Source organism: Diadema setosum, chromosome 12, assembly GCF_964275005.1.
Source record: "Diadema setosum chromosome 12, eeDiaSeto1, whole genome shotgun sequence".
Classification (NCBI taxonomy): Eukaryota; Metazoa; Echinodermata; class Echinoidea; order Diadematoida; family Diadematidae; genus Diadema; species Diadema setosum.
The window spans coordinates 88,512-232,690 of record NC_092696.1 but is presented as its reverse complement, the minus strand read 5'-3'; the positions used below and the strand labels follow the sequence as shown (position 1 = coordinate 232,690).

The 144,179-nt window shown below is 38.6% G+C and overlaps 2 protein-coding genes and 2 pseudogenes across 2 annotated transcripts in view; 2 read left to right on the top strand and 2 right to left on the bottom strand.

The window, feature by feature from the left end:
• LOC140235603 (uncharacterized) overlaps positions 1-10,903 on the bottom strand; it is a 17,420-nt gene extending 6,517 nt beyond the window's left edge. The window contains exons 1-2 of the mRNA XM_072315608.1: positions 10,738-10,903; positions 9,781-9,897 (exon numbers count right to left, since the gene is read on the bottom strand). Coding sequence (XP_072171709.1) covers positions 9,781-9,897; positions 10,738-10,903 — 283 coding nt within the window. The remainder of the gene's footprint in view (positions 1-9,780; positions 9,898-10,737) is intronic.
• Positions 10,904-65,185: 54,282 nt separating this feature from the next.
• Positions 65,186-65,945, bottom strand: LOC140235631 (uncharacterized; annotated as a pseudogene).
• A 6,835-nt stretch (positions 65,946-72,780) lies between these two features.
• On the top strand, positions 72,781-76,256 carry LOC140236262 (uncharacterized; annotated as a pseudogene).
• A 19,432-nt stretch (positions 76,257-95,688) lies between these two features.
• LOC140236261 (uncharacterized) lies at positions 95,689-141,284 on the top strand. The gene is made up of 5 exons (XM_072316221.1): positions 95,689-95,761; positions 100,497-100,706; positions 102,317-102,400; positions 138,551-138,814; positions 141,133-141,284. The coding sequence occupies exons 1-5, from the start codon at positions 95,689-95,691 to the stop codon at positions 141,282-141,284; spliced, it is 783 nt and encodes a 260-aa protein (XP_072172322.1).
• Positions 141,285-144,179: the final 2,895 nt, after the last annotated feature.

Genomic DNA, 144,179 nt, shown 5'->3' with positions numbered 1-144,179 from the left:
ATATTATTCTTCAGACAAACTCAAATAACTACACAATACACGCGCGCGTGTACCGCACACTAACTCATCCACGTGCACACACTCAACCACATACACACACCTTCAACCACGCACAGACACATCCATATCATGGTTCAACCCAAAATAATGTACAGTATTTAAATAGAGCACACACACAATGATATGTTTTTTACAAAATAGATAAAATTACTATAACTGTATCATTGTTTCGAAAGAAAGAAAGAAGAAGAAAAAAATATATATGTGACCCTGCACCTCAAAACAAACAAAAAGTCGCCAGACATGAATTTTTAGTTAAGACCATATTCTGAAAGAGCAGACTTTAAGCTTTAAAATGATGTATAACTCAAATCAAATGGACTCTCCTAACCTATCGAAATATTGAAAAGAAAGCACAAACTCAGGAAAAGTGTGAACTGAGAAAAGAGGCTCTGAAGTACAGTGTCTATTCAAGTGCTTAATCTTTACCAAACTGTGCTGGCTGTGCGATGAATGGGACAAAAAACAGGAAGTAAACCACCAGGGTAACAACAATGAAGGGATTATCAGATTAAAGTGAAATTAAGCATGCCTCATTAACACACTCTGTCCATAATTAATGCTAACTTTCAAAGCAGTAGCACTATCCTTTCAAAAGTTACTAGAGTTGAAAGTGAAGAGTGTGGACAAGGTTTTTCAGAAATGAAAAAGGGATTCTACAGACACACCTAATCACACCATTCTACCAAAAATGTTGGAGATAAACTGCTAAAAAACACACTTTCCTGCCCGTTTTATGACACCAAACTTTAGCATAATGTAAAAGAAGACCCGCTCTTTCAGAAAATATGAAAAAGTCAAGTTCGGCTAGGTTGACCCATTTCACTTATTTTCAGTCCTCACGCAAAATCAGTGTGTGCGACTTTATGTTCGTTTTGAGGTGCACGGTCACATATATACAGTGTTTATATCAAGGAGCTCTAAGGCGTTGATACAGAAAAATATTTGCATATACAAAAGAAAATATTTGCAGTGTTTATATCAAGGAGCTCTAAGGCGTTGATACAGAAAAATATTTGCAGCAAACAACGGAGAAATATGATACAGGTATAATCCTGGAATCAAAGACGTATGAGTATACCTGCGGGCTTCAAGCCCCAAAAAATAAAAAAGTACAATTTAGTGCCAGAAAGTGGGAGTCATAATAATCTTCAAAATAAATTCAAACTACAGATTTAAAGTATTAATTAGGTGCAGGCGACTCATACGAAAGGGGATTAACAAACATTTTAAGTTGTTCTCACCACAAAAATGATGAACGGTTTATCATTTATAAAATTACACTATAGGTATATGAACGAAAGGATCCCCTGTTCTTGCTAGGGAAACGCACGCAAGGAACGTAAGACAATATACATGTATATATTTTATATAATAGAGACCCATTGAGGGAGATGCCGGGATCTGCAGCAGCGAGTGACTCTCCAAACCCGCTTGCTGCAGATTCCGGCACCTATAGGCGAGGTGGACGGATGGAGGCCTCGACGTGACGGCTGACCAAGGTGGGCTTGTTGTCGGAGGGGACCGGAGAGCGATGTCCGCTGCGAATGTCGTGAAGGTCTATTACGCTGAGGATAGGGGAGGTTGAAAGTCCTTCCCCTGTGTACTGGGAAGGGGAAAACGAGACTAAATAAAACATAAGTGAGATTTATCACAATCAAGCATGAAAAAAACACAAAACAAAACAAAACAAAACAAACAAACACAAAACCCACATATCATTGATAAGCAGATATATGCCAACATGACGTGTGTATAGGCAACTCGCAATTATTTATGAAGATGTATGATACATGTACATACCTCTTTAAATGCATTCCACAGCAACGTGGGAGACATTATTAATAAACAAGTAATTGATAATACCAATAATGCATAATAACATATAATACGACGACTCACAAAATGTCTTATCTACGTTTGCAAAATGATAAAGTACATGTACATTCTGCAAGACTTTGCAAAGTCCATGCTACAGCAAAGTTATGCAATCTTAAATACTGTGATATTTGTTGGTTTCCTTGACATAGGCAATAACTGCGTCCAGAGCTTTGTGATTTGCGAGTAAATCAGAGATGTTTAGTGATTGCTTATGGATAGCACGCATGAGATTTGTACGTTGATTTGTGTGTTGTTTGCAGTGTAATAGATAATGTTCCACGGTTTCCAGTGCATTGCATATTGAGCAAAGACCAGTGGGATGCTTACGGATAATATGATAAAAAGTTGCTAATCTGGCTCTGCCCATGCGGAGTCGGTGAGTTATTATTTCATCACGTTTATTCAGACTTTCAAAGGTGAAGGTGTTTGAGGCACAGGGTTGGATGTTGAAAAGATGGCGTCCTTTCTTAGACGAGCGCCATAACGCGTTCCAAGCGTCAAGACACCTATGTTTAATTACATGTCGTATATCATCAACACTTAGAGGAACACTGATTGTAATATTCTTACGTAAACTTTGTTTGGCAAGATAATCGGCTTTTTCGTTGCCCGCTAGACCACAGTGAGCTGGTACCCATGCTAAAGTGATGTCACACCCATTCATTACAAGATTTGAGCATTTAAGAAGGACTTCATTGGGAAGGTCAAGGATATTTGAGGTGTGGTTATTCAAAAGTGTCAAGGCACTGAGAGAATCTGAGAAAATAACAGCTCTGAGAGGGGGAGAGGATTCCAGCCATGATAGGGCAAGAAGAATTGCTACCAGTTCTGTACGACAAATTGAGATGGGTGAAACCCTTTCACTTATTTCATGACGATAGTGAGGTACGTAAATTCCAATGCCAGAACAGTTAGTGGAGGGATCATGGGAACCGTCAGTGTACATTGTCAGGTGGTTTGAATATGTGGTCTTTATGGTTTGAAGAGCAGTTTGATGTTGCGCTGAAGGGAGGGTGGTCTTCGGACATGAGCTGTGAAGAGAGAAGTCAATATTGGGATGTTCAATGGACCAAGGGGGACTGGGATAAACATGCATTGGTTGCAGCTTTAGAAAAGTGTCCGTAAGCGGCTTTACTCGGAGAGCGAAAGGAAGTTTGTTTTGTGGCCATTTATTCGAAGAGTATTGCCAGCAGTTGACAATGGCTTTTCGGACGGGGTGAAGTGGGGACAGTGTGTATATGTAGGCGCAGTAATTGAAGGCGGCCCTTTCACGGCGTATATGGAGTGGTGGTTCGTTACATTCTACATGCAGGGCGGTGGATGGTAGCGCGCCGGTGCATATTCGAAGGGCATGGCCCTGTACTGTATCTAGTTTGCTTGAAAGGAGCGGGGATAAAGAACCATAGATTTCACAGGCGTAGTCGAGATGAGGGCGGACTAGAGACCGGTAGAGTAAGAGAAGGATTTGTGTATCGGCGCCCCAGTTTGAACCGGTTAGCGAACGGAGGAGGTTTAACCGTTTGTTGCATTTCATTAAGATGTCTTGAACATGAGGGGACCATGACAAGGAGTAATCAAGGGTAACCCCTAGGTATTTATGAGAAGGGACGACTTCAAGCGGAGCGTTCTGGAGACGAATGCAGAAACCTGTGGGAGAAACTGGGCGAGAGTGAAATATAACCACTTTAGACTTATTAGTAGACAGAGAGAGTCCATTCTGTGTCATCCAATCAGAGATGCTATTCACATCGGACTGGAGTTTTGTATTGATGTGACGAAGACTGGTAGAAGAATGCCATAAAGCGATGTCGTCAGCATACATAGACACGTTTGATGCACAATAATGTATAATTTCATCAATAAACAAATTGAATAATAGAGGACTAATGACGCTACCTTGCGGGAGGCCAGCTTGGCATGTACGAATGTCTGAAAGTGTGGAGTTTATTTGCACCTGAAAAGTTCGTGAGTCCAGAAAACTTTGTACCCAGCTTAGAAATCGGCCTCGAAGCCCCACTGAGTATAGTCTGGAAAGCAGTACCTGATGATTAATAGAGTCGAAGGCTTGACAAATGTCAAGAAAGATAGCGACCGTATATCCTTTACTGAATAGGGATTTCCTTACTTCTGATTCTAAGCAAAGGAGATTATTGAGAATTCTACGATGTCGGAGGAAAGCTGACTGATGGGAAGAAATTAAATCATATTTATCAATAATGTACGAGAGTCTACGGACAATCATACGTTCCATGAGTTTACATACAATAGGTGTGAGAGAAATTGGGCGGTAGGAGCTGATGGAGTGTTTGTCCTTGCCAGGCTTTAGTATGGGCTTGATAATGGAGTGTTTCCATTGGGGCGGGATCACAGACGTTTCCCAACTCATGTTAATAATCTCTAACAGAAATCAAAACATATTGTCATTTAAATGGCTTAACAACTGTTTGTTGATTCCATCGCCCCCAGGGGCTGAGTTTTTGGAAGCTTTGATCGCCATTTCAAGCTCTTTGGGAGTGAAAGGAGCGTTGAGAGGAGAATCATTGTCATGTATATAGGATGGGGGTTGGGAAGTAGGGAGAGGGAGAGTGGGAGTTAAAGAAGGCTTTTGAGAGAAAGCAGCTGCCATAGCATTGGCGATACAGTGGGCGTCATGAGTATAAGTATTGTTTATAAGTATGGGTGGGAAGGTACTCCTGGTGTTATTGTTAGACAATAGTTTTACTTTGCACCATACATCTGAGAGTGGGGAAAAACGGTTCAAAGAGTTGCAAAAAGTAGTGAAATGAGAACGTTTGGCTGATATAATGGTGCGCCTGGCTGCAGCATTGAATTGTAGATAAGTGATTCAAGTCATCGTAAAGATATGACTTATCAAGCTTGCGTTTGGCACGATGACGGTCGCGGACAGCTCTCGAACAGGCCGCCGACCACCAGGGAAGAGGTGGGCGACAGGTCGGGGTCTGGAGGGGAATAGAAGCATTAGCAGCTTGGGTAATACATTGTAGAAAAAGATCATACAAATCGTAAATATTTGCTGGACGGGAGCTGTGTGAATGATGTAACAATTCTAGTTCACGCTGAAATAATTCCCAATTGGCTCTTCGAAAAGCCCAACGAGGCGGAAGATTGTCATGATTTTGAGAGGAAGCGCTAGGTATGGAAAGTCGCTTTAATGGCAAAGTAAAATGAACACTGCAATATATAAGGTAATGATCACTCCCGAGGGAAAACGGGGATACCGACCAGTTACAGTGGGGGGCTAATGACGGAGGAACAAGAGTGAGGTCAATTGATGTGGAAGATCCTCTAGCAATGTCAAAGCGTGTTGCTGAGGAATCGTTAAGCATAACAATATCGTGATCATTGCAAAATTCAAATATGACTTTTCCGTTGAGGTCCATAGTGGTTCCTCCCCATGCAGGATGGTGGGCGTTAAAATCTCCTCCAATGACATAGTATGGCAGGCAGTCGACTGTAAGTGAAAGTAAATCTAGTGTGGACAATCTTTTTATGGGATTGTAAAAATTTATCACAGTGACAGAAACATTTCTATACAGAATATTGACTTTTAAGCCCTCTAGGTGAGGGAAATAATGAACATTGCTGAAATTTACGTCTTGATGAATAAAAATTGCACAGCCACCTCCACGTGATGAGACGCGATTGCGCCACAGAGCAGTATACTTAGGAATGGAGAAATTTGTGTCATCGTGACACCAGGTCTCTTGCACGAGGATAACATGTGGGGAGGAAGGGGAAGAGTAGATGTGTTGAGTCAGCTCCGCGCCATTAGAGGGGAGCCCTCTGGCGTTCCACTGCCAAATAATGAGGTTCAGATCCATTATTGGTTCTGGTGTAGGAGTTCGAATATCTTTTCCTGGGAAACGACCACATCGAAGCAAGTGTTTGCAGATTGAACAACTAACATGATTCTCTTGTGGTCAGAATCAGCCGCATGAAGATTGTTGATAACTGTGCTCACAAAGGAGACTAGTTTTTCTACTAGGAGAATGGATGTTGTAGGAGGGAGTTGCCGTTTGTTAGTTTGAGTGGAGGCCGTATTTGTATCTGTGGGGACTGGGAGGCTTCTGTGAACCTGGGCCCTGTCAGTAGCCTGTTGGGGTTGAGTAAATGCATGGGTCACATTCACAGTGGTAGGATGGGAGCGAGAAGTAGTGATGGAGGAGGTGGTAGGGTTGGACTTGGAGTTATGAATGGGAGCAGGTATGGTGGATTGAGGAGGAGAATCGGGCACATGAGGACCTGGGAGATGTTGCGGGTCAGATTGATCTGGGTTAGAATTCATAGCCTGGGTGTTGGATTGGGTAACCTGTAGTTTTTTGGCAGCTTCAGCGTAGGAAACATGATTCAAAGTGGAGTAATTTTGCACTTTACGTGCAAGTTTGAACTTTGGGCAACCTGCATATGCCGCGCTATGGGGGCCCCCGCATCGCAGACATTTTGGATTGGATTTGGACGGGCAAGAAGAGAGATCATGGTTTTCTCCACACCTTACACAACGCTGTTTAGATCTACATGTATCTCTTGTGTGACCAAACCTCTGGCAGTGAAAACAGCGAGAAACAGGGGGAACATATACACTTACTGGGAAAGTTTCGTAGCCAATGCACACTGATTCTGGAAGTGAGGGGCAGTCGAAAGAGAGAACAAGTACATTGGTTGGGGTGGGACCATCGTTTGATCGCTTTGAGATGCGCTTAACTTCGGTCACATCCTGGCCCGCCAGCGCCTCCTTGATGTCTTGTTCCGTTAACTCGGGCGAGACGCGTTTGATGACACCTTTTAGAACAGGAGAGAATGACTTGTCGTTAGTGACACGAATTGGGGTTTTGCAGAATTCATTCAGTTCCATAAGAGTACGAACCTGTTTAGGATTGAAACATTTGATAGTGAAGGATTTTTGTTTGCGTTGGACTTGAGACACTTTTCCTACTAGCTTGTTTATTTCACGTGCGATCTGGATGGGGTTGATGAGAGTAATGTTTTTGACTGTGCCAATGATAGTTACATGCGGGTTGAAGGGAGGACGGGTGGGTGTGTGAAACAGATCAGATTCGTCATCGGAGTAGGGTTGGGAATTCGGTCGTTGTCTTTTTCGTGATACTTCAGTAAAGCCAGTGTCGCGGCTAGGAATCGGAGTGGGGTCAGGTTCTATCTCTGAGAGGTTGTTGGGGTTTTCTTCGGAGTCACTAGCGGGAACAATGAGGGGAGGGACGTCCTGAATTCCAGACATGGCCGCCATTGTGACGGCCATGTAGGGAGAGGATCGAGTGGGGATAAACAATAAAGTGGGGCAGGGAGAGGCGAAATGAATAAAAGGGAAAAGGAGGACTAAAGGCGCACCGGACCGAATACGAAGAAAAGGAAAAAACCAGGCAATGACAAGAGAGACCAAGCGATAAGGAACTCTAAAGAAAGTCTGAGGCCTCTCAGTTATAAAGTAAATAGGTCGGATAGTATAGAACAAAGGGAATTACAAAAGAGAACGCGTGTATAGAGGAGGTGAGAAACAAAATGACAGCTACATGTAGCTACACACTATAGCTTTGGCAACGTGCAGCGACCGAACACTGCAGTTTACACAAGTATACACAGAATCAGATGTATTTTGACACCTGGGTGTAAATACACACTGGATATATAATAACACAGTAACAGACAGATAATACTTTCCTTTCACAAATAAACTACAGGTGAAGTCAATCAAAGATATAGATATATGGATAATACTAATAGTGGATACTATAACTCAAAACAGAGGAAAATAGGCCTACACATCTAAGACAAAAAGAAAAATAATAATTAGACAATATACTGTTCGCTACAATGAATGATAAATGATCTTACGAAGTATATAACATCAACACAACAAGTAGTAAAGTAAGTGATAACATGTATAAATCACGGTAACTCAAACTGTATAGGGCGGAAGCTAAAGAGCAGCGGACGTGCACGCACTGCGACAGACTGTGCAAAGCAGTGCTTGACTGCCGTGAGTCGAACAACTTACGATGATATGCGTTGTCCTTTGGGTTCAGATCCGCAGTCAAATTTCAAAACAAGTTCAGCAGAAATGTGTCACATAAGGATCAAATAAATGAAAAACAGGCTCACTCATATGATCAAGAAGAACAAACACTATTAATCAAAGCTGAAAGGCAGAAAATAGATGCAAAATTCGGTTAATAGTACAAGTAGAACAGCGAGAGCACCACGGCACGTCCGCACCCTTCGACCTGCAAGAATAGAATCAAGAGTTGATGTCATTCTTTTTATTTGCTATTATATGGCAACAATAGCGTCATTTACTCCGGATTACTAATGGATATTCCAACAGGATTGATTCAGCAATATCTGGTTGGTTTCCCAACAAGGTTAAGGCTGTACTAACACTCACCAGTGAGAAGTTGGTCGGAGCTGACATTCTGCTGGGATGAATCTGACGGTGCTCCTTCATTGTTCAATACTAGCATTGGTATCTCAGGAAGGCAGTTGATGTATTTTTTGATGCCAACTGTAAATGAGGAAAACAAAATATACATAGCCCATGTTTATTTTATTGTTTCTGTCAGATTTTTTTTTTTTAAAGATTGATTTTTTAAATTTTTTTTTATCTAGATTAACCTTTTAATACCACAAATTTCAGAAAGCCCTATTTAAATGTCCATAAACAAGAGGGGTTTTTTTGCCCATCAGCAGAGATCGGACAGACTGGTGATCTGCAGTAATGCAAAAACAGTCAAACGGTACATGTATCCTCATTTGAAAATTGCTCACAGATTATCACTCTGCTTGGAAGGTCCAGGTACAATTGGCAGACAAGCTACATTCTCCAGTTGTGTGTTATCCATTTGCTACAATATGACAAGAAGGATAACATGTCATCCAGATTGCAACTAGTGGTTGATTCATGTGGGGCACATCAGGTGTAAGATACCCTTTATCTTTTTTTTTGAACAAAAGAAATGAACAGAAAAACTGGAGGACATGCGTGTGGTCCCCCCCCCCCCAACTTTACAGAATACCTGGACCCACCCCTGACAATTGCAAAAAAACACTGGTACATCGTAGCCAGGATAATACATTCTTTGCTTGTGTGTAGTTTATGTCATCCTTTTTTAATTGCTATTAAAGTGTATAAGACAGCAATAGCATCATTTAATCTTAATTACTAATGGATTTTCCAACAAGATTAATGCAGCAATATCTGGTTGGGTTTCCAAACAAGACTAAGGCTTTACAAACACTCACTAGTGAGAAGTTGGTCAGACACATTTTGCTGGGATGGATCTGATGGTGCTTGTGTTCAATTCTGGTATTGGTATCTCGTGAATGCAGTCCATGTCCTTGGTGACGGCAACTGGAAATGAAGAAAACAAAAAGAAAAAGAAAATACACATGGTGCATAAATATTACATTTTTTTAAAATCACATTTATTGAAAGATTGACTTTATCATTTCTTTGTCATCCAGATTACAACCCATGGTGGATCCGTGCAGGGACACATGGGGTTTAAGATGCCCTTTCTTAAAACAAAAACTAAACAGAGAAAAACTGGAGGATGTGCATGTGGTCCCCCCCCCCCAAATTTAGAGAATTCCTTGACCCACCCCTGACAACTGCAAAAAATACTGGTACACGGTAGCCAGGATGCTACATTCTATGCTTGTGTATAGTTGATATCATTCTTTTTATTTGCTATTATATGACAGCAATAGCATAATTTAATCCGGATTACTAATTGATATTCCAACAAGATTGATTCAACCATATCTGGTTGGGTTTCTTAACAAGATTAAGGCTTTACAAACACTCACCATTGAGAAGTTGGTCAGAGCTGACATTCTGCTGGGATGGATCTAACGGTGCTCCTTCACTGTTCAATACTAGCATTGGTATCTCTGGAATGCAGCTGATGTCCTTTTTGATGCCAACTGTAAATGAGGAAAACAAAATATACATAGTGCATATATTTTTCACTGTTACTATCATATTTTTTTTAGAAGTTGAATTTATTTTTTTTTTATTAAGATTAACCTTTTAATACCACATTTTTCAGACAGCCCTATGTAAACGTCCACAAACAAGAGTTTTTATTTTTGCCCATCAGCAGAGATCGAACAGACTGGTGATCTGCATTAAATGCAAAAGCAGTCAAGCGGTTCATGCATCCTCTTTCCACAGTCAATTGCATGTGCTTATGAAGAATACAAAAACATCATTGGAAGTGAGGCACAAAAATAGCATTTGCTGATAGGCTTACAAACTCTTTTGTTACGTATAGGGCATCCGAATGGGGTCAGCAAGTCAATTTTTTTTTTTTAAACTCAGCCTTGCTTGCTACACACATAGATCTCCAGTTTTGAGCAAAATAAGGGCATTATGAAATTGGAAAAAGTAACTAACTCAAAATACAAGCAGATGTGACACAGAAAAAGAAAAGATACTGATGGAAGGTCTGATCTCTTCATCAATTTTTTTTTTTTTTTTTTTAGGCATAACACAAATAAACATGAATTAAGGCTACACAAGTACACGCTCATGTCTTTATTTTGAAAACATGGTATACCAGGTTGTGCTGTATATGAGTTGACACCATGAAAACCTAATATAGCAGGCACTACTTAAATGCATTCATGCAGTATGGAGTAAGCTACTTCTAACATTGCAGCACAGTTATGAAGTTATTAGAGGCAGTGAATAAACACACACACTGTATACTGTCCATACTTTTTACTACAAGTATGTATTCATTTGTGTGCGCACAATCTTACCTAATTTCGCCAGGTAAATGTTGTCATCATCGTCATAATCAGAAGTATCATCTTCGTCACTGCTGTCTGCGGTGCTTGTGTTTCCATCATCGCTACTGCTTTCAGAATTCTCTCCCCCATACACAGCAGTAACTGTGCCTTTCCACAGTTTCCTGTGCCATCGCATTGACACACGAACTCCAAGTCGTGGGAAGCATACCCTTCATGAATTTCAGCTGATCAACAGCTACGGTACTCCTTGTACCATCTTTGTCCCAAAGGACTTCAACATCTGTTGGTTTCCCTGAGGACAAAGACCTGTAACAAACAAAAACAAAAACATTCACTACAAGTGTATCAAAAAAATATTCTTAATTTTAGCAGAAATGTTTTACCTCAAGCCTATCTAGTGGTCTATTTTTACATTGATCATAAAAATGCAAAAGCACAATTCAACTCATATTATAAACGGATAGAGGGCGAAGATTCCCTGTGCTTATGGTACTGCAAAACTACTCTCTAGAATGTGTGGGCACCTATAGCCTAGCTAGGCTAGATCTGACAATTGGAACATTGCATTTAGACCTCAATTTATATATATTTAATTGTAGTGGAACATCAGCGTATTACTATTAGATAGCACAGGAGGGGCTATCTCAAGTACTGCCCTCTGGCCTGTTAACACACTAAAGCCTTCATTGCAGTGATTTCAATATTATGGAGACTTGGCACTCACAGCGACATAAAAATGCATGCAATAACAATTCATACTCAGTACCGGTACCGTACAAAGCATTTGCAGTTGGCTAGATCTCTGAACAACACACATGTATTTATGGGCCAGCATAATTTAATCCTACTCCTAGAGTCCTAGGAATCCTAGTATCAGATAAATTTACAGACGTTGGTTAAATCATTCATTTTTACTATAGCCAGTATAGGCCCTACCACTACTACTAGAACCTTGGCTTACATTGGCAAATTCACATGCGATACATAAGTCATTACACTCAGATTTGGGTGTTTTTCTTTGCGTGTGTTTGCAAGCTTGGGGCTCAATCGGCCATAGATATATACGTAAGTAGAACCTATCATCAGAACTCTAGGGCCCTACACTCAATGATGAACCAGCGATTAGCGGCTCTAAATTGTTGGCTGTGACTACGTAACTTGTAATGTTAGACTCGTCTTAGTAATCTCGTACTTTTTGTGGTAATTCCCATGATCCCAAACAACTCACCCTGAAGTGTTAACAGTTTGGCATTGCCCACACCCACTACGTATGAGGTCCATATATGGACTATAAGCACATCTCAACGAGATCATTGTGAACGTTGTTTTCTAGACTATCAAAAGGGTCTATGATTTAAACCCTGGGCCTAGGCCTAACAAGTTACTACCAGTACTACTAGATTATCCCTTTGTACCCACATATTTATCTATACACAGGACTACACCTAACAACACGACGAAATATTTTGGAAAACCCACGACAATCTGCGTATCTATCTTGACAAGTGACAATTTTACGGATAGAACTTGCTTGGGTCTGTTCATTTTATTTGAAATTGCATGATTTCATAGCTACTCATTATAAAACTCACCGGTCCTGGGGAGGGTCCGGTTGACGCTCCATCGTCTGCTTCTGCCAGTTCTGGCTGACCCCGGCGATACGACACCTTCTCTGAACGCGACTCGAAGTTTCGCGGCCACCCGAACCGACGTATAGCGATACGTCGGTTCGGATGAACGCCTTCAGCCAATTCGCGTTCAAGCAAAATGACGTATATCAAATTTCTCTGTTAAAAACACAAAATCCGGTTTCAAAATTTTGTGAGTAGAAAGAGTGTGTGCTGGGCTTTCTTAAAACGGCAAAATCTGAAATTCGAAAAATTTACCGAATTTTGACATATACGACGGTTCGGATGGTCGTCGACGATTTGTTAGAGAAAAAGTAGTCCGACATTTTCACATACATCCAAGGTCCGTTTTCTCAAATTACGTACGGACCCCCCCCCCCCCCCTTAACACGTTCAAAAAATCCTACGGGCCTCTTACATACCTCTTATTAGTAGCTGGAGTTTAATAAAATGATTGATTTTAATTTGGTAACAAAACATGATGTTGGAAGATAGAATATACTTCTCCATCACACCATCGGGATTCATCATCTGTATTAAACTTTTTGTTCAATGCGTAGTGAAAACGGGCTCCGTTTAGACGTGAAATGAAGTCTAAAGTAGATGCTTTCATAATATTGCTTGAAATAAAAAGAAAAATTGGTGAGAACACTTACGTATTGAAGAAAAATATTTAGCAACCTCCTGTAAATTTCGAACTCAAGAGGATCTTTATCTGTTAAGTTAAATTGACCGTTCACATTTGAATAATTTTACAAATTACAAATCTAAACTACTAGTCCAGTTTTACAGATCTGTGTGATGCACTTATGTAGTTCATTAAGTGGTGTGTTGCAATTTGCCACAGATAACAAAGTAAAATGAGCTAGTGAATTTTTCCTTTCTGACAGCTTTAACATGCATATCTTTTGTTCGAAGTATGAGTATCATATTACAACCACAGGAGAATTAATGCAGCAGCTATGCCTAGGGTGCACAGAATACGTTACGGTGAGCATTGGTGTACTATTTGAATTTTAACGGCTAACAGCCTTCAAATATCACATAAATGTTAGAGCTTTACAATAGTCTTGTCATTTTGGTGGAATGTGTCATGTTCTTTACTATTTGGGAAGGAATGCAAAAGGGATGGCCCATCTTTAAGGCATGCATGATATTATACCAATGAAAGGGACGTTACTAGCACTTTATTGTATACAGAGCGTATCAACAACAAAAAAAAAAAAAGGTAATCCAACTTTGGAGGGCTACTATTTCACAATTCTAGGCTATTGAGAGCTGAACATTAATTGTATGGAAAGGGAAACTCTTCTTCTTCCCATTGATACCTAATTATGTCGACAAATGTCACGAATGACTGAGCACATGAACTTTAAAGACAACAATAGCAAATTGCTTTTTTTCCAAGTTTGCATGTTATTGTGAAGGAAAAGCGCATGTCTCACTGCATGAATGAGATTTGTCAATGAAAGTGGCCAAGTATGCAAGCATGTACGAATGCAGGTTTGTGTTTAGGGTTTTTCTAACATTTTGTGGTCCATAGCCTGTAACATGGCCATCTATCCAATAACTTGATCACTCCCACAGAGGCTAACCCACACAGTCCATTTATCTCTGTTCATATTCATATTTAATCTTTATGAGAAAGACCAAGTTATCGATAATGTGGCCATGTTGAAAGTTATGAACCATAAAAGGTTAAAAGAAACCCTAAACACGAATCTGCAGTCGTGCAGGCTGGCCTGATGATTTGTGTACTTTCATCGACAGATCTCATCCATGCAGTGAGACATGCATTGTTCCTTCACAATAACACGCAAACTTGGAAAAAATGCAACTTGTCATTGTTGTCGTTAAAGTTCATGTGCTCAGTCATGCATGACATTTCCGCAGCATTATTTAGTATTAATAGAAAGAGGAAGCGTTTCCCTTTCCACACAGCTAAATTGAGCTCTCCATAGCTGACGATTGTAAAGTAGTAGTCCGCCAAAGTTGGTTTACCTTTTTTTGATACGCACTGTTTAATCTGAAAAACAGATTTATTGGGTTTTTATCAATTATACATTACAATAGCCACTCAAATAATGATGTATTGTTTGAGTTAGTCTTCGTACACCGCTTAATTACCAATTTCTAATAATAGTCTTACTCTTCGTTGTAATATTAGACTAGAAATGTCGCTATGACAACTGGTATGCCTCCGCCATGCATGATTCTCCTAATAGGTCTATAGTAGTACATGTGGACAATGTGTGATTACATTTTCACAAAATTGGCAAAATATTATAATGGTATGTTTGTCACCGTATCAGGACAACTCCCCCGGAGGTCTAGTCCCCCGGGGACTACTCCCACCTGACAGCTCCCCCGGAGGACCACTCCCCCGGAGGACGTCTCCCCCGGAGGACTACTCCCCCGGAGGACGTCTCCCCCGGGGGACAACTCCCCCGGGGGACTACTCCCCCGGGGGACAACTCCCCCTGAGGACAACTCCCACGGGGGACAACTCCTCCGGAGGACAACTCCCCCGGGGGACAACTCCCCCGAGGGACCACTCCCCCGGAGGACCACTCCCCCGGAGGACCACTCCCCCGGGGGCAACTCCCCCGGGGGACAACTCCCCCGGGGGACAACTCCCCGGAGGACAACTCCCCCGGAGGACAACTTCCACCTGACAACTGCCCCGGGGACGTCTCCTGGGGGAAAATTCCATAACTGAACAGAGATGTTTCTTATTCGTGTCCTAGAAATTAAAATGGAATTCATCTGTGTAAAAACAGTATTCTTTTTATACAGAATTTAAATTAAAGTTAACGTTACCTAAGACACGTCCATCTTTATAACAAAGTTTTTGAAATCTCAGCACAAAGTTTTTACTTTTGTACACGCTACATGTAATGTCGAAAAAAGTAGAAACGCAGGTCCATTTTATCACTGAACGTTGGTCAAGAGATAAACACATTGACGAAAACACGCTTTTGAGGGGAGAGTTCATTCCTTAGCATGTACCTGTTATTCTTCATTATTTTATAATATTTTAAGAAGTCCATTCTTTGATGATTTTCCTTTTCTTTTTGCAATTCATGATTATGATAAGGAATATGTTAAATGAAAAAAGATATTATTCAGAGGGGTGAAGGCTCAAATTTTTGAGTTTCTTCAGTTTGTCTCCCTCTACAAAGTGATATGTTTTTAGAAATATCCTTTTAATGGGGTTATGATTTTTATCTTAGATTCTTATGATAGTTACTATCCTATATATGTCACTATCAGTAATACTTTATTGTGCAATTTTCGTTTGTTATGTTGACTGTGAATTTATCTGAACATCATTACAATTCTTAATGTCGGAGAAATAATTGACAGAAAAAAAATATGAATATTCTGTTCCTAAAAAGACTTGAACGTGTAAAAAGGTAATATCTTCCAACAGCCCTGGGAAAGCACACCCGCACGACCAACACAAATCTCTCAACCACAAAGATGGGATGATTCGAGTTTCAATTAATTGAAAATTGAGTTTTGTTTCACACAGTCTTATTTGATAACGTTTGAACATGGAAAACAAACAAAAAAAAAATGTCTAGCGTAAGAGTAATTGAAGTTAGTATGCAAACAACACTTTTGCACGTAATGGTATACCGGAGATTGTGGTATCAGATAATGGTACACAGTTTACAAGTGACCAGTTCAAAGAGTTTGCTTGTCAGTACCAATTCAAGCATGTCACGTCTTCATCACTTTCTACATAGCAATGGGAAAGTTGAAAAGACAGTACAAATCGCAATGTCTAATGAAAAAGGCAATGAGAGATGGAACAGATCCAGGTTTGGCATTTCTTGACTATCGGAACACACCGATCGATGGGCTAGATGCTAGTCCTGCACAATTGTTGATGCAGAGGAGGACAAGGACCACCCTGCTAACAGCTAGTCAGCTGCTGAAACCAAAAGTAATAAAGAATGTGCAAACAAAGCTGACCAAGAAACAGAAGTGCAGTAAAATTACTTTGATCGAAGCGAAAAGCGTCGTTGTTTCAAAGACAAAGTTTCCAAGAAGTTGCATAGTGGAATGTGAAGGAAAAATGCTCCTGTCAAAACAGAATTGACATCAGAAGAGGTACAGCGGAAAACAATCCTTAATGCAACAAAGCTAGATGACTCAACATAATATCGTATCACAAGATCAGGTCAAAAATATGGACCAGTGTAAAAACTTATCTTTTTTATAGGATAGATACCGGAATTTGACGGGAAATGAAATGACAATGATCACGGGATTGTGATAATGTTTAGATGTTGAACTATTCATCTGGAGAGTAGAGTTGGTTACATTTTGAGTGCAATAAAAGTGTTTCATCTAACTTATCAAAAGTAACAGCTTTGTCGATTATTATAAGAGAAACAATGATTAACGTTTCTTCAAAGACAAAAATAACACATTTCTAAAAGTGAACAAAAGTACAGTTTACAAAACAATCACAAGTATTCCTCCAAGTGTGAAGAGCGAGATTGAACTTACGTCGTTATAAGAGTGCGTTGTAATGCGTCATACAAAGCCGTAATATCTCAATATTGAAGTGAAGTGTTACTCACTTTACAAGTATTAGTAATGTTTGTGTTTATAAGATATGTTGCTATGATTACACATAAATGTAGTAAAGTTGAATGTAAGATATAAGATATGGCAAGTCAAACACGCCCATACAAGACGTATTTCCATAATTACTCAAATAAGACAAGTATATTGTGTGAACAACGTATCAAATAATTGCCATGATAATCCTAAAAAGACAATGGCTTATTAATTAAAGGGAAGATAAACCCCAAGGGCAATGTGGATTGAGTGAAAGCAGCAACATTAGTAGAACACATCAGTGAAAGTTTGAAGAAAATCGGACAATCGATGCAAAACTTATGAATTTTTAAAGTTTTGATGTTGGAACCGCTGGGTGAGGAGACTACTAGAGGTTATGACGTATGAGTGGACAACAATACCAAGAAAATATATAGAAAATTCTGCAAAAATCCATTTTTCATGAAAATTACAAATTCCATCAACTTGATATTGACATATGTTAAGGGTAGCAATTATTCCCCCTGCTTTCTGAAAGCGGTTGGTCCATTGCTCTTTCATGATTGTAGAAAAGTGAATATTTGTTGAATTTCCTTTATATTTTCTTTGTATTGTTGTCCACTCATACATCATATCCTCTAGTAGTCTCCTCACCCAGCGGTTCTAACACCAAAACTTTAAAAATTCATAACTTTTGCATCAATTGTCCGATTTTCCTCAAACTTTCACTGATGTGTTCTACTAATGTTGCTGCTTTCACTCAATCCACATTGTTCTTTGGGTTTACCTTCCCTTTAAGTTTCAGTGGTAGTTGACAAATGAAAAAATCTGTGTGAAAAAGAGAAACTTTACTTTTCTAAAAAAAAGGGACATGCCAAATGTTTGAAATTAGTACAGTTTGAACGCAGAGACTAGTGCCTAGCTATGCAGCACCAACCAATCCCCAAAGAGATGATGCTGTTGCTATGCTCTATAGTTACCCCTCTCGAGAAACCCCGGAGGTAGATGTACTACCTCAGCAAACTTCCTTACTTGCACCCAAGACCTAGAAGAATAAAAAACATATCAACCTATCACCTGCGTGTTAACAAAATGTGCACATATACTTTTTGACCAGTGTCCGTTTCTTCCCTTGGGCATCCGATGCAATCGATATCGCTAAAGCATTTGCATTGTTCAAACTCGTCATGATTGTAATACAACAAATTACTGCCAAGATCGTGTGCTTATTCTGACTGATTAAAGAAACAACTAAGGAACTCTCTAAATAACAGGCTAAATATTACAGTCGTCATCCCTTGATATCTCTTAGAGATGGGCTAAAGAGGATGACATTTTCAGAACATGCTCATCACACCTTAGTTTGATGACTTTGTGCCTACTGACACCATTTTTGAAAAAAAAAAAAAAGAACGAAAAATGCGAAATCCAGGGTGCCCCGGCCAAAAAGCTGGTCGCCGTTTCGGCTTTAAAAAGACATTTCTGGTTATAACTCGGCTATTTTTTGGTCAATTGTGATGGTTTTGGTGTCTAACCACATGTTTTGGGGGTCAAGGAAATGGATTATAATGATAATTTTAGTGTAAAACCTAATCTTCCACATGATACTAATCTTTTGCCCATATTTAGGCATAAAATTTCTTTGCCTTTTACCCCTACCCCAACTGCCATTTTTTGCATTTTGTTCTGTATTTTTTCAAGTAGTATTGACTACCATACTCTTAATAACAAGTTCTAGTTATCAATCTGGTGTTTTCTACCAACAATAGTACAGCAAGGGTTATGTTATACGTGTGTCATGCAGATACCGGTATGTAGCTGGTGCATTCAGGATGCCTGGTAACTGTGCAACCAGTGCTAATACTGTTTCTACATTATAGTGCCTAATGCCGGTTGGAAGATATTACCTTTTTACACGTTGAAGGCTTTTCAGGAACAGAATATTCATATTTTTTTCTGTCAATTATTTCTCCGACATTAAGAATTGTAATGATGTTCAGATAAATTCACAGTCAACAAAGCAAACGAAAATTGCACAATGAAATCACTGACAGTGACATACAGGATAGTAACTATCATAAGAATCTAAGATAAAAATCATAACCCCATTAAAAGGGTATTTCTAACAACATATTCCTTTGTAGAGGGAGACAAACTGAAGAAACTCAAAAACTTGAGCCTTCACCCCTCTGAATGATATCTTTCTTTCATTTAACATATTCCTTATCATAATCATGAATTGCAAAAAGAAAAAGAAAATCATCAAAGAATGGACTTCTTAAAATATTATAAAATAATGAAGAATAACAGGTACATGCTAAGGAATGAACTCTCCCCTCAAAAGCGTGTATCCGTCAATGTGTTTATCTCTTGACCAATTTTCAGTGATAAAATGGACCTGCGTTTCTACTTTTTTCGACATTACATGTAGCGTGTACAATGGTAAAAACTTTGTGCTGAGATTTCAAAAACTTTGTTATAAAGATGGACGTGTCTTAGGTAACGCCAACTTTAATTTAAATTTTATTTTAAAAGAATACTGTTTTTACACAGATGAATTTAATTCTAATTTCTAGGACACACACACACACACAAAATCTCTGTTCAGTATGGGATTGTCCCCAGGAGAAGTCCCCGGGGCAGTTGTCCTCCGGGGGAGTTGTCCTCCGGGAGAGTTGTCCTCGGGGGGAGTTGTCCCCCGGGGGGAGTTGTCGCCCGGGGGAGTTGTCCCCCGGGGCAGTTGTCCCCGGGGCAGTTGTCCCCCGGGGGAGTCGTCCTCCGGGGGAGTAGTCCTCCGGGGGAGACATCCTCCGGGGGAGACATCCTCCGGGGGAGTAGTCCTCCGGGGGAGACGTCCTCCGGGGGAGTTGTCAGGTGGGAGTAGTCCCCGGGGGAGTTGTCCTCCGGGGGACAAGTCCTAGACCCGTTTGTCACAAATGTGTTGAATGTTCACCTTCCTTGACCTAGGTTTAATTGGATGAATAGGAGAGCATGTATTTGGGGATTTTAGGACTTTAACTTGACTTTGACCCTTTCATAAGTTTATGCATTGAGTAATTTTCAAGGTATGGAGAAAAAGTGCAATTTCTGTATTGTGTAGAAAATTGTTACCATTTTAATTTTGCCTTTGACCCTATACAAAATTCATAAGAGAATCACTGTCAGACAGAACATGCATAAATATGTACTAAGTTCTAACATACCATGAGCCACTTCCGGGACATGGAAGAAGATGTAAGTTCAGCACTTTCACTTGATCTTTGACCTTTTTGGCCAAAAAAAAAAAAATTGCCAGAGAATCTCTATTTTGGGTTATAAATGCATACACCAAGTTTGAAAAAAAAAAAGTCGTGCTGGCATTGCATAAATATGAGGGAAATAGTAAAATTTTGAAGTGTTGCCCTTGACCTTTGACCCCATGAACCCCAAATTCCCTAGATAATCACTGCCAGTCAGTACATGCATATACACTATGTTCCATGAAGATACCTTGAACAATATCCAAGACACAGAGGAAAAGTAAAATTTGAACATTTTCACTTGACCTTTTGACATTTGACCTTAACCTCATGACCCCAAACTTTAACCAGTGAATTTTAATTGGGTAATACATGTATACACTAAGTTTCAAGAAAATATCTTCAGGCACATGCAGAGATATGGTGGAAATAGTGAATTTTTAAGCATTTGATCTCGACCTTTTGACTTTTGACCTTGAGCACGTGCACCCCAAAGTTTTTTTTTTTTTTTTTTCCACAAAGAAAATTTATTCATATAAACATTCAGGTACAAAATAAAATAATGTCACATGCAGTACATAAAGACAAATGATCGAAAGTTGACAGGTAACTGCGAAACAGTTAAATAATATAGATACAATTCCAATTAATATTAGATACAAAACCTTTGGTTTTCCCAGACAATATATTCGTCAACTTTCTTTGCTTGTTTTAAGAATTGACGAAATTGGCTAAAATGTAACGATTTCTCTTTATTTCTTACAGAAAATATAAAGTATTTTTACAGAAAATATAAAGTATTTTGCGTGCACCCAAAAGTTGATAGGCACAACTTCACCCCCAATACACATACATGCCAAGTTTCATTAGGAGACCTCAAAAGGATTTTTAGTTACGCTGTCCACAAAATTCGTTACGGACGGACAGAAGGACGGACGAAAGGACGGACAACCCGAAAACATATATAGTGCCTCCGGCACCACTTCGTGGCGGAGGGATAAAAAAGAATCTAGATTACATAGGTGAAGTAATCTTTGAAAATATGTAAATATTGATATGTACGGTATTGAAACTGTCGTGTTGATTATCCTTCATGGTCGGTTACCACTCTCGTGGAATTCACTAAGCTGGTTCCACTTTCTCGATTCGCCCGAAATCGTGGTCTTACTCGGGGACTAATCGTGCTGATCATCAGATAATCAAATCTTGATGTCAGTCACAGACATTGTGTTGATCGTAGTAATTTTTCGAACAGTCCAATAATTCTCCTACGATCAACACGATTACCACCATAGACCTCAAGATGTGATAAGCCATGATAAGATCACCACGATTACTCGTAGACTAAGAATCGATTTGTGATAGATAGTATAAATACATGTATTAGCATATCGAGACGCGCGACAACGGGAAACTAGTGAAAGTGTTTAACGTGCAATATCAATAATCTTTTGGTTATCGATCATGCACATTTATATTTACTCTACCTAAAAAGGATCAGCGGACGAGTAGAGCATGAATATCTGAAAACATTAGATGGTGTATTTAATTCATGCATGAGTTGTCATTCCAGCAGAACTTACATGCGCTCTATAAGGTGGATTGCACGTCAGATGCGCTTATAGCAGATACACTTCAAATCATTTTTAGCAAATTTATCTGAATTATAATAGATGTCTAATTTCTGTGGAAAACATAAAAATAATTATACTCGTTGTGGTTGAACTTTTACACTCTGAATACATCTAATGTTTAACACATTAGTCACACACATACATCCTTGAACACAAACACGCACAACACAAACGCATACAAACCTGCATAAATATAAACGTAATACACACATATATATATATATATATATTATATGTACATAGTTATACGTACATACATGCACACATACATACACGCATGCATGGTTAATGTTCCCTCTGACATTTCCCTCATGTTTTATAGATCCATGCATTAAAGGAGACCTCTGGATGATTTTCAGATTTTTACATTTGAACAACTATAAATTAGTTTTAGTGAGGACAGAGTTTCAGAATTTGTGATAATTGGGATGAAGAATAAGAATATTTTCAAAATTTAGAACAAATTGCAATGAACAAGGATGATGACATGGCAGAGTCACCATAAGAATGCATGATTTGGGGCTCAAGGAAGCAGAACAAAAAATGAAGAAGGCATGCATAGATTATACACAGGTGAACTCGCAAGCAAGCGGTATTGTAATGAAATTACACTGCTACATTTTCTGAAATATGTGAACCTCCTGTGTCATCATCCTTGTTCAGTGTAAATTGTTTAAGATTTTTCAAAGTATTGTTTCTCTGCTCAAGAACCAGAATAAATTCCACAAACCTATACATATAGTTGTCGATTTATGTACTACATGATGTGAAATTATGAAAATCGTCTGGAATGTCCCTTTTAAGGTCTACTTAACCAGAACATTTTTTTCTCTCTTTCTCTCTCTCATTTTTGTATAATATTGATTATTAGTCACTCCTATTCCGCAAACGGATTTAACAACCAAGTTTACATTGAATTGCATTTAAATCAACCCATGTAATAAAGTTAAGTGCATGAAATAATTTTTTTATTAAAAAATACCCAGAATTTGAAAGCGACTGGATTTGACTTGCAACTATTCGTTTTTCTCAATGCCATTCCTTGGTATTTGTAATCCATCTATTAGCTTCTTGGCAATAATAAACGTATGAGCAATATGTTTAAAAACCACCAGGTGAACCACCAAAGAATGAGAACACGTATGTGCGATCTTATCATATAAAAATAAATTGATTTCATGCTAGAGCATGGTGAGAATTATTTCGCTTGTGCGGTATACATGTATCTCTTATTTCGACATCTAAATAGAGCATTCGAGTTTGATGTTCCATGAATGCATTAGTTGCGTATTCAATAAATTCACGAAATTCACGACTGAGCTTATTCATTTCACCTGCATGAATGCCTGTGTGTGATACTGGAGGTGGGAGTATGTGTGTGAAAATGATCAGAAGAGTAAGAGTTGATGAAGAGAAGTTTGATTAATATCAATATGTTGAAAACCCATATCCAGATAAGCCTGTTTCGGCCTTCATGAAATTACACCTCTCGTAAGGCCTTCACTCTATTTGATGAAAAAAGACGTAAACTAAAAGTGAAGCTGAGTGGATCAAAGGTGATAATGAATAGAGAATTTAATTTTCTTTCATATTCCACAAGATTTAATGATATTTAATCAATAATTTGGATGTAAGAAGTGATAGGGTCTCATACTTGCAATAATTATTATAGTATTACACGCGTTACGCAAGTGCGGCCGTCGACATTACCCTTAAATTTCTGTATAACCGTATTGGACCTTTTCCCTTTAATATTGTGTAACTTTTAAAGGAATTGGTGTATTGAATAGCCGCTTTCACATGATAATACTTATCTATGGGGCCTAAGTTAAGGAAAATTCCAATGTTATTTGTAAACAGAAATTAAATGTAGGGAAAAAACATTACTGAAATCCGTATTTCTTGGGAAAAATGTAAAAAAAAAAAGAATTCCTTCCTTAATATTTCATGACAACAACTGTTTATTACATAAAACGGGGTATTAACTTGTAGGAATTTTAATTCTCTTTAATGTGATACCATTTTTATGGTAATTTTATATTCTTAACTAAAGTTATTCAAAAATAATCCGTCTCCAAGCAACGGGCGGCGGCCATCTTAGAAATATGCGAATTAGACGCACGCGCAACCGTTTTTTCCGCTGGCGACAACCAGATTCGTAAAATACAGGTTCTGACGATCTTCGAACATATCGTAGATTTTTTTTTTTTTTTTTTTTTTTTTTTTGAGGGGGGGGGGGGGGGGTTGCACGGGGACCATTTCTGAAGAATTTATGATGTAACCCAGCATCGGCCGACATGAACTACACAGATACTTCCCTTCATTTTTTTTAATGAAAAATTAAGATAGCCATGTTTCATTTTAAACTCTGAAAGACCATTTAACAAGTTCTTTATGTATTAGCACCTTTAGCATAAGATTTTTTTTTTCACTTGAATCTTCCAATAAGAGAAAACTGTCATATTTGATTTTTTTTTCTTTAACTTTTTAATGCCATGTAAGTTGTGATTGATTCCACGTTCTTGGAGGGAAACTAAAAAGACAAGAAACTGTTGATATGGGAAGCTGAATGGATTGAGTTTGATAACACAGAATAGAAAAAAAAATTCAAATACGAAACAGAAAATGTAATTTTTCTTTCTTTCTTCGCCGATTTCGATGAGATTTGATCAATAGATAGCAGTGATCTCCAACAAACCCCACATACAAAACCTATACGCAGTTGCGCGCGGAGACATTATAACCATTGAATATTGCTGTAAAACTTATTGAACCACATCCCCTTTGATGTCGTGTAACTTTTAAAGGAATTGGTGTATTTGAAAGCCGTTTTCACATGATAATAGCTATGTTTGGGGGATAACTTTAGGAAAATTCAAATGTTATTTGTAAATGCATATTAAATGTATGGAAAAGAACATTATTACCGAATTCCATATTTTGGGGGAAACATGTTAAAATACATAATTCCTTCCTTAATATTTCATCACAACAACTATTCATCCCATCAAATGGGGTATCAACTTGTAGGAAATTTAATTCTCTTCAAAATGATACCATTTTTATGGTAATTTGATATTCCTAACTAAAGTTATTCAAAAATAATCTGTCTTCTAGCAACGGGCGGCGGCCATCTTAGAAATATGCAAATTAGACGCGCGCGCAACCTTTTTTTCCGCTGGCGACAACTGGATTCGGAAAATACAGGTTCTGACGATCTTCGAACATATCGTAGAATTTTGTTTTAGGGGGGGGGGTGCACGGGGACCCTTTCTGGCTGCTAGACTATTTGTTTAACTTTTTCCAATCTGATTGAAGATCCAATACAAAATATAATGAAAGTGAGCGAAGGTGGATAAACTTTGTTTAAGGCGGAGACCCAATCAACAACGTCATTGGAGACTCGACTATAATTCGTAGTGAGATGGCCGGTGCAATAGCTCTTCCAGAAATTTCAATTTTTATTCTTTCAGGGTTACCTCGTTATAACGACCAGTGATGTAACAAACTCGTTTTAAAACACGACCTTTCTTTTTTTTTTCGGTACCACTTTTACGAATCCCATTGTATTTTAGTCTTCGTACAGATCCGTACAAGATTTCAGTATAACAAAACTCTCTGGTCTGAAGGATCTTGTAAAAACGAGGGATCCTTATATTAACATTATCTGATTATTTTGAAGGTACAAAATGTTTTGCAGTCCCATTTGTTTTTGCCAAGTTAAAATTTTTTGTTTTTGTTTTTAGTTGGGGAGTGGGTTGGAGGTATATTAAATAAATGCTGATCATTCTCTCTTGTTTTTGTTTTTAGCTTGAGGAGTCGGGTGGAGGTATAAATGCTGATCATTCTCGCTTTTGTGTTTTTAGTTTGGGGAGTCGGGTGGAGGTATATTAACTACAGTAAATGTTGATCATTCTCTCTTGTTTTCGTTTTCAGTTTGGGGAGTCGGGTGGAGGTATTTTTAATGCTGATCATTCTCGCTTTTTTGTTTTTAGTTTGGGGAGTCGGGTGGAGGTATACTAAATACACAAATGCTGATCATTCTCCCTTGTTTTCGTTTTTAGTTTGGGGAGTCGGTTGGAGGTATACTAAATACACAAAATGCTGATCATTCTCGCTTTTTGGTTTTTAGTTTGGGGAGTCGGGTAGAGGTATACTAAATACACAAATGCTGATTATTATCTCTTGCTTCCAACGTCACATCACAATCATGCACTGACAATATAATCTTTATTACTGTATTCAGTACCGGTATTTATGTTTTATTTAACTGATAAATTCACAGTAGTATCAACTAAGCTGTCATTTGATTATTATATCTTCCTATTACAACAGGCCAACGGAAAACAGTTTTGTTGTTTTTTGATGGTTTTTGGTTGTTGGGGAGGTTGAGGTGCCGATACGCTTATTATTTTCTGTTGTCTTCCAACATCACTAACACACACAATGATAACTACAGACACTATCATCGTCTTCATTACTGTACTCATCAGTATTTCTGTTTTATTTTACTGTCAGATCCACAGTAACATTAACCAAAATTGTCTTAATACGATAATAACAATATCCTATATTCATTACGAGAGACACTCGGTGATGAAAACATTATCAGCCGATAGATGGAGCACTACTAATAATACTACTCGCATGCATTCACAACACGAATACAGTGCGCAACCGAATGCGCGTTATGCATGCGTGTAGCTAGGCGGCCGAGTTTATCAATAGCGCCATCTTATAAACAAGCGTCAGCGATCGAACAGCAATTGCCGATCGAACGCCATTTTAATACGAACTACGGTCGAGTAAAGACGTACCGACTGTGCGGTCCCACTCATACAAGAAGTAAAGTGATTTCGATAGTCTAAAAAGCAATAACGACGCAAGAAAAAGTAGTAGAAAGTTAACTTACCTCGTAAGAAAACTGCGAGCAGCAGAGTGCAGATCGGAGCCACTGACTGTACGATAGGAGTTATTGATGACAGGCAGTAGGTAGACGGCCAAAAGTGCGTATAAAGTGCGTATTTAGTTGTTCTACATATTCGAGCTAATTAACAGCCTATGAATAATGCATACGCAGCGTAGCTCGCTCGCAACGCAAGGGGTCATACGAGTGGCCGAGTTCACCCGGTAGGCCGAGTTCACCCGTACGTACGGTACATACATTATATAGATGCATATTATAAAATTGTGTATCAAAAAGGTCCATAACCTCTAACATGGCCATGCCGTCGATAATTTGGTCACTCCCACAAAGGCTAACCCATTATTCATTTTTCTCTCTTCATATTCAAGACATGGAAACAAAGAAAATGGACTGTGTGGGTTTGGCCTTTTTCTCCCTTTATTGCCAATATGATTAGCATCTATTTTTTTTTTCTTTTAATTTTGAGAATCCTTCCGTACACACTGGTTTTCAAAGGGTGGGGATCGAAAAAGTCTAAGTAGGTCCTGCCCTGTTAGTATTAATGTGCCATGATATACTTGAATGATTTTAGTATTTGATCAAAATCTGAGCACAACTTAGACAAGCAGGATGAATGACCAAAGTTTATTTGGATCACCTGGTCAGCTGACCTTTATTTTTTTTTTGACACTTCTTTGTCTTCATTTGAAAATAGAGGACATCTTACTGTTTTCTTAATGTTGAATTTTCTTTTACATTTTCTTTATACAGTTAAACTCGCCTAAGTCGACATCGCATATGTCGAATAATCGCGCAAGTCGATAATTTTAAAAAGTCCCGATTTTTCCCCATTGACTTACGTGTATTAATTCACTCATAAGTCGAATTTTTTAAGTCGAATACTCGCTTAAGTCGATGAAATTCCAAGAACACTTTCACGGAAAAACCATTGAATTCACTATGCCTAAGTCGAATAAGATTTAATTGTGTAATAAATCACTGTCAAAATCACGAGACGCCAGTTTTTGTTTACATACAGTATATACCAAAAGAAACTGCGTAAATAAACATTAACGTTTCATTAACGCAAGCGGTTTCACCTGAATCGTTAGTAACGCAAACTAACGATCGGGAAAATTAACGTTTGTAGCAACGATGAGTAACGATCCCTAGCGCAAATTAACGATGTTTCGTTAACATGAACGATAGGTAACGCAAGAACTCAGGCGAGATTTTGGTTTTGTAACGAGACCTGGTGAAAGGACGACGTAGCCCCTGCCGAGTGTAGCGATCTATGCCTTATATTTAGCGGAGTCTTTTCGCGAATCGAATCACGATTTCGCGAATGGTTAATTTGCGACCGGAGTCACCAAAAACGCACGCCGGGCCACCAAAAAAGCCGAATGTTTGCCTTCAGTTTTGGAAATGAAGCGGTAACAATCGGTTCCATAAGATGCTGAATAAAATAATGTCAGATGTTTGCTCTTTTAATTTTGGAAATGAATAACGGTAATATTCGATTCCGTATAATACTAAAATAAATGTCGGATGTTTGCTTATACTTTTGGAATGTCAGAGATTTGATTTTGCGTTCGGAAATGAATAAGGATAAAAAAAGTATCCGGAAGATGCTGAAATAAATGTCGAATGTTTGCTTTGACGTTCGGATATGAAAAATAATGATATTCAACTCCATATGATGATAAAATAAATGCCGGATGTTTACTTTTACGTTCGAAAGTAAATAACAATTACATTCAGCTCCGGAAGATGCTAAAGTAAATGTCGAATTATACCTTTGACGTTCGGAAATGAATAACAATAATAATCAACTTCGTACGATGATGAAATAAATGTCGGATGTTTACTTTTACGTTCGAAAGTGAATAACATTAACACTCAGCTCCGGAAGATGCTAAAGTAAATGTCGAATTATCCCTTTGACGTTCGGAAATGAATAACAATAATAATCAACTTCGTACGACGATGAGATAAATGTCGGGTGTTTGCTTTTACTTTCGAAAGTAATTAGCAATAACATTCGGCTCCAGAAGATGCTAAAATAAATGTCAGATGATTGTTTTTACGTTCGGAAGTGAATAGCAGTAATATTCTTCTCCATACGATGCTATAACTGTCGGATTTTATTTCGAAATGAATAACAGTAACATTTAGCTGCGTTTGATGGTAAAGTTAATGTTTGATATTTGCTTTAACGTTCGGAAATGAATAACAATAGTATTCAACTCCGTCCGATGATAAAATGAATGTCTTATGTTTGCTTTTATGTTCGAAAGTAAATAGCAATATCATTCAGCTCCGGAAGATGCTAAAATAAATGTTGAATGTTTGCTTTGGCGTTCGGAAATGAATAACTATGGTATTCAACTCAGTACGATGATGAAATAATTGCCGAAAGTTCGCTTTTACGTTCGAAAGTAAATAGCATGTAACATTCGACTCCTGAAGATGCCAAAATAAATGTCAGATGATTCTTTACACTTTTGGAAGTGGACAGCAGTAACATTCGGCTCCTTACGATCATAAAATAAATGTCGGGTGTTTGCTTTTGAATTTGGAGATCGAATAACGGTAATATTCTGCTCCGTACGATGCTAAAATAAGTAACAGATTGTTTCTTTTACATTTGGAAATGATTAACGGTATCAATCGGCTCATTTAGATGATGAAATAAAAAGCGGATGTTTGCTTTCACGTTCGGAAATGAATAAGGATGATATTCAGCACCGTAAGATCCGAGAATGAATGTCGGTTGCTTGTTTTTACATTTGAAAATGATTAACGGCAACATTCGGCTCCGGAAGGTGTTAAAATACTTGTACATGGTGGATGATTGCTTTTACAATCAGAAATAAATAACGGTAACTTTCGGACCGAACGTAGGACCGATTTAGTTTTGCTTGTTTTTTTTTTTTTTTTTTTGTTTTTTTTTTTGTTCGGGCCACCAAAAAATAAAAGTCAATCATTTTGGGGCCACCAAAATAAAAGTTAGTGTGGAGCCCTGGCCTGCATCAATGTGGATAAAGTGTCTTGCTGAAGGGCAAATATCGGGCACACCGCTCCAGCTCTCGGCTCCAGAGTAGACAACATACATGTACATTATACATATGTACGTGTGGTGTAACTTTAAGTCGATTTTTTTCGACTTACGTACAAGTCGAAACTCGCCTAAGTCGATGTGTTTTGCTCAGTCCCGAGAAGATCGACTTATGCGAGTTTAACTGTACTGTTGTACGCATATGACTCACAAGCTGTAGTAGTCTCCTCATCCAGCGGTTCCAACACAAAAAAATTCAAAAATTCATAACTTTTGCATCGATTGTCCAATTTTCCTCAAACTTTCACTGATGTATTCTACTAATATTGTTGCATTCTCTCAATCCTTATGTTTATGAAGGTGAATCCTTGATTTCACTGCTTATCATATCGAATTCCCTGTCCTTGAAAATTGCTGCAGCGCCAGGATCATTCCATAACCGGCTAACGGTTCATCACAGTGGCTAGTCTGTCTTTGTTCTCCGTAATGTGTGCTTGTAAATATCTTTAAATAAACAGTATCATGATTCAAATAACACAGTCTGCAAGAATCTTCATCTTATTGAAAGAGGCAGACTTAACCAAGAGAAGAAGAAGAAGGAGAAGACCTAATTAAAGTTTGTCTGTAAACTGTTTTCAATGGTTTGATCTTGTGTCTTATATTTGAATCTATACACACATGTACATTGATGACGATGAAAACAAATATATATTTTATGGGACAACATTCATAGCAACCAGCAGGCTGAATTGCAGACATTTTACGTGAGTGAGTGTGAGAACATTGAAGTATAATATATACATAATTATATATATATATATATATATATATATATATATATATATATATAAGATGCATAAAAAGAAGAACAAAAAAAATCAGGGTATTATATCAAAGTATTATACTTACAAAAGATTAAACAAATCAAATCAAACCTACACCAATACTGAAATCAGATGCTTAACGCATTTTGCTCGTTGTACATAATGCACGTAAAATGACCGTGACAGCTGCAGGACCTAGTGTGAAGCTGGGGATAAGAGAGAGTGTGTGGAGAGAGAGAGAGAGAGGGAGAGAGAGGGGAGAAAGGGAGTGAGAGAAAGGAAAAGAGAGAGACGGGGAGAGAGAAGGGTAGGGAGAAATGTTTCAAAACTCAATTGACACCTGAAACAAATTTCCGAATTACATATCGTTAATTATTATGCTGAAAATAATACTTTACAATAGAACACTATTTTTTTTTACACTTTAATTCAAATAACAATAACATTAATAAGAGGAATATATATGTAACCATTCATCATAAAAAGGTCGTTAGAAATATGCATAAAGTTTGTGATTACTGAAGAATAAGCATCCATCCCGCGTTTATAAATCAGATAACATTTTATTAAGAATACGTCACAGTACCATATCGTCGCTGGGGCTTGTTTGTTTGTTTTGTTTGTTCATTTTCCATCTGAGAAGATGGCTGGATAGCCCATACTCAGCTACGTTAAGGGGCTCACACGGGTAAATAATTCCCCATAGAGACGTGTGTTAAAATTCAAATTTCAAAACAATTCTGTAAAATAGCTGGGAGAAATGAGGTGTTTGATCTTCACTAACCTGAATAAGTGAGATATTACCTTTCATCCATCAGATTTCCAGGGTGGGTTGTTCTGCTCTAATCCTGTCCAAGGGTCCGCAAAGCCAGACTACGAGTTCTTGTCACTCAAAAAATCACCTATTTTCCGTACACGTACCCAATGAAATATAGTCCCCTCAAATTCCATCAGAAAAGCTTTCATCTTCCATCCAAAATGCAGTTTGTAGAGGAATTCATACACAATATCTACAGCTATTCAGTTTTTTGCCAAACTACATCATTGATTTTTAATTAATTTTTTTCTTCATTTATTTTGGTATCTTTGGTACGAATTTGTGAAGGGGTCTGGGACAGTCCATTTCATTTACAGGTGTGAGCCCTAAGCTGATCTTCCATGGGGTCCAGTTGGATTTGAGGTGGGACCACTCACTTCACCGGGTTAAACACCCTGCTCTTTACGAGGAATGAATGAAGCGGGATCTTTTACGTGCATGAGTTGTTACTCTCTCATACACGGGATCTCCATTTTATGTCCTATCCGAGGGACAGATCGAGTGTTTTGCCTCTTGCTAGAGGGGACGGTATGCTTACACACAACATTGCTCAGTCCATACTCGGGTTCGAACCCGGGCCGCGTGATCGTGAGGCAGACGCGCTACCGACTGAGCCAACTCACCGCCCACAAGCGACAAGACTTTGTATCTCAAATTTTGGTATAAATGACTTTCTCAGACTATTGATCAGACAATTAGTCAAGAGACGTCCCGTTCAAGTTTCAGCTGCCCCAACCCCAAAATAAGGTCACCATGGCATGCCAAAGGAAAAAAAAAAACAAACAAACAAACAAACAAACACCCCACTGTATGTGGGTGCCTCGGCCACCATGACCCCTTTCCCAAACATTTGACATTGCATATACAAAAATTAATAGTACGTTATCTGATTCTGCCATCCCAATCACGACATACTTTGATTAAAAACATAACACATGTGGAGAAATGATTGCATTGCTGATTGTAATTTTTAGAATGCTTGATAATAATTCTAGAGGCTTACAAAAAAAATAGAGCCTCTTCATCTCACGCGAAATCAAATTCATATTTCATTTTAATCATTTTATACAATGTACGTAATTCCCGCTTGGGTTGTAGAACATAGCATGTAACTGGAGAAAAGAGAGAGAGAGAGAGGGAGAGATAAAAAGAAGGTGAGTGGATGAGTGAGGGGGGGGGGGAGGGTGGGAGAGAGAAAAGTTTAGGCAGTTGCAAAAAGGAGATGTAATCAGGATATACAAAAACATATTAAGAACTAAAACAAAGAAGCTTCAGCTGAATTTTAATTCAAGGCATAAAATCATCAGAAATTATCACACTGACTGGTATTATAGTAACCGAAAGATAATGTTACATAATATAATGATATTCAGTATTCACACTGTGTTATATTGAAAATTTATCACATTACGGTAATTGTAAAATAAAAATCATATGAAATTCTTTTAGTATTCAACTTATCAGCCTCCAACTTATCAATCTGAAAACATTTGTAAATGTTTCTGAATTGTATACCTTTTATGTGAGTTATAATGTGAACACAGAACAATAATAAAATTACCTGTACAATACAAGTACCACTTGAAAACTTTAAACAACCAATCTCAAGATGAATCTAATTGTTAAGTAAGGCATTTACACTGCTCCTGTAACGGTCAGTCCTGGACTTGATCTCCCTGAGTTTGTTGCTATGTCTTAGGGCTCTGTAGCTGCTCTGTGTCGGCGGGAACCAGTCTGGAAATCTCGCAGAGAGTGAGGCAGCGAACCTCAGACACAACTGATTTCTTCTATCACAGAGTGAGGTGATGTTGCACATCACACAGGCCTCCTTATATGATTCATACCTATTACCCAAGATTTGGAGCGCTCTTTTTTTTAACCATTTCGATGGCGTTACTTTGCTTATTAGTATTGTTATGGATGAATACCACACCGGTACACAATACTCTACGACTGGTCTGATGTAGCTAGTGAAGATGGTTAGTAGGTCTTCAGACATGTCAGATGGCGCCCTGTATCGTTTCATAACGCGGAGTACGTAGAGCTTCCTTGCAGCTCGCTTGACAATGTCGTCTTTTTTTTTTTTTAACCATTTCGATGGCGTTACTTTGTTTATTAGTATTGTTATGGATGAATACCACACCGGTACACAATACTCTACGACTGGTCTGATGTAGCTAGTGAAGATGGTTAGTAGGTCTTCAGACATGTCAGATGGCGCCCTGTATCGTTTCATAACGCGGAGTACGTAGAGCTTCCTTGCAGCTCGCTTGACAATGTCGTCGACATGCAAATCCTATTTTAACGAAGATTGCTTTGAATAGGAACACCAAGGAGCTTGACCTTGTTTATCATTTTCTTCCAATACATTGTGGGAGTGGTGTTTTGGTGAACGCGACAGGCATCACTTTACATTTAGAAAGGTTGAGTTTCATCTCCGCTTCGGTACACCACTCTTGCTGAGTTCCTTGAGTGTGTCCGGGACAACACTTGCAGAGTTGAATTTCTTATTCTCAGCAATGGTCACGTCATCTACGCATTTCCAATGCTCTTCTAAAGGTGTCTGCTGGAGTGGATCGTTGATCATTGCGAGGAATACATGTATAAAACATGATTAAGGCTTCTACATTTTTTTTTTTTTTTTTTATGTTGGCTTCTTCATATATGACGAGCTTGCTTTCTAAAGGCACTAAATCCATTATAATGATATATTTAACGCTTTGGAAACAAGCTCTTCATATGTTAATTTTACATTCTCGCCATTATCATATGATTATAATTATTTGTCACTTTTTTATCAATACTTTGACTCACCTCCTCTGCAGATTCAAGATCTGGAGTTGAATTTTGAGAGCATTCAGGACGATTCCCAATATCAGTCCTCAATGGGAGATGACTTGGCCAGATGGGTATTTGATATGCCACGTCTTTCGAAGTTCAGTCTGGAGTGTCCCTACATGTCCGATACTTTCCTCTCAACAGCCGTCACCTCTGCATCATCATGCCAGGTATGTAATCTTTTACAGGGCATTATGTAATGCGTCATTTGCTGTTGGAAGTGTAGCAGGCTTTAAACATGTAGACTACAACGGTAACTGAGGGAGCAACTTGTTAACTTAAACTTAACTCAACTTAATTTGTGGACAGCCTAACTTGATAATCATTTGAGGCATGCTAATGAAACTGTGCATGATATGTGTATGAGTGGACGAAGCTTTGCCTGTCAAATTTTGCTTAAGGTTAATGCGAAGGTCAAAGGTCAAGGTCAAAGTCTTAGAATTCAACTTTCCCCCAGTATCTAGATAATGCCTGAATGTATTTTCTTAGTATTGAACTTAGTGTTTACATGTATTACCAGGGATCATGAGGTTAAAGGTGGAAATTCGTTTGGGGAAACTGTGGCTGAACTAAAATTAATCCAATTCTTACCCTCCAAAAACGTGCTGTACGTTTGATTACCAATTCCCGTTACTTATCCCCATCCAATCCCCTATTTCGTCAACTAAAAACATTGAAAATTGAGGATCTTCACACCTTTCAAACTGCTGTTTTTATGTATAAATATACATTCAATTGTCTTCCAAAAATTTTTGATGGCTTCTTCACTCCAAATTCCACCGTTCATTCATATCCAACACGTCAGTCGTCCGATTACCATCTCGAAAACCCCAGAATCATTTTAGCTCAAAAATTATTAAAACATAATGGACCAGATTTTTGGAATTCTTTACCCCCTAATTTAAAACAATGTACGTTGTTGAACATTTTGAAACGAGAACTAAAAAACACCCTTATAGTCCAGTATACTTCTGACACATAAATATTCATACCACCTGGTCAACAAACACCCTAAACAATGAGTTCACGGCCATAACTGAAGTAACATTCACCTCATCACACTGATACACAAAACAACATTCAACGTACAAACCAAGATTCATCCCAACACAATGCACACCGCACTGCACCGCACGTCCTTCGCACAATTACTTCCCACTCAGTGAGTGGCAAGATTTTCTTTATGTATCTCTGTATTGTGCCCTTTGCACAATTACTCCCACTCAGTGAGTGGCAAGATTTTCTTTATGTATCTCTTTACCTGGGGCCATCTTCCTCGTCAAGCTTAGCTTATGATGATGGTCCCCTGCATTTCATTTTAATCATTTCCTATTGCTTCCTTTCATATATGATATTCGTTCTTGAAAAAAAGAAGATGCATGTAAGATCCAAACGTTACGAATATTAGCTGTGTAAATGACTATGTAAGTATTTTGTTGATTTGTTGATTTGTATTGATTTTGAAATGCAGAAATAAAGACTGAACTGAACTGAACTGAACTGAAAAATTATTATTTTTTCTCCATACTTCAGAAATGGTTCAAGGCATCCTCATGAAACCTAGTACGATTATTATACATATGTGACGGTGCACCTCAAAACGAACATAAAGTCGCACACACTGATTTTGCGTGAGGACTGAAAATAAGTGAAATGGGTCAACCTAGCCGAACTTGACTTTTTCATATTTTCTGAAAGAGTGGGTCTTCTTTTACATTATGCTAAAATTTGGTATCATAAAACAGGCAGGAAAGTGTGTTTTTTAGCAGTTTATCTCGAAGACTTTTGGTAGAATAATGTGATTAGGTGTGTCTTTAGAATCCCTTTTTCATTTCTGAAAAACCTTGTCCACACTCTTCACTTTCAACTCTAATAACTTTTGAAAGGATAATGCTACTTCTTTGAAAGTTGGCATTAATTATGGACAGAATGTGTTAATGAGGCATGCTAAATTTCAGTTTAATCTGATAATCCCTTCATTGTTGTTACTCTGGTGGTTTACTTCCTGTTTTTTGTCCCATTCATCGCACAGCCAGCACGGTTTGGTAAAGATTAAGTGCTTGAATAGACACTGTACTTCAGAGCCTCTTTTCTCAGTTCACACTTTTCCCGAGTTTGTGCTTTCTTTCCAATATTTAGATAGGTTAGGAGAGTCCATTTGATTTGAGTTATACATCATTTTAAAGCTTGAAGTCTGCTCTTTCAGAATATGGTCTTAACTAAAAATTCATGTCTGGCGACTTTTGGTTTGTTTTGAGGTGCAGGGTCACATATAGACCGATTCGGGTTCGTTGAGAGCAGCAGACAAGTTGCGGTTACACGGCGCAGCCATTAGGTCTCACTGCGGTGTCCCCGCCTACCCCCAGCCCTCCCCCTTCCGCCCACCCCCAGGGCAGCAGACACAGCTGAACAGACAACACTGCACACGCGCGCGGCCGTGCGCGTGCATGGGGGGGGGGGGGAGAGGGGGGAGGGGGGAGGGGGGAGGGGGGTGCAGACGTGAACACCGCAATAATGGCGCTGCCCGTGCTGATAGAGGGCCATAATACACAAAACGCCTCTTAGAATCGGTCTATATAATACTGCCTGTCAATGATTTTCTGGGGAATTTTGATGTCATGCAGTCAACATTTAATGTCAGGTATCGAGGATTAAAATGCTGAAACGTATTCCCAAGGGGGGTGCAGACGTGAACACCGCAATAATGGCGCTGCCCGTGCTGATAGAGGGCCATAATACACAAAACGCCTCTTAGAATCGGTCTATATAATACTGCCTGTCAATGATTTTCTGGGGAATTTTGATGTCATGCAGTCAACATTTAATGTCAGGTATCGAGGATTAAAATGCTGAAACGTATTCCCAACAAGTTGATCTCTGAACCTATGTATCCATCCAATGAAATTGAAATATCAGTTCAATGTACCGAGTGGCCCTCATTTATACATTTTTTTTTTTTTTTTTTACGTAAGTCCCTCTTTTCCATTAACGCAATTATTTTGAATAATTATTAGTTTCATATAAAGTATGCATTTTGTGTAATACATTGACCATTTTTAATTTGTGTAAGAACAAACATATGGGGCTTTTGTTTATAACATGTCATTTCATTTCATTGAAAAAAAAAAAACAGAAATAAGACCTAGGTCAAGGACAGTAAACCCTCAAAACATTCATGACAGTCTTGTCATGTCCTTTCATTTATTTTTTTTTTCTTTTTGCCAGTCAATTACCGTCTCAAATTGCCAAGATGTTATCTATAGACCTATTTGGAGAACCATGCGATATGGCTGAGGCATACCAGTCGCCACTGCGTCGTTTGTAGTTTGTAATTTTTGTTTTTATTTCTTTTACAGATCAGCGAGCTTTCCATTCAACCTTCCGAAATGGACACCAGTTTAGTCTCAGAGTCAGGAGCAGCAAACTTGGCTGAATTTCTGTGTCGTCTGCCCAATCTTACACGTGCTAGGATCCACTGGGTTAAACTGCCAGAGACATTCTTCAAGACAATTTCCTCACAGGCTTCTCACTGTAAAGTAAGAATCAGTTATTTTAATTTGCTCACTATTTGTTCAGGGGAGGGGAGGGGAGGGGAGGGGAGGGGAGTATATCACAACACGTGCCCGTCTCAAAAGGGTTGAACTGTCAAGGACATTCTTCAAGACAATGTATTTCCTCACAGGCTTCTCGCTGTAAAGTAAGAATTAGTTATTGTAATTTGCTCACCATTTGTTCAATGTGAGGGAGGGGAGGGGAGTACATCACAACTGTCTTGGAGGTGATATTACAATTTATTGTAGAAAGTGAAGCCGTTGAGGGGGCAATGATGTTTTCAGATATTTTGTCTGGCACAGTGATGTCATTAATCAGACAAGAAAATTCAAAATAAGAACGTCATAATTATTTGAAGCATCATCATTATAAATCACATTAATTTCTATCATTGCCCATCCGACAATAATTACGTTCAGATGACAAGCAACTTCGACGTGAGTCCACACTACGAGGTTAAATTCCTACCCCTTTGAGTGCTTTGATTTTTTTGTCCAGACAGCCGGCATGCCCGGGACTCGTGGTTAGAGCGCTATCCATAAGATTTCTTAACATCGAGCTAACCTCGAGGTTAGCTAACTACGAGTACGTCTTCACGTTCCCTTACTACAAGCTGAACATCGAAATTTCCTATCCTCGAGGTTAAGGTTTGTAGTCTGAACGTAACTAATGTAGCCGTACTTTGTACCAGGACTTTTGACAGGAAAACTGTTGAAATGACAAATGATATTTTCTGCAGTGGAGGTGGTTGCGCCATTCCTCATTAACAAGGAAACCCAACCAATATGATACAAGCTATGTTGCTATGAATACATTTCTTTCAGAGAAATAAGAATCGGTTAATAGTGATAACGATGTGTCCTTTTGATTATCTTCATCAAGTTACAGGTAGAGTGCATCACCATCAATTACAGGCCATTAAGATCTTTCCTGGGTGATAAATGCAAGCTATGTGGATCTTACCTGGGTGATTATTGACAAGCTATTAAGATCTTTCCTGAGTGATGATCAAGGAGGCATACAGGTATATATATATATTGTTTTTTAATTACCTTTTTTCCCTTTTTCTCATTCTTTTGTTCTCTCAATTATGATATTATTAATATTCATATATGTGATATTCATGAAGTGTAGTTATTGATAGCCTAGCATTACCTTAGTGGGACATTTTGGTGGAAGCAGAGAAAAAGTCACAAGAAGAACAGCGAAGCGATTTACTATGGGGAATTCTTTCAAGAGTATGACGTCTTATCTTAATCCAGTTCAATCTTATTCAGCAGTACGTAATGGTGACCAGTGAGGAAAAACAAGAGGGAGGTAGAATTAATCTGCTGCGAAGAATGTAGAATCAAGTTAAAGGACATCAGCAATGTGCTTTACACTTTGATCTTATACGATAGGGTCTTTTAGTAGTATCACATATTGATACATAGATACTTAATTCCGAGGTTATGTCGGTAATTTTAGCGACAAAAACAACATCAACAAACAAACCAAACCAAAGCAAAAGAAACATAAACCAGCTAAGCTTAAAGAAATGCTTCCAATTCCAACATAATAAGTAATTTGATATGAAGTGAAAGAAAAAAAATTGCATATTAGGGGTTTGGGTGTGAAAAATGTCTCAAAAGTAGGCCTAATGCGTGATGATTTGTTTTTAACCACTCATCTCTGTTTTCGGGTAAAACGTAGGCATGGTAGGCTATCGGGAAGCATTGATACCAACGCGCCTTACATGTCGTCGCGCAAACAATTCACCCTTCGCGAGCTTGCGGCGTACGTTGCTGCCTGCACATGGTGAAGAGGAAGTTAGTTATCTTATGTCTGAGAGGTGCTGTCAGATTCCCGCAAACGAGGATACTAACTTTAATTTTAGAATTTGTAGGCAGCATACGTCGTCAAGGATGAATTGTTTCGAGCGACAATTATGCAACATCGCATATTCGAGTAAAATGCAGTACCTAAGTGCTCTGGCGATAAACTTGTTCGGATGTTGCCGCAATACTTTCTTTTGAATGAACACCAATGACAAGGATGAAGGCCCGTTTACACCGAGCACGGCGCGGGCAACGGGCCGGGTTTTTGCAATGGTGTGCCAAAAAGGAACAATGTCTGGTTCTGTTACATTATCACTTCCCCGCTAATAATTTTGTTACAGCATTGATATACTACTGTTTGTTTTCATTGCAACTGATTGACAAATTGCCCTACATCGACGTAAATAAGCACTGAATTGATCAGTGTTTTTTTAGTAGTAGCCATGATAAAAAATCATGGGCGTACATACTCGAGCAGGATTCGAACCTACGACCTCCTGATCACCGGACAGGCGTCATCTCCACTAGACCACCGAGCTTTCGCCCGACAGCAAGTGCTGGTTCTAATCATTATAGCATGCAGCGGGTACTGCTTTGTTATTCAAATTCATGAATTTCTTCCGTCGAGATGTTTTCATTGCAACTGATTGACAAATTGCCCTACATCGACGTAAATAAGCACTGAATTGATCAGTGTTTTTTTAGTAGTAGCCATGATAAAAAATCATGGGCGTACATACTCGACCAGGATTCGAACCTACGACCTCCTGATCACCGGACAGGCGTCATCTCCACTAGACCACCGAGCTTTCGCCCGACAGCAAGTGTTGGTTCTAATCCTTATAGCATGCAGCGGGTACTGCTTTGTTATTCAAATTCATGAATTTCTTCCGTCGAGATGTTTTCATTGCAACTGATTGACAAATTGCCCTACATCGACGTAAATAAGCACTGAATTGATCAGTGTTTTTTTAGTAGTAGCCATGATAAAAAATCATGGGCGTACATACTCGAGCAGGATTCGAACCTACGACCTCCTGATCACCGGACAGGCGTCATCTCCACTAGACCACCGAGCTTTCGCCCGACAGCAAGTGTTGGTTCTAATCCTTATAGCATGCAGCGGGTACTGCTTTGTTATTCAAATTCATGAATTTCTTCCGTCGAGATGTTTTCATTGCAACTGATTGACAAATTGCCCTACATCGACGTAAATAAGCACTGAATTGATCAGTGTTTTTTTTAGTAGTAGCCATGATAAAAAATCATGGGCGTACATACTCGAGCAGGATTCGAACCTACGACCTCCTGATCACCGGACAGGCGTCATCTCCACTAGACCACCGAGCTTTCGCCCGACAGCAAGTGTTGGTTCTAATCCTTATAGCATGCAGCGGGTACTGCTTTGTTATTCAAATTCATGAATTTCTTCCGTCGAGATGTTTTCATTGCAACTGATTGACAAATTGCCCTACATCGACGTAAATAAGCACTGAATTGATCAGTGTTTTTTTAGTAGTAGCCATGATAAAAAATCATGGGCGTACATACTCGAGCAGGATTCGAACCTACGACCTCCTGATCACCGGACAGGCGTCATCTCCACTAGACCACCGAGCTTTCGCCCGACAGCAAGTGTTGGTTCTAATCCTTATAGCATGCAGCGGGTACTGCTTTGTTATTCAAATTCATGAATTTCTTCCGTCGAGATGTTTTCATTGCAACTGATTGACAAATTGCCCTACATCGACGTAAATAAGCACTGAATTGATCAGTGTTTTTTTAGTAGTAGCCATGATAAAAAATCATGGGCGTACATACTCGAGCAGGATTCGAACCTACGACCTCCTGATCACCGGACAGGCGTCATCTCCACTAGACCATCGAGCTTTCGCCCGACAGCAAGTGTTGGTTCTAATCCTTATAGCATGCAGCGGGTACTGCTTTGTTATTCAAATTCATGAATTTCTTCCGTCGAGATGTTTTCATTGCAACTGATTGACAAATTGCCCTACATCGACGTAAATAAGCACTGAATTGATCAGTGTTTTTTTAGTAGTAGCCATGATAAAAAATCATGGGCGTACATACTCGAGCAGGATTCGAACCTACGACCTCCTGATCACCGGACAGGCGTCATCTCCACTAGACCACCGAGCTTTCGCCCGACAGCAAGTGTTGGTTCTAATCCTTATAGCATGCAGCGGGTACTGCTTTGTTATTCAAATTCATGAATTTCTTCCGTCGAGATGTTTTCATTGCAACTGATTGACAAATTGCCCTACATCGACGTAAATAAGCACTGAATTGATCAGTGTTTTTTTTAGTAGTAGCCATGATAAAAAAATCATGGGCGTACATACTCGAGCAGGATTCGAACCTACGACCTCCTGATCACCGGACAGGCGTCATCTCCACTAGACCACCGAGCTTTCGCCCGACAGCAAGTGTTGGTTCTAATCCTTATAGCATGCAGCGGGTACTGCTTTGTTATTCAAATTCATGAATTTCTTCCGTCGAGATGTTTTCATTGCAACTGATTGACAAATTGCCCTACATCGACGTAAATAAGCACTGAATTGATCAGTGTTTTTTTAGTAGTAGCCATGATAAAAAATCATGGGCGTACATACTCGAGCAGGATTCGAACCTACGACCTCCTGATCACCGGACAGGCGTCATCTCCACTAGACCACCGAGCTTTCGCCCGACAGCAAGTGTTGGTTCTAATCCTTATAGCATGCAGCGGGTACTGCTTTGTTATTCAAATTCATGAATTTCTTCCGTCGAGATGTTTTCATTGCAACTGATTGACAAATTGCCCTACATCGACGTAAATAAGCACTGAATTGATCAGTGTTTTTTTAGTAGTAGCCATGATAAAAAATCATGGGCGTACATACTCGAGCAGGATTCGAACCTACGACCTCCTGATCACCGGACAGGCGTCATCTCCACTAGACCACCGAGCTTTCGCCCGACAGCAAGTGTTGGTTCTAAGCCTTATAGCATGCAGCGGGTACTGCTTTGTTATTCAAATTCATGAATTTCTTCCGTCGAGATGTTTTCATTGCAACTGATTGACAAATTGCCCTACATCGACGTAAATAAGCACTGAATTGATCAGTGTTTTTTTAGTAGTAGCCATGATAAAAAATCATGGGCGTACATACTCGAGCAGGATTCGAACCTACGACCTCCTGATCACCGGACAGGCGTCATCTCCACTAGACCACCGAGCTTTCGCCCGACAGCAAGTGTTGGTTCTAATCCTTATAGCATGCAGCGGGTACTGCTTTGTTATTCAAATTCATGAATTTCTTCCGTCGAGATGTTTTCATTGCAACTGATTGACAAATTGCCCTACATCGACGTAAATAAGCACTGAATTGATCAGTGTTTTTTTAGTAGTAGCCATGATAAACATCTCGACGGAAGAAATTCATGAATTTGAATAACAAAGCAGTACCCGCTGCATGCTATAAGGATTAGAACCAACACTTGCTGTCGGGCGAAAGCTCGGTGGTCTAGTGGAGATGACGCCTGTCCGGTGATCAGGAGGTCGTAGGTTCGAATCCTGCTCGAGTATGTACGCCCATGATTTTTTATCATGGCTACTACTAAAAAAACACTGATCAATTCAGTGCTTATTTACGTCGATGTAGGGCAATTTGTCAATCAGTTGCAATGAAAACATCTCGACGGAAGAAATTCATGAATTTGAATAACAAAGCAGTACCCGCTGCATGCTATAAGGATTAGAACCAACACTTGCTGTCGGGCGAAAGCTCGGTGGTCTAGTGGAGATGACGCCTGTCCGGTGATCAGGAGGTCGTAGGTTCGAATCCTGCTCGAGTATGTACGCCCATGATTTTTTATCATGGCTACTACTAAAAAAAACACTGATCAATTCAGTGCTTATTTACGTCGATGTAGGGCAATTTGTCAATCAGTTGCAATGAAAACATCTCGACGGAAGAAATTCATGAATTTGAATAACAAAGCAGTACCCGCTGCATGCTATAAGGATTAGAACCAACACTTGCTGTCGGGCGAAAGCTCGGTGGTCTAGTGGAGATGACGCCTGTCCGGTGATCAGGAGGTCGTAGGTTCGAATCCTGCTCGAGTATGTACGCCCATGATTTTTTATCATGGCTACTACTAAAAAAACACTGATCAATTCAGTGCTTATTTACGTCGATGTAGGGCAATTTGTCAATCAGTTGCAATGAAAACATCTCGACGGAAGAAATTCATGAATTTGAATAACAAAGCAGTACCCGCTGCATGCTATAAGGATTAGAACCAACACTTGCTGTCGGGCGAAAGCTCGGTGGTCTAGTGGAGATGACGCCTGTCCGGTGATCAGGAGGTCGTAGGTTCGAATCCTGCTCGAGTATGTACGCCCATGATTTTTTATCATGGCTACTACTAAAAAAACACTGATCAATTCAGTGCTTATTTACGTCGATGTAGGGCAATTTGTCAATCAGTTGCAATGAAAACATCTCGACGGAAGAAATTCATGAATTTGAATAACAAAGCAGTACCCGCTGCATGCTATAAGGATTAGAACCAACACTTGCTGTCGGGCGAAAGCTCGGTGGTCTAGTGGAGATGACGCCTGTCCGGTGATCAGGAGGTCGTAGGTTCGAATCCTGCTCGAGTATGTACGCCCATGATTTTTTATCATGGCTACTACTAAAAAAACCACTGATCAATTCAGTGCTTATTTACGTCGATGTAGGGCAATTTGTCAATCAGTTGCAATGAAGACATCTCGACGGAAGAAATTCATGAATTTGAATAACAAAGCAGTACCCGCTGCATGCTATAAGGATTAGAACCAACACTTGCTGTCGGGCGAAAGCTCGGTGGTCTAGTGGAGATGACGCCTGTCCGGTGATCAGGAGGTCGTAGGTTCGAATCCTGCTCGAGTATGTACGCCCATGATTTTTTTATCATGGCTACTACTAAAAAAACACTGATCAATTCAGTGCTTATTTACGTCGATGTAGGGCAATTTGTCAATCAGTTGCAATGAAAACATCTCGACGGAAGAAATTCATGAATTTGAATAACAAAGCAGTACCCGCTGCATGCTATAAGGATTAGAACCAATACTTGCTGTCGGGCGAAAGCTCGGTGGTCTAGTGGAGATGACGCCTGTCCGGTGATCAGGAGGTCGTAGGTTCGAATCCTGCTCGAGTATGTACGCCCATGATTTTTTATCATGGCTACTACTAAAAAAAACACTGATCAATTCAGTGCTTATTTACGTCGATGTAGGGCAATTTGTCAATCAGTTGCAATGAAAACATCTCGACGGAAGAAATTCATGAATTTGAATAACAAAGCAGTACCCGCTGCATGCTATAAGGATTAGAACCAACACTTGCTGTCGGGCGAAAGCTCGGTGGTCTAGTGGAGATGACGCCTGTCCGGTGATCAGGAGGTCGTAGGTTCGAATCCTGCTCGAGTATGTACGCCCATGATTTTTTATCATGGCTACTACTAAAAAAACACTGATCAATTCAGTGCTTATTTACGTCGATGTAGGGCAATTTGTCAATCAGTTGCAATGAAAACATCTCGACGGAAGAAATTCATGAATTTGAATAACAAAGCAGTACCCGCTGCATGCTATAAGGATTAGAACCAACACTTGCTGTCGGGCGAAAGCTCGGTGGTCTAGTGGAGATGACGCCTGTCCGGTGATCAGGAGGTCGTAGGTTCGAATCCTGCTCGAGTATGTACGCCCATGATTTTTTATCATGGCTACTACTAAAAAAACACTGATCAATTCAGTGCTTATTTACGTCGATGTAGGGCAATTTGTCAATCAGTTGCAATGAAAACATCTCGACGGAAGAAATTCATGAATTTGAATAACAAAGCAGTACCCGCTGCATGCTATAAGGATTAGAACCAACACTTGCTGTCGGGCGAAAGCTCGGTGGTCTAGTGGAGATGACGCCTGTCCGGTGATCAGGAGGTCGTAGGTTCGAATCCTGCTCGAGTATGTACGCCCATGATTTTTTTATCATGGCTACTACTAAAAAAACACTGATCAATTCAGTGCTTATTTACGTCGATGTAGGGCAATTTGTCAATCAGTTGCAATGAAAACATCTCGACGGAAGAAATTCATGAATTTGAATAACAAAGCAGTACCCGCTGCATGCTATAAGGATTAGAACCAATACTTGCTGTCGGGCGAAAGCTCGGTGGTCTAGTGGAGATGACGCCTGTCCGGTGATCAGGAGGTCGTAGGTTCGAATCCTGCTCGAGTATGTACGCCCATGATTTTTTATCATGGCTACTACTAAAAAAAACACTGATCAATTCAGTGCTTATTTACGTCGATGTAGGGCAATTTGTCAATCAGTTGCAATGAAAACATCTCGACGGAAGAAATTCATGAATTTGAATAACAAAGCAGTACCCGCTGCATGCTATAAGGATTAGAACCAACACTTGCTGTCGGGCGAAAGCTCGGTGGTCTAGTGGAGATGACGCCTGTCCGGTGATCAGGAGGTCGTAGGTTCGAATCCTGCTCGAGTATGTACGCCCATGATTTTTTATCATGGCTACTACTAAAAAAACACTGATCAATTCAGTGCTTATTTACGTCGATGTAGGGCAATTTGTCAATCAGTTGCAATGAAAACATCTCGACGGAAGAAATTCATGAATTTGAATAACAAAGCAGTACCCGCTGCATGCTATAAGGATTAGAACCAACACTTGCTGTCGGGCGAAAGCTCGGTGGTCTAGTGGAGATGACGCCTGTCCGGTGATCAGGAGGTCGTAGGTTCGAATCCTGCTCGAGTATGTACGCCCATGATTTTTTATCATGGCTACTACTAAAAAAACACTGATCAATTCAGTGCTTATTTACGTCGATGTAGGGCAATTTGTCAATCAGTTGCAATGAAAACATCTCGACGGAAGAAATTCATGAATTTGAATAACAAAGCAGTACCCGCTGCATGCTATAAGGATTAGAACCAACACTTGCTGTCGGGCGAAAGCTCGGTGGTCTAGTGGAGATGACGCCTGTCCGGTGATCAGGAGGTCGTAGGTTCGAATCCTGCTCGAGTATGTACGCCCATGATTTTTTATCATGGCTACTACTAAAAAAACACTGATCAATTCAGTGCTTATTTACGTCGATGTAGGGCAATTTGTCAATCAGTTGCAATGAAAACATCTCGACGGAAGAAATTCATGAATTTGAATAACAAAGCAGTACCCGCTGCATGCTATAAGGATTAGAACCAACACTTGCTGTCGGGCGAAAGCTCGGTGGTCTAGTGGAGATGACGCCTGTCCGGTGATCAGGAGGTCGTAGGTTCGAATCCTGCTCGAGTATGTACGCCCATGATTTTTTTATCATGGCTACTACTAAAAAAACACTGATCAATTCAGTGCTTATTTACGTCGATGTAGGGCAATTTGTCAATCAGTTGCAATGAAAACATCTCGACGGAAGAAATTCATGAATTTGAATAACAAAGCAGTACCCGCTGCATGCTATAAGGATTAGAACCAATACTTGCTGTCGGGCGAAAGCTCGGTGGTCTAGTGGAGATGACGCCTGTCCGGTGATCAGGAGGTCGTAGGTTCGAATCCTGCTCGAGTATGTACGCCCATGATTTTTTATCATGGCTACTACTAAAAAAAACACTGATCAATTCAGTGCTTATTTACGTCGATGTAGGGCAATTTGTCAATCAGTTGCAATGAAAACATCTCGACGGAAGAAATTCATGAATTTGAATAACAAAGCAGTACCCGCTGCATGCTATAAGGATTAGAACCAACACTTGCTGTCGGGCGAAAGCTCGGTGGTCTAGTGGAGATGACGCCTGTCCGGTGATCAGGAGGTCGTAGGTTCGAATCCTGCTCGAGTATGTACGCCCATGATTTTTTATCATGGCTACTACTAAAAAAACACTGATCAATTCAGTGCTTATTTACGTCGATGTAGGGCAATTTGTCAATCAGTTGCAATGAAAACATCTCGACGGAAGAAATTCATGAATTTGAATAACAAAGCAGTACCCGCTGCATGCTATAAGGATTAGAACCAACACTTGCTGTCGGGCGAAAGCTCGGTGGTCTAGTGGAGATGACGCCTGTCCGGTGATCAGGAGGTCGTAGGTTCGAATCCTGCTCGAGTATGTACGCCCATGATTTTTTATCATGGCTACTACTAAAAAAACACTGATCAATTCAGTGCTTATTTACGTCGATGTAGGGCAATTTGTCAATCAGTTGCAATGAAAACATCTCGACGGAAGAAATTCATGAATTTGAATAACAAAGCAGTACCCGCTGCATGCTATAAGGATTAGAACCAACACTTGCTGTCGGGCGAAAGCTCGGTGGTCTAGTGGAGATGACGCCTGTCCGGTGATCAGGAGGTCGTAGGTTCGAATCCTGCTCGTATATGTACGCCCATGATTTTTTATCATGGCTACTACTAAAAAAACACTGATCAATTCAGTGCTTATTTACGTCGATGTAGGGCAATTTGTCAATCAGTTGCAATGAAAACATCTCGACGGAAGAAATTCATGAATTTGAATAACAAAGCAGTACCCGCTGCATGTTATAAGGATTAGAACCAACACTTGCTGTCGGGCGAAAGCTCGGTGGTCTAGTGGAGATGACGCCTGTCCGGTGATCAGGAGGTCGTAGGTTCGAATCCTGCTCGAGTATGTACGCCCATGATTTTTTATCATGGCTACTACTAAAAAAACACTGATCAATTCAGTGCTTATTTATGTCGATGTAGGGCAATTTGTCAATCAGTTGCAATGAAAACATCTCGACGGAAGAAATTCATGAATTTGAATAACAAAGCAGTACCCGCTGCATGCTATAAGGATTAGAACCAACACTTGCTGTCGGGCGAAAGCTCGGTGGTCTAGTGGAGATGACGCCTGTCCGGTGATCAGGAGGTCGTAGGTTCGAATCCTGCTCGAGTATGTACGCCCATGATTTTTTATCATGGCTACTACTAAAAAAACACTGATCAATTCAGTGCTTATTTACGTCGATGTAGGGCAATTTGTCAATCAGTTGCAATGAAAACATCTCGACGGAAGAAATTCATGAATTTGAATAACAAAGCAGTACCCGCTGCATGCTATAAGGATTAGAACCAACACTTGCTGTCGGGCGAAAGCTCGGTGGTCTAGTGGAGATGACGCCTGTCCGGTGATCAGGAGGTCGTAGGTTCGAATCCTGCTCGAGTATGTACGCCCATGATTTTTTATCATGGCTACTACTAAAAAAAACACTGATCAATTCAGTGCTTATTTACGTCGATGTAGGGCAATTTGTCAATCAGTTGCAATGAAAACATCTCGACGGAAGAAATTCATGAATTTGAATAACAAAGCAGTACCCGCTGCATGCTATAAGGATTAGAACCAACACTTGCTGTCGGGCGAAAGCTCGGTGGTCTAGTGGAGATGACGCCTGTCCGGTGATCAGGAGGTCGTAGGTTCGAATCCTGCTCGAGTATGTACGCCCATGATTTTTTTATCATGGCTACTACTAAAAAAACACTGATCAATTCAGTGCTTATTTACGTCGATGTAGGGCAATTTGTCAATCAGTTGCAATGAAAACATCTCGACGGAAGAAATTCATGAATTTGAATAACAAAGCAGTACCCGCTGCATGCTATAAGGATTAGAACCAATACTTGCTGTCGGGCGAAAGCTCGGTGGTCTAGTGGAGATGACGCCTGTCCGGTGATCAGGAGGTCGTAGGTTCGAATCCTGCTCGAGTATGTACGCCCATGATTTTTTATCATGGCTACTACTAAAAAAAACACTGATCAATTCAGTGCTTATTTACGTCGATGTAGGGCAATTTGTCAATCAGTTGCAATGAAAACATCTCGACGGAAGAAATTCATGAATTTGAATAACAAAGCAGTACCCGCTGCATGCTATAAGGATTAGAACCAACACTTGCTGTCGGGCGAAAGCTCGGTGGTCTAGTGGAGATGACGCCTGTCCGGTGATCAGGAGGTCGTAGGTTCGAATCCTGCTCGAGTATGTACGCCCATGATTTTTTATCATGGCTACTACTAAAAAAACACTGATCAATTCAGTGCTTATTTACGTCGATGTAGGGCAATTTGTCAATCAGTTGCAATGAAAACATCTCGACGGAAGAAATTCATGAATTTGAATAACAAAGCAGTACCCGCTGCATGCTATAAGGATTAGAACCAACACTTGCTGTCGGGCGAAAGCTCGGTGGTCTAGTGGAGATGACGCCTGTCCGGTGATCAGGAGGTCGTAGGTTCGAATCCTGCTCGAGTATGTACGCCCATGATTTTTTATCATGGCTACTACTAAAAAAACACTGATCAATTCAGTGCTTATTTACGTCGATGTAGGGCAATTTGTCAATCAGTTGCAATGAAAACATCTCGACGGAAGAAATTCATGAATTTGAATAACAAAGCAGTACCCGCTGCATGCTATAAGGATTAGAACCAACACTTGCTGTCGGGCGAAAGCTCGGTGGTCTAGTGGAGATGACGCCTGTCCGGTGATCAGGAGGTCGTAGGTTCGAATCCTGCTCGTATATGTACGCCCATGATTTTTTATCATGGCTACTACTAAAAAAACACTGATCAATTCAGTGCTTATTTACGTCGATGTAGGGCAATTTGTCAATCAGTTGCAATGAAAACATCTCGACGGAAGAAATTCATGAATTTGAATAACAAAGCAGTACCCGCTGCATGTTATAAGGATTAGAACCAACACTTGCTGTCGGGCGAAAGCTCGGTGGTCTAGTGGAGATGACGCCTGTCCGGTGATCAGGAGGTCGTAGGTTCGAATCCTGCTCGAGTATGTACGCCCATGATTTTTTATCATGGCTACTACTAAAAAAACACTGATCAATTCAGTGCTTATTTATGTCGATGTAGGGCAATTTGTCAATCAGTTGCAATGAAAACATCTCGACGGAAGAAATTCATGAATTTGAATAACAAAGCAGTACCCGCTGCATGCTATAAGGATTAGAACCAACACTTGCTGTCGGGCGAAAGCTCGGTGGTCTAGTGGAGATGACGCCTGTCCGGTGATCAGGAGGTCGTAGGTTCGAATCCTGCTCGAGTATGTACGCCCATGATTTTTTATCATGGCTACTACTAAAAAAAAACACTGATCAATTCAGTGCTTATTTACGTCGATGTAGGGCAATTTGTCAATCAGTTGCAATGAAAACATCTCGACGGAAGAAATTCATGAATTTGAATAACAAAGCAGTACCCGCTGCATGCTATAAGGATTAGAACCAACACTTGCTGTCGGGCGAAAGCTCGGTGGTCTAGTGGAGATGACGCCTGTCCGGTGATCAGGAGGTCGTAGGTTCGAATCCTGCTCGAGTATGTACGCCCATGATTTTTTATCATGGCTACTACTAAAAAAACACTGATCAATTCAGTGCTTATTTACGTCGATGTAGGGCAATTTGTCAATCAGTTGCAATGAAAACATCTCGACGGAAGAAATTCATGAATTTGAATACTGTTTGTTTTGTTGTTCATGATTTGGTCATAGGCATGTTGCGAAATTCTTTCATTTTTGTTTTGTTTTGTTTTGTTTTGTTTATTTTTCGGGGGACCATATTAGGAAAAAAACAAAACAAGAAACCACAACAAAAACAACAAAAACAAACAAACAAACAAAAACCAAAAAACAAAAAACAAACCGGCCCGTTGCTCGTACCGCCGGTGCTCGGTGTGGACGCACCCTAAAGGTTCGCTAACCACGCGTTGTATACATTTATGTAATGGCCCAGACTAAAACCGTATGTAACTGATTACAATTTTCTTCAATGGACCAAAAATATGTCCTTTGGATTGATCGTCTTTTTTTTTCCCTTTACATTGAAGACTGAGTGTTTATCTACCAAATATAAAAATTCTGCGGTGTATGACGAAACTGAAATAGAAATAATGATTAAAAAAAAAAAAGTTTTACTGGTCAATTAGCTATAAAGCTTCCCTGACACTGTTATTGGAAAAAAAAAAAAAAACATGCTGAAATCTGTTGTTAGCCACTTTTGGAAGATTTCGAAGTGGGCGGTCTTTTATTTGGATCAGTCAAACATCACCCAATCCTCTACTACCTTGGAAAATTGTCTTTCTATTGAATTCTCCTCTCACTCTCCAACAGACACCCAGTGATGACAGTGACTCAGAAGACGAGAGCAGCCAAGAAACAGATCAAGGTTTTGGGCAAGAAAACTTCCCAGCTCCGGACGAATCTGAGACAAACAACTAAGGAAGCATGATACTATTAGTTACTATTAATAACTATTATGTTACTCTTCGAGGAGTTGGTTTCTTGAGAGGACCAGGACAAGAAAGGACACGTGCAAGCGGAAGAAGAGAAAAGCAAGATAAATAAATCAATGCAGGAGAGGGGAACAAACCAAGGCTAAACATCATAAAAAGAGGAGGCACAAATTTCTTTGGAATCATCTTCTTACTTATGGTCTTTCTAATATGCACTATTTAAAATTCGGGAACAAAGCGAGGAAGGACATTAATGTCTATATGCTACGGAATTGCATGAAAACAAAATCTAATAAGAAACCTACGCACTTAACAACCCCACATCAGGATTCAGAGAGCCTCGGTGAGCTGAAACATTAACAGCAGAAATGTGAGAGCTCTATACTAATCAAACGGAGACGTACGCCTATGTACATGTACTGCTGAAAGTTGAAAAAACACGCAAAGACTACCAGCTGTAGACACTGCTGACACGCGATAGTACCTTGTTGAGATGTCATCATGGTTGGATGACAAACCTTGTTGGCCAGTCTTGAAGAAACATCTATTCAATGCGTTTTCTCCAGTTGTCTTAATTGTTTTCTTCGTCATTGCAAACATTTTGTATTTGAATCGAAAATAATGATAAACAGGCTTCTCACTGCAAGATACAGTTAGGAAGAGTACAGGTATAATATACTGAAACAAATAACAATACGCACTCTCTGAGTGAGTAGCATGTATAGCGAGCGGTTTATTTGTTTTATTCTTTCAGCTCATATAGGAAAAATGGTACCATGCTGTCTTATCATGTCATTGATTATACTTGTATCTTGTATTAAATTTTTAGTGTAGTTCACAGTGAAATAATAATTCTATGAATATGGGTGAATGGGTATCACTTTAATTGTGAATGAGAACATCTGTAATGATTATACTTCTACTGTACGTGGTCTCTTATGAACTATCTATGTAATTGCTCCTACATTGGTTGATGTACATAATATCTATACGTTGAATAGTAATAATGAGATGATAATATCCCATGTGGGCCCATGCACAACCAGATTTGTCATGCTAACAAAGGTGAATAATCCATCCGAAATAAAGTTCTATACTAATCGACACAGGCACAACAGATATACAGACATACAGACAGACGCACACACACACACACACACACACACACGACAACGTTCTTAACTATTACATTGTGAAGAATAGTAACTTGTTTGGATGACGACCACTGTGGATTTACTAAGATTCCCATTGCTATGCCCGAATACAGTACGTACGCGGGTACATCAACATGTATTATATTGTTTATACTCACTCTGTCGTAAAACCTATAGATTTACTCTAAGAAATTTCTTTTACAAAATATGTGATTTCAATGCCTATATTCCTCGAAAGTTGTAGGAAAGTTATTACAGAATTATTTCGTATTCACTATTGACGATTTTTGTTTTTGATTTTGTACAGTATTGAGACTTCAACTGAAAAGAGAAATTAGAATTACTGTTGAAGAGAGTAACTTTGTGGTAACAAAGAAAATATTAATAATAATGATAATAATAATAATAATAATAATAATAATAATAATAATAATAATCATGATAATGATGATAATAAATCTTGTAATTCTCGCCGGAGACGTTGAAGAGCGAGGGCATAACACCACGATAATGTATCATATTATTGCATACAGGAGCTTCGGAACAATATCAGTCTGGCACATAGAACCGGGAATATATCTTATTGTTTACACTCTAGTCATACCTGACAAATGTCATCCAATGATACACGGACAAATATTCGTGTAATAAAAACTAATTCGAATAGGTTTGGGTTGTCACCATTGTCATTGTTATAGACGCGGGCGTAAAAAAAAAAAAAAATGTATAAAGTTTGATATGATGAATTTTGTTGCAGGAGATATTGACGGTTTCAGGCAGTTTGAAATAGAGCTGCATAAGCAGGAAAAGATATGATAACACTATTGCTGTTTTAGACTGTCTTTCGATATGTAGGGCTATTGTGTGTTCAAAAGGCGTACATTGCTCTGGTGAGACAATTTCGCATTACAATATGACAAGTTTCCTTCAGAGGTTGTGGATACCACATTAATACGGTGAAATTGCCGCCCTTTGTGGATATCATTTCATGTCGTCATAATTTTTGAACATCTGATATAGTCCGCGTTAACTTACACTAATGATGCAGTTGAGTGGACATCAGTAGTATATACATGTACCCGTTCGCACCCCGTGGAGCAGTGGAGCTGTGAAGCGATGGAGCTCCACAGCTAATGAATATTAATGAGCTCATGAATAGTAATGATCATGAATATTTATGAATATGTATTTATGTAAATTGACAGGCATTATGTATGAGTGTGAGATATAATAGTCTGTGAATGGGTGTGGCAAAAGCAATAGTGAATTGTGGAGCAGTGGAGCTCTCTGACGTAGCATATCATATTAGTGAGCTTAAGCCATGGATATGTATGATTATGCATTTATGTTAACATTGTATAAACTATGCATACGCTGTGGAGCTATGGAGCTTTGGAGCTGTGGAGCGGGAGTGACTCTTGCAACATCATGGCTAGTGTGGAGTGTATGTTGTGGAGTCTTATTTTTGCACGTAAGTTGATGCGAATATAATTATGCAAATGCGTATGACAGTAAGGTGCGAAGAAATGAACATTATCAATGATGAATTGTGGAGCTGCCACTGTGGAGCTTCAAATTGACCTAACATATGAATATTAATGAGCTTAACCATGAATATGTATGATTATGTATTTATGTAAATATGATTTGTTTATGCGTGTGGAGGTGTGGAGGGTGACTCTTTGCAACCGATGGTATGGCTTGTGTGGAGTGTTTGTTGTGGAGTCGTATGATTTTACACGATGAATATTACGAAAGGGTAAATTATATCAGCATAATGCAAAGATTGGTCTGACACAGATATGTTTACCTTGTGAATGGGCGTGATAGTAATGCATGTGGGCTTAAGTATATTTGATACTTGATTGTGGAGCTGTTGAGACTTACATTTTTTTTTTTTTTTTTGCAACAGATTGTATGGCTTACAGTGTGGAGTGCATATTGTGGAGTCGTGTTTTTGTTGTTGTTGTTGTTGTTGTTGTTTTTTTTTTGCTACGTTTTTTATGTTTGTTTGTTAAATTTTTCGCACGATGATATGAAAGGTTGATACGAATATATATGCAAATGCGTATACCGGTAACGTATGAAGGATTAAGCATCATCTATAGTGAATTGTGGAGTAGTGGAGCTCCAAGATTACTAATATATGAATATTGATAAGCTTTATACATGAATATGTATGAATATGCATTTATGTAAATATATGAATTATGTTTGGGCTAAGGAGCTGTGGAGCTGTGGAGCTATGGAGCTGTGAAGGGGTCTCTCTTTTTCAATTGATTGTATGGCTGGTGTTGAGTGTATGTTGTGGAGTCGTATGATTTTGCGCGATGATACGAAAGGTTGATACGAATAGAACTATGCAAATTCGTATAACAGTATGACGTATGTAGGATAAGTCATCACCAAAAGCGAATTGTGGATCAGCGGAGCTCCAACAAGATGACCTAGCATAGTATGAATATTAATGTATGCAAATGGTATCAATAATGTATGATTGTAAGATTAAGCACGATCAGGTGAGACTTGTGGAGCTGTGGAGAGCGAGACTCTTAAAATGATTTCTGTGGGTATTGCGAAGTTAGGTTGTAGAGTCGCATGCTTGCACGATAATACATACAGAAATTTTCATATCATTACAGGTATTCGTGTAAATGTGTAAGCACGACGTAGGATCATAAGATAGGCCTATGATCACGTACCCGCTAAGCAGCGGAGTCGTGAAGCAGTGAAGTTCCAAGATGATGCAAAATGTATGAATATTCATGAGTTGAGGGTTAAATGTGGAGTTTATGGTGTGATGGGGTTGTGCGCGTTTATATGATGGAAAATTTTATATGGATTTGCATGACGTAATCTCATGGTGTGAATAAATGATGTCAAAGGTGAGAATGGATTAGGATAGTAATATTCTTTTTTTTTCATCGTTTCATCATTTCATCGTTTCATCATTTCGTCGTTTCATCATTTCATCGTTTCATCATTCCATCGTGTAATCATTTCATTTCGTCATCATGTCCATCTTTTCATGTCATTTGCATATCTACAAGTGCGAAGTAACAGATTGTAGCGTTTTGTACGATAATTGCGGAGTCTTATGCTTTGCACAATAATATACGGAAAGGTGATATAGCATTCCAGGCATAATTATGTGTAAATGTGTAAACAAATTGATCGTAAGGTAATGACCGAGTACCCAATGAGTAATAGAGAGTTCAAAGGTGTTGTATGATGCATGAATGAGTGCTCATTACAGATACGACTAAGATGTGTGAGTTCTCTGTCGTGGTCACGGCGTTTTACATAACATGAATGAATCCTATATGCATGGTATGGAAATTTAACCCTATGCGGCACTTTCGGATGGTACGGACATCTATAAGAACTAATAGCATTTAAAACAGAATACCAAAAAAAAAATCAACATCAAGAAAGTGAACAATTGGTGTAATCTACGTTTCCATATGTTCCGTGTTCATGATACATCTTTTACTCTACTACAAGTCCCACCTATAGCTTCAATAGTTTACAAAAATGTATCTTGTAATATCGTGTAATGTATAGTTGAACCTATTGATGAACAAAAAGATATGTGACCCGCTTCAACAAAATGGTCCTAAAGTCGCGCACGGTCGAAGCCGTGAAAATAGAGTTTGAAGTTAGAACATCAAAATTGTTCAAAACTTAAGATTTTCTGATTTTGACATATTATTAGAGTCTGACATGTCTTCTATCATCTGTCGAAATTTTGAAGCAAAATGATGAAAGGAAAGACCAAAAAATAGCGTTTTTCTGGGCCATGTTTTTTTGGCGTTTCAACGAAGCAGAAACTGGTTCGAACATTTGGATTGAGCGCCACACATAGGCTCCGCCCCTAACGACGACCAAAGTGATCTCATTGGTCAGTTTGCTGCTTGCCGCTAACCGAAGCGTGAAGCTCGCACACTGCCCAGTCGACTGGTGCGTGCGTGCGGGTTGCGCTATGCCTAGTCTAGCTTCTGGACTCTTTTTACTCGTAGGGGTGATTCAGTGTACGCGACAAGCCGTATGAGGGCGTGACACCCGAGGATTGCGATACGCCGAGAACTGCGATACCCGAGAAAAAAAGAGTCCAGTAAAATACTTTCGCCGGATCGAGCAGGGTCAAGAGTTCACGCTTGAGTGGTCATGAATATTCATGACTCGCAGTCAATCAGACAGTTTTACTAGTTGATGCGAATACCAGCTGATCGCACTCCCGCTGGTAGTGTGTGGTAGTGCTGCCCACCTCCACTACACTACAGTATTGTCCACCAAAATAGGGGGTTTTGTTCTGAAGTTGAGCCCACTAACTTGTACTTCGACCGCCAGCTCATCATACTGCATTAATGTAGGCATACGTGCTTTCTTTATGCATGATGAGAGACAAGCTGCCCATTCCATGATTTCATGAAGTCATCATATAAAAGTCTTTACATAAAATCAAGGAAATTCCAAAGATTCTCATAATTATGTAGCTATATTATGTATACAAGAGAAGTAAAGTCTGTGTGTCTTATGAGAGAGAAGTCTTTTCATGAAACGTAGCCTCCATCCAAATAGGGGAGATACCACGATTTTATAGTACGATAAAAAATGTTTCATTGGACATTATAGGCTTATTGTAGATTACAGACTTTATTTTAGATTGATTCCTCCGAGCATAACAGAATGACATCCGTAAAAGGGTCAATCCCACTATATCCGCTAAAATATGTGATCTTCATATACATGACTTTTGATCAATATTCCAATAGATTTAAGGGATCCCGTGTCACAGAAGTCATATTTTCGGTAAAGCAACTCTAGTAAAGATATTAAAAACCAGACCCCCCCCCCCCCAAAAAAAAAAAAAAAAAAAAAATACTATTATTATCATTACAAAATATCGAATGTAGGAACCAGATTCAAATAGTCGATCGTGCCAAAATAGATTTCTGTCTTTGAAAGCCTGATTGTAGATAGGAATAAAAAAATTGTCATGGTCAACAAAGGCAAGTGAAATTCATTGGATTGCGCCTGCGGGTAGGATAAGGAAGAGGTTCGTGTTTTTGTTATTGTTTTTTTTTTTATATATAGATCGACTCAAATACAGACGGATTTCACTGACGAATTCCATAAGGTATTTTAAGATTCAACAAAACATACGTGATACCCTGCTATGAGATTTCTCCTCAAGGATTATGACAGCCTTATATAGCTCACCTGCAAGGAACTACTCCCATATCTCACTATAGAACACATTAAAGTAACTTTATTATCTCATTTCCACGGAAAAGCGCAGGTGGGAAACGTATACGTTACACGAAAACTCACTCCCTGGCCAACAATGCATAACTCGCAGGATTCATCCAATTATAAACTTATACAAACGCTCTGAGGGAATTTATTCATAGTAACAACTTTCATAGTCAAACTACTTCAATCTTAACGTAAAAGCAACATTATTCCTTGCGTCCTTTTACCAAAACACTTGTGGCTTGCCTTTAAAACAGATTATGCTGATAGTGCTATGTTCGTGAGGAATATGGTGCTGGTTAAAAGCTATGTCTGTTATTCCGAAGGCTCGTTTATTCGAAAATAAACTATTGCTCACAATTTTTGTTTCTGATAATGAAATAATGTTCATTAGCCGAAACTTAAAAGAAGGGTTTGTAGTTATGTACTTGTAAATAGCACACCGTAACCATCACAACAATACCCGCTGTTATGTTCACACGGCATGTGCTGATACGTGGCGATAACAATATGTCAATTCTTTTAATTTTATTAACTGAATGGATTTTGAAGTAACAGGAGGGTTATAACACACATCTATTTTCCCTGAAAAGGTGTTAGTGCTAACCTATAGCAGTAAAGCAAAACAAAGCAAAAGGAAACAAACTTGTGATGGTATACATTAAGCCGTGTTGATCGAAGGATGATAATACAACATGACATTGTAATGATGAGTAGGAGAATGCTTCGCAGACGCAGGTACACAGTGACTCAAATTGTCTTATGACTTTGAAAGCGAACACTTCTTTTTAATGGGTGCTCACCAATGTGAATGCAGGACGGAATACAGGTCATTCTCATTGATACACACACACACAAAAAAAGGAGGGGGCAAAATTGAGTAAGATACAACTAGCAAATTACCTCCCGCAAAACCATACTGTTGAAAAGACATGCATTTTACTTCTCTTTTTTAATGGGAGTGGACTTTCTCTTGTCTGTATGGTTAAAGATCACCTATTGGAAAGCAATACCCGGAAGTAAATAGTTTAGCAAATATTTACACATCACAGATGATATAACTTTCGAACCCAGCTATTAGTAAAATTGCATTTATATGCATTGAACATCTGTATAAAAATTGACGATGCGCAGTGTGGGGCACGACATATTGCAATTTGTCTTAACGGTAACGTACTATTATGTTTCATTGGAAATACCAGATATTTCTCCTTTAATCATGCTGTTAATGAACATCTTTAATTATCGTCCAACAATGAAGGATTAAAAATCTAGGGCAGTTAGATAAACTTTATAGGAGTCCATACCATGTTGTTATCATGTAATATGTATTGTTCTGAGGAGTGAACCCCGGAGACTGTGGTATCATAAAGTTTAAATGAATAATTAATGAATTTATTTTGCACTACGATATATTCATAAGCAAGTGTCTGATTTATATGCCCTTCAGCATGGTGTTGTGGAGTTTGCCTGTTATATCAAGGAGGTTCTCTCGCCTTCTCGATGATTATAGTTTACCTCCTGATTGTTACATGGCATCATCATTATAATGCAAGGTGAATATCAGAATTGTATGATATCCGCTGCCCTCTGGGATTGGTAAATGCTGAATAATTCTGGAGTCAGAAATTTCTTATTTCTGGTTACAGTTTGTTTTTCTGAAGGTTCATTTTCAGGGTCTATTATTACGATGGTTCGGTAATCCAAAACGAAATAAGGTTCGTTTAAAATACTAAATGATTGGTCTTCCGAATGTTCGTTTGTATAGCCCCTAAAAGAAAAATAAAGAAAAAAAAAGTTTGCAATACCGAAGGTTCGTTAATTTAAAACGATATTGGTTAGTAATTCCGAATGTTAGTTTAAAAGTATGCAATTTTTCCATTTGTGGATTTACGAACCTTGTTTCATTTGTTTGTTTGTTTGTTTGTTTGATGTTTGCTTTTTTTTTTGGGGGGGGGAGCTATCAAACCTTCAAAATAATAAAGTTTCTCTTATTTTCAGATCAACGAACCTTCGGGAAAACAATGCCTATTCAATTTTTGGATACATAGCGTGTATAAGGTTTGCCACGTAAATTCTCCATCAAACATGTGATATCTTTATCTTCCTTTGGTAAATTAGGTCTGAAGAAAATACCAGATTATTTTTTTTTTTAAATCAAAACTGATAAAACACTATTCCTTGTGAAGCTCAACGCGGTAAACCTTTGTATGCTCGCGTAATCAAAGCGTGTTTTTGTATTCTAACCTGTTATATTTCATAACACATAAAGCTTTGATGGCTATTCATCGATGAAATCACTTATTACTAATAATTTCATCGTCAGAGCCACACTCAGAAAGATTTGTGGATGTTTTTATTTGAAATTGCGTGGTATTTAGGCGCTATGCTGAAAGTATTGTGGTTGTGTTGTGAATTATTGTTCTCCAGACATAATATAGAAATCCAATGTAAACCTACTTTACGTTTATAAAAAAAAAGAAAGGGATTCCAGAAGTTCAAGGCTTCATCTTATAGGATTGGCCCTCAAGTACAACATACAGTCGACTGCAGTCGTAGTATACCCAGTCAATTTGCATATAATATCAATTTGATATTTAGAATCAGTGCCTCGATTTTCAAAGTGTTTATGGATTCACTAGGACACAGTGCAGCCGACTGAAATACCTCTCTCTTACAAAATCCTGTTGCACAAACAAGATCGCAAAATCAAGAACATTTCTAATTATGATACGAGCAGTCATGGCTACTGTTGGGCCCTATTTTTTGTGCAAAGTTGAAAAAAAAAACATTAGAGAGAAATCACTAGAGATAAACGATAGTAGATCGCCATTCGTTTTTAGCTCCATGGCCAAACTAAACACTTATACTGGGTAAGGTACATAATTATGCAATGCATGCATGCAGTACTCCATCCGCCCATGGTGAGATCTGCAGGGTGTTGGGAGAAAGGTACTGAACTGTGTAATACCTAGAACAGTCGATGACTAGTCTAATCCAATTTCAGCAGTAAATTGAGCATTATGTGTTCGTATTAGGCCTACTATGAAGAAAAAGGTATTGTATCTTTTCTTCAGAAAAATTGAATACTCTGAAACCAATTTGTGACCTATATGGATCTACATGTCATTAATATAGATCACATACGAAATCAGATAGATGCGAATTCCATTTACTGAGACTGGCTGAACAGACTACTACCATACTCGGTGGGCGGGACCTGTCAGAGCGAATGATTTATCGCGTTCGGTCAAAATCCGATCGGAACTGAAACTTTCTTCCCGGACCCTTTTTCGTTGGGCGCGCAGTCTCTCGATTATCGCAATCAGAAAATTTGCGCCCTCTCTTGGTCGCACCAAAGAAAAGGGGACGGAGCCCAGACTACGCTATGCCTAGCTGCTTCTCCTGACATCCTGGTCACTGATTGGTCGGTGAGGAGACCGCCGACGCTGTGTTTGAATGAGCATTTCGGGGGTTGCTAGGGCTTAACTTCTATTGTCCGGAGGTGAATACTGACTTGCGTGTCTCTTGATTGTGATTGCGTCGCAAGGAGAACTTTTAGGGCGCTTTTCTCGAAACAATGATTTCCCAGACGTTTTGACATGCTCTCTTTTAAACATCGATATCTCCGCAGCCGATTATTTTTATAAGACGTGTTATATATCAATTTAAAGCAGAAAGATTAGGGAATTGTGTCATGCAATTTTCAAATAATCGACCTCGCCCGACTTTAGGATCATTTTGTTGTAGCGAGTCACATATTTCACTACAGCATTTTACATCGCAGTGTTTTCTCTCATGCACAACAAGCTGGTACTTGTATCTTGTACATTTTTTCTCTCTCCCTCTCTTGTTGTCTTTCTCTCAAAAAAAAAATCGGCAAACCACACGATCATTAATATGCAATTATGTTTCGAGACGTAAGCATATCAGACGTTACACAATGATATTGAAGTTGTAAAGTATCGCGACTATCATATCGCCGTTTATTTGTTACTTTTGTTTGAGAATGTGTTGTACAACATTTTAACATGTTTTTTTTTTTCCGTTTCGACAAAGTTAAGTGTTTTGAATAAACAACAACAATGACAGATAGATTCAAAAGAAGAAGAAGAAGAAAAAAAGTATGTCCCGAAGACGAAATCGTACTGAATTCTGGGACAAAATATTAATGGGAGAAAGGAAGTGAGATAGGGAGAGGCGGAAAGAGTAGGATTATAAAGTCCCATTGCGCGTGTATATTGATTGACTGACAGTGTGGGTCACGGGAAAAGGAGAAGAGAGACAAGAATCATTGGAGCATGAAGTATATCAATGCGAAACGGTGAAACGGCGAGTTGACGAATATGAGTACAATTATTCTTGCCTATATAGGGAATCACGATTGAATTTTACTCTTTAAATCGTCCATACACGCATACTGTAAACAACTACGCATGAGGAGAGAAAAAATACACATTTTAGTCTTTCCGTATTATACACCTTAAACGCTTTAATAAAAAAAAAAAGTTCATACAAACTATTTACACATTGAATCGTAGAAATGTTGAAATGAAGAATTTGATAAATTAGTAACATATAACGATGTTTGATAGTGTCAATCGCTTTTTGTCAAGTAATACTACTTACAGAATCGTTAATCAAGAAAATGAACATTTGTTGAATATTACATATGATTATGATGCATATATTCAGCTACAATGTATATATACAACCATCAAAGCTGTATACTGTACCTAAAGAACCTCCAAGGGAAAAAAAAATACGCAGCACTAGTCATGAAACGGTAACACGAAAATATTAATCTGGTTTTGCGCAGCATCAACGAATATTTAAATCGAGACCATGACCATGAACCGACAAACAGATTTCACCTGTTGAGACTCGTCTGCATGAGTCATAACTGTTAGGTAAGAACGACCGATTGTGGATTTCCCAAGTCGAATGACATCATTGTTAATTTAGATGTCCCTGGCGGGTGGTGAGCAATTAGATATTTTGTGTCATTCGTGGATGACATTCTTTGACAAAAAATGTAGTGTAATAACTATGTTCAGTAGACTTGGTGGTATGACGATTTTGATTTTGCACGTAATTCTGTGTGATAGAATACAACGATAATTCACCACATCGAATGGAAAACAAAAGACACTATAGCGATTGATATTCAACAGCAACACTCCACCACCAAAGGTCTACCTTTGAATTTAGATATAAACTTGATATTTGCCCACTCCCCATCAAGGGTTACCATTTTACACAATAGACAATGAAGTAAGCTCCTGAGTATAGGTTGTAAGACCATTTAGGCCCCACCAAGAACATCACTTGCGAAATCTACTCGAATTCGAGTGAAGAAAAAAAAAAACCCAAGAACTTAAAAAAGAAAAAGAAAAGGCCAATTTCTGACACACGTGCTCCGTATTAAACATTTGAGAAAATCGAACATAAATTATATGCATATTATGCAACTGCTGTGTACATAAGTTTATGCAACTAATGTGGATATATTCTACTGATAACACAGAATTATAAATATCTATATTGTAAAGCTTAGTATCATTGTCAAACAGCCTCATATTAAATAAAATGAAACCCATGTGTTGTTGTTTTTTTTTTGCGACAAAAATTCAAGAACTTAAAAAAAAAGAAAAGGGTCAACTTCTTACACACGTGCTCCGTATTAAACATTTGAGAAAATCGAACGTAAATTATATGCATATTATGCAACTGCTGTGTACATAAGTTTATGCAACTAATGTGGATATACACTATTGATAACATAGAATTATAAATATCTCTATTGCAAAGCTTAGTATCATTGTCAAACAGCCCTATATTAAATAAAATGAAACCCATAAGTTTTTCTTTTTTTGCGACAAAATTCAAACCACTACCTAATGTGTTGTCAATCCATATTCATGATTTTGTACGTTCATACAATAACGTGCATTGTACCAAACATCTAAATCTAAATCAAAGGAGACCTCCGAAAGACTTTCTGAGTTTTACATTTGAACAACTATAAATCAGTTATACTGAGTACAGAGTTTCAAAATTTATAGTGACTGGGTTGAGGAATAATAATGTCTTCAAAATTTACAACAAATGGCAATGTACAAAGACGATGACATGACAGCCTCACCATAAGAATGCATGAGTTGGGGCTCAAGGAAGCAGAAGAAAAGAAGAAGGCATGTATAGATTCTACACTGGTGAACTTGTTAAACAAGCGGTACTGGAATTACACTGCTACATTTCTGAAATATGTAAGGCTCCTATGATATCAACACTGTTCATTGTAATTTCTTTAAGATTTTAAGATTATTGGTTTCTCTGCTCAAAGGCCACAATAAATTACACAAGTCTATACATGGAGCTGTTGATTTATGTACTACATGATGTGAAATTATGAAAATCGTCTGGAATGCCCCCAATTCTTACATATAAAAAAAAAGTGTTGATGACTATACGGTCATTCCGCGGTGTATGTAATGCAATACTGTTAAAGATTTACATGTACAATCAATAGCAACTAGACCAACAATAAACATATACAGGTAAACAGACATTCTCTAATAACTCGCTTCAACCGTAGATACAAACAAGGCAAAATTATAATCCTTTGAGATGCAAACAATATTTTGCATGAAAATTACAACACTCTTTGCAATATTACATTCATAATGATATCATAACTGAGTGTACGATGAAGGCATCTGTATCATTTTTTTTTTTTCGTTAGACTACCGGGAGGAAAACATAAGAATGGAAAATAATTGTATGCAATGACTGATGATACTGCGTGTTTTTTACTCAGATATCTAAATACGTTGTGGAGATGTTGTCATCCAAGATTTTACGCTTTGGATAGAAATAAGTGAAGGCATTTCTTGTTTGCGAGTATGTAGAGACACCATTGTTTACAACACGAAATCCTAAATTGGTTCCACCGCCCGACACTCTTGAATGGAGAACCTCTAGGTAAGTGTTTTTGTTGATGTCATTTTGTCTCTTACTGACGCCTTTGCAACTGAATTTGTCTGTTGGGCCGAAACAATAGTACGTCCTGCTACAAAGAGCAACTATTCCGTCACCCTCCCATTCCACTTTGAATAAACCCGGAGTTCGTTTATCATACATAGCATTTTCCACACAGTCATTTCGAGGAAACCAGCTGCCTTTGTCTTCTTCATATTGCTCTCTCATGCTCGGTTTTATCACATCCTCAAAATCTTTGGAAGAGATGGCGATATACGCAGAATCCGAATCCATTTCACACATCTGAAAATCTGAAGGATCGACATACTTCACGAGGAAATCATAATAAAATTGCAACATTCGCAGTTTTGCCATTTGGTACACGGCGTGTCAAATCTGAACCGGAAGATTCATTTTGATTTTTTGTTTGGCCATGTCCACTTCATAGCAGTCTTTTCCGATAGGATTGAGATCCCGAAACAGAGTGCTATTGACTTGTTTTTGTGCCTTATTTTTCATCGCACACATTCACATTGCGATGTTTTTCCTTGTTTGTAATTGTCTTTCCGTACGAAGAGTTTCCGATCAGCTTCATTGTATCAGCAATGATGCTCTTGCACGGATCGCTATCCCCCGCACGACGTGCGTCTGACACAGCTTCCCCAAATGTTTCAAAGCAAGCATTTGGTTTGTATTCTACAAATTGTGAGATGTTGGTAACAACGAGACCGTGTTCAAAGTACCAACGAAGAAGAGGGGTATACAACAAAATGTTCTTCCCGAACATACTTCCAATGAGGCTACGTCGAGGTGTCTGCATAATGCCATGTTTTTCTGCGTAGTTCCGCATTACATCTCCGATATCCTCCCGCGATATGTTTGTATTCTTAAAGATAGGGCACATCTCGGAGAAATAGTCTTTAAACTTGTCTGGTACGTGTATGTCGCATACAACAAACCCAAAGAGGTGTCCTTTCTGTATAGCGGAGAGAAGTTGTACTTGTGACGCTCCATGTCGAAGCTTGGGTTGGGGAAAATGTTCTGAGAGAAACGCACTGAGAGTAGAGTCGTGCTTGCGCATGTCTCGATATTCACATTCCCAAATGGAAATGTGCTCATATCCCATTTGTTGAATGTATTTCTTTTTCTCCTCAGTCTTTTGACGTAATTCTTCCATAGGTTTCCCCAGTCTTTTGTTTAGTGTCTCCCCTTTGGTCAGATGACAAGAATGCCCGTGGAAATAGCACTCATTGAATTCAAAGACCTGATTAGTCTCCGCGCAGAAGCCATCCACGGGGAATTGGAGAGGGCCGATTCTTTTTTCGGAGTGATTGCCATTGTGTCGGATTTTAATGTGTCTTCTAAAACTTTCATACTGGAGCCATTCTTGCGTTATAGGATGTCTGCTCTCCGGTTTGAAATTGTTTTCCGCTCTTCGTCTCACATAGTGTCCAGTAGGCATGTCCTGCACGATTGCCCATAGGTATAGAGCGTTCGCGTCAAAGCCAACCACTTGCTGACACGTTTTACCTCCTCGAATCTTCGTCACGTTCTTTTCATGATGGCGATGAAAAATAATCGATGGACCCCCGACTAAATTTTCGCGAAAAGTGTAGAATAGGTCTTTACCCTTCTCCGAGAACAAACCGAAATGTGCGTCGGGACTACATTTCATCAGATATTTCATGGTAAGTCCCGGAACAGAAATTCCGTCCTTAAATAAATCAATTCCTGTATGCTCGTAGAAACCACGCATCTTTTCTACAGCCTCAATAAATGGGGTAACATCGCGATTGTTATACCAGACGAGGTAGTCACGGAAAGTGGACATCTGGTTGTCTTTCCACTCACGCTGACATTCCTTCTATTGTTCAGGGGTCAATGCAGTGCGATGAAGGGTGTCATTAAATGCATCAATGGGTGGAAGTTGTGGTTCATTCAACTTAGCGAGAGAGTCTACCCATTCGTACGGAAAATACCCCTTTGTTTCCTTACATCCATAGGCCTTCATGAATGAAGCTAAAGAGAATCCTGGGGCAAGAAAGTTCAAAATGTCGACGAATTGTAGGTGCTCAGTTTTGATAGCCATGTGGTTGTGGTTTCTCTTTACTAGGTAGTTGATAGGATCCATTTTGAGAAGGGTTGGGTATAGAAACTCCTTAATGACATTAATGTCGTATTTACCCGAGTTAAATCCGACAACTGGCAACTCTTGTAAATAATTTAAGTCTTTTTGTCGCAGTCTCGTTAAGTATTTGGGTACAGGAGATATTTCCCCATCTGTCAAGAATCTACTTCGTATCTCCTCAGTTTTGTCGTCAATCTTGTCCAGGACGTCTTGATAAAGTGGTTCCAGAAGTTGAAGAGATCGTTGGCTGACTTCTAGTAAGTACGCCACCATAGTGTCGATTAATGTCTGGGAATTTCCATCCGACACCAGTAGTATGAACATGTACCTGTTCGACCCCCAAAATCCTCCCAATCCTCCCGATCGATGGGAGGATTGGTATTACGTAATAGTGTGTCATTGAGAACAATAGATGAGGGTACAATGCAAATATGTGACAGATTGCGCAATGGGTGTTCTATAGTGAATGGTATATGTGGGGAAATATGATTTTTATGAGTGTTATCTTTGTTTCGCTTCGATTGTTCTGGTAATTGCTTCTATTTCTCTGGTTTGCAGAGATTCCAACGACAATGTGTATACAACATGATTAATATAAACAAAACTTCTTTTTTTTTGTCTTTTGTACACGTGATTGCTCTTTCAACAGACTGATAGACCCAAATCATCTACAGAAGGCAGATTCATTCACTGTTAGTCTGTTGTACGAGGACAAGGTTGCGTTCTTTGAATGATTATAGGTCTCATAGACTGTACGTGTAGGTGTTGATATGATATGGGTGGGGTATTGTAAGGTAAAAAGAAATGTTTCGTTCGTTACTATAGTTACAGGGCACACCTTTCATACAGTTAAACCATTTTTTTTTTCCACCATGACTCCCATTTGTACTTTTTTTTTTTAATTTACGCTGAATCTACAGTCATCATCATCATCACAATTGTCATTTTGCACTTATTATATATATTATATATATATATATATATATATATATATATATATATATATATAACGTGCCAGGGTCTCAGAGATTGATTTAACCAGTGTAGACGAATACGCAAAGATAAGAAATCTACTTGATATGTTGTTTCTTTTGGTATAACATTCTAGACTGAATGTTCGAACAATTGTTTCGCTTCAGTGGTATAGCCCGTTATACGCCTTAATTCTTGTCAGAAATCATGAATTAACTTACGAATGGAGTGTCGTCGAAAAATATCATAAAGCTTGAATTTGGAAGAATATCGTGTGAGGTACTGTATGTTTTAGGGCTATATAAATAAAGAAATATATAGCAGCAGCAGCATCAGGAGTAGCTATGGCTAAAACAGTCGAACGGAAGAAAATGTATTAAGACAGATAGCACACTTCATTACCTGTAAAGAACACTAAAAAATTAACCTTGCCCAAGTGGGGTTTTTTCCCGAATGCTTGTTCGTTACCGAGCTAGTCTATAGACTCATTAAAATGAAATTACTACAAGCCGCTTTCAAATCAATAGCATCTTATAACCAACTTTATTTTGCTTTTAGTAGTATAACTCGTTTTGAGTCAACTTGCGTATCATACATGAATACGTATATTATTATCGTGGCGGTTTAAGGCTGGCAGTAACTGTTCGGCATGCTGTTCAGAAGATTTCGTATCACCACGGCAACATCAAACAGTTGATGGATGCATGACAATCGTCGAGTGACACAAGTATGGTCATGTTATCCATGTATTTAAGAATGAACGTGTCGGTTTTCCCTTCATCAGTGTTTGGTCAGTCGTTTATTTGTTTACATTATCACCATGGCAACAACAAATACACGCAAAAACAAAAAAAAAAATGGTCACTTGCTATCGATACGTGATATTATCGTGGTGGTTCTATATGGTCGTGCTGTTCGTGACAATCGTTGATCGACACAAGCATGGTTTATTTTCATATTATAACCATTTTAAAGAACGAAAGTGTCGGTTTTGTAATGGTCATTCGTTTATTTGTTTACATTATCGCCATGGGAACAACAAATGCACGCAAAAATGATCACTCATTGTACACGTGTTATTATCGTGATGGTTTCAGACTACTATGATGGTGTTGTTTGTGACGAGCTGGACACAAAACTTCATTTAGTTAAACGTTGTCACCGTGATAATTATCCTGAGGAACATGGTTTCCCTTGTGGCCTATGGTCAGTTGTTGTTGTTGTTTGTTGACATTATCGCCATGGGAACAACAAATACACGCAAAAATGGTCACTCCTTGTACACGTGTTATTATCGTGATGGTTTAAGACTATCATGATTGTGTTATTTCTGACGAGCTGGACACAAACTTCATTTAGTTATACGTTGTCATATATAATTATCCTGAGGAACATGCTTTCACTTGCGGCCTATGGTCAGTTGTTGTTGTTGTTTGTTGACATTATCGCCATGGGAACAACAAATACACGCAAAAATGGTCACTCCTTGTACACGTGTTATTATCGTGATGGTTTAAGACTATCATGATTGTGTTATTTCTGACGAGCTTGACACAAACTTCATTTAGTTATACGTTGTCATATATAATTATCCTGAGGAACATGGTTTCACTTGCGGCCTATGGTCAGTTGTTGTTGTTGTTTGTTTACATTATCGCCATGACAACAACAAATACACGCAAATGAACACGCAAAAGTGGTCACTTGCGCATTGCATACGTGACATTAGTTTAAGATTTTGGTCGTGTTGTTCATGAAAATCGTTGATCTTCATATGAGTGGTTTATTCATATTGCCGTTTTATAGAACTAAAATTTCCGGGTTTTCTTTCTTTTCTTCTTTTTTTCTTCTTGTGATAGGGTCTACTGTCAGTCGTTTATTTGTTTACGTTATTGCTATGGCAACAGTAAATACACACCATTGTCAAATGCAAAACGGTTCTACGGGGTTGTGGGCAAAAACACTACATTAAGCATTCATGCTCCCAAGAGGACGCGTAGTCATTTTTTTAGTTATCGAAGTATGATTTATTTATTTCATCATCGTATTTAAACACGTAGTTCCTACGTCAAAGCACGGTCTTTGACAATGTACTCTTTAATCCTGACTCATTATGCAACGTTCGTTCATATGATGATATTGCTATCATAACTCATTGAGATCAATGCAATATGAGATGGTTCTGTTACACAGGTAGTCCAATGGGTCATGACCGGAGAAGTTATTCCGAAGCCCTTAGAAAGTGCCGACATACTGTAAGCAAACTTGTAAGCAAACTATTGATCTGTCCTAAAGTCTATTGTTCGATTTTACTCGCTCTCTTTTGTACCTTGTATGACGTCTTTAAAGCAGTGATGATGTGTCCAGACATGTTTTGAGAACGTCGATATCATCGTCTTCCAACAACAGCCTGATATCCCAACAAGATTCATACACGGTGATGAGACATCGTGACGCACACACAATAACCATGTCATATTGAGGCACGCAAATCAAACTCACAGTGTACGCATTTCATATATATACATATATTTTTTCGTACGAGCGACATTGTACCTCTTGAACGTAAAATGAAATGAGATATTTGTCGGGGACCTATTAAAAAACGCAATGAAATACGTATATGAAAGTTATCTTTATCATTTCTTCACTGTATTACAGTCAAGCTTACAGTGCGAAGGCTGCGGTTATTATTTCCTGCGCATATACGTATTTGTAACGATGTTTGATATTTTCGATGCAAGACATCCTCAGACTTCATGACTTATGTTCAAAATAACTGAGCTGCCAGTTGTATTCTTTTATAAGTCTTTGTAGAATAGTTGTTTGATATTGCTCTTCGGAGTCAAATACAATTATTTTCATCATTTCTTTGCGGTATACAGACTTATGAACGCAGTGTCTGTCCAATCTTTGAACATTGTATTTAAGTTTATATACCTGAAAAAAAGAAATACTTTGTATTTAACTCACTTTGCCATGTTCGCATGCATATTAGTGTGACTGTGGTATTATATCCAGCTTAGAATGTCGCGTATTCAAGCAAATGCAATGGTTGTTGATGTTGAAGTCCTTTTTCTTCGCCTCATTGGTCCAATGTTCACGTGATTTGAGTGTCTTTTGTATTGTATGTTACGAGTCTTTTCTTTCCCTGACAGTGTCTTCTGAATTTGTCTGATTGTAAAGAAATGATAAACACGCGACACTAGTATAGGTGTTTTGTTTATCATAGCACTTTTCGTGTATATGGTGATCAATGTATTTGACGAGTCGACGACCAAACTAACAGTTCAAGCAGGCCAAGATGATTGCGTCGCTTTCCAACTTTTCTGTAAGGTTGTAGATGTGAGTTGCTTTGCTTTGTCTTTCCATTGATTTTTCTGTATAATGTTTTGCAAGTTGTACTAGATCGAGGCGGATAATCATACACCCGCTACTCAAACACATAAGCAAGCGCACATTATTGAACACACTCAGTAAATAGCACGAATATGCTTTCAGGCGCTGTATAGCGTTTTTGCTGGAAACTCTTGTCTATTGGTTTCTTTACGTTGTAGACACTATAGTGACACTAATGATGATTTATGATCTATTTATCAAGGTATCTTCATTTGAATAGCAATGCCAAGACTTACAAGACAACGGACCTAGCTATCATCACTCTTTGGTCATACAGCGGAGCATGACAAAAGCTTGTCTGGAAGTGTTTAGCCTACATAATATATGTACTTTACAGAAAGTGCAAGTAGACAGGGATACCTTATTGTGCCAGTGCTATACCCATCCCAGTCTTGGAATGTGTGTATTGATCCGCCTATTGTAAGGTTTCGGTGTGGTGGTATTCAGGTGAAGACAAGTTTGGACATGACAGGCTCCACCTGGCAGACAGGCATTTTGTGTCGTGATCTCGAATCGGTGCTAGATTTAAGAAGCTGTACCAGCAACTTGATCCTCATTTTACTTTTAGCTTCCGTCGGAGTAACACGGACCTCCGCCTCCGTCCCGAGCAAAGTGTCAAATCATCGTCGATTGAACTGTCGATATTGGCTTCGAAAGTTGGAGTACATCTGCAGATTGCCGATACTGTGCGATCAAAAGGTGCAAGCCAGGTATTATACCGAAGACTCATTCTTTGCTCACATTGCTATCAGAGGCTGAATACAAATCATGGATACGGATACCACCAATTTTCCATGCGATATTTGTGAAGCTACGTTTACTTCCAAGTGCAACATGATGCGTCACAAGCGTTTGATTCACGGTCAGCAAATCTTGTACGTGTGTGACTCGTGTGGTGCAGGCTTTAGCCGACTCGATAATCTGCGACGTCATGAGAAAAGGTTTCATGGTCCTACTCATCATCGTACAGAAGAACCTACCACACCTAGTGATGAAGCTGATGACGAACGTTTTGAGTGTACTGAATGCAAGGCTCAATTTCTATCTGAAGGAGACCTGGAGAAACACAAGTCAGTACATCAGAGATGCATCCAAACGTTTGTGTGTCATACATGTGGACGAGTTTTCGACCAACGCAAAAAGTTTTCAAAACACTTGGAGACCCATCGGACCCCGTCGAAATCCACAAGGAAACGACATTCACCACACGTCCAAGACAACAATACACCAACGAGTGAGTAAACCGTATTTTTGCAGTTGTAATTCACATAATTTAGATCATTTTACCTTTTAGTATTGAATATTGAAAGCAATGAACGGAATTAAGGTACTATTTTTGTTGTTATTATCATCATTATCAATATTAATAATATTTTAACTTTTAACTTCTGAATTTATGCGTGTAAAATGACTCTGATGTCGTAATGTAACATGAGCCTTTTTGTCTTGTGTCTGACGGAGATCCACAAAAATTGATCGATGATATGGTCACGTATCTCTTGGAAGTCAGCCAGTGTTCTTTTGAATTACTTGAAACAACATACGCTGATGTCATAGAAAAGCTGGATGAAAAAATTGCATCGCTAACAGATCGACTGAGAGAAACTGACGATAAAAAATCCAAGAAGCCTATCCACCTCATCAAACTGAAAGAAAAATTTGAAAACCATTTGTCTGAACTACCCGTGGTTGGCTTTAATTCCGGTAGATATGATATCAATGCCATCAAGAAGTTTCTGTACCCCGCACTCTTGCAAAAAGACCCGGTCAATTATGTCATCAAACGGAATCATAACCACATGGCTCTTAAGACTGGCAATCTCCAATTTCTTGATATTACTAATTTCCTCGCTCCGGGCTTCTCGTACGCCGCATTTCTCAAAGCCTATGACTGTGAAGAGAGTAAGGGTTACTTTCCTCACGGTTGGGTTGATTCCCTCGACAAACTAGAAGAACGTCAGCTACCACCAATAGAGGCCTTCCAAGATAATCTTAACGGTAAACAATTTTCCTATGAACAGTACTTGCACTGCCAGAGTGTTTGGAAAGAGCAGGGCATGTCGTGCCTCAAGGACTACCTTATATGGTACAATAATTTAGATGTTACACCTTTTATCGAAGCGATCGAGAAAATGCGTGCCTTCTATCGAGGTCTGACAATCGACCTATTTAAAGATGGTATTTCGGTTCCTGGTCTTACCATGAAATATCTTATGAAGTGTAGCCCGGAAGCCCAGTTCAGTCTCATTTCTGACAAAGACAAAGACCTCTACTATACTTTTAGAGATAATCTAGTAGGAGGACCATCCATCATCTTCCATCGTTACCACGAACGTGGCGTAACACAGATTCGTGGTGGTAAGGTGTGCCAAAAAGTGATGGGTTTCGATGCTAATGCCCTGTATCTTTGGGCGATAATGCAACAAATGCCGACGGGACAATATTCTAGACGAAGACTGGATAACAATTTTAAGCCGGAAGTCAAACACCCCATTGCCCAAGAGTGGTTGCAGTACGAAGCGCATCACCGAGGCATTCACATACGCCATGCCGGGAACAACACAGAGAAAAAGCTAGGTCCCCTTCAGTTGCCAGTAGATGGATTCTGCCCCGAAACTAAACAAGTCTTCGAATTCAATGGATGTTATTTTCACGGTCATCCCTGTCATCTGACAAAGGGTCAAACACATAACAAGAAATTGGGGAAATCAATGAAAGATTTGTTAAAGAAAACCGAAGAAAAGCGGGGATACATCGAAAGTCTAGGTTATGAATACATCTCCATCTGGGAATGTGAATACAAATATTTACATAAACACGATGGCTCTCTGAGCGCATTCCTGACAGAAAGATTCCCACCCCCTAAGTTCCGACATGGACTTAGTCAGGAGACTCTTCTAACCGCCATACGCAGCGGTGAGTTGTTTGGTTTCGTGCAATGCGACATTCACGTACCTGATCACCTCAAAGCCTACTTCTCGGAAATGTGCCCCATTTTCAAGAATGTTAATATACGACGAGAAGACATCGGTGAAACGATGCAGGCTTACGCGGAAGAGCACGACATCATGAATACCCCTCGTCGGAGTCTGATAGGTAGTATGTTTGGTGATAACATACTGTTGTACACACCATTACTCAAGTGGTATCTTAATCACGGACTTGTGGTGACTAAGATAACCCAATTCATTGAATATCAACCGAAAGGTTGTTTTAGAGAGTTTGGCAATAGCGTGTCCGATGCCCGAAGGGCTGGTGATATTGATCCGGCTAAAAGTATCATCGCCGACACCATGAAGCTTATTGGTAATTCTTCCTATGGGAAGACAATCACAAAGTAAGGCATCGGAACGTGAAAATCTGTAATGAAAGCAAAGCACAAAAACACATCAATAACATTCTCTACCGAGACTTGAACCCCATATCCTAGGATTGCTTTGAGGTTGACATGGCGAAAGCAAAAATCAAGATGGACCTCCCCGTTCAAATTGGACACGCTGTATACCAGTTGGCAAAACTACGCATGCTCGAGTTTTACTTCGATTTTCTTTTGAAGTATGTTGATCCATCAGATTTCCAACTATGCGAGATGGATACAGACTCGGCTTATATCGCTCTATCTGCCGAAACTTTCGATGAGGTCATCAAACCAGAGATGAGAAGAGAGTACGCAAAGGATAAATGTAACTGGTTTCCACGAAATGATAACCCCGAAAACGCCCGACATGACAAGCGAACCCCGGGTTTGTTCAAGGTTGAATGGGAAGGAGCTGGGATCGTAGCATTGTGCAGTAAGACCTACTACTGCTTCGGTGCCACCGACAAATTCAGCAGCAAAGGCATCAACAAAAAGCAGAATGTCATCACGAAAGATATATATCTGGAGGTGCTGCGATCTCAAATGGCATCTGGTGGTATGAATTCCGGCTTTCGAGTCGTTGACAATGGTGTCTCTACCTACTCACAGGTTAGAAATGCCTTTACGTACTTTTACCCGAAACGAAAAGTACTCAGTGATAACATATCCACAACCTTCTTGGATATCTGAGATCTCTACAGAAGTGTTAAGACCCATACCCCCGCAAAATTTGTAATCACATTCAGTATTTCTTTTGTTATACTTTCATGTTGGTTTCTGCGATCAGTGACTTTATGATTATCAAGTTTCGGGATGAACTCTATCGAATTAAATTATTCCGCTTCTGCGTCGTTAAGCAGGGATAAAAACTTATATGTACATACGTATCGAAGCATCCTATTCATACTTCAAAGAGGGAGATTTTACCCTTTAGATTTGTTTCATGTCTTTCAGACATGTGGCCTTGATGTTGGAGGAAAGGTGTGACAAAACAAACAAACCTTGATATCATAACTATCTATACTTCTTTCTCTATGTTTACAATATATATATATATATATATATATATATATATATCAAATCGTTACGTTATAATTATGCTGAACCATATCCATTTTGATTTAACTTTGAGTTTCTTTGTTGTTGTTATTTTTTTTTCTTCTCTTAATTATTCTGCATGAAACATTCCGCAGTGCCTTTCTGTGAATATACCATTTTTTCAAACCTGTGGCATACTTCGTTTCAAAAGAAAAAAAAAAAAAAGAACAAACCCACCGAGATAAATGTTCATCCGCATAAAACAATTAATTCTGTATTCAACACATATGGCTGTTGAGTATCTTTGAAAATATTCAGTATATAAATATCTTCTCACTGAGAAGTTTATTTATAACGATGTTGTATATTATAATCTATGTCGTGATATCGTTGGAACGAATAAAAAAAAAATCACGCAATGACATTACATGATAGTGGTCATGACTGTTCTTTGTCGTCTTGCGTCTATACTCAGTTGACCATGAACAGCGTCGTTGCTATTTAGGTATACTGAGTGGTTGTGATTGAAGTCACAGTGCATTGTGTTCGAGTCGTGACTGTGTGTGTGTGTGTGTGTGTGCGTCCGTGTGTGTGATTTGTTCAGACGCAAGGAGGATTAAGTTGCTGGTACAGCTTCTTAAATCTAGCACCGATTCGAGATCACGACACAAAATGCCTGTCTGCCAGGTGGAGCCAGGTGGAGCCTGTCATGTCCAAACTTGTCTTCACCTGAATACCACCACACCGAAACCTTACAATAGGCGGATCAATACACACATTCCAAGACTGGGATGGGTATAGCACTGGCACAATAAGGTATCCCTGTCTACTTGCACTTTCTGTAAAGTACATATATTATGTAGGCTAAACACTTCCAGACAAGCTTTTGTCATGCTCGGCTGTATGACCAAAGAGTGATGATAGCTAGGTCCGTTGTCTTGTAAGTCTTGGCATTGCTATTCAAATGAAGATACCTTGATAAATAGATCATAAATCATCATTAGTGTCACTATAGTGTCTACAACGTAAAGAAACCAATAGACAAGAGTTTCCAGCAAAAACGCTATGTACAGCGCCTGAAAGCATATTCGTGCTTTTTACTGAGTGTGTTCAATAATGTGCGCTTGCTTATGTGTTTGAGTAGCGGGTGTATGATTATCCGCCTCGATCTAGTACAACTTGCAAAACATTATACAGAAAAATCAATGGAAAGACAAAGCAAAGCAACTCACATCTACAACCTTACAGAAAAGTTGGAAAGCGACGCAATCATCTTGGCCTGTTTGAACTGTTAGTTTGGTCGTCGACTCGTCAAATACATTGATCACCATATACACGAAAAGTGCTATGATAAACAAAATACCTATACTAGTGTCGCGTGTTTATCATTTCTTTACAATCAGACAAATTCAGAAGACACTGTCAGGGAAAGAAAAGACTCGTAACATACAATACAAAAGACACTCAAATCACGTGAACATTGGACCAACGAGGCGAAGAAAAAGGACTTCAACATCAACAACCATTGCATTTGCTTGAATACGCGACATTCTAAGCTGGATATAATACCACAGTCACACTAATATGCATGCGAACATGGCAAAGTGAGTTAAATACAAAGTATTTCTTTTTTCAGGTATATAAACTTAAATACAATGTTCAAAGATTGGACAGACACTGCGTTCATAAGTCTGTATACCGCAAAGAAATGATGAAAATAATTGTATTTGACTCCGAAGAGCAATATCAAACAACTATTCTACAAAGACTTATAAAAGAATACAACTGGCAGCTCAGTTATTTTGAACATAAGTCATGAAGTCTGAGGATGTCTTGCATCGAAAATATCAAACATCGTTACAAATACGTATATGCGCAGGAAATAATAACCGCAGCCTTCGCACTGTAAGCTTGACTGTAATACAGTGAAGAAATGATAAAGATAACTTTCATATACGTATTTCATTGCGTTTTTTAATAGGTCCCCGACAAATATCTCATTTCATTTTACGTTCAAGAGGTACAATGTCGCTCGTACGAAAAAATATATGTATATATATGAAATGCGTACACTGTGAGTTTGATTTGCGTGCCTCAATATGACATGGTTATTGTGTGTGCGTCACGATGTCTCATCACCGTGTATGAATCTTGTTGGGATATCAGGCTGTTGTTGGAAGACGATGATATCGACGTTCTCAAAACATGTCTGGACACATCATCACTGCTTTAAAGACGTCATACAAGGTACAAAAGAGAGCGAGTAAAATCGAACAATAGACTTTAGGACAGATCAATAGTTTGCTTACAAGTTTGCTTACAGTATGTCGGCACTTTCTAAGGGCTTCGGAATAACTTCTCCGGTCATGACCCATTGGACTACCTGTGTAACAGAACCATCTCATATTGCATTGATCTCAATGAGTTATGATAGCAATATCATCATATGAACGAACGTTGCATAATGAGTCAGGATTAAAGAGTACATTGTCAAAGACCGTGCTTTGACGTAGGAACTACGTGTTTAAATACGATGATGAAATAAATAAATCATACTTCGATAACTAAAAAAATGACTACGCGTCCTCTTGGGAGCATGAATGCTTAATGTAGTGTTTTTGCCCACAACCCCGTAGAACCGTTTTGCATTTGACAATGGTGTGTATTTACTGTTGCCATAGCAATAACGTAAACAAATAAACGACTGACAGTAGACCCTATCACAAGAAGAAAAAAAAAGAAGAAAAGAAAGAAAACCCGGAAATTTTAGTTCTATAAAACGGCAATATGAATAAACCACTCATATGAAGATCAACGATTTTCATGAACAACACGACCAAAATCTTAAACTAATGTCACGTATGCAATGCGCAAGTGACCATTTTTGCGTGTTCATTTGCGTGTATTTGTTGTTGTCATGGCGATAATGTAAACAAACAACAAAAACAACTGACCATAGGCCGCAAGTGAAAGCATGTTCCTCAGGATAATTATATATGACAACGTATAACTAAATGAAGTTTGTGTCAAGCTCGTCAGAAATAACACAATCATGATAGTCTTAAACCATCACGATAATAACACGTGTACAAGGAGTGACCATTTTTGCGTGTATTTGTTGTTCCCATGGCGATAATGTCAACAAACAACAACAACAACTGACCATAGGCCACAAGGGAAACCATGTTCCTCAGGATAATTATCACGGTGACAACGTTTAACTAAATGAAGTTTTGTGTCCAGCTCGTCACAAACAACACAATCATAGTAGTCTGAAACCATCACGATAATAACACGTGTACAATGAGTGATCATTTTTGCGTGCATTTGTTGTTCCCATGGCGATAATGTAAACAAATAAACGAATGACCATTACAAAACCGACACTTTCGTTCTTTAAAATGGTTATAATATGAAAATAAACCATGCTTGTGTCGATCAACGATTGTCACGAACAGCACGACCATATAGAACCACCACGATAATATCACGTATCGATAGCAAGTGACCATTTTTTTTTGTTTTTGCGTGTATTTGTTGTTGCCATGGTGATAATGTAAACAAATAAACGACTGACCAAACACTGATGAAGGGAAAACCGACACGTTCATTCTTAAATACGGGGATAACATGACCATACTTGTGTCACTCGACGATTGTCATGCATCCATCAACTGTTTGATGTTGCCGTGGTGATACGAAATCTTCTGAACAGCATGCCGAACAGTTACTGCCAGCCTTAAACCGCCACGATAATAATATACGTATTCATGTATGATACGCAAGTTGACTCAAAACGAGTTATACTACTAAAAGCAAAATAAAGTTGGTTATAAGATGCTATTGATTTGAAAGCGGCTTGTAGTAATTTCATTTTAATGAGTCTATAGAGTAGCTCGGTAACGAACAAGCATTCGGGAAAAAACCCCACTTGGGCAAGGTTAATTTTTTTAGTGTTCTTTACAGGTAATGAAGTGTGCTATCTGTTTATACATTTTCTTCCGTTCGACTGTTTTAGCCATAGCTACTCCTGATGCTGCTGCTGCTATATATTTCTTTATTTATATAGCCCTAAAACATACAGTACCTCACACGATATTCTTCCAAATTCAAGCTTTATGATATTTTTCGACGACACTCCATTCGTAAGTTAATTCATGATTTCTGACAAGAATTAAGGCGTATAACGGGCTATACCACTGAAGCGAAACAATTGTTCGAACATTCAGTCTAGAGTGTTTTACCCAAAGAAACAACATATCAAGTAGATTTCTTATCTTTGCGTATTCGTCTACACTGGTTAAATCAATCTCTGAGACCCTGGCACGTTATAATATATAATATATATAATAAGTGCAAAATGACAATTGTGATGATGATGATGACTGTAGATTCAGCGTAAATAAAAAAAAAAGTACAAATGGGAGTCATGGTGGAAAAAAAAAATGGTTTAACTGTATGAAAGGTGTGCCCTGTAACTATAGTAACGAACGAAACATTTCTTATTACCTTACAATACCCCACCCATATCATATCAACACCTACACGTACAGTCTATGAGACCTATAATCATTCAAAGAACGCAACCTTGTCCTCGTACAACAGACTAACAGTGAATGAATCTGCCTTCTGTAGATGATTTTGGTCTATCAGTCTGTTGAAAGAGCAATCACGTGTACAAAAGAAAAAAAAAAGAAGTTTTGTTTATATTAATCATGTTGTATACACATTGTCGTTGGAATCTCTGCAAACCAGAGAAATAGAAGCAATTACCAGAACAATCGAAGCGAAACAACGATAACACTCATAAAAATCATATTTCCCCACATATACCATTCACTATAGAACACCCATTGCGCAATCTGTCACATATTTGCATTGTACCCTCATCTATTGTTCTCAATGACACACTATTACGTAATACCAATCCTCCCATCGATCGGGAGGATTGGGAGGATTTTGGGGGTCGAACAGGTACATGTTCATACTACTGACACCATGCAATAAGCTTCGTTGTAACCTGGTACATTTGAGTTCACGCTAACACTCAAAGGTATGTGTCGAGATGTATATTGTAGGTTGCCATTAGATTTGCATTCGCTTTCGTCACATTTTTCAAGATAGCTCTCTATGTCAAATGTAGCAAAATATGGGAAAAATCTCCTGCTTTCCTCAACGAAAATTCCCTCAGCCTCCAGTTCCTCCCATATTGTGGCGGAGTTGTGAAATGTTGCAAGCCCCTTAGGAAAAACGTGTTTAGTGGCTGTTGCGCTGCAGAGTTTTTCATGTCGGTGAAGCGATTTTCGAGATTTCCACAATTTGTTGCATTGTCTACATTGATAGTTACGGCAATACCTCTCGATGTCAATAATATAACTGAAGTGACTGTCGTGAAGATTAACGTACAGTGTCTCGGCAAACTTATCCAGACCTCGACGAATGAGTGTAGCAGCCACTGTCTGTTCACTGTTGAATAGATCTTTTTCAGTTTCAGTCGAACTAACAGCAGCGGCACAAACATCGTTGACTTCCTTTCCACAATCTCCACCTATTGATTCGTCACCTACAGGCACTAACTGATAAACAATTATATTAATTTGAAAGAATTCTTCGATGTCACTTAGTTCGCTGAGTTTAACACCTGGGAATTTGTTTATATCTTCATTTGGTTTGTAGCTCTGTAACAATTCTTTCGTTGTTGTTTCTAGACATTTTGAACTGTTACCACGAAGAAGGGCGATACATCGAAAGAGGCACAAATTGTCGTCGTACGTTTTACCAGTCTTTCGGTTCTTGACCAATGAAACGATCGCTTTGTTATCTAGCACGTACAGTGGGAGCTCCATTCCCCTACCGATGGGATGATCAATGAGGGGAAATACGTAGAACGTGACGTTCGTGATATGTTGAACCACCCGTTTGGAATCTGGGCGCAGGGACCTGGCATATTCAAGAACATCTTCATGAATGAATGTGTTAATGAAACCTTCAAACGAAGCGTGATTTGTGATAACGTATGGTTCGTTGAAAATCTTTGTGTTTCTACTCGCGTAATAGTACCTACACTCTTTCGTTTCGTTGTTAAACAAAACAAATCCATACGAAGCGTTAATTTTAAAGGCAGTGGACTGCAGTTCAAACACTTTTCGAGCCTTTTCTTTCAAGATGGTGTTGTCGAGTGATTGGAGGTGAAAATTGTACCATCTATGTACTCGTCCTTGTGATTGCCTGTCCTTGATATTGTACCAGTGTTCCTTGTACATTCTGGCGACGCATCCCTCTGGGTCCACGTGCGGGGGTAGTTTGATATCCGTACTGAAGTCAGACTGTTGATCAGACTGAGGGCACCGTGCTAGAAACAAACAAACAAACAATGGTCTTAATTCGTGCCTGAGAGACTGTAGAGTCGGTGATTATAATGACATTTATCATTATAGCATTCAAATGAAAACTACTTACAATCAATTATGATCTAATTACCAAAAAATGCGCATTATTCATTCATTTTATTTCATTTCATTTCCGACGAAAGTATACAATTATGACAATTGCATATTACGAAATAAAGTACAACGTGACTTTTACATATCAGAATGAGATTCAAATGCACGTCATTTGTTTACAATGAGACAATACACATACTAGACGAAGAAATGCATGGACAAAAATGTAACTGAATAGATCATAACAAAGAAAGAGTCGGAAATGGAGGCGACTGCATCTATGAGCACTCTCTCATGCGTCATCCGCCATGTTGGAACTCCACTGCTCAGTGGGAACTCGATCGTTATCTTGCTAAAATCGTGTGTTCATATTTACACATGATTATACCTAGAATGATATCACATTTCCGTATTATCGGGTAAACATACGACTCCGCAATTATCGTACAAAACGCTATAATCTGTTACTTCGCACCTGTAAACACTATATACAAGTTTGTGTGTCTACATGTTTGCTTTTCCAACATTGTGTAGAAAACTGACTTAAGTCTCTTTAACAATACGATAAAATGATGAACGTGATGAACTAACGAAATGATGAAATGACGAAATGATGAAACGATGAACTGATGAAACGATGAAATGATGAAACGATGAAATGATGAAATGATGAAACAATGAAACGATGGAATGATGAAACGATGGAATGATGAAACGATAAAATGATGAAACGACGAAATGATGAAACGATGAAATGATGAAACGATGAAACGATGAAAAAAAAAAAGAATATTACTATCCTAATCCATTCTCACCTTTGATATCATTTATTCACACCATGAGATTACGTCATGCAAATTCATATAAAATTTTCCATCATATAAACGCGCACAACCCCATCACACCATAAACTCCACATTCAACCCTCAACTCATGAATATTCATACATTTTGCATCATCTTGGAACTTCACTGCTTCACGACTCCGCTGCTTAGCGGGTACGTGATCATAGGCCTATCTTATGATCCTACGTCGTGCTTACACATTTACACGAATACCTGTAATGATATGAAATTTTCTGTATGTATTATCGTGCAAGCATGCGACTCTACAACCTAACTTCGCAATACCCACAGAAATCATTTTAAGAGTCTCGCTCTCCACAGCTCCACAAGTCTCACCTGAGCGTGCTTAATCTTACAATCATACATTATTGATACCATTTGCATACGTTAATATTCATACTATGCTAGGTCATCTTGTTGGAGCTCCGCTGATCCACAATTCGCTTTTGGTGATGACTTATCCTACATACGTCATACTGTTATACGAATTTGCATAGTTCTATTCGTATCAACCTTTCGTATCATCGCGCAAAATCATACGACTCCACAACATACACTCAACACCAGCCATACAATCAATTGAAAAAGAGAGACCCTTCACAGCTCCATAGCTCCACAGCTCCACAGCTCCTTAGCCCAAACATAATTCATATATTTACATAAATGCATATTCATACATATTCATGAATAAAGCTTATCAATATTCATATATTAGTAATCTTGGAGCTCCACTACTCCACAATTCACTATAGATGATGCTTAATCCTTCATACGTTACCGGTATAGCATTTGCATATATATTCGTATCAACCTTTCATATCATCGTGCGAAAAAAACAAACAAACAAACATAAAAAACGTAGCAAAAAACAAAAACAAAAAACAAAAACACGACTCCACAATATGCACTCCACACTGTAAGCCATACAATCTGTTGCAAAAAAAAAAAAATGTAAGTCTCAACAGCTCCACAATCAAGTATCAAATATACTTAAGCCCACATGCATTACTATCACGCCCATTCACAAGGTAAACATATAAGTGTCATACCAATCTTTGCATTATGCTGATATAATTTACCCTTTCGTAATATTCATCGTGTAAAATCATACGACTCCACAACAAACACTCCACACAAGCCATACCATCGGTTGCAAAGAGTCACCCTCCACACCTCCACACGCATAAACAAATCATATTTACATAAATACATAATCATACATATTCATGGTTAAGCTCATTAATGTTCATATGTTAGGTCAATTTGAAGCTCCACAGTGGCAGCTCCACAATTCATCATTGATAATGTTCATTTCTTCGCACCTTACTGTCATACGCATTTGCATAATTATATTCGCATCAACTTACGTGCAAAAATAAGACTCCACAACATACACTCCACACTAGCCATGATGTTGCAAGAGAGTCACTCCCGCTCCACAGCTCCAAAGCTCCATAGCTCCACAGCGTATGCATAGTTTATACAATGTTAACATAAATGCATAATCATACATATTCATGGCTTAAGCTCACTAATATGATATGCTAGGTCAGAGAGCTCCACTGCTCCACAATTCACTATTGCTTTTGCCACACCCATTCACAGACTATTATATCTCACACTCATACATAATGCCTGTCAATTTACATAAATACATATTCATACATATTCATGATCATTACTATTCATGAGCTCATTAATATTCATTAGCTGTGGAGCTCCACCACTCCACAGCTCCACTGCTCCACGGGGTGCGAACGGGTACATGTATATACTACTGACAACATTGCTGTCCTTGGGTCTTGAAGGCCACATGGATGTCTTCCATTTTGAATATGGCACCGGTTCAGCTTCGGGGTTGGGCTCACTCCTTTGAGAGTGGATTAACACTCCTATAACTATGAGAGCAAATTCAATTCGAATCTAATCAATCCGATCACGTCAACATGATCCTTGTTGATCAGTCTTGTAGAAACAACTCTGTTTCATGTGTTTTCTCTACTTGTTTTCTTATTCCCTCTTTTTATTGTTTTGTTTTCAAATACTTTATATTTGAGTCGAAAATATTGATTTATAGGCTTCAGGATACAGATGGCAAGAGGGCCAAGAGTACACGTATACTAAAAAAAAAGTAACAATACGCATATTCTGAATGAGTAGCAAATAGCAAGCTATTTCTTTGTTTTATTATATCAGCTCATATAGAAAAAAAAATGGTTTCGTGATTTTTAAATATTATGTCATTAACTACATGTATGCTGTTTTGGATTGTTTGTGTACGTTATTTAAATTGTGTTAGTGACGGTTTCAGGCAGTTTGAAATAGATCTGCATAACCATGGGAAAATATGATAACACTATTGCTGCCTTAGACAGTTTTTCGATATGTAAGGCTATATTGTGTTCAAAAGGTGTACATTGTTCTGGTGAGACAATTTCGCATTACAATGTGACAGGTTTACTTCACATCTCGTGGATACCGCATTTATACGGTGAGATTACCGACCTCTGTAGATTATAATTCATGACGTAATGATTTTTGAACATCTGATCTATTCCGCATTAACTTATACTAATGATACAGTTGAGTGGACACCCTTTCTGTTCTTGAAAGCCACATGGATGCCTTCCATTTTGTTGTGGTACCGGTCCAGCTTCGGGGTTGGGCTCATTGGGCTCAGTAACACTCCTATAGGACTGCAAACTCAATTCGAATCTAATCAATCTGAATAAGTCAACACGATCGTTGTTGATTAGTCTTGTAGGAACAACTCTGTTTCATGTGCTTTCTCCACTTGTTTTGTTCTTCCCTCTTTTGAATGTTTTGTTTTCCAATACTTTGTATTTGAGTCGAAAATATTGATTTATGAGCTTCAGGATACAGATAGCAAGAGTACAAGTATACTAAAACAAAGTAACAATACGCACACTCTGAGTGAGTAGCGCTGCCCCCCACGGAAGAAAGCAGTAACTGCATAGCTGCTGAGCTGAGATAAATGCGATTTTGTGTTTTTTGCAGATTCTTTAAAAACACAGAAACATTCAAAAATAATTTTGTGGTATGATTATGCACCATACCTAGTTGTCTAACAATACCTAGGAAAAAATTATGTTTCCGTTATTTTTTAAATGTTATTTAGGAAAATGCAGTTACTGCGGTGGCTCACCCTTGATTCTGGGTAGTTTCCCCACGGAAAAAAGCAGTAACTGCAGACGGCCAGGAGTCTGCTGTTTTCCCCATGGAAAAAAGCAGTAACTGCACATGTCACATGACCATAGGAGGAGAATTGTTACCACCACCAGGTTATAAAGTTCTTCTACTTTCTGGTTAGTCTAGATCTATAAGATCTAGGACCTATCGCTAGACCTAGACAAGGTCTTGTCGATTGAATGGCATTCTGTGTAAAAATAAGGTAGACACCTATGTACCCTAATTGAACTTTGGAGTGCCCGGCCTGGCCCCTGACACATCATGACATGACCCTGGACTACACAATAAAGTCAAGTCTCTTCGTCTTAGATCCTAGTCGAACTTTGACGTTACACTTAAGCTAGACTACAGATCTATGCCCAATGTTAGTGCTAGACCTAGGTCTATTACGTTAGATTAGGCCTACTGACATTTTGTCTAACACTAAACAGTTAACAATAGATTAGAATCTAGATCTACTCTGTAACGTTAGATCTGGTAGACCTATTTTAAACTTTAGGGCCTACATCTAACATTAGACTAATGTTAGTGCATTATACTAGTGCTCATCTCCCTTCAATATATTTTCAGCTCACCTAGATTTTCTGGTTCTGGCCAAAGCCATGGCTACCATGACTTTTCCTCTGCAATTCATGATAGATTTACAGGCATGCCTGGACCGCAGAAACTGTGTGACAGCATGGTTAGCACTGGCATGATCACTCAGACTGTAGACCTGCAATACTGTGCATGCAAGTGATGAGTGTGATGTGATGCAATGTTTAGCTAGTTACTGTATGCTGCATTATGCGCATACATGCAGCTGCTGCACGCGTATTCTGCACTCTGAGCGCGCTGAGTCTGCCAGGTTTGCTAGTCTCCAGAAAGAAGCTTTTTCTACAACTTGTCATATGATTCCCTGCGGGCAGAGTCAAGTTACTGGTGAAACAATCTTTTTATATATACTCTCCTAAATTATGGGAGAAACTGCTGCTTACATTGTTTAAAAAAAAATTAGTAGAAAAAATAAATGGTATTAGGGAAAAAAATATGCAGGAAGGACTATACAGAGTCTGAATGATAAAGACTAAATTGTTAGTTACTGCTTTCTTCCGTGGGGTTTGTTAGTTACTGCTTTTTTTCCGTGGGGAAACTTGCAAAGTTGAATCAACTGGATGCAGTTACTGCTTTTTGCAAAAGTGAAAAATTGTATTTTTGGTCACTTTCATTTTTCTTTTTGCAAAACTGACCTATTAACATTGGAAAGCATTGGGTAAACTATTCATTTTTGCAAAAAAGTAGACATTCATAAAAATGTCAGTTACTGCTTTTTTCCGTGGGGGAGGGGGGCAGAGCGAGTATAGCAAGCTATTTCTTTGCTTCATTATTTTTGTCTTATATGGGAAAAAATGGTATCATGATTTAAAAACATGTCATTAACTACCGTCATGTATGTTTTGGATTGTTTGTGTAGTTTACATGTATGTAAATGATGTCAGTGATGATTATGATTGTATGATAGGAATGGATATCGCTTCGATTATGCATGAGAGCATCTGTAATATACTTCTCATGTATGTATGGGACTCATGTCTCATAGTCTTTTATGACGTATTTCTGTAATTGCTCTTACTTTGGTTCATGTACAGAATGTATTGAATTACATATGTTGAATTATAGTAATGCCATGATTACACCTTGTATAGACCATATACTGGACGACCAGATTTGTTATGCTGTCAAAGGTGGATATCGGCAATCCATCCGGTTTTTTTTTTATTTATTTCTATCAAAATTAAGTTCTATACTCTTACACAACACAGACATAGACAGACAGACAAACAGACACACACACACACACACACACACACACAACATTCTTAACGATTACATTGTGAAGAATTGTTTGGATGAAGACCGATATATGCACTGCCAGTAGACTTACTACGAAAAAACACTGCTGTCCCCGAATACAGTACGTAACATTGTAAACATGTATCACGTACTCACTCCATCGTAAAACTTTGTAGATTAACTCTGAGAAATCTCTTTTACGAAATTTGTTATTGCGATGGCAATATTACTCAAAAATTGTAGAAAAGTTATTACACATTTAATTCATTATTGACTCTATATTCTTTGTTGTGATGTTGTTGTTGTTGGTTTTGTACAGTATTGTGACTTCAACTGAAAAGAGATATTCGAATTATTGTTGAAGATAGGAATTTTGTGTTAAAATTGAAAGAAAAAAGAGAATAATACTTGCTGGCGACGTTGAATAACGAGGGTAGAACACAACGATTATAATAGCTGGTATCACATTGCACATAGGATCTTCGGAACAGCATTTGTTTGGCACATAGGACCGGGAATATTTTCATTGTCTTCCCTCTATTCATAACTGACTAAAGTCCTCCAATGACACCCGGACAAATATTCGTATAAAAGTAATAAAATAAATCTGGAACAAATTCGCTGCAAGACAGTTTGAAATAGAGCCGTATATGCATGAAAAAAAAAAATATGATAACATTATTGCTGCTTCAGACTGTCTTTCGACATGAATGGCTGCCGTGTGTTCAGAAAATGAACATTGTTGTGGTGAGACAAATATGCTTTAAAATGTGCCAGTTTTAACTCACAGCTCTTAGATACCGCATTGACACGGTCTCATTGTCGCCTACAGTGTATATTATACTTCATATTGTAATGATATTTGAACATCTTATCTATGCCGTCTTATCTATTAGCATACACTAATGAGCCAGGAGAGTGGACACTCTTTCTGTTTCTTGAAGGTCACATGGATGCCTTCCATGTTGATAGTTTCGGATCCAGCTTCGGGGATGGGCTCACTCCTTTGAATGTGGAATAACATCCCTATAGAACACTATAGCACTTCTATAAGAAACATTATAACTGTACAAAGTTGTACAATGATTGTGGGAGATTCTTGATGTATTTAAGTAAAAAGAGCTTGGCTATGAAACAAAAAGACGAAACAGTGATTTATGATACTTGTAAGGACTGTAGGAAATTGATATAAATTTTATTTGACAATCACGTTATTTTTACTACTGTGTCATGTGAAAACTGTGATATGTTTCTAGTGTATTGATTGTACACTTCTACATGTATAGTCTTTGGAATCGGAGTAAATATTTCATATTATAATAAAAATCAAAGCAAAATGTATCTACAGCTGCATGTCAAAATCTAGGTATTGCTGATTTGCTTTTCTATGTATGTTGCTGAAATATGAAAAAGTAGTGCAGACATGTATGGTATGTATGATGTGTCTTTATGTGTGCATGTGTGTGTGCGTGTATGCCTTTGTAAATGCCATATTTGACTGATCCTTTTTTTAGGTCTTATACAATGTATAGACTAGTGATTTTTGATACCTGAATACTCTGTATTGTATACACACATATCTTTACACAGCACACACAAACATGAAGATATACATGTACAGTGTACTTCAGCATTTTTTATGTCAGGAAACAATGTAACATGCAACTCCAAGGCTGTCGCCTGGAATAAGGAGACACAGATTACAGACAAAATATGTAACAGACTTGTGTCACACCATCATAAATTTAATGATGTCACAAAATAAATTATCTAAACATACTGTTTGTGTACAAAATATAATACTCATATATTAATGACATAACCATGGAATATAAAAGTTGGGTTTTGAGTTTTCGTCACCCCGGGTCCTCTGTTTTGAAGTAATCTATTGTTTTCAAAATTGAAATGGGATAATTGTAAATGATCAGGTTTACTATAGTAACCTCCAAAATCTCTTTATTCCAAAGCATATAATTGCAGTATTGAGGGACTTTACAGTACTGGCTGAGGTGTGGATTTATGCTTTGAACATTCCTAAGTGAGATAATTAGAAACATCTAATGAAATATGAAAGAGCATGTGATCTTAAAGAAGGATTTATTCGATGAAAATTGTTTTTTTAATGGCTGAGATATCTAAAGACATTGATGATATTAAAAGACGACAGGAAACGCTTATATTAGGATGTCTTTTATACCCCTTGTTTTGGGATTTCTCAGCCAATGGAAATCCGACTTCCATCAAATAAACTTACCTCTTTGACATCTTATAGTGTAGTTTCTGAATATCTCGCAAAATGTTCAAAGCTAAATCCTCACCTCAATCAGAACTGTACACACCCTTTAGGTTGTACAAATTTCTCTCGTTCTTCTGTTCTCTTCTTTTCTCTCCCTCGTAATATCTTATTCTTTTATGTATCCCTTCAGTCAATTCCGATTTTTGTCTGTTTCCTTCTTCTTGGCTGTCTGCCCCTCCCACTCTGCCTCTATTTCTTTTCTCTTTCTTCTCTCTGCTATACTCCCTTTCTCTTTATCTCACCTCATTTCGCTCTTTCCCTGTCTTTCTATATTTTCTGTCTTCCTTATACATTTCATTCAAACATTGTTCATAACTTTTATAAACCACATTTCATCTTTCTTAGGGGCCTATATCTGAAAAGATAACCCATTTTCAAAATGATTATGTAATGTTTGTCAGTCTATTATACATATTTGTTTTTATATGAAAGATTATTTCATGTTAATGAATAAACCTAGGCGTGTGTATAACATACAAAGAAGTCATCTTTACATCTTTACTTTGCGTATACATAACTTTCTTTCTTCAACAGTCCTTTCAAAGACGTCATAAATGGTATTCAAAGCAAACTTCTTTTCATGTTTTCTTTATTAAAGCTATGACCTCAAACCGTAACACCTTTCATGAAATATAATTATCTTTACTGGAGCCCGCAAACCCAAAAATAGCTAATCATTCTTTCACTCTTTTCAAGAAAAAAAAAAGTTTGGATATCGATGTGCATGCATTTAGTTGGATCTCGAAACAATTCCAATCTCGTGCATTCTTTTCTATTAGTCCATGGTGTAGCAAGCGGCAGAACTGATCGGACACTTAACCGGTATGAAGCGCTAGATGGCGCTATCCAGTTCCTGCAGTGAATTTCCCGTCAAGGCATTGGTGTAGCACGTCGTTGAAATTGCCTTACCGTTGACTTGTGCCAATCCATTCTGAAAGTGCTACAGGAAAAACGAAAACAGCAAAATCATCATCATCAACAATATCAACAACAAAAACAGCAACAACATCAACAACGACAACAATAACAATGACAACCTCAACAACAACAAAGAAAACAGAATTAACCAACGCTATACATCCAACTAAGCTCCAAGTAAGTATAAGTCAACAACAACAACAAAAAAAAAATAAGTGAGAAGAGACATTTATTTATCAATTTCTTTTTATTTTGATTCGGGTTGATTTGGTTTGTTAGTTACCAATGATTTAAATGACTTGACAGATGGTCACGATATCAATATGAGTTAAAAAAATAATGTGGAAATCGGCTACATGTACAAACAACCTGATTGACATACCCGTGTGGCATACCATGTGCAGAAAGGGCTAACCCTGAATTGTTGATCAAGGTGTCATCAAATTCAACAATTATATTGCCCAGTCAAACATTGAGAAGCTTCGTTTTACAAATACCATGTATTACAAAAGAACTTGCATCATGTACAAATTGTCGTCAGAGGACGGTTGTAGCTAATGGCTGTACTGCTATAAAGTTTCCGAAAAAATGACACTGGGTTGGATGGCTTTACGGTTTTCAACATCTTGACTTTGTGCAAATGGAAATGGATATCTATAACTTGCAACCACTATATTCGAAATTAATGATAACTTTTCTTGATCATTTTCTTCCTCCTCCCCCTCCTTATTATCATTCCCGTCTCCCTCTCTCTCTCTCTCTCTCTATCTCTCTCTTGATCGAAGCAAATGCTTAGTTTTCTTTTACCCTTTTTTTTAAAGCCGTCGATTTTTTTCCAGTTCCCAAATTAATAACATTGCAATGATAGTAAGCGTTTACGATCTATAATCACAAATTTTGCTTGCAAATGGGTTTGTGTATATGCTTGCGCTTTTTTATTGTTGGTTTGTTGATGTTGACATACAAACTAATCTACTCTCAACCATGCTATTTTCCTTTGTTATTCGTAGTTGTTGAACTTTATCTCTTTATTTTACAGATATAAGTCATGGGAAGGAAATTCATTATCATACCCCTAAAAACCCGTGTCATATCTGGCACGTGCATTACCCTGCAGTGTAATGAAAACACCTGATGTAATACCGACTCTATTTTTAATGTAACAACTCTAACCAGTATAAAATGTAAAAATTGTAACCCTAAAGGCCCAAATTCACGAAGGTGGTACAAATGAAACCATGGTTTAAAACCATGGACAAAAAACACGAAGCGCCAAGTGTGCACGGAATATTTCGTTACGAAATTGGTCATTTCGTCGACAAAATGACCGTTTTGTTAACGAAATTATCATTTCGTGGACGAAATGTTTATCTAGTTACAAAATGTTGTCATTTCGTCACAAAATAATCATTTCATCGACAAAATGACTGATTTTGTAACGAAATATGCCATGCGACACTTGGCGCTCCATGGTTTTTGTCCATGGTTGAAACCGTGGTTTCATTTGTACCACCTCGGTGAATTCGGGCCATAATGTGATAAACAAAGAAAATACAATAACTGAAGTCAACGCTGCAGTAGGTTTAATAGCTTTGAACCATAAATATGATATCGATCATAGATATACTTACTGTTAGCCCATAATGTAACATCGACACTAAACGAAACTATTGACCCAAATTGTATATCATTCTCATTCTGATTCTGACGCCTGTCCGGTGATCAGGAGGTCGTTATATGTTCGAATCCTGCCCGAGTATGTACGCCCATGATTTGTTTTGTATTTTTTTTTTTAATCATGGCTACTACTAAAACACTGATCAAATCAGTGCTTATTTTCGTTGATGTAGGGCAATTTGCAAACTCATTTTTTTTTTCATTTGGAGATGATAAAGCTTAACCTGTGGAATCAGTTTAATTGGTATGTCTACTCTTATGGACAACGTTTTCCGCATGTATTTACCGTATGTTATATATTTCGTTTATAATATACCTGTTCCTGTTTTTCCAAACACGACAGTTGAGACTGTTGTAATGTTGCATGAACATTTTTAAAGTCTAAAAATTTTAGATTTTTGTCATGTTGTATTTGGCATGTTGTACTGGCGCTTTTCCATAAAGCTCAGTTGTGAGCAAAGGTTATAATGTAAGTGTGCATGCTGAGCACACTCAACATTATGTAAAATATCATTGTGTAAATAAAATATTATGACATGTTGTCATCGCGCTACTTATACAAACACCAAGAATTTACTTTTGTGCCTTATTTTTCACACAATTTCCGTTTGGAAACTTCCACACTATAAATATTGGACACCTATAAAGTAAGAGGGAGGGCGTATCACCTACCTATAGGCATGCTCAGCTGCAAACACTTTTTTCAGGATTTTTGTTTTGATTTCAGATCAATCAATGCAATCTTACTTGAGAAAGTTACAGATAATCATCCACGAAACATTTTCACACACTCTGTCTAATGCAAAAGAATTGTTTTTATTACATAACGATTTTCAAATGTCTTTTAAACAAAAAAACACATAGCCACATAAACATAATCTGTCTAAGCGTTTGTAAATTGATTTCGACAACCATTTGCATTTCCCCTTCTTGACGCAAGGCTAAAGAACAATCTAAAACAATCCATGTCGTAATAAACAACTGCATCGATCATTATTATGGTGAACCTTTTTGATTTTCTGTTTTTGTAACATCGTATACTCATCGGGTGATTTCAAGTTTGATGCCAGTGCTAGTGTCAGTTACATCGACACTTGCACCAGACATAATCCAAAACTTGAAATCAGTTGGTGCTAAATTACAACAAAAAAGTTTGAAATAAGGACAACGGAGATAGCTTATTATATACACACATACACACACCACACAGACAGACACACACACAAACACACACACGCATACACACACACATATATATATATATATATATATGTATATATATATACATGTTGTGTGACGTGACAATATTTCCCGGATTATTTCAGATAACGCACATAAAAATTGAAAGTTATCATGGCGGTTCCTCCCATTTTGCAGGTCTTCATACGAGAACACGCAGAAAACGCGTTGCCTCGCGCTGTAGCAGTTATCTCAACTGACAATTAAAAGCCATTTGAATTGGGGAGCAAAAATAAAAATCATGTGATATTATTACTCCCATAAAATGTATCAGTTAATTAGTGGGACTGGTGAGGATGGTGACACATTGCGTGTCGTACAGCGCGAATTAATGATTTGCATGTAGACGAGTTATTGTTATATCACTAGGTATGTGAAGCCGTACACAGTGCGAGTAGGCCAACATAGGCGAATATTCATGACAATTCCACTGTTAGTGTTTGAACCGGCATCCCTCTATTCATCATAACCAGCTTTGATAACTGAAATGGCTCTGAATGCCGTGCGCTGAATTGAAGACTGCATGTACGGGTCTAGCACCCATGTATGTACGTTACGTCTGCCTTTGGGGGTGGGAAAAAGAATGTGCATGCATTGAATAAAGTCATTGTCATGCACGGGTAAATCTATACAAATGTACCTCATTGAACTTGGACTGTATGTCTCTTATGAACTGTATCAACCAAAATTGTTGTATGCTAGATAATCGTCGAAAAGTACAGACTTTTACATACAATATACTATCAGCACGGAAACGCCATGCGCCCTGTGTAGAAGCGTCAGGTGTACTTCCACGCACTCATTTCATTTGCAGAATTGTGTCTTATCTGAAGCGTAGGATGTGTTCAAATATCGTGTTGTTGTTTTTTTTTCGTAAAGTAATGGTCACTGTGATTACTTGACAGTCTCTTCGGATTTTAGGATCAAAGCAGCTTTATTCACCTTATTCTTGATGGGATATCTCAGTCTCTGACTACCTGTGATGGATAGAAGATACGACCTCGTTCTCCTTTTAACATTGGCTGCTACTGTGCTCCGTGGCCACAGTGGAAAAGGTACGTGTATACCTTTATTTCTAACGCCCTGCGCTCATTTGAGCTTGGTATTGGGCCTACCAATAAAAAGTGTGTATAGAAATTGAATACAGCCAACAAGAGACTTAACAAATTCAGACAATGCCTGGTATGTAATCACGGTGTATAGTCTGTCGTGACTGTGAAAAGTAATCAATAGGCGTTTTCACATCAGCCCGATGTTTCGAAATAGCGCGCTATTTTGCTGACTATTTTCTGCGAAAAATATCTCGAGCTTGGATTTATATCGGGCTGATGTGAAAACGCCTAATCACGACGTATGAATATCTGTTTATAGTCACCACTCCGATGTAAACTTCAAGGAGAAAAGGAACAGTTCATCACAAGAGCTAGACATCCACAAGTCATATTTGAAAAGCCCGCGAGCTATACTTTGAAAAAGAGGTCCATAAGTCTTAAAGTTTACACTGTAACGAACCTTGCAGCCCACGAGCCATAGAGTCTGCACATCAAAACGGTAAACATTATTTCCCGAAGGTTCGTTAACCCGAAAATGAAATAGGGGTCGCTACTCCGAAGGTTTCTTTAACTGAAACAAAAACAAGGCTCATTATTCCAAAGGTTTGTATATCCGAAATTGAAACAAGGCTTGCTGTTTCGAACGTGCTTTAACCCGAAAATGAAAAAAAAAAAAAAAAAAAAAAAAAAAAAAAGGACTGGTTATCCGGAGGTTGATAGATCCTTTATCCGAAAACAAAATAGGGTTCGTAAAGCCAACAGTTCCTGGTATAGTACGCTTATTCCTTTTAGGTTATCAAAAATAGCCAACCTGATGTCACTTTTGAAACTTTTTGATAACAAACCTTACTTCATTTCTTGATTAGCTAAAATGTAGAATAACATATTTGGTTTCAGAACCTTTGGAACTTTAGGAAAACGAACTACGGTGTAAAATGTTTGAATTGACTAATTAGCCTATTTCACTTTCGACAATGTTCGAATTGATTAACGTTTAGGTAAAGGAAATTTCTGTATTTTGGAATAACGAACATCCCATCAGTAAAACAGACCGATAAATGAGCTGGAAACTCAGAGAATAAAGCCTATAAGCTTGACACTATGATAGGCTTATGAGCTCGATTTTTTTGTTAAATTGGAAAGAGGTGCTTGATCTCGACACTACGTTGATTATGCCGCATGATATCATTTTAAGCCCGTGTATTTCTTCTTCTTCTTCTTCTGTTTCTTCATCTTCTTTTGTAGTGTCAAGCTTATTTATTTATTTTGTCATGTACTGAGCCAGTGGGCCTTATTCATGTTATTTGCCTCTATGTAGCTTGTAGACCGCATAGCTGCAGGATCTTTTTTTATTATTTTTTATTACATTTTCACTTAATGAATACAGATTAAAAGAATGAAGTGTTGTATTTGAAAAGTTAAATGTAATTGGTAAATTCACTATAAAATGAAGACCATGGTAATATTACATGACGCCAAATAATTGTGAATCACTCTAAAAGTGAGTTGCATTCATATTAGATGGGTAAGATTATGTGAGGGGAACTTACATGGAAGCAAAACAAAAATGATTTTTGGGGTAGATGGATAGGGGAAAACACAAACACACACACACACACACACACAATCAGTTACACTCGCACCTCATAGGGAGATGACACCTCCATGTTCGCACAAACACAAATACACACACACAAACACACACTGCATGCACTCTTTTGCTTCTTTATTCGAATTTCATTCAATTTCATATCACAAATTCACTTTCACAGGAACAAAAACAATACATTATTCAAAGTCAAACTGCATCATACACAACATTGTACAAAGTAATGTCAATCTTACACTATATTATAAAGACAATATGCAGTGATATAAACATTGTGCAAAATATTGTCAAATTTACATTGTAACTGCTTTTACCACAGAAACGAAATTCGCTTTTTGATTTTTTTTTTTTTAACAGACATATATTCTAGCTAGATGCCCACAAAACGGGGACTTGATAGATAGTTTTCTTCAAACAAACGGGGTACATTCCATTTTATCAAAAGAAAAAAAAAAAAGAAATCGAGGCCATTTGCAGGAAACACATGCACACACACACACACACACACAGCACAACACATCCTAATCATAATGTGAAAGTGATGTGGTAATAGTAGAAGCAATAGAGAGAAAAAAAAGACAATGATGTTACAATAACTGCAAAATAAAGACAGAAAAAGGAAATCAAATCTCATCCTCGGCATGCATCATAATACAAATATTCTAACTTAAACAAATGTATTCCAGCTGTTCCTCTTTTAATCGCTATTTTGTTTTCTTCTTCTTTACACATCCTAAAATACTTCATAGCATCATTAAACTTTGGTACTTCCCATACTGAGCTTGCTAAATATCTAGTATATATGTGACCCTGCATCACACAACCAACATAAAGTCGCCAGATATGGACTTTTAGTTAAGGGCAGATTCTGAAAGAGCAGATTCTATGCTTTAAAATGATGTATAACTCAATTCAAATGGACTCCCCTAACCTATCATATTTTCCCGTTCTTTTAAGTAATAAATTCAATTCACACTGGGAGTGATAATTTGCCACAATTCCTTCTCTTTGATGCACTTCCAAAATAAATGTAAATGATATGATATCTCAGTGCTTTAACTGTAGAAAGAACACACACTGTACACACTGCATGCACACAAACACACACACACACCACACACACACACACACACACACACACACGCACTGACCGTATGATTGTGTATGCGATGTCGCACTCGTGAACTGTATGACTCGTGGATGTCGAACTCGTGACGTGCGCCCCCGAACGTAGTCCTATGTTTACCAGTATCGTACTTACACATTTCCCTCAGTTTAATGAGAGCACAAAATGAACTTGAACAATAAAGGTGCTCATTTAATGCTTTACCAGGAATCACCTCTACGTCTGGGACCACAAACTTATTCACATTTACATGTTCATTATATTTGTATTATCTTAAATCCCCAAGGAATATGATTTACATTTGTATTTTGTTTTGTGAATATAGCTCTTAACAAAGGAACTGAAGGGGATTATATCAATGACTTTTTTAGGGCAGTACTCGTTGTGCTTCCATGGAGAATAATAACGTCGATGACTTTAGTTTGGGTATACCTCCCATTACCATTCTGCTCAAGTCAAAATATTTCTGGACGACATTCTTGATTAACAATCAGGATATCATATTGTGTGGGAATAAGATCTCTGTGAACCTGCATCACAAAACCAACAAAAAGTCGCCAGACACGGTTTTTTAATTAAGAGCAGATGCGGAAAGAGCAGATTCTAAGCTTCAAAATGATGCATTACCCAAATCAAATGGACTCTCCTAACCTATCTAAATACCGGAAAGAAAGCACACACTCTGGAACCGAGAAAAGAGGCTCCATGAAGTACAGGGTCTATTCAGGGGGTTATTCTTTACCATGCCGTGCTAGCTGTGTTATGAAAGAAACAATAAATCGCAAGACGTGAATCCCAGGTGCAACAACGATGGATTATCAGAGTAAAATGAAATTGAACATGTTCTATTAACACATTCTGTCTATAAATAACTCCAACTTTCAAAGCTGTAGCATAATCCTTTCAAAAGTTATATTAGACTTGAAAGCGAAGAGTGTGCAAAGGATTTCAAGAAATGAAAAAGGGGCCTCTAAGACATACCCGATCATTCTACTCTCTCCCCAAAAAAGGGTTGTAGAAAAACTGCTGTAAACATACTTTCCCATTCATGTTATGATCCAAAACTAAAGAATAATGTAAAAGAAGTATAGTTCTTTCAAAATGTATGAAAAACTCAAGATTGACTCGGGTGACCCATTTCACCCTTTTTTTTTGAGTCCTCACGTTAAAAAGCAAGGGTGCGAATTTTTGGTGGTTTTATGATGCATGGTCACATAATATATGCTTTTGATATTGCTAAAATTATATCGTAAATGTTTTCTTAATAATCTATGAAATAAGGAGAGATAAAACAACTTATCGACAGGAGAAAGGTCAGCACTGATTGTTTTGATGGCAGTTAGAATCGTTATTTTTTCATCTCTCGGATTAATCAATTATCGTCTTGAATGTAACACTAGTTCAAGTTCAAGTTGATTTATTTCACTTCCAACAAACAAAATTAGAAATACAAAGAAAGGCTCATATGCACAGACGTCATGAAATCAGTACCACAATGCGATGAACAGAATAACATTGTAAAAGAGATACAGGTAGATTATCAACAGAGATACAAATAACTGTTAGGTCACTGTGGTAAATGCATAAACAATATTGCTGGAAATGGAGGGGACTGCTAAAAAGCAGAGCTTGTAGAATGCAGTCCCCTCATATTAAACTCGATCACACTAAACTCGATCACCGCTTCAAATTACAAAACCGGTACAACCAGGGCCTACTATAATTTAGTGGGAAAATTTTGAAAACCTTTGTTGTTGTTTTTCAAAGAGTAAAATGCACATTGAGTGAACAGCTTTTCACTAGTTACGCTTAATGAACTGGCTCATCATGAACATAAATCATAGTCTGATCTCTTTGTTACCATTATGGTCATGAAGACAGGTAGCGTTCGTACGAGGAAACTACACTGGGGTGTATATCATTATAATGTGTATGTATAGTTTATGTCAATGAGGGCATATTTAATGACATTGATTGACTTTGCTCAAATTTCCGTTGTGTAGCCTCAGTGGTAGGCACTGCCCCCAACGCTCGAGGATGGAAAGGAGAAGACATCCGACTGCCATGTGACATCCAGGAGAAGCCTCTTGCTGTGGTCTGGATCCAGGAGAGAATCTCAGAGCAGGAGCAGAGGACGGCCAAGGTTGAATTCATCGATGTTGTGCTGAAAAACTTCGAGAATTTTGACAATTCTACCCTCTTGATGATAAGTGGTAAGTAATACACACACACACACACACACATATATATATATATATATATATATATATATATATATATATATATATATATATATATATATATATATATATATATATATTTATGAAAATATGGTTACATCTCGTTATTCCGAAGATTCGTTTTCCGAAGGTTCGTTATTCCGAAGATTCGTTAATCCAAAAAGTTAATGCGATGAAGTTTGTTATTCCGAAGGTTCATTAATTCGAAAAATTAGATAAGGTTCGTAATTCCTAAGGGTTGTTAATGCGAAAAAGAAACAAAGCGCGTTGTTCCGAAGGCTCGTTACGGACGTTATATCACATGGAATCAACGAACCTTCAGAAAACCGAATCCTATTTCATTTTCGGATTAACGAACCTTCGGAATAACGAACCCAATTTCATTTTCGGATAAACGAGCCTTCGGAATAGGGAACCTGTTTCATTTTCAGATTAACGAACCTTCGGAATAACGATCCTTCGGAATAACGTCACAAATATTCGGATTAACGAACCCTTTTTCATTTTCGGATTAACGAACCTCTTGGTTATAGGGAATTTGCGTGTTTCGGATTAACGAACTTTCGGAATAACGAACTTCGGAATAACGAACCTTCGGAATAACGAACAGCACCCATATATATTTCCCTTTCCTCATGCACTTTGTCATGTCATGAATTAGTAGAGATAATCTTAGACGTTGATAAAATGAAGTATTCATCAGATCCTAAAGGTAGGATACTGTTAAAGGAGACCTCCGCATGATTCTCAGATGTCTTTTTTTTTTAACAACTCTTATTTAGTAACTAAGGGCAGAGTTTCAAAATGTATGATAATTGGGATGAAGAATAAGAATATTTTCACTATTTATAACAAATTGAAATGACCAAAGATGATGACATGGCGTGCAGGGTCACCATGATGTTGATTAGAATGCATAAGTTAGAACTCAAGGAAGCAAAACAAAAGAAGAAGTCATGCATAGATTATACAGACGTGAATCACCAAGCAAGCCGTATATTGTATAAGTATTTTGGAGTTATATACATGCCACAATTTTTAAATATATGAGCCACCTATTAGTATATCATCATCGTGGCTTGTTCAGTGTAATTCGTTTAACGTTTTCCACCTCACAGTCTTGTTTCTCTGCTCTAAAGCCACAATAAATTCCACAAATCTATACATGGAGCTATTGAGTTATGTACTGATTAACTGTGAAATTATGAAAGTCGTCTGCAATGAGCAGCTCGCTTAAGCTCTCTATAGCTCTCACAGAGACGGGCGTCCGAAAGCATGTTATGCACGATATTGCATCGCAATATGGCGATATCAATGCAATAACATTTTCTCCTTCAATTCTTATTTTCAAATTTCGAGGGAGAGGAGAATGTTTGTACAGGTCACTCCCCTCCTGCTGAGCATTCATCAGGCAGTTTCTAGTCTCATTTGTGTTCCATAGTAGATCACGTTGCAAAAGAACAACTGTCTTCACATGAAAGTAGGATAAAGTCAGAATATCATTTTAGCTATTTCCTAAGGAAAGATTGAGATTCGTATCTAAAATATGTGTCATACCAAACATGATTCATCTATACCTCCAGCGATGACGTCAAGACATACAATTGATGAATGCGATGACAAGAGTCAATCTCATCGTAGCCGGTGCACATGCCAATTTTCCTCCAACACCCCTGTAGAGCCCACTAATGTCAAAATCGCCCACTAATGTCAAAACGACCACTAATGTCATAACACGTCGACGACAAATGTCAAAACGACCACTAATGTCATAACACGTCGACGACAAATGTCAAAACGACCACTAATGTCATAACACGTCGACGACAAATGTCAAAACGACCACTAATGTCATAACACGTCGACGACAAATGTCAAAATCGGATCAACCACTAATGTCATAACACGTCGACGACAAATGTCAAAATTTCCATTTTTACTGCAAATGTCATAACACGTCGACGACAAATGTCAAAATCGGATCAACCACTAATGTCATAACACGTCGACGACAAATGTCAAAATTTCCAAGTTTACTGCAAATGTCATGACATGTCATAAGGGTGGATCCAGAAATTCCATAAAGGGGATTCGCCTTTACAAAATAAAAGGCTGGCACTCGCCCCCCCCCCCCCCCCGCCCCATTTTCTTTTTGTTATTTCTGTTATGTTGGTTAAACAGAGAGGGGCACTAAAGGGGATGCGCCCCCTGTCAATCCGCAATTGCGTCAACCACAAGTCAAAATCGGGGGTTAACCACAAATGTCATAACACGTCGACCACAAATGTCATATCGCGTCACAGGGGCGGATCCAGGAATTCCATAAAGGGGGGGGGGGAGCCTTTACAAATTTAAAGGCTGGCGCGACACTCCCCACCCCCCCCCCCCCATTTTATATTTTTGTTTCTGTGGTTTTAACATAATATGATAATTATAGTGAGGGTGCACCAGAGGGGGATGCGGCCCCTCTCGATCCATAATTGCGTTAACCACAAATGGAAAAACTCATTGCTTGCATTTAAGGGGCGGATCCAGGAATTCCGTCAAGGGGAGGGGCGCCTTTACAAAATGAAAGGCTGGCGTGACCCTACCCCCTTTTCTTCTTTTTATTCCTGTTGCGTTGACAAAATAAAGAGAGGGGGCACCCACGGGGGGGGGGGGCGGGGCGGAGGGGTGCGCCACCTCTGAATCCGCGATTGCATCAACGCAAATGTCAATATTGGATTAACCACAAATGTCATAACGCGTCACAGGGGCGGATTCATGAATTCCGTAAAGGGGGGTGAGGGGAATTATGGGGGGAAACTATGAGGGCGGATGCAGGAATTTTGAAAAGAGGAGGCGTACGTCTTTACTAAAAAATTCAAAGTCTGGCGCGACCTTTCCCCCTCCCCATTTTCTTCTTTATATTTCTGTTGTGTTGACAAAATAAAGAGAGGGGCACTAAAGAGGGATGCGCCCCCTCCTAATCCGCGATTGTGTCAACAACAAGTCAAAATCGGGGATTAACCACAAATGTCGTAAAGCGTCATAGGGGCTGATCCAGGAATTCCGTAAAGGGGGGGGGGGGCGCCTTTACAAAATCAAAGGCTGGTGCGGCACTCCCCCTTCTTATATTTGTTTCTGTTGTTTTAACCTAATAATTATAGTGAGGGTGCATTTGAGGGGATGCGGCCCCTCTCGATCCATTATTGCGTCAACCACAAATGGAAAAACTCATTGCTTGCATTACAGGGGCGGATCCAGGAATTACGTAAAGGGGAGGGGCGTCTTTACAAAATGAAAGACTGGCGCGACACTCCCCCCTTTCTTCTTTTTATTTCTGTTGTGTTGACAAAATAAAGAGTGGGGGCACCAAGGGGGGGGGGGGTGAGGGGTGCGCCTCCTCTAAATCCGCGATTGTGTCAACCGCTAATGTCAATATTGGATTAACCACAAATGTCATAACACTTTGACCACAAAATAGTAATGCCACAACGCGTCACAGGGGCGGATCCAGGAATTCCGTAAAGGGGGGCGGGGGGCTTTACAAAATCAAAGGCTGGCGCGACCCCACTTTTTTTTTTTTTTTTTTTGTTTCTGTTGGTTAACATTATATAGTGAGAATGCACCAGAGGGGGAAGCGCCCCCTCTCGATCCATCGTTGCGTCAACCACAAATGGGGAAAACTCATTGCTTGAAATTATGGGGACGTTTTGTAAAGGGAAGGCGTACGTCTTTACAAAAAAAGTCAAAGGCTGGCGCGACACTCCCCCTTTTCTTCTTTTTATTTCTGTTGTGTTGACAACATAAAGAGTGGGGGCACCAAGGGGGGGGGGGGGTGCGCCTCCTCTAAATCCGCGATTGCGTCAACCGCTAATGTCAATATTGGATTAACCACAAATGTCATAACACTTCGACCACAAATGTCATAACGCGTCACAGGGGCGGATCCAGGAATTCCGTAAAGGGGGCGGGGGGGGGGGGGCTTTACAAAATCAAAGGCTGGCGCGACCCCACTTTTTTTCTTTTCTTTTTTTTTTTGGGGGGGGGGGTTCTGTTGGTTAACATTATATAGTGAGAATGCACCAGAGGGGGAAGCGCCCCCTCCCGATCCATCGTTGCGTCAACCACAAATGGGGAAAACTCATTGCTTGAAATTATGGGGGCGGATCCAGGAATTTTGTAAAGGGGAAAAAAAAAGTCAAAGGCTAGCGCGACCTTCCCCCTCCCCATTTTCTTATTTTTGTTTCTGTTATGTTGACAAAATAAAGAGAGGGGCACTAAAGGGGTATGCGCCCCTCCTAATCCGCGATTGCGTCAACCATAAGTTACAATCGGGGATCAACCACAATGTCATAACAGGTCGACCACAAATGTCATAATGCGTCACAGGGGCAGATCCAGGAATTCCGTGAAGGGGGGGGGGGGGGGGGCTTTACAAAATCAAAGGCTGGCGTGACACCCCCCCCCCTTTTTTTTTAATAATAAGCTGTGTTGACAAAATAAAAAGAGGGGGCACTAGCGCCCTCTCTAAATCCGCGATTGCGTCAAGCGCAAATGTCAAGATTGAATTAACCACAAATGTCATAACACGTCGACCACAAAGGTCATAACGCGTCACAGGGGCGGACCCGTAAAGGGGAAGGGTGCCATTACAAAATCAAAGGCTGTCGCGACCCCCCTTTTTTTATTTGCATATCTGTTCTTTTAATATGTTATAGTGAGGGGGCACCAGAGGGGGAAGCGCCCCCTCTCGATCCATGATTGCTTCAACCATAAATAGAAAAACTCATTGCTTGCATTACTAGGGCGGATCCAGGAATTTTGTAAAGGGGAGGCGTCTTTACAAAGTCTAAGGCTGGAGCGATCCCCCCCCCCCGCATTTTCTTCTGACCTGATGGGAGGACATTGCCGTTGAGGAGTTTAAGTGCATGTTTTCTTTTTGCTTGTTTTTAGGAAGGTCAAGTTGTTTGGAGTTAAATGTCAAATGTTTGTGTTTAGGAGATTTAAGGCCCGTTTGGATTTGTGTATATGTTATGTCTGTGTTTGTGAATTTAAGGGTACTAGGAAAGTAGACACTACATTACACGCACACGCACATTCATACATGACAGTTGTTACATTATGCGTCATTTGATATTTCGTATATAAAGGAGACTATTTTTGAATGTATAATTGTAATTTTATAAATGATGGAAATCAAGACATTCTTGCATATATCAATGAGATTTATGAATTTGATGATGAAATCAAACACAAATACTAGTGATACAAAGTAAAATTCAGAAAATAGTAACTTTATTATGTGCAGGATGAAAAGTCAGATGTATCAGCATGATAATTTTGAGTTCCGAAAAAGGCATTAGTCACAATGTGTCTCGTCCACTAACATGAGGTATTCCTTAGTCTCCCTTCACTTCCCGTGGGCTCGACAAAAATACATGGAACGTTTTGAAATACAGCTGCATTGTTTAGCACAAATACAATCATGGCATGTTACTGATAAAAACAAGAAGAAACACTATTTAATCATGATTATGTTCTTTCAGAATTATTAGTCTTTGATTGAGGCACACAGGAGCTATGCTGATTGCACTTCATGTCATGTTCTTGTTATTTTTTTAACAAAGAAAAGCGACAGTTTATGATTTCAACACAATTATATCATGAATCGTAACATATATACTCATGAAATAACTCAAACGTTGGAACTCGAACAAACAGCACCGTTGTGCTCGACTAACTTCTGATGCAAACATACTATGTGTTAAACAAAAAAAATCATCCACCTATATTGATTGTTGATAGCTAAAAAAAAAAGTCTGTTACCTAACAGTCCGATTTTGCTCGAACTGGCACTTCATAAAGCTGAATGGTGTGCAATTTTGTTGGATATTGTTTGAATGCATTAAAGGTCCATTCATAATTTATCATTGAAGGTGAAAGGAGGTGGCACATTTTGGTGACTCTTTTACCCTTCATGTAAAGAGTTAATTCTATAACAGGTCAATTTAGTGTGCATAACAAAAGGAGTTTCATTTTCTTTTTGTAATTCACCTCATTCCCTTGGTGGCAAGAGTTTATCACATTCATGGTATTTAAATAAACTACACAGTATTTCTTCAGGCACTCTACACTAAAAGGATTGCTTTAAAAAAAAAAACAACAACAACACTCTTTTCGTTCTGAGCATTTCATTGACTTGCTGTAGAATTAAGTCTTTGCAGGGTAAAAAAAAAAAAAGTATCACCAGAATAAAAGACACCTAAGTTTTAGGTCAATGATGATGAATAAATGATAAATAGTTCTGCAACCCAACAATATCCGACAAAATTGTACTCTATTCAGCTTTATGATGTGGCAGACTCCTTGACTAAAACATTAAAGGGAAGGTAAACCCAAAGAGCAATGTGGATTGAGTGAAAGCAGCAAAATTAGTAGAACACATCCGTGAAAGTTTGAGGAAAATCGGACAATCGATGCAAAAGTTATGAATTTTTAAAGTTTTGGTGTTGGTACCGCTGGATGAGGAGACTACTAGAGGATATGACGTATGAGTGGACAACAATACAAAGAAAATATAAAGGAAATTCAACAAAAATTCACTTTTCTAGAATAATGAAAGAGCAATGGACCAACCGCTTTCAGAAAGCAGGGGGAATAATTGCTACCCTTAACATATGTAAATATCAAGTTGATGGAACTTGTAATTTTCATGAAAAATGGATTTTTGTAGTATTTTCTTTATATTTTCTTGGTACTGTTGTCCACTCATACGTCATAACCTCTAGTAGTCTCCTCATCCAGCGGTTCCAACACCATAACTTTAAAAATTCATAAATTTTGCATCGATTGTCCGATTTTGTTCAAACTTTCACTGATGTGTTCTACTAATGCTGCTGCTTTCACTCAATCCACATTGCTCTTGGGGTTTATCTTCCCTTTAACGATCAGAAGTGTCAAATATTTTTGGAACACCTAGTACTTTATGGTCTGTACTTAAACAAACATCTAAAAAGATAACATCCTTCGACTTACAATTTGTAGATATGGAATCAACAAGCCCTCCCCGACTTAAAGCTATTGTACTTAAGTCGGATGACAAGAATTTTCTTAAAGCTATGGTATAGTTTTGGAAACCATAGAAGATAGTAAATATGTAACTGGTTCTATATTATAGAACATCATGGGTTCTAGAGCACTGTGAATTACTTAAAAAGATCAAATTTGGAGAGCATTCACAAATATGAAAATGAAATATCTCATGGGAACCTTGAGATTTTTACTGCAAGTATTACACAGACCTCCTTCTAGTTATCAACCACTGATTTGTATTGTAACAAGACATTTCGAAATAAACATAGTTGTTAATATCTCCTGAATAAGTCAAGTAATGCGAAACCAGTCACTTGTAGTCAAGTCAAGTTGGGCCAATGAAATGCTTACATACTTATTCATTTACCTACAAACAGATAAAAAATTATACGCACCTACATACATCTAATATACGTACATACATACAGTGTACATACCAAAATACTTATACGACCCTACCCCCTCCCCCCCCCTCACACACAAACACTGATCAAAGTTCTTTCTAAGAAAGTCTTATAAAAAATAAACAAAGTCGCCCTCAATAGCAGATAAACACACTTCTGCAGACTATTGGGATCTTGAAGTACCAGGTATACGTTATACGTACAAAACATAATACAGTGTAGATAGTATCAAGCTGCAACATAAAGCATGTGCTGTCTTTCATGCATAGAAAGAAGTAAATATTGTGGGGCAAGATATATGTAATTGTGAAAAGTTTTCACGAAACCCTTCACATAAACAAAACTAAAATCTGCTGCAAATTACAAGAAACATTTCACGTTGATTTTAGATAAATGTTTACAACTGTGTGTAATCAATGGATTACAAAATCCGTCTAGAGGTTTGTGAGAAAACATAAATTTAATGTTTTTCTTTTTTTTTTTCATTTGTACAATAAAACAGGAGGTGAATGTGGATACTTCGAAATCATCGCCAGTTTGAGATTCACACAGGACTCTTTTTTTTTTTTTTTTGGGGGGGGGGGGTAATTCCACCGTTTTGCTTCCCTCACTGTTCTGCTTTCACAAAGGTCAGCTTTTTTTCTTTTTGGCATCCGTAGACTTGAACTTTAGTACCACTGTTTTTACTTCTTCTTTCTCCAGTACACTCTCCTGATAGTAAACCACCCTGGATTGTCACTTATATTCCTAAATAAAACCAACCATGCATAATACCACCCTGGAGCTCTTATTACATCCCGAATTTCAATGGCAAGCCCACTGAATTTGCCAGCAGTCTTTATGAGCAAGTTTACACTTAGGCAACATGAACCGAATGAGCTTAAACCCAATGTTCTCTGTGTCATCGGATTTATGTACACTCGGAAATCCCTTTCGGAACGCCTGGCACGATCTACAGCAGCTTTAAATCTTGTACTAACACAAGATAGATATTGTCTAGATACAATGTCACGGCTGATGGCATATTGCATGATTCTAACCAGAAGTTCAAATGGCAACAAGTCAAATGTAAACACGTTACTTTCTGTAGGTATCCCTCCACTGTTTACTCCCTCATCATTCAAAGGAATTACATCATCGTCATCTCTATGACAGCTGACATTATCCTCCGAATGTGACATAACATCATCATTATCCTCATCCGATAGGGAATTTACATCATCAAATGAGATATTATCCTCCGAATGCGACTTAATATCATCATTATCTTCACCCGTTAGTGAATTTACATGATCACACAATTTTCTGTTTTCTTCACCCCTTTTGTCCTCATCTTGTTGAATGTCAACATCAGAGGAGATATTATCCTCTGAATGTGACTTAACATCATCATTATCTTCATCCGTTAGTGATTTTACATGATCACACGAGGTTCTATTTTCTTCACCCCTTTTGTCCTCATCTTGTTGAATGTCATCATCAGAGGAGATATTATCCTCCGAATGTGACTTAATATCATTATTGTCTCTATCCGTTAGTGAATTCACATCATTACACGAGGTTCTGTTTTCTTCAGCCCTATTGTCCTCATCATGTTGAATGTCATCATCAGAGGAGATATTATCCTCCGAATGTGACTTAACATCATCATTATCTTCATCCGTTAAGGAATTTACATCATCACACGAAGTTCTGTTTTCTTCATCCCTACTGTCCTCATCTTGAATGTCATCATCAAAGGCGATCTGAACACTGTTTTGGATGACAGAGATAATTTGGCTTGTACTACTCTCAAGAGAAACGTAGTGTTCTCCATCTCCTTCAGGCAAATGTCCAACAGTTATAACGGGGATTTCGAAAGAATACACGTTTTCTGTCCTACCCCGAGGAGTAAGCAACATCGTTCCTTGATTTAATGTTGATACTATAAGAATTTGAATGTTGTAAATATCTGAAATCGCCTGAAGAGTTATATGATCACCATACGTTCCATCTTGCATCATTTGGGTAAGATAACTTTCTGATGATTCTTCAACAAAAGAAGACCAGGTAGATGTCCGCTTCTTTAAGAATTGAACAACTTCAGTTCGGAGAGTCTCATAAGATCTGTGTATCCCTATCGTTTGTAATTGGTCAGCAACAGCAGAAAACTGGCAATTGCCGTCGCCTGGGGGATTATATTGCACAGAAAGACTAAAATCATGTTCAAATTGTTCTAGTCGGGATTGTTGGTCAAGAGTAAAGTAGAAATTTGATTTCAGTTTCTTTTTCCGAAAAGAAACCTTTTCCCTTTGTTTCTGTTGTGCTAAAGTGATACCAGTAATATCAGTAACCGAAAACCAACGGTCTAGGTCTTTCTTCAGAGCGGGATGGAAGAAGTTTACTTTGTACTTAAACCTGTTCACATTTCTCCCAATGATGGTTCCTTCTAAAACTGAAATTTTGTTGCACACCCTAGATCGTTTTGTTGGGACACGGATCAATACTTTGTCTCCAAGTTCATATATGGGTAACTTTAGATGCCTTTGTTGATAGGACAATGTTCTCCTATTAAGGCATTTGGAGGCATGATATGCTTTTTCCCTAATTTTGGAATTTGGCAATTTGTTGCAACTTCTACTCTTTACATCATTTGGATCATTGCGATATCTGTCAAAAAAAACTGTAAATGGAGACAACCACCCGAGAACTTCTTTGGGTTCGTCATTTAATATCTTCTCGTATTTAGGTAAACCGTGAACCCAGTTAACACCTTGTCTCTTATTTACTAGATCAAAATGTATTTTGGATTTCAGGGACCGGTGGGATCGCTCGACTTTTCCCTGGCTTTGGGGATGATAGGGAGCACTTTTGACATCTTTAATACCTAACGTCTTAAGTAGACGCTTAACCTTACTTTTAAATTCAGTGCCCTGGTCGTGCTGGATGAATTTGGGCTGACCAAACATATGAAAAATTCTTGAGAGGTGATGTGCTACGTTATCACTCGATTTTGATTGCAATGGCCTTAACCAGATGTATCTAGAAAAAACATCTATGACAGTGAGAATATATCTGTAGAACTTATTTCTGCACTTTATTCCTGGCCTCATGTTGATCAGATCAATTTGTAACCGTTCCATCACCTGTTTGGCTACTACAGGAATATGAGGTGCTTTATTAGTGAACCTTACATTCAGACGACGGTGACATGTATTATTTGACAGTACACTGTGAATTGCTTTTTCTGAGAGGCCAGATACACTGTCCTTGAGCTTGTAGTTCAAACGTCTTGCACCAGTTCCCTTGGCACTGAAATAAGCATCTGACACAACCTTTTGAAGTTCAGACTTTCGCAATACCCTCTTTCCGTCAAGAAACAGTTCTGGCGGATGTCCTTGGAGTGAATATCGATCATGATTCCTGTACAACCGCGAAATTGCGTTTTTTTCCAAAGTTGTCCTTTCAGCACATGGGACATTAAACGTACCCTCCAAAAGCCTCACAATTATCCTGTACGTTTCGTCATCCATGGCTGTTGGCTGCCGGCTACCAACACATTCCACAGCAGTTATGAAGAGCAGGAATACAAAGAAGATCTTCATCCTGAAAAAATAAAATGGAAAGAAAAGGATAGAAATGACACCTGGTTTAAAAAAAAAAAGAAAAAAAAAACAGTCGTGCACATTTATTGATACCAAGTAAATTGGAACTCCAGTTTCGATGTCAAGTGACATTTTGCAATTAGATTGCACATTATGTCAGTCCAAGAATTAAACAAAGCCTTTTTACCATATACATATGTGAAAATGAAATATGGTGTATAAGGGGCTAGAACTTGCTCACAAGGATTGCTTTGTATTTCTTTTAGTTAATTCATTTTTGAGTGGTTGTAGCTTGACAAAAAAAAGTTATACGTAAGAAAGAGAAAAGTTACATTAGGCCACATGAAAAATTAGCAATACCAAAAGAATTAGAAATCAAAAAAAAAAATGATAATAATACTGTTCTTCCGACAAAATTATTGTGATACTTTCTGTAAAAGTTTGACCTTCAAACTTTTGTGTAGGAAATGTTACTTCCTGACTATAAAATATATATGCAGTGTTGATATTCCATACAAATGGCAGAATGTCTGTGCTAATTTCACACCTATTGGGTGTTCCATGTTTACACGCGTTTACATCTTGAAATTGAAAATGGAGGATATGACACATATTAGTAATATCATGGTAATACAACTGCTCTTCTTTTGGGTTCTTAAGTATACAAGTTGTTAACCCTACCAAAAATAATATCAAAACAAACAAAGAAATGAATAAATGAACGAGATATGAAACTCGTCAGACTGACGAGTTAGGTGATACGCTTGGGGTTATCAGATGTCGGTCATCTGTGATCGACAAAGAAAAGAATGTGATATAGACACCTTGAAGTTATAATTGAGTTTGCATGCAAAACCGTTTCCCTAACCTCTCGGCCACGGGACATCCACGGAAATGGTAAGGCAAAAAAGAAATGTATAGATATTACAGGGAGAAAAGTCAATGCCCACTCAACCAACGTGGCCGCGTGAACATGTATTGCATTGCTAGACGGAAATGCGGCCTTGTAACTACTGATGTCGCTATGCCATTTCTGGCAACTTGGGAAAAATACGTGTCGTAAACATAAAACCTATAATCGGCTGGTTTTGATACCTTGCCTTTAATCACAATTTTCAGTGTGATGACGTCATCAAAGTACAAAACAATGATGTGGTCTTGAAAGACAATTGTTCAAAGTACAACACCTTCGTCGTCGTCATTACATATTATGATCAGTTTGACAAAGTCAGCCTGCAAAATTTTGCAGCAGTCGAGGCAATATGGTCTCCAACACAAAAAAGAGGGATATGGTGTGTGTGTGTGTCTGTGTGTGTGTATAGGTGCGTTTATACACGAATGTGATTTCTACATGAAATTGAAGAAAAAAAAAGTAAAATAGCTAAGTAATTTGTTTCGTGATCTTGTGGGGTTCGAACCCGCACGTGTGCAACCTCACGTCTCTGAGACGTCGCCTTTAACCACTCGGCCATACGTCTCGACGAGAAAAAAAAGAGGAACGTAAACTTATGTATGTGAAAGATGAATCAGGAATCGTTTTGTCCACATTCCATTCTCATTTTCAGTTTTAAACTGCAAAATTGTCAAACTAATAAGGAGATTTCAAAGAATAACATGCATGATTACTGCAGCTTATTGTCTCAGTTACCACACACTTAAGTTACAGAGGAAATGGAGCAAAATCATCTGAGATAAAGGTGCTTAAACGTTGTCAAGTTAATGCACATAAAAAAAAAAAATCACCTCCCATAGAGATAACACGTAAACTTGTCTGATTTTGAGTCTTTACCTTTAATAACAATTTGAAGTATGATGGTAAGTCTTCTTGAACCAAGAGTGTGGAACGCAAGCTTCTACGTGAAAGATGAATCATGACGATCACCCGTGACCGACACATCTTCAAAGGGATCAGTTATTAGAAGTGGAAGCCCTCGTGCCAAGCATATTGTCTCAGCAATTCCAAAGCAATGATACCCTTACATTTATGCATACCATAATTTCCCTCTGAAATCAATGGTAGGTATATTCATGTACAATTGCTTGCCTTGTCCATAAACTTTGCTTTACAAACTTTCAGTGAAACGTGTCATAACATAATTCTGTAACTCCATTAGCAGGGATTGACTTCATAAAGAAAGATATATCAAATTGAACGCTTAGCGCGTATAACTAAGGGGGATTTTAGCCTGATGCTCTGTTCTTCACTGCTCAGATACCAACAACACTCATTACCTACGGCTACGTATAGAGAAACAGCCATGACGAAAATAAGTTATTCCTTTTCTTTGGCAGATAGACACACAACCCCTTTAAACCACACTATAATTGACATGGAGGGACATGAAAAAGTTCATTACTACTACTGAACAGTGATGCCTTCTACTCATGTGGCACAAGATACCTCTATAGCAACATAAAACCTGTCTACAACTCCGTTATTGCGTCAAACAATAACATCCTGGAATTTCAAAGAGATGAGCGAGACGCCATACACCTGGCCTAGAGTTAATTCATTCAGTTGCCATTCCTGCTCCAGTTGAGTTATGCAAATTATTTTCCGACCTGTCTTGTGACAATATAACAGGAACAAACGTAGAGAAAAGGAAAGGGAAAAGGAAAGGTGGCAAGCGGGGCACTGTACCAAGGGCAATTTAAACAATACGTATGATAAATGAAGCAAATCCAACCTAGAGCCTCCGACAAAAAAAAAAAAGGAACTTGAGCGACTGTGTGTCGTGGGGTAGTATAATTGATAAGATAATACGATAAATGACATCGATCGGAATAAAGCTGAACTGCCAAAAGAAACACAAAGAAAGAGAGAGAAAAAAATGATAGCGTCCTGCGGGTCTCGAACATCTCGTCCTAAGGTAGTGCATAATGACCATGCAGCGCGCTAAGTGACTATAAAGCCACACGGCTGTACCGAAGATTGGATGTAAAATTTATCTTTAATCTTTTTTTATTCATATATATATATATATATATATATATATATATATATTTATCTTAAATATTTATACCATATACAACATGAACAAGTTCATTACTACTACTAACAGTGATGCTTTCCATTCATGTGGCACAAGATACCTCTATAACAACATATAACCTGTCTACAACTTCGTTATTGGGTCAAACAATAACAACCTGGAATTTCAAAGAGATGAGCGAGACGCCATACACCTGGACTAGAGTTAATCAATTCAGCTCCCATTCCTGCAAGTTATTTAAACATACATGTTCCTACCTATCCTGTTACAGTATAACAATAACCAATGAAGAGAAAAGGAAAGAGCAAACGAAAGGTGGCAAGCGGGACACTGTAACAAGGGGCAATTTACAACATTAAGTGTGACAAAATTAATGAAGCAAACCCAATCTCCAAACTCCAATACAAAACAAGGGAAATAGAGCAGCCGTGTTCACGGGTTACGTACACTTGATAAAGTAATACGATAAATGACATCGGAGTAAAGCTGAACTGCCGAAAAAAAAAAGAGAAAAAAAAGAAAGAACGGATAAAAGTCCTGCGGGAGTCGAACCTCTCGCCTTCCGGTATGGCGTTATGAACAACCAGCGCGCTAACCGATTATGCCACATGGCTGTCCTGAAGATCGAGTGCGAAACTTAAATCTAAATACTATCGTGACAGTGTTGACTTGTGATGGCGCTATTCAACTTCCCACAAGTGGCAGCGTGGATTCGATCAATATACAGTTGCAAAGAAAAATTGGGAATCGTTCCGTACAGATTGCATTCTCATTTTCAGTTTTAAATTGCAAAATTGTCAACCTGATGAGGAGATTTGAAAACATAAAATGCATGATTACTAAAGCTTGTTGTCTCAGCTACAACATATTTATGTTTCAGAGGAAATGGAGTAAAATCAGATGAGGTAAAGGTGCTTAAACGTTGTCAAGTCAATGCATGGTTTAAAAAAAAAATCACCTCCCATAGACATAACACGTAAACTTGTCTGATTTTGAGTCTTTACCTTTAATCACAATTTCTAGTATGATGACGTCATCATATTTCAAAACCATCACATGGCCTTGAAAGGCAAATGTTCAAAGTGCAACATATCTGAATTTGGGGTAATATTGAGCTTAAACAACAGAGATACGAGCAAATGAATGTCAGAAACAGTACCTCAAAAAAATCAATTCCACTTTTTTGATTTAAAATGACGATATGATGACGTCATCGCGTATTCCTGGCAATACTGATACTTGGAATGTTACTTACAATTCATATACTTTTGTAATATGCAATAGAAATATAGGGTCAACGGACGATTTAAAGAGCTATGGCGAAATAAACAAAGACATGTTTTTTCACTATATTTGCAGAAAGACGCGCACGCGGAATTTCAACTTTGACGCCAGTGCATTCCTTTGTTATAGGTCGTAATCGATCGGAAATCAATGGATATTATTACTCAAAGTATCAGGAATCCAAATCAGTCAAAAAAATTGCATTTTCATGTTGCTTACGGGCTCTGCGCGCGAAATTGCGCGGACGGACGCGCACGCGAGAAAATGTTTGAAACGCTTAAAATTGTCTGAAACTTCGAGATTTCCCATTGGGAAGTCGTTTTGAGCCTTTTAAAATTTTGACGCGCGCTTACGCGCGCGTAATGATGACCTGTGTAACTAGCGTTAAAAAGTAAGATAGAGCGTGACCTGAACTTCATGTCCACCGAAAATGATACAGAAATGACATCTACTTATGAAGTTATGATCGATCATGTGACAAGGTCCGAAAATCACAAAATGGCGCCTAGATGACGTCATAGATATGTAACTGTCATGAAAACCTTATTGTGGCTAGATTTTGTCATGAGACATGTTGACTGAAAATGTCATGTTATTTCGTAATGTCATTCTTGAGATATTGACGACACAAAATTGTCCAGAAAGAAAGAAGAATAAAAAACGAGATATGAAACTCGTCACACTAAGGACGAGTTAGGTGATACGCTTGGGGTCATCAGATGTCGGTCATCCGTGATCGACAAAGAAAAGAATGTGATATAGGCACCTTGAAATTATTCAGCGTGCATGCAAATCCGTTTCTCTAACCACTCGGCCACGGGACATCCACGGAAATGGTTAGGCAAAAAAAAAAAATGTATAGATATTACAGGGGGAAAAAGTCAATGCCCACTCAACAAACGGGGCCGCGTGAACATTGATTGCATTGCTAGACGGAAATGCGGCCTTGTAACGACTGATGTCGCTATGCCATTTCTGGCGACTTGGGAAAAATACGTGCCGTAGACATAAAACCTATAATCGGCTGGTTTTGATACCTTACCTTTAATCACAATTTTCAGTGTGATGACGTCATCAAAGTACGAAACAATAAGCCAGTTCGGGGTTCCACTTTGAGCATGAGCAGAAAAAGGTCATCTGTACCAGCAGAGCATGGTGGTTTTTAAATTCACTGAGATAAGCATCTGTAATGTAATGATTATTCAACTGATCCCTATAAGTGGTGCTTGCCAGCACATCCACATGACAGCAAAAGCGGTGTCTGACAATATCAATAGAAAGAGATTGTTAATACATTCAATGCAAAATAATGAAATGGATGCTTTCCAAAATGTCAATGGAAGGATCATTCTGGTCACCTGGTCTATGCAAGTTCATCCTTTGTTTGAACATGACTGATGAATTCCATAAATTGTTACGTTGGGCAAGCTCATGCCTTCTGTCGCTTGAAACTAGTGGAGTGCCTAATCAACTGAGAAAGAAGAAAGGTCATTTGTACCCATGTGCCCATGAGCTAACCCCGAACTGGCTTATTGACATGGTCTTGAAAGACAATTTTTCAAAGTACAACACCTCCGTCGTCGTCATTACATACTATGATCGGTTTGACAAAGTCAGCCTGCAAAAGTTTGCAGCAGTCGAAGCAATGTGGTCTCCAACACAAAAAGGAGGGATATTGTGTGTGTGTGTGTGTGCGTGTGTGTGTGTGTGTGTGTGTGTGTATAGGTGCGTTTATATACGAACTTGACTTCTACATGGACGAATATGTAATACACCATTGAAGAAAAAAAAAGTAAAATAGCAAAGTATTTTGTTTCGTGATCTTGTGGGGTTCGAACCCGCACGTATGCAACCTCACTTCTCTGAGACGTCGCCTTTAATCACTCGGCCATACGTCTCGACGAGAAAATATGACGAACGTAAACTTATGTGTGTGAAAGATGAATCAGGAATCGTTTCGTCCACATTCCATTCTCATTTTCAGTTTTAAACTGCAAAATTGTCAACCTGATGAGGAGATTTCAAAGAATAAAATGCATGATTACTGCAGCTTATTGTCTCAGCTACAACATACTTTAGTTTCAGAGGAAACGAAGCAAAATCAGCTGAGATAAAGGTGCTTAAACGTTGTCAAGTCAATGCATGGTTTAAAAGAAAAATCACCTCCCATAGACATAACACGTAAACTTGTCCGATTTTGCGTCTTTACCTCTAATCACAATTTTCAGTGTGATGACGTCATCAAAGTACAAAACAATGACATGGTCTTGAAAGACAATCGTTCAAAGTACAACACCTCCGTAGTCGTCATTACTTATACTATAATCGGTTTGATAAAGTCAGCCTGCAAAATTTTGCAGCAATCGAAGCAATGTGGTCTCCAACACAAGAAAGAGGGATATTGTGTGTGTGTGTGTGTGTATAGGTGCGTTTCTATACGAACGTGATTTCTACATGGACGAATATGTAATACACCACTGAAGAAAAAAAAAAAGTAAAATGGCTATTAAGTATTTTGTTTCGTGATCTTGTGGGGTTCGAACCCGCATGTGTCATGGTATACCCTACTGTAAAGTCATGTAATGTCGTTGTGTTTCTACTGTCTTGTTCTCTCCTGTCTTTGTAAAAAAAAAAAAAAAAAAAAAAAAAAAAAAGTTTAATGTATTCACAAGAATCCTTTTGAGTGGTTCACAATTTACAAGCATGCTTTTCAGTGAACCTCTCAGTTCTTTCTTTTTTTTTTATCCTCCAAACATAACTTTGTATTTTGCCGGTATGCATGTATAATTTCGTATTTGTTAACCATTATCTACCATGTAAAGTCGAATACATGCCTATGTTATATCTTCTGATACATTTCGTGTTATGTTTGACGAAAAAGAAAGAAGGAATGAAATAAATGAAATGAAAATGAAAATGAATGAATGAATGAATGTGTGCAACCTCACGTCTCTGAGACGTCGCCTTTAACCACTCGGCCATACGTCTCGACGAGAAAATATGAGGAACGTAAACTTATGTATGTGAAAGATGAATCAGGAATCGTTTCGTCCACCTTCCATTCTCATTTTCAGTTTTAAGCTGCAAAATTGTCAACCTGATGAGAAGATTTGAAAAAAAATAAAATGTATGATTACTGCAGCTTATTGTCTCAGCTACAACATACTTAAGTTTCAGAGGAAATGAAGCAAAATCAAGTGAGGTAAAAGTGCTTGAGCGTTATCGTCTATGCATGGTTAAAAAAAAAAAAATCCCCCCATAGACATAACACATAATCTTCGCTGATTTTGATATCTTGCCTTTAATCACAACTTCTAGTATGATGACGTCATCAAATTAGAAAACATCGACATGGACTTGATAGACAATTGTTCAAAGTATAACATATTCAACGTATGTCGTCAGTTTGGTATTGACTGGACGATCAAACACAGGAACATGAGGCAGCGATTAGTAATCTTCGCTGATATGGATATCTTGCCTTTAATCACAACTTCTAGTATGATGACGTCATCAAATTAGAAAACATCGACATGAACTTGATAGACAATTGAAGGGGTCGATGCAATATAGTGCTAACCCACACAATGTTCATTTTGAGATAATCGCTGTTGAATGTTTGGAAAGTCCATACATTGTATATTGATAAAACATGAATGCATGCATTTTTTACCATCTTATTGGTTGAATTCAAATATGATATTTTCACGGAGGTTAGAGTGAAGGATAAGGATTATGAAAATGCTTAATCGTGTCATTAATTCCCAATCAATGACATCCCTACTATAGGCATATCATAATTTCTCATCTAAAATCAATGGTCTATAGGATTCATGCACCATTACTTGTATAGTGCATAAACTTTGCTTTTTAAGCTTTGAGTGAAACGTGTCATAGCATAATTCTGTAATTCCATCAGCAGTGATTGACATAATGAAGAAGAAATATATATCACATTGAACGCTTAGAACCTAACGGGGGGGGGGGTATTATAGCATGATACTCGGTTTTTTACTGCCCAGCTAGATGCCAACAACATCCATCACTCACGGCTACGCATAGAGAAACAGCCATGGCGAAAATAAAACTTTGCTTTCTCATAGGCACAATGACACAGAACCCCGTCAAACACACTTTTCTTGGCAGGGATGGACATGAAAAAGTTCATTACTAATACTAAACAGCGTATGCATTCCATTCATGTGGAGCTAGATACCTCTATAGCAACATAAAGCCTGTCTTCAACTCCGTTGATAGAACAATGACAACCTGAAATTTCAAAGAGATGAGCGAGACGCTATATACACCTGGCCTAGAGTTAATTTATTCAGTTCTCATTCCTACTTCAAGTTGGGTTATGTTATTGTAATCATTCCCATCTGCAGTATAACAAAACCAAAGTGAGGGAAAAGGGGAGAGAAAAACGAGAGGTGGCAAAAGGAAAACTGCATGCACAACTGCAATCCATAGCATTGCGTGTGACAAGTGAAACAAATGTTTTAGTTGTTATAGCAGTGTTTTATGAGCATAAACAGACAAATAGACAGACAATGTCAAATTTAAAAACCATCAATTTAATGTCAGAGAAGATGGTAAACAAGATGCATTGAAACCGTAACTAAATCGAACATATTCAGATATAACATTCTTGAATTAAAAACAAGATAAAGAAAAATAATGTCCACGTCAGGATTAAAAAAAAAAAACGCCGCACGAACATGCATTATATTCTTGATGCAAAGTTCCAAGGATTGTCTCATTAATTTAAAAGCAATGATTCCCTTACCACCACCAGCACCACACCACAATGACGTCTCTAAAATCAATGGTAGCACATATCATTGTATCTTGCATTGAATTAGCTCCCTTTTCCTAAACTACCAGTGAAACGTGCCATATTTCGTATGGTGTAATTCGATCAGTAGTGATTGACTTTAAAGAAGAAAGATAATGCAACAAATTGAATGCTTACCACATTGCTTATAGGGCTATTCCAGTTTGGTACTGATCTGTTCTATTCTCCCAGATGCCAACAACACATATCACCTATGGCTAAACTAGTGAAACAGCCATGACGAAAATAAACGACAGAGAACCCTGTCAAAATCACTACACTAATTGGAAAGGTATTGCCCGAAATTCCTCATATAATATGAAGCAATATCAAGTCACTTCCTTCCCTGCCTGTCTTTAACTCCGTTTTTGTCAAACAATAACAACCTGGAATTCTAAACAGATAAGCGAGACGCCATACACCTGGACTAGAGTTAATTAATTCAGTTCCCATTCCTGTTAGTTATGTAAACGTACACGTTCCTAAATATCCTGCTACAGTATAACAAGAACAAAATCTAAATGAAGAGAAAAGGAAAGAGAAAAAGAATGGTAGCAAGCGTGGCACTGTTTCAAGGGGCAATTTACAACATTACGCGTGACAAAATTAATGAAGCAAACCCAACCTCCAAACTCCAATACAAAACAAGGGAAATAGAGTAGCTGTGTTCATGACATCAGAGTGAAGCTGAACTGCTGAAAAAAAGAAAAGAAAAAAGAAATAAAAGGAAAAAGTCCTGCGGGACTCGATTAACTTCTCTCCTTCCGGTCGGGCATTATAAACACGCAGCGTGCTAAGCGATTCTGCCACACGGAAGATCCGAAGATCCTGTGCGAAACTTAAAGGAGACCTCCGGATGATTTTCAAATTTTTACATTTGAACATGTATAAATCAGTTATACTGGGTACAGAGTTTGAGGATTTATAATGATTGGGATGAAAAATAAGAATGTTTTCGAAGTTTATAACAAATTGCAATGAACAAGGATGATGACATGGCAGCCTCACCATAAGAATACTTGGGATGTGGCTCAAGGAAGCAGCACAAAAGAAGAAGGCATGCATAGATTACACACAGGTGAGCTTGCAAGCATGCCGTATTAAATGGAATGACACTGCTACATTTCTGAGATATGTGAGGCTCCTATGTCATCATCTTTGTTCAGTGTAATTTGTTTAAGGTTTTTGAAAGTACTGTTTCTCTGCTCAAGAACCACAATAAATTCTACAAATCTATACATGAAGCTGTTGATTTATGTACTACATGATGTGAAATTATGAAAATCGTCCGGAATGCCCCTTTAAATCTATCTATGTATGCTATACACAACACAAATTTACATTGATATTCAGTTTTTTGGCGATATACGTCAAGTGACTGATAGCGCTGTTCAACTTCCCACGAGTGGCCGCGTGGATTCGATCAATATACAGTTACAAAGATAAATCGGGAATCGTTTCGACCAGATTCCATTCTCATTTTCAGTGATCGACAACGAAAATAATGTTAAGTAGCGACTTGAAGTATAATATAATATTGAGAAATATTCGTGAAGTCCAATTCTTTATGCAGTCCTACATAATTCAGATGAAATTGTTTCTGTCATGCAACCAATTGAAAATTTCGTGTGGTGTCGGCGTGTCCAAGTAAGTTGATTGGAAAGGATATGTGAATGAATATTTACCAATAGGTCTTTATATTGTAAAAAAAAAAATCAAACATGGCCATGCGGTCTTTTAAGAGCCATCTTCACTTTAACATTTGTAATTTCAAGTCCAAGTTGCCAGTCAAAGCAATGTGGTCTCCAACACAAAACAAAGGGATATTGTGTGTGTGTGTGTGTGTGTGTGTGTGTGTGTGTTTGTGTACGTTTACATGAAAACGTGATTTCTACATGGACGAAGGTGAATACTCCATAAAAGAAAAAAAGCAAAAGATGTAAGTATTTTGTTTCGTGTTCTTATGGGGTTCGAACCCGTACGTGTGCAACCTCACGTATCTTGTGACGTCGCCTTTATCCTCTCGGCCATACGTCTCGACGAGAAAATATGAGGAATGTAAACTTATGTATGTGAAAGATGAATCAGGAATCGTTTCGTCCACATTCCATTCGCATTTTCAGTTTTTAGCTGCAAAATTATCAACCTGATGAGGAGATTTGAAAAAATAAAATGCATGATTACTGCAGCTTATTGTCTGAGCTACCACATACTTAAGTTTCAGAGGAAATGGAGCAAAATCAGCTGAAATAAAGGTGGTGAAACGTTGTCAAGTCAATGCATGGTTTAAAAAAAAAAATCACCTCCCTTAGACATACCACGTCAACTTGTCTGATTTTGAGTCTTTACCTTTAATCACAATTTGAAGTATGATGGTAAGTCTTCTCGAACTAAGAGTGTGGAACGGAAGCTTCTACGTGAAAGATGAATCATGACGATCACCCGTGACCGACACATCTTTAAAGGGATCAGTTATTAGAGGTGGAAGACCTCGTGCCAAGATATTGTTTCAGCAATTCCAAAGCAATAATACCCTTACATCTAGGTATACCATAATTTCCCTCTGAAATCATTGGTATTATTCATGTACAATTGCTTGCCTTGTCCATAAACTTTGCTTTATAAACTTTCAGTGAAAGGTGTTATAACATAATTCTGTAACGCCATTAGCAGTGATTGACTACATAAATAAAGATATATCAAATTGAACGCTTAGCGCGTATAAAAGGGGGATTTTAGCCTGATGTTGTGTTATTCACTGCTCAGATACCAACAACACTCATCACCTACGGTTACGTATAGAGAAATAGCCATGGCGAAAATAAGGTTTTCCTTTTCTTTGGCAGATAGACACACAACCCCTTTGAACACACTATAATTGACATGGAGGGACATGAAAAAGTTCATTACTACTACTAAACAGTGATGCCTTCTACTCATGTGGCACAAGATACCTCTATAGCAGCATAAAACCTGTCTACAATTCCGTTATTGGGTCAAACAATAGCAACCTGGAATTTCAAAGAGACGAGCGAGACGCCATACACCTGTCCTAGAGTTAATTTATTCAGTTGCCATTCCTGCTCCAGTTGAGTTATGTAAATTATTTTCCGACCTGTCTTGTGCAGTGTAACAGGAACAAACGTAGAGAAAAGGAAAGAGAAAACGAAAGGTGGCAAGCGGGGCACTGTATATCAAGGGCAATTTACAACATTACGTATGATAAATGAAGCAAATCCAACCTCAAGCCTCCGACAAAAAAAAAAGGGGGAACTTGAGTGACTGTGTGTCGTGGGGTAATGACATCGGAATGAGGCTGAACTGCCAAAAGAAAAACAAAGAAAGAGAGAGAGAGAAAAAAAAATAATAGCGTCCTGCGGGTCCCGAACATCTCGTCCTAAGGTAGTGCATAATGACCATGCAGCGCGCTAAGCGACTATAAAGCCACACGGCTGTCCCGAAGATTGGATGTGAAATTCATATCTTTATATCATTTACAACATGAAAAAGTTCATTACTACTACTAAACAGTGATGCCTTCCATTCATGTGGCACAAGATACCTCTATAGCAACATAAAACCTGTCTACAACTCCGTTATTGGGTCAAACAATAACAACCTGGAATTTCAAAGAGATGAGCGAGACGCCATACACCTGGACTAGAGTTAATCAATTCAGCTCCCATTCCTGCCAGTTATCTAAACGTACATGTTCCTACCTATCCTGTTACAATATTACAAGAACCAATGAAGAGAAAAGGAAAGAGCAAACGAAAGGTGGCAAGCGGGACACTGTAACAAGGGGCAATTTACAACATTAAGTGTGACAAAATTAATGAAGCAAACCCAATCTCCAAACTCCAATACAAAACGAGGGAAATAGAGCAGCCGTGTTCACGGGTTACGTATACTTGGTAAAATAATACGATAGAGGTCTAAATGACATCGGAGTAAAGCTGAATTGCCGGAAAAAAAAAAAAAAAAAGAAAGAGAAAACTTCCGCGGGAGTCGAACTTTTCGCCTTCCGGTATGGCGTTATGAACACCCAGCGCGCTAAGCGATTACGCCATATGGCTGTCCTGGAGATTCTATGCGAAACTTAAATGTATGATTATACTGTCGTGACAGTGCTGACTGAGATGGCGCTATTCAACTTCCCACAAGTGGCCGCGTGGATTCGACCAATATACAGTTGCAAAGAACAATCGGGAATCATTCCGTACAGATTGCATTCTCATTTTCAGTTTTTAACTACAAAATTGTCGACCTGATGAGGAGATTTGAAAATATAAAATGCATGATGACTGCAGCTTATTGTCTCAGCTACAACATATTTATGTTTCAGAGGAAATGGAGCAAAATCAGATGAGGTAAAGGTGCTTAAACGTTGTCAAGTCAATGCATGGTTTGAAAAAAAATCACCTCCCATAGACATAACACGTAAACTTGTCTGATTTTGAGTCTTTACCTTTAATCACAATTTCTAGTATGATGACGTCATCATATATCAAAACCATCACATGGACTTGAGAGACAAATGTTCAAAGTACAACATATCTGAATTTGGGATAATATTGAGCTTAAACAACAGAGATACGAGCAAATGAATGTCAGAAACAGTACCTCAAAAAAATCAATTCCACTTTTTTTATATAAAATGACGATTTGATGACGTCATCGCGTTTCTCTGGCAATATTGATACTTGGAATGTTATTTACAATTCATATGCTTTTGTAATATGCAATAGAAATATAGGGTCAACGGACGATTTAAAGAGCTATGACGAAATAAACAAAGACATGTTTTTTCACTATATTTGCAGAAAGACGCGCGTGCGGAATTTCAACTTTGACGCCTGTGCATTCCTTTGTTATGGGTCGAAATCGATCGGAAATCAATGGATACTGTTACTCAAAGTATCAGGAATCCAAATCAGTCAAAAAAATTGCATTTCCATGTTTCTTAAGCGCTCTGCGCGCGAAATTGCGCGGACGGACGCGCACGCGAGAAAATGTTTGAAACGCTTATAATTGTCTGAAACTTCGAGATTTCCCATTGGGAAGTCGTTTTGAGCCTTTTAAAATTTTGACGCGCGCTTACGCGCGCCTAATGATGACCTGGGTAACTAGCGTTAGAAAGTAAGATAGAGCGTGACCTGAACTTTATGTCCAGCGAAAATGATACAGAAATGACATCTAGTTATGAAGTTATGATTGATCATGTGACAAGGTCCGAAAATCACAAAATGGCGCCTAGATGACGTCATAGATATGTTACTGTCATGAAAACCTTATTGTGGCTAGATATTGTTATGAGACATGTTGACTGAAAATGTCATGTCATTCCGTGATGTCATTGTTGAGATATTGACGACACAAAATGTGGCAGAAAGAAAGAAGAATAAAAAAAAAGAGAAATTTTGACAATTACAATAGGTGATACGCTGATAGCGTATCACCTAAAAATAAAGAGAGATTTTGACAATCACAATAGGTGATACGCTGATAGCGTATCACCTAATAAAGAATGAATACAAACATAAAGGTAGAGGTCGAAGTAGAATAGGGTTATTCAGTAATGAACAAGTATTAAATTATAGTCCAGGCTAGAAGGCACCCAAGCTTGTAATTTGATATATAAAATGTTGCTTTATGGTTTCTTGTCAATTCGAGGGTACCGATTCCAAATCCGATTGATGCCACTCACGTAACCTTGAACATTTTCGGCAAAATGCAAAAATCCAAAATGGTCACCAGATATGCCAGTTCGGCCGTGATAAACACAATAATGTGTATTATATAACCAATATAATCCACCAAACTTTGTACATTTTTCTTCTTAGAGTTGCTCCATCTGCATTTGCGAGAGAATTTTCATTCCATATAGGTTCATTTAGTGTTTAAAGCTCAGTTTCAATGCAAAATGGCCGCCATTCCTATGCTCATGTACTATATGAATGACAAAACATACACATGGAAATATACAACAAATTTACTGTATTTCCAGTCCAGTTCCTATGCTATCATCCAGTTCCTATGCTATCATAAAGTGTTGCATAGGCAACACAAATATGGTGGGTGCCACTTACAGAGGACCTACTTGTATTTTTGAGCATTTAATATTCATAAATCTTATGATGTTTAACACAATTTCTTATATTCTATTTTGTCTCAAAAATGAATATACAATGTAAGTTCACTAAACGTCACGAAAGAAATCAATATACCATCACATTCTATGCATAGGTTGAATATAGAAATGTAATACTGACACAATGCATTAAGAAGCCCAGATGCATGGTAATTGTCAAATAATGTTGAAAATGGAGGGGATCTAGGGAACTTAGAACGCAGAGCTTCTAATATGCATTCCCCTACAGCCATATTAAGAAAGTAAAGAAAAATCCTATTCAGTAAGTGCAGAGATACATGGTTATTATAGACAAAAACACATCGGACGTTGATGACACCGCTAAAAACCCTTTACATTGTATTTTTTTTTTCCAGGAAGGAGTTGGGGGGGGGGGGGGAGGGAGGATTCCTGAGGCGACTACAGACTATTCATTAAACATCAACAAAGGAGCAATGTGAGGTACCTCTCTCAGTTCTCTTACAGTTCCCAGGTGTTGATAATTATACACTTAGACATCATGATCTCAGCATTCAGTCTTGCTTAAAACTTAAACTGTCATTTTTATTGTCATTAAAAATCCCTTTAATTAGATATATGGCAGCAGGTGACATCAGCCCCAAATATTCTCAGGCTAAAAATGCATATTAGTCCTGCAATTGCAACCCCATCTGGAGATGTTAAGCACTTCCTCAGGGGTCAGATTGTGATTATTTGCAATAGAAACAGGATGATGACATTAAAATTTGCTTAATCACTACCTGTTGAAGCCCTATGGCTTTGTTGCCAGGCCAGAGACAATGTTGTAGGTAACTTGGGTGGTGCGGGAGATGACATTAGACCAGCATCTGCACCACCCCGTTTTGGGGTCAAAGCTTTCAAGTGACGGGAGGGAAATTAGTGGGATTTCAGAAGCATGTATAGACGGCAGGTTGTTCAGGAGGGGTGGGGGGGGGGGGGCATTTCATGAAGAGTTATGTCAGATCTTATCTTTTTAACAAACTGTGATAAGCTACTAAAATCCTTGCATCTGATAGCTGAGAGCAAATTGTCAGACAAATTCATCAGACAAAACGCTTCATGAAATGCCCCCATGCTATCATGAAGAATTCTCACATAACCCCCATTTTGAAACAGCTCCATTGGCTTCCTGTTCAGTCACGTATAGTTTTCAAGATACTGTTACTGACTTATCAGTGCCGCCATTCAATGGCACCAGAATATCTCAGTAAGTTCTTGGTCAGGTACGCTCCCTCTCGTAATTTAAGATCAACTCAGAAAAATTTTCTCCAATGTCCTATTATCACAACAAAGTTTTATGGTGAGCGATCTTTTGCCCATGGTGCTCCCACACTGTGGAACGCTGTTCCGTGTTATATAAAAGAAGCTCCCACAGTTAAAGTTTAAAACTGCTCTTAAGACATTTCTGTTCAAAAAGTATTATGAATGAGTTTGGTTCTGCATTTATGGTACACATATTGTACACTGCATTTCTTCTTTCTACTTCATCCCTCTCCTTAAAGCGCATAGAGACACCACGGTAGTGATACTTATGCGCTATATAAGCACTGTGTTATATATATATATATATATATATATATATATATATATATATATATATATATATATCATGGTTGGAAGGTCAGGTATGCGTTGACGGCGCTGGTGACACTTGTCATCCTTTCCTTCCAGCATAAGGAGGAAGAGTGCTCAAGTGCCAGTGAAGGGGGTGGACTTCCCTATGCCTCATACCCTTGGAGGCTTGCCACAGAGGGCTGCCTTCAACATAGCACTGGCAAGATGGTTACTAAGATGGAAGGCATGGGTCTGATGATAATCTTGTAATGGTTTGGGCAAAGTCTCCAGAAGGTGAAGTACTCCTCTATTGTCTTGAGATAAGTCAGTACTCGGCTTGTGTCATCCAAGGACTTTCTATGAGACGTAAAGGCAAAATCATCTGCAAACTTCCTACGTGAAGTGAGTTATGTCACCACATGTATGTTAAAAAGAGCTCTAGTGGATCACGAGTTAGTTTACACGAATTAAAGCCACAATTAAGGAGGTCATATTCAGAGTCCTAATACAGCTGGTCTGGTTTCCTAGAGCAGTCATGAATTTGCAAGTGCTGAAGAATCAAGCAAGCAGACAGTGTGAAGTTGCTATAACACTGCTTTCAGAATGAGGCAGACTGTACACATCTCAGAGGCTCCCTTGAATTGAAAAATGAAAAAAAAAATGGTGGTAAAATTCATCTACCTTCAGAGCAGTGAAGCCTTCCACCTACCATGGCTGCATTTAGGCAACAATATCAGCATGTCTATTGTCAGATAGCTCTGTGGATGGTTGCTACTGATGGTAAGGTTGGGCTTTGGATCTTCTGTAAACGAATGCTAAAGCAAGTTCACATGTCCTAATCCTGTCTCTATGACAAGATCACCCAGTGCCCCCTATGAAGTACCTTGTAAGGCAATTGTAGGATTGCAGGGGTTGCGGAACTGAGGGTTAAGCAGTAGCAGAGGTGGGGGCAAACTACAGGTGTAAAACAAGCCCCTTGACTAATGAACCCATCCAATTACACATACAGTATATCCATCATGAATCACCTGTGTTGTACTAACATTGGTAAATATTCCATAATTTTAAAATTCATCATTGATGGAAAGGTGTGAGCAAAGTAGGCCTACTCATCTCCAAACAGAATGTGTCAATTTTTCAGTGGCAAGCAAAATATCCAGATTTCCTGTTGTTTTTATATATCTTGTTATTTTGAGCATGTTGAGTTGCAATAGGTGCCTACATATGAGGTCATATCTGTTTCAGTGGGAGTAACTATGCACTTCTCACAGTTGTGTGGGGTAAGACAGACTTTTTCCTGATAGCAGTAGCAATGCTCCTGACAATGACTCACTCTTATGATATGCGTCTTTCAGCAACATGTGCATCAACTCCATTACAGTGATTGCATTCTTAGACAAGCTTATGATTTCATTGTTGGATGTTACAAAATAAGACTACTGTGGTGTGATGACTCTCTGTTTTCTCACTTTCTGTTTACAATGAAAAAAAAAATAACATTGTGGATACTACTATCAATACTTTACCAAACTCTTTGTAATTTTCCAAACACAAGTCCATGCTGTTACATGTTAACCATCATAAGGAAATTGCAGAACCAGTGGTAAATCTAATCTATATCAGTTAAGGCAGAAGGTAATTTGTCATTTGTATTTCAAAGCAAATCATACTCTGGTTTAACATGAAAAACTTTTGGGCATTTTTTTTTTCATTTCAGAGATTTCACGACAGAAAGTGAGGTGGTCCCTTTTTTCCACTGTCACCTGCCTCATGTTCTTTCTCGAATGAGTGAACTGAAAAGTTTATTTGATATGGCTTTAGATAATGTAGAACAGGACAGTTAATTGGATATTTCATTTGTGTCATCATCCAAGATTCAGTCTTTTTATTCTGGAAATCAGAGTGATTACTATGATGTTGAACATCTCAAGGCAAGTAAGTATCAAATGTTCATATCTAATAATTCCTGATAAACGATCTTGATGTTGGCATCAATTCAAGTTTTGGTGGATTTTTTCCAAATTCCAAGGGCAAATCCATATTAAGGTAGCAAATTTGGATGTTTGCATCAAAAAATAAAATAGCTTTTGTTAGTAACAACCTTCTAATTTATAATGAGCGCATGAATTGAATAACAGTGTACCTGAGTGATAGTCAAAAAAGAAAATTTGTTTATTTCCATGTACACTTTGCCATTCATATCGAGCAGGGGTATATGAATAGCATCCATTTTGAAGTTTTGCATTAAGAATATAATAAGCCCGCCCCCACCAAAAAAAGAAGAAGAAAACAATATATTTTCTGTTTGCTTGTTTGCTTGCTTATTCTGCTAGTGGCACTCATAATATTTGCATTGCACATGCAAGACTTGATAAAGCATAGGTATGTGACTGAACATTCGTCTTCTATTTTTACGCATATTTTTTTTTTTTTTTGCCATTCATATAATACCCGAGTATAGGAGTGGTGGCCATTTTGAATTCAAAATAACTTAAAATACTAAATGTACCTCTTCAAATGAAAAATTTCTAGCATGTGCAAGTAGAATTACTCAAGAAACAAAAATTAGAAAAAAAAAACCTTGATGGAATAAGTGGACATAACTGGGATTATCGATATCACAGCCAAATTTGCTTATCTGGTGGCCATTTTGGATTTTTGCATTTTGCTGAAAGTGCTCAAGGTTATGAAAGTGGCATCAATCGGATTTGGAATCAGCACCCTCGAATTGACAAGAAGAAATCAGAAAACATTGTATATATATTAAGAAAAAAAAAAAGATTAGGTGCATTTTCCATGGAGCCTAGCCTGGACTAATTAAGAGTAGCTGGTCCTGTATACGAGTAATTAGGAATCTGTGCATGTTGCATACACTGAACTCAGAGGTTAAACAATGTACTTAGAATGAACTTTTGTTACATCAGGTGATCAGTCTGTATGTGTTAAGGTTAACAAACAAATTAACTGAGTTGCAGTAGGAAATTGCCTTGTTACACGATTTTTTTATCCACTGTAAACAATATGCCTTGAACAATCATGGAAATAGCAATAGATAATGCAAACCTTTTCATGGTGTACAGACCAGTGACCCCTAAGAGCTCTGTGGAAACGTGTGAATTCAACTGGGCCACTTCCTGATGACAGGACTGCTATCAGCTACCTTGAATCAACAGCTGATGTTTCCTTTAAGTATAAGAATCAATGAGAAATGCAAAAGGATAATGCAAATAAGACATAATAGTCGAAACGACACTATGAAAAAACAAGAGGCCCAGAGTGTTCACCTGTATATCATCAGTCAATACATCCGACCAGACACAGAACCCCATGCCCCCATCCCACCCCATAAAAGCAGCTTGAAGAATTCCCTACACCCTGATTATAATACCTGCCAAGTTGGTTGCAATCCATCCACTGCATGGTTCTGAACATGATAAAAATGTGTTTTCCCCTTGGGCCCCCTCCTCAAAGCTTTCAACACTTGTAGGAGCTCTCCCATGTGGCCATCTAATTTTCCCTTCATGACTAAAACATAATCATAAGGGTATCTACAGACATGTACAGCGTATTTTAACTCTACAGTTTTACGGTCTGGAGAAGATTTTTATAGTCTTCCCCGTTATTTCCTTTCCCCCTCCCCCTTTCCAGAACCTCTGGGGACGAATTGTCCCATATTAACAACTTTTGGTATCTATAAACACCTGAAGATGATCCTCACCAAGTTTGATTAAAATCTGCCAACAGGTACCAGAAAGAAAATGAAATGTATAAAGTTAATGCATGACGGATGATTGACCGAAACGGACAACAATAGCTCACTTGAGCCTTTGGTTCAGGCAAGATAAAAAAACAAAAACAAAAACAGAACAAAATGGTGACTGTAAGCAATATCACATTGTGGATTAGGAACTATTGGAGGTGCTTCTTGTTGTTTTTTGTGTACTTTTTGCCAATTTGGATAAAAGAGGTGTACATAATAAGCACTATATAGTTCTTTTTTTTTTTACAGAACACACTAAAGGTTCTAAATTTGTCATTTTCTGACTTAATCTTATGACTATTCCAATGCATTTAAAAGCCAATAACAATATAGAGTACTCTTTCCACCTGTAATGGCTACCTTGTACCTCACACCCATTCCCTGTTTCTTTTTAACAGTTTTTTTTTTCTTGCTACAAAATTTCTGTGCCCACCCATGAAAAAAAAAAAAAAAAAACATAACTGCTTCCTTTCTGGTTTAAACATGCTACAAAGAAATATCCTCTTGTTTTGCTTTGTAGACACGCTAAAGTGCACCCTTCCTCCAGTGTGCGCCAATCATGTTCTAAGTAGTTGGATGTTATTTTTGACTGCTGCTAAAGAGAAAACTGTGAGCATGACAAAGATGTTGACTTTGAAAGTCAATATTGTAGAACAGTCTTATTACAAAATCTCAAGACCAAGAAAAAATGCATACCGTCCAGCTGTTGAATAGATAAAGTGAGTTCTTGAACAGCATTCTGAAGGCAGCACTAAGCTCAGAGGCAGACTAGAGGTAGAACCAAAAAACCTTCCCGTTGAGCTCGGACTCCAGATGCTTGAAATTCCGTTGGCAATGCAACTGGCTGTATAAACAAAGTAGATATTTTAATCAAATCAATCGCTTCTCTCTCAGCTTTTATTTCTACTTCCTCCTTACCACCACCCGCCTCCCCCACTCCCCCCTAAAAAATACATATATATATAACAATAAATGAACACAAACAAACTTCAACACAACTAGATCTATGTATTGATCTGAAAGTCCTCTTTCAATCAGGGCTGGATTTAGAGGATGCACATATGGTCTTGCAACTCCTTTTGAAGCATTATTTGTAGAAAATGTGCTCTTTTTTTTCTGTAAGTGTGGTCCCACCCACCCCCCCCCCCCCGAATCCCTTCTCCTTGGGATTCTTATCCAACATTGGTTACTTAAAACATGATCAGACCCTCCCCCCCCCCCATATAAATCAATATGCTATTTTTTTTTATAACACATGCATTATGCTACAACAGTATGTACATGCCTTAGTATTACAGTGCATAACACATATATATATATAGATAGATAGAGAGAGAGAGAGAGAGAGAGAGAGAGGAAATCCAACTCTGGAGGACCACCTATTCATACATGTCAGCTATGAAGAGGAAAATGTTGGTTGTATGGAAAGAAGAAGAGTGATACCTAATTATGTTGACAAATACCATGCATGACTGAGCTCATGAACTTTAAAGGGGATGGCTTACAGTAACTGATCAGTGGGAATCAGTGGGAGTGCTGGGGTGATCATTCCAATTCTTGTGAGATTCATTTAAAATTACATTATATGTCTAATGGCTGTGTTTAGGATTTGTTTGTAGGGGTTCTTCTAACATTTTATGGTTCATAAGCTTTAACATTTCCACCTGTCAGATAACTGGTCACTTCCATTATAGAGCAAACACATATGATCCATTCATCTCTATTCATATTTAACACATTCTAGAAACTATGTAGATTGAATATGAGCTTTTAAAAAAGAAAAAAAAAAATAATAGGTAGGTCTTTGTAGGAGTAACCAAGTTGTCAAGATCTGTGCCATGTTGAAGATATTGGACCATAAAAAGTTAATGTCAATAATGCCATTAATGGAAGAAACCCTAAACACAAACCTGCAGTCATCCCGGTCGGGCTGTTAATCTGACTACTTTCATTGACAGATCCCATCCATTCAGTGAGAAATTCATTGTTCCCTTATGCAACACTCAGCCCTTGGAAAAAGTGCAATTTGTCATTGTTGTCTTTTGAGTTCATGTGCTCAGTCATGCATGACATTAAATTTCTCAACATGATTTAATTAGGCATCAATACTGACACTAGAAAGACAAAGAGTTCTTGTTTCCTCAAAACGTAGAATCTTCTCTCCATAGCTGACAATAAATTGATAAGAATAAATGGTCATGATGGCATAGGCCTCTTAATTTTGACTACCCTTTTTCTTTCTTTCTTTCTTTCTTTCTTTCTTTTTATGATAGGCCTACACTCTGTAGAGTATCTATCAGTTAGACCTACATGTTAGTACTGAGGAAACTTACGGGTAGATCAAGAAGTTAATGTAGTTTTGCTCTTGAGTAGTTTTGGGTCTTATGGATTTAGAGTTAGGCCAATTCTAGCTGCGTGATGTGTCTGGCCCCTCAAACACTGTAAAAGTGGAGACATTTTCAATGTCGGCTAGAACTGTTTCAAGGTCTACTTTGAAAATGTCTCTAGACTTTTGTAATTTCAACGTGTCCATAATTATGACCAAACAAATGATACAAATGGGTGGAAAATGGCCAGACACAGAAAGATCACATCAGTCAAGTTAGACTTCACTGTTACTTAACAGGTCTAACGTTACCGTTAGACTTTCTTTGGGCTGGTTGTAGTGAGAGACTAAAACTACAAAATGTCTATTAAAATCCTACCTGTAGAAATTAGGAATGTGTTCACAGCTCAACTCCCGAAGCGAGTATCGTTGACCATGTGTTCCTCGTCGATGTCGATCACAGGCCCACAACATCCTTTAAATGATACAAACTTCGAAAAGAGGTAGAAACGTGACGACGTTCGCACCAACCATGTTTCTCTAGAGCAAAAGCGTGCCTATCATCATGTAGCTTAGGATCTCGGCGCGGCCAGGACGCCTAGCGCCTGCATTGCTAGCATTGCAGGCGTATGAAATTAACAGTACAGTCGTACCTAGAAAGGTACACACGTTTCCCGAATACCAACGCGCAACCACCGATCGACATACGGATGGTATCAAAATGCTGATTATACAGAGGCGTGCCCAGGAATTCCTCAAGGAGGGGTGACTTTCTGTTTTTTTTTAACAAAAAATAGAAGGGGCGCGCCCGGTCATTCGCCTCTGGATCTGCCATTGGATCATAATTTACTTCTTTTTTTTTTCTTTAAATATGAGAGGATAATAGGATTAGGAACTTAGAGTACAGTAGAAGAAGTATAAGAGAGGGGAAGAGGAGAATCTGAAGGGAAAAAAGTAACAGAAGAAACAAGGAAGACGGTAAGAATGAAGAAGGAAATGGAGGAGAAAAAGAAATCAAAAGCCAAAACTTAAAGAAGAAAATGAGGAGGAAGAAGAAAACAAGAAAGAAAACGAAGAAGAAGAAGAAGAAGAAGAAGATATATTAGAGGGAGAAGGATAAAAGCAGACTAGAGTGTACAGTGAAATACAGCCTTCCTTGTTCTCGAAACCATTCCCCAATGCCCGTGTTAATCTTATTAACCCTTGGTTAGATATGGCGACCTGCGGGCCAGATCAGGCCAGCCCAAAATTTCCAGAAAATAAATCATCACTATCACATTATACATGTGATTACACCTTGATTATCTGAGTTCGCTCGCGTCATCTACTATACTAACTTAATAACTTTTATCAACCGACGTGGGGTACCACTATCCCCACCCTATCCCCCCTTAAGGTGTTGGGTCCTGTTTGGGGGTCGCGGTGAAGGGGAAGGGGCACCGTGCCAATTCCCCCTCCCCTTCCCTGAGGGAGCGCATCGGGCCCGCTTCCTTTTTCACATTTGTAAAACCTAAAGAAATTGAAGTAAAAAAAATAAGTAGGGGGTCCTGATTTTTTTTTTTTTTTTTTTTAAGGCGCCTGTCATCTCCCCTTTACGGAATTCCTAGATCCGCCCCTGTAATGCAAGCAATGAGTTTTTCCTTTTGTGGTTGACGCAATGATGGATCGAGAGCCTTTGATTTTGTAAAAGCACCCCCCCCCCATTTCACGAAATTCCTGAATCCGCCCCTGTGACACGTTATTACATTTGTGGTCGACGTGCTATGACATTATTTGTGGTTACTCCACTATTGACATTTGCGGTTGACACAATCGCGGATTTAGAGGAGGCGCACCCCTCTTCAGTGCCCCCTCTCTTTATTTTGTCAGCACAACAGAAATAAAAAGAGGAAAAGGGGGAGGGTCGCGCCAGCCTTTGATTTTGTAAAAGCGCCCCTCCCCTTTTATTCGTAATTCCTTGATCCGCCCCAGTGGGAGGGGGCGCATCCCCCTTTAATGCCCCTCTCTTTATTTTGTCAACACGACAGACATAAAAAGAAGAAAATGGGAAGGGGGAAAGTCGCGCCAGGCTTTGACTTTGTAAAGACGTACGCTTCCCCTTTACAAAATTCCCGGATCCGCCCCTGTAATGCAAGCAATGAGTTTTCCCTTTTGTGGTTGACGCAATGATGGATCGAAAGGGGGCGCTTCCCCCTCTGGTGTGGTGCACCCTCATTATGTTAGGTTAAACCAATTAACAGAAACAAGAATAAGAAAAGGAGGGTCGCGCCAACCTTTGATTTGTAAAGACCCCCCCCCTCCCTTTACGGAATTCCTGGACCCGCCTCTATGTCGCTTTATATAACATTTGTGGTCGACGTGTTCTGACATTTGTGGTTAATCCAATATTGACATTTGCGGTTGACGCAATCGCGGATTTAGAGGAGGCGCACCCCCCTTTAGTGCCCCCTCTCTTTATTTTGTCAGCACAACAGAAATAAAAAGAGGAAAAGGGGGAGGGTCGCGCCAGCCTTTGATTTTGTAAAAGCGCCCCTCCCCTTTGCGGAATTCTTGGATCCGCCCTAGCTGTAATGCGAGCAATGAGTTTTTCTATTTGTGGTTGACGCAATGATGGATCGAGAGGGGGCGCATCCCCCTCTGGCGCACCCTCAATATAAGTATTAGGTTAAAACAACAGAAAAAAAAAAGAAATGGGGGGGGGGTGTCGCGCCAGCCTTTGATTTTGTAAAGGCGCCCCCCCCCCCTTTACGGAATTCCTGGATATGCCCCTTTGACGCGTTGTGGCATTTTTGGTCGACATGTTATGGCGTTTGAGGTTAATCCCCGATTTGGACTTGTGGTTGACGCAATTGCAGATTGAGGGGGGTGCATCCCCCTTTAGCGCCCCCTGTCTCTATTTTGTCAGCACAACAGAAATAAAAAGAGGAAAAGGGGGGAGGGTCGCACCAGGCTTTGATTTTGTAACAGCGCCTCTCCCCTTTACGTAATTCCTGGCTCCGCCCCTGTAGGCTTGATGCAAGCAATGAGTTTTTCCATTTGTGGTTGACGCAATGATGGATCGAGAGGGGCGCATCCCCTCTGGTGCATGTGCACCCTCACTATTATTAGATTAAAACATCAGAAACAAAAAATAAGAAGGTTGGGAAGTGTCACGCCAGCCTTTGATTTCGTAAAGGCTCCCCCCCCCCCCCTCCTTTACGGAATTCCTGGATCCGCCCCTGTGACGCGTTATGACATTTGTGGTCGACATGTGTTATTACATAATAGTGGTTAATCCCCGATTTTGACTTGTGGTTGACGCAATCGCGGATTGAGAGGGGGCGCACCCCCCCCCCCCCTTTAGTGCCCCCTCTCTATTTTGCCAACACAACAGAAAAAAAAAAGAAAAGAAAATGGGGGGGGGGGGAGGGTCGCGCCAGCCTTTTTGAAAAGGCGAATCCTCTTTATGGAATTCCTGGATCCACCCTTATGACGTGTCATAATATTTGCAGCAAATTTGGAAATTTTGACATTTGTCGTCGACGCGTTATGACATTAGTGGTTGATCCGATTTTGACATTTGTCGTCGACGTGTTATGACATTTGCAGTAAAAATGGAAATTTTGACATTTGTCGTCGACGCGTTATGACATTAGTGGTTGATCCGATTTTGACATTTGTCGTCGACGTGTTATGACATTAGTGGTCGTTTTGACATTTGTCGTCGACGTGTTATGACATTAGTGGTCGTTTTGACATTTGTCGTCGACGTGTTATGACATTAGTGGTTGTTTTGACATTTGTCGTCGACGTGTTATGACATTAGTGGTCGTTTTGACATTAGTGGGCCATTTTGACATTAGTGGGCTCTACACCCCTTCCTTTACCCTCACGTGTGTCGTGACTGGATTCAAACCTAACGTTTCCATGCTATGGACCGAGGAGTCGGGACAGAGACTGAATTCCGTGGTTTCGCAGCAGAACACACTTTCTGACGGCACATACGAGAGGTTCGAGACAATCACTGTATCAGCTAAACATGGGACAGAGCAAACCTTCATGTGCGTGGCTACCGGTGACTCGCTGAATGGAACGTCGACCAGAGAAATCACCATTCTGCCTATACATGTATCAGGTTCCGTGAAACTTTCCTACTTCTTTGTTTCTGAATAACATTAGGTAAACACGTTCTGAAACCTAAACAAATGTTCGGATTTTTAATAGCCTTGTCACGGTGTAATCTAATACGACATTTTGAGTAATCTAACATTATCACACACGATTATCAAGTCTACCAATGAAAAACAAATAAGCGAAGGCAGAAAAAAAAGCAAAATAGAAAAAAAACACACCAACTAACGACTTTTCTCAGCGTGTCCTCTGAATTATGATTTTCTCACACTATGAGTAATGTATTCTCTGATTTCAATATATATATATATATATATATATATATATATATATGAGATTAAAACCTAAAATGGCATTAAAACGCTTTATCCTGGCGAGGAAAGCGCATGTTTTAGAAACAAGACACCAAACAGGTTAGTCATCGCATTCTTCATCAGCGACCAGGATGCGATGTGATGTTAGATTAAAATCCGTTTCTGAAGCAGAACATACACACAAGGGTATACGTCTGCTCCTGGTCGGACGGATTTCAAAACTAACCTGCTTGTGATGGAATGCGTCTAGACTGATAGTTGCTGCCACAGTGCATGGTAACCGCGCAGTGTGTCTGTGCGCGTTTGGCGTAGCAACGACGCATCCATGGACTGGTTCCCTCCACGAAGAGCCAAAGATGAAAGGATGAAATCAGTGTTAAAAAAACAACATGACAAACATGAATCCCTGATAGCTTTTCAATGGACTTACATTGCCAACGTCATGCTCCGATTTACTATCACGAAGATAAACGGTTCAGAGACCCACCTCATCTTGTCTTTCACTGACGCAAACTCACACCTCCGGCCCCCATAGAGACATCCCAGCCAGTAGTTGTGCCTTGTCCGTGATGGAATACTGTATCAGACTTTCCTGATAGTCAACGGTCTTTCCCGTAGTCAATCAGACTTTTCCTGATAGTCAATCAGACTTTACCTGATAGTCAACCAGCCTTTCCTGGTAGTCACTGATCAATAACGAACAGAAGTGAATGAGATTAAAACCTAAAATGGCATTAAAACGCTTTATCCTGGCGAGGAAAGCGCATGTTTTAGAAACAAGACACCAAACAGGTTAGTCATCGCATTCTTCATCAGCGACCAGGATGCCATGTGATGTTAGATTAAAATCCGTTTCTGAAGCAGAACATACACACAAGGGTATACGTCTGCTCCTGGTCGGACGGATTTCAAAACTAACCTGCTTGTGATGGAATGCGTCTAGACTGATAGTTGCTGCCACAGTGCATGGTAACCGCGCAGTGTGTCTGTGCGCGTTTGGCGTAGCAACGACGCATCCATGGACTGGTTCCCTCCACGAAGAGCCAAAGATGAAAGGATGAAATCTGTGTTAAAAAAAACAACATGACAAACATGAATCCCTGATAGCTTTTCAATGGACTTACATTGCCAACGTCATGCTCCGATTTACTATCACGAAGATAAACGGTTCAGAGACCCACCTCATCTTGTCTTTCACTGACGCAAACTCACACCTCCGGCCCCCATAGAGACATCCCAGCCAGTAGTTGTGCCTTGTCCGTGATGGAATACTGTATCAGACTTTCCTGATAGTCAACGGTCTTTCCCGTAGTCAATCAGACTTTTCCTGATAGTCAATCAGACTTTACCTGATAGTCAACCAGCCTTTCCTGGTAGTCACTGATCAATAACGAACAGAAGTGAATGAGATTAAAACCTAAAATGGCATTAAAACGCTTTATCCTGGCGAGGAAAGCGCATGTTTTAGAAACAAGACACCAAACAGGTTAGTCATCGCATTCTTCATCAGCGACCAGGATGCCATGTGATGTTAGATTAAAAATCCGTTTCTGAAGCAGAACATACACACAAGGGTATACGTCTGCTCCTGGTCGGACGGATTTCAAAACTAACCTGCTTGTGATGGAATGCGTCTAGACTGATAGTTGCTGCCACAGTGCATGGTAACCGCGCAGTGTGTCTGTGCGCGTTTGGCGTAGCAACGACGCATCCATGGACTGGTTCCCTCCACGAAGAGCCAAAGATGAAAGGATGAAATCAGTGTTAAAAAAACAACATGACAAACATGAATCCCTGATAGCTTATATATATATATATATATATATATATATATATATATATATATATATATATATATATATATATAATGTATATTCCGTTGGAACTGGGGCAAGGCATAGAACAGAATGTCAACCTTTTACTCTTGACCCATTTATTTATTGCCTTCTGCATCCGGTGATAATGGAAAACTTTCATTTTCTTTGTTTATATTTGTATCAATTTTCAGGAAAACGTGCTAATTTGGCTCTCATCATTGGACTCGCCACTGGCCTGCCTGCTAGCTTTATCATCGTATTTCTCCTTGTTGGAAAGTATCTTCAAAACAAACATCCGGATTACCTACCAAGAAAAGGTGTAGATCTAATACTTCCAGTTTGAACGTTGGTTTTTTTTTTTTGCATTCTTGTGAGTATGTTTGTGTGTGTGTGTGTGTGTGTGTGTGCGGGAGGAGGGGGGCTATAATTAGCCACTGAATATTTAGTTGAATAACAGTCAATCTTCATTAAACCCATGAAGAGGTGCCAGGGAGTTAATGCTGAGTATGGAAATATCCATAATTGTATCCGTTCATTCATACATTAATCACTTGTTTTACATTCTAAATGTCGTTAAAAATCCCAATAAAACAGAATCCTGTGTCAATTCAATTCAACTCAATTCAATTCAATTCAATACAATTCAATCATAGTTTATTCCAAATCAACGAAAATAAAAAAAAATAGTACAAAGTATACATGTCATGAAATGATATTGTTCAAACATTTGCAAAAGATTCATATAATATCCGAGATAAATTATATAACAACATATGTTTATATATATATATATATATATATATATATATATATATATAGATACAATAATTAGGAGGAGCAATACATATATACTTCGTGGACGTGCGGAAAATAGATTCGATTATGGAAAATAGTGATCCACTAAAAAGCAAAGCTTGTGTGACGTGGATCGCTAGATAAATAATGAATAAATAATATATTATACGAGGGTTTTTATAGCTTTTATATTTGATATAGATTATCTAAATTATTTGTAAAAAATATCCATGTAGTTATATTGTCCAATAATGAAACGACATATCTTGGAATTCCATGAACAGTGATAGAAATTAACGCTTCTGTATTAGCCTATACTTCATAAGCAAAATTTTCATGATTTATTTTCATGTATTTGTCTATTTTATTTCTTGTCCCGCCCGATTCTATATATATATATATATATATATATATATATATATATATATATATATATATATAGACGATGAAGACAAACAAGTTGACATAATGCATTAGATTCCAACTTCATTTATTTGTAAACCAAATTTTCGACCCTTGCACGGATCTTCCTCAGGGTAACAGTGATATTTGTATTTGAAGCTCAGCACAGAAAAATAAAATTTGGTTTACAAATAAATGAAATTGAAATCTAATGCATTATGTCAACTTGTTTGTCTTCATCGTCTTCATGCTGTTATTCCAACACGCGGATGATAATACCATTATATATATATATATATATATATATAGATATATATATGTATATATTGAAACACGGAAGGGAAAACTGACCAGAAACAAATAATAATAAATAGTGAAAACTTTGAGCAAAGAAAATGGGTTTTCATCGGGATTCGAACCCGAGGTCTCGAGTTCGAATCCCGATGAAAACCCATTTTCTTTGCTCAAAGTTTTCACTATATAAATATATATATATATATATATATATATATATATATGATACATATGTGACCGTGCACCTCAAAACGAACATAAAGTCGCACACACTGATTTTGCGTGAGGACTGAAAATAAGTGAAATGGTTCAACCTAGCCGAACTTGACTTTTTCATATTTTCTGAAAGAGCGGGTCTTCGTTTACATTATGCTAAAATTTGGTATCATAAAACGGGCAGGAAAGTGTGTGTTTTTTTACTCTAATAACTTTTGAAAGGATGGTGCTACTGCTTTGAAAGTTGGCATTAATTATGGACAGAATGTGTTAATGAGGCATGCTTAATTTCAGTTTAGTTTGGAAATCCCTTCATTGTTGTTACTCTGGTGGTTCACTTCCTGCTTTTTTGTCCCATTCATCGCACAGCCAGCACGATTTGGTTAAAGATTAAGCGCTTGAATAGACACTGTACTTCAGAGCCTCTTTTCTCAGTTCACACTTTTCTTGAGTTTGTGCTTTCTTTCCAATATTTAGATAGGTTAGGAGAGTCCATTTGATTTGAGTTATACATCATTTTAAAGCTTAAAGTCTGCTGTTTCCGGATATGGTCTTAACTAAAAATTCATGTCTGCCGACTTTTTGTTTATTTTGAGGTGCAGGGTCACATATATACATTAAATGCGTGTGTGAGCGTTTAGATATTTTCATATGTAATGGATATCATTTCTCTTTATCTTTATTGATTTATCTTCTAAGGATCTTCGTCGCTTACAAAGGAACAAGTACAGAAATGCAAGGAAGAGCTGAAGGCATATTACTCTTTGTCACGACGCAAGGTCACGATGGAACCACTCAACTTTATGGAACGTGTTGAACTCGATGACATTTATACCAATTTGAGTATAATTGACCGAACAAGCAAGGGCAACACTAAGACACCAATAACGTACGGCGATCTTGTGGCGAACGATGAACATGAAAATCTTTCAAAGCGCCTCCTGATGCAGGGTGAGGGGGTGTTGGAAAAACAACACTTTGCGATAAAATTGCCTGGGACTGGTGCAAGGGTAGGATTCTCCAGGATTTGGACATGGTACTTCTAATTCCTCTTCGAGATGTCACTAACAAACGAAGTTTTGGTGGTATTGTAAAAACCTATCTCTCTGATTCAAATCCAGCAAAATGGTACCAGATCGATGACTATATTTCAAGAAATCAAAGTAGAATAGTCATTATTTTTGATGGATTTGACGAGTTTAACGGGAAATTAAGTGGAAAAGACAGCAGTGATGTCATTCACATTCTAAGAATGGAGCAATATAAGTCATGCAAAGTAATTGTGACCACACGACCTTGGAGAACAGACGAGTTTGTGATGGAAAAGAAACTTGCTGACGCTTACACGTTTCTTAACGTAGAAGGATTTAATACGGAGAATTTATCAGCTTACATTAAGAGGTACTTTCAGATAACAGAGAAGAATAATCGTGCAGAAAGTTTGATCAGTTTTATGGAGGAAAATGAAGTTATCCGGGCGAACATGGCCCCATTTCCTATCTACTGTGCAATGCTTTGCCTTATGTGGAAC

Excerpts from the sequence above, each read along its gene's own strand:
- LOC140236261 (XM_072316221.1), top strand. The coding sequence starts at position 95,689 with ATGGATAGAAGATACGACCTCGTTCTCCTTTTAACATTGGCTGCTACT. Across the intron at positions 100,707-102,316 it reads TACCCTCTTGATGATAAGTG|CGATGACGTCAAGACATACA; the intron begins GTAAGTAATACA and ends CTATACCTCCAG. Across the intron at positions 102,401-138,550 it reads CACATGCCAATTTTCCTCCA|ACACCCCTTCCTTTACCCTC; the intron begins ACACCCCTGTAG and ends TTAGTGGGCTCT.